The sequence below is a fragment of the Amphibalanus amphitrite genome, unplaced genomic scaffold (assembly GCF_019059575.1).
Source record: "Amphibalanus amphitrite isolate SeventyFive unplaced genomic scaffold, NRLGWU_Aamphi_draft 001792F_arrow, whole genome shotgun sequence".
Classification (NCBI taxonomy): domain Eukaryota; kingdom Metazoa; phylum Arthropoda; class Thecostraca; order Balanomorpha; family Balanidae; genus Amphibalanus; species Amphibalanus amphitrite.
The window spans coordinates 1-106,768 of record NW_024883285.1 but is presented as its reverse complement, the minus strand read 5'-3'; the positions used below and the strand labels follow the sequence as shown (position 1 = coordinate 106,768).

General features: G+C 51.8%; 2 protein-coding genes and 2 long non-coding RNA genes across 4 annotated transcripts; 2 read left to right on the top strand and 2 right to left on the bottom strand.

Moving 5' to 3' along the window:
* Positions 1 to 2,808: 2,808 nt before the first annotated feature.
* On the top strand, positions 2,809 to 13,335 carry LOC122375187 (probable RNA-binding protein 19). Its single transcript, XM_043354438.1, has 15 exons — positions 2,809 to 2,991; positions 5,560 to 5,764; positions 5,976 to 6,136; positions 6,364 to 6,579; positions 6,798 to 7,122; positions 7,427 to 7,615; positions 7,805 to 7,999; positions 8,642 to 8,781; positions 9,086 to 9,344; positions 9,547 to 9,833; positions 10,143 to 10,345; positions 10,624 to 10,740; positions 10,912 to 11,023; positions 11,932 to 12,061; positions 12,483 to 13,335. Exons 1-15 carry the CDS (start codon positions 2,956 to 2,958, stop codon positions 12,524 to 12,526), a joined length of 2,619 nt encoding a protein of 872 aa, XP_043210373.1. The 5' UTR covers positions 2,809 to 2,955; the 3' UTR covers positions 12,527 to 13,335.
* Positions 13,336 to 13,800: 465 nt separating this feature from the next.
* Positions 13,801 to 96,604, bottom strand: LOC122375188 (protein Wnt-16-like). The gene is made up of 8 exons (XM_043354439.1): positions 96,366 to 96,604; positions 36,202 to 36,334; positions 34,318 to 34,471; positions 22,452 to 22,608; positions 22,100 to 22,220; positions 17,746 to 17,886; positions 15,457 to 15,687; positions 13,801 to 14,453 (listed from the first exon to the last, which is right to left on the bottom strand). The coding sequence occupies exons 1-8, from the start codon at positions 96,461 to 96,463 to the stop codon at positions 14,352 to 14,354; spliced, it is 1,137 nt and encodes a 378-aa protein (XP_043210374.1). The 5' UTR covers positions 96,464 to 96,604; the 3' UTR covers positions 13,801 to 14,351.
* Positions 40,114 to 46,437, bottom strand: LOC122375189. The gene is made up of 2 exons (XR_006255357.1): positions 46,365 to 46,437; positions 40,114 to 41,163 (listed from the first exon to the last, which is right to left on the bottom strand). It is a non-coding gene; the product is annotated as an uncharacterized LOC122375189 (long non-coding RNA).
* LOC122375190 lies at positions 64,830 to 66,204 on the top strand. Its single transcript, XR_006255358.1, has 2 exons — positions 64,830 to 64,954; positions 65,209 to 66,204. It is a non-coding gene; the product is annotated as an uncharacterized LOC122375190 (long non-coding RNA).
* Positions 96,605 to 106,768: the final 10,164 nt, after the last annotated feature.

Genomic DNA, 106,768 nt, shown 5'->3' with positions numbered 1-106,768 from the left:
TCAGCAGAGGCATCCGACGCCTCAAATCGACGAATGTTTACGGTTTTCGACAATAAAACGAAAATTTATATAGTTTTCGTGCTCATAAGCAACTTTATTGAACGAGTTTGCTTTAAACTGCACAGCAGTGCGTAAGGAAGCGAAATCCGATGAGATTTTGGAATTTGGATGAACTTTTTGAGGTATTCGGTATTCCCACCCCGCAACGTCCAAGACCGCCTCTCTGGATCCGCCGTGTACTGTTTCTGAATGGGAGTAGGTATGTACGAGGAGATAATTGTTCCACTACACAGTAGGTAGGTACACAACGGCTGCACTTACAAATCCAAACAGAGGTCTTGGCTGTTAGGTACTTTTTGGACGCCATGGGGCATGGAGGTGAGTAGTACCTATATTAATCTTGGGAGGTGGCATACGTTCAATCCGAAAATGTTCCTAAATTTGCAAACGCTCATCGAACTTAGCTAGTTCCTATGCGTTACTGTGCATATTAATTTTTTTAACTCGAGTTCTTTGCTTTCTAACTTAAGTTCCTTTATTTTTCTTTCCTTCTGCGAGCGAAAAAAGCGACAAAATTACGTTAACCCGCGACCTGGTGGGGGGGGGGGCTATTGTTTGCCCCCTCTCCAGACTTTTCTATATATCTCCAGAACCGCTGCGCTGATCGTCACCAAACTTTCAGTACCCTCCCGGGCCGGGCTGCGGAGTCGATGGATTTTCGGCGACTCCGACTCCGACTCCGACTCCGGCTTTCAAAAACCAGCTCCGACTCCGACTCCGGGCAGAATTGTCGACTCCGACCGACTCCAACTCCCGACTCCGACTCCGCAGACCTAGCAGGGCTGCGGAGTCGACAGATTTTCGGTGACTCCGACTCCGACTCCGGCTCGGGTTTCTAAAATCGACTCCGACTCCGACTCCGACTCCGGTCACAACTGTCGACTCCGACCGACTCCGACTCCGACTCCGACTCCGACTCCGCAGCCCTGCTCCCGGGCATCAATTTTACACATGGTGACCAAAATTTTTCCAAAGGCCGTGATAAGTTGGCCACAAATGACGTCAGAGTGACGTCATGTTCTGCCGTTTACGACCCCAAAAAAAAGGTTGCGCGAGAAGAGCTGTCAGACCTATAGCGTTGAAGATACAGAAAAACGTTTAAGACATAAAAGGTGTAGAATTATCAGGGCTACAAAATAATTATCTCGAAATTTTGATTTGTTTTTTAATTTTGAGCCCCAAAATATTTTTTAAATATAATTGCCAAAAATCCAAAACGTTTTTCGACTTTCGAAAAAAACGGAATATATGTGATAGCTCTTACCAACTTCTATTCAAATACCAAATTTTAGATCGATATCTCTTTTTGGCCAAGTTATAGCGAAAAAAAAACTTCAAAGTTGATGACGTCAAATTTTTCCAACTCAATCTTAAGCAATTCTAGACCACGTAGCCCAAAACAAAGACCACCATTAGACTCGCCGTGACGAGCTGCATCGAATCAATATCCATTTTATGCAAAAATATCAACTTTGAAATTTGACGTTTTTTACCTGACCTCCACCAGGAACTGACCTAAACCGTTCCTGATAGTCCTATAATCAACACCATTGAGTTTGAAATGAAAAATTGGCCATAAAACATGCATCACAGAGCCCTAGTAAAGTTGGGTTCATGTGCTGACCCTTGGTGACCTGACCTGTGACCTAACCTGGTGTTATCAGTGACCTCTAATAGCAACATAATCACTAGGCAACTGACGCTCTATCGCTGATTTTCGATAAAATGCGTTTTATTCGATGTTATAGCGCATTCACAGAAGACCCGTGACCGGCAAAACATTTTATCTTTGACCTGACCTGTGACGTCATTGGTGACCCCGAGATCAATGAAATTTGATTTCCTTCGACAAATTTGACTGGGCTTTCGAATGCAGTTTGAAATTTTGTGGATCCGTCCTGTAGTTTCGGAGATACGATGGGGGCAAAAATAGCCCCCTCCCACCAGGTCGCGTTATGAACAGACCCCCCCCCCCCCCACCGGCGCGGGCTAATTTTCGACGCGGCGGGGGGTGGCTATGGTTCCATAAAGGGTTCAGTCGCTCTGAGTCTGAGCGAGGGCCCTTGTTACACGGTGCAGCAAAGAATTTCTTTCAGACAGGGATGGCCAATGACCATATAACACATCAACTGCGACATCGGTAGGGTACGGGGACCCGCAGTTGCTACTGTACACGAACCCCAAGTCTAACCGTCTGTCCTGTCCAGTAACAACCGATAACATTGATATCGACTGCTGGTCCCTGTACAAGAGCAGCTGAGGTTTCCTGTGAGTACCCTCTGACAGCTTATCGTTGTTCCCTGTGAGGGTGCTGGGACAATTTACTCAGGGTCGCTGTACAGTAGCAACTGCGGGTCCCTGTACGCTAGTGCAGGCGGTTTTTTTTGCCCATTTTTGTGTCGTGTCCAGCATCCTGCATCCATTGGTGCTGATGATGTCACCAACATCACGTTTCACGCCATTCCAAGTTACTATCAACGGGATCGGAAGACTCCCCCACTTGAGCTTACTTTACATAGATTATGATTACCTACCTGTGCACGCCGGCGGCGGCCGGCGGATTATGCACGCCCGCCACAAGTCTGTAATATGGGTTTACATAGCCTTGGTAATATGGTACCTATATGCAAAGGTATATCAAGATTACTTTACTACTCAGGTATAGGTATGACTCACGAAACTCACGAACCAAGATTCCTTTACTACTCACCAACGATAATACCAAAAATGCCCTACATATGGCAGCTCGAAATGCTACAGATATGACGCTGCCGTGACAACAAGTCATGCTGTAATATCCGTAGTAAATATTCATTGGGTTTGACCGTGACCACCGTGACTTTAGGGTACTTTTGAGCGTTTATTTAGCATGAACTACTTACTTTGAGCAAGACGATGTCAAGAATTATTGTCAAAAACCTTCCAAAGAAGGTAGGCACTTTTGCGTTTTTGTTAACTTTTAAGCGGTGGGCAGTCTGATAGTTACAAAACATTTCCTGATTTCCTCATCCTAAATGATTTGGAACTTGAACTATACTTCCAATACTTATTTCATTTATTGTATCTTATTCATCACTTATTTCATTTATTGTTGTATGGTCAGGTGTCTTCTAATATGATGTGGAAATATTATTATTATTGATTTATGAAAAATGAAGACTTTGAAAAACTTCTCCCCATACACACAAGATCTGTAAAAGGTTTGAAATTGCAGTGTACCTACCTATCTCAAATAATGAAAGCATAAAGAAGCAAATGCAGCTAGTTTTTATCGGCTAATCTTTTAGTCTAGCCACCACCCGCAGCGTCTCAAACCATTTTTCTGGATCCGCAGTGGACCATTGAATGCCCTAAGAGACCGTTCCAAGAAGACCATGTTTAGAAGCCCCTTGGAAACCGACCACATATATGGAGACTCCTCCAGAGACCTACATGACTCCCCACTCCCCAGACTGAATGAGCCCTCCGATCAGGGTCGGTCCCTTGAAAGTTGCTGAAAGGTTTCAGAAGGCAGTATAGGCTTGAAAGCCTTTTGAGGGTTCTCAGAAACCGGCATCGGACCCCAAAAAGCCTGTATGGAGGCCCCCCAAAGCCGGGAGTGAGGCCACAGGAGCCGATGTTTAGCCTAAAGAGCCTGTATGGAGGACTGTATAGAGGAAAGGGGTCTCAGTGGGGCCTTCAGGGGCAAGCGTTTGAGCCCCAAAAGTGTATATGGGGTCTTAGAGGCAGGTATACCCCTGGGGTATGCAAGGGTCCCAGGAGCTCACGTGTGAGCCCAAATATCTGGCTGGCTGCTACTAGAACCAGCATGGGGATTCTTAGAAGCTACTTAGACCCACATTTCATGGTTCATGAGTCCCAAGAGTCGATGAAGGGGCCATCAAAGCTGGTGTAGGGCCCGTGGCCCCATAAGCTCAGACATTGAGTGAGACTCTCAGAGGCCGGCGACGGGGCACCAAGAGCAGATAAAGTACCTCAACAAGCCAACATGGGGCCTGAGAACCAGTGTGGAATTCCAGGAGCCTGTGTGAGCTCTTGGAGACCTTCGTATTTTGTAAAGTCCACAAAGGTAGTTGGGTCCTCTGAATCTGAACTCTGCGGGGCCCTCAGTGGCTAGCATGTCTCCTGGCACCTACCTGCGTTGAGTTGAGACCCTCCGAGGCCGTCGTAGGGCTCTTCAGAGGCCAGCGTTGGCCCTTGAAGCCTTCGTTAGGCCCTATAAGCCGTCAAGAGGGCCCTCAGAGGTCAGCATGGCCCCTGGAGCCTGCCTGCGTCGAGGCCCTCGAGAGGCCAGCTTGGGGCCCTCAGACGCCAGCGTGGGCTTTTGGAGCGTTGGGTCTTAGAGACCATCGTGAGGGCCCAGAGAGGTCGTCGTCAGGGCCCTCAGCCCCTCAGGGACCGTCCTGGGGTCCTCAGAAGTTGTTGTGAGGGCCCTTAGAAGCCTTCGGGAGGATCATCAGAGGTCGTCATGAGGGTCCTTGGCCATAGTGAGGGTCTTCATGGGCCCTCAGATACCTTTGCAGGGCTCTCAGAGGCCTTGGTAAGTAAGACCGCTAGAGGCCATCATTAGGGCCCTCAATAGACCGTTGCAGGGCTCTCAGATGCCAGCATAGCCCCTGCAGCCTGATTGTGTTGGGGCCCTCAGAGGCCGTCGCTGGGCCGTCTGAAGCCAAATTGGCCCTCAGACTTGAGTTGGGTCTAGGGCCGTCACGAGGGCCCTCAGAGACCGTCATAGAGGCCCTCAGAGGCCAGTGGGACCCCTGGAGTCCTGTGGGACCCTCAGCGGTCGTCATGAGGGCCCTTAGTGGTCGTTATAGGGCCCCAGGGGACAGAGGTCGTGAGAGCCCTCAGAGATCATCGTAAGGGCCCTCAGAGGCCGCCATAGGGGCCCTCAGAGGCCAGCGTGGCCTTAGAGTCACCTTGGGCCCTGGAGTCTCTGTGGGACCCTCAGCGGTCGTCATGAGGGCCCTTAGTGGCCGTTGTAGGGCCCCAGGGGACAGAGGTCGTCGTGGGAGCCCTCAGCGATCGTCATAAAAGGGCCCTCTGAGGCCGTCGTGGGGGCACTCAGATGCCGCATGGAGCACCAAACGCGACTCGGGACACTTCTAGCCGATGTGGGGGCCCCAAAGACTAGCAGGGGGCGCTCCTGACCATAATTGGACATCCCGGATGATTCCACATCAGTGTTTGTTTCCCGATTACTGGTTTTCAGGAGAAAATGTATTGGATGGTGCGACGGGCCCCTTGTACGGATTTTGGGGGTGCAAAAAGATATGTTTGCACCCCCATGTTTTTCGATGGGGGTGCAGCTGCGCTGCTGCACCCCTGCACCCCCTATTCCGCCGCCACTGGGTGTTGTTTGTGTTTAATTGTGCAATTACAGTTCAGTGAAATGTAGTCTTATTGTCTGGTACCTGTTCTGTATGTTTTGACTGTTGATTATTGGTTTATCAGTCAGTACCTAGTACTTACCTACTGTGTGTAATTTGTTTTCCTCAGGTTACAGAGGAGACACTGCGAGAAACATTCAGTGCCAAGGGCTATGTTACCGATGTCCAACTCAAGTATACGCCCGACGGAAAATTCCGTGGATTTGCCTTCATCGGTTTCAAAACAGCTGAGCAAGCTGATGCTGCTATAGACTTTTTTAATGGCACATTTATTGGAGCAACCAAAGCCACTGTGGAAAAATGTGCCTCTCTTGGTATGTTTTCATTCATATGTTTTCCATTCTTTGCGATATAAAAGTGATACAATGTTATTGCTACCAGTCAGTTGAATGTGGTCCATTGTGTTGTGCTCAGCTGTTTGATATATCTTTGAAGACTTTTAGCAGTTGCATAAGTTAAAAGTTATTTGGTTTTCAGTGTGTCCTTTACTAGGCTGAATCAATGCCAAGTTTTGTTGTTTTGCAGGCTCTACCGACAAGCCTCGTGCCTGGAGTAAGTACGCGTCCGGCAGCTCTGCACATGCCCGTCTGCATAGCAAAGATGGCGCCAAGGATGCCACATTCAAAGGGAACAAGAAAAAGTCGCCTGAGGATAAGAAGGCGAACACCAAGAATAAATTTGAGGAGGTGAGATGTCTTTGGTCTAAACTGCTGTTTTCAGATTACTGAGTGTTTTGGTGTTTTGAATGGATTTGGTTGATGTGTTCTGATAGGCATGTGTCATATCCCCAATGATACAACATTGCCGTCTGTTTGCGCTGTGCACTGTGTAGTGTGAGCCCATATACATGTTGACCGCCCATATGACCGCTGGCACATCCTCTGCTGACACCTGCGGCCCCTGCGTGTACCAGGTGGCGAGCGACCCTGCATTCCGCGAGTTTCTGGCGGTGCACCAGAGCGGACCGCGCGCCACATGGACGGACGACGTGGGGCCTGCGGGCGCCACGGAGGACACTCAGCCTCCCGGCGCTGACGCTGGTGACGACAGCGTGGAGGATGGCGGCGACTCTGCCGACGAGCCGGAACAGCAGGAGGAGGAGAACAAGGGAGAAATGTCTGATATGGATGTAAGCAGAGTAGAGTATCTGAGTAAAGTTAAGAGTCCATAGGGCATGAAGGACTGGAACTATTATGTAGTAAGTTAGATCGCTAGCTGAACACTAAAATTCTCTGTTCAGAGCTGGTCCCCGCGCATGTTATGTTGCCAGGGATGTATGCCGCTTTCTTGTGTGTTGCGTGCATTTGACAGTTTAATGTCTGTTACGAGATACTTCTCTCTTCACAGTTCCTGAGATCCAAGATTGTAAAGAAGGCCACCGAAAGTGACGACGACTCGTCAGCTGACAGCGACTCCGGCATCGAATCCAAAAAGTCACCCTCCAAGGATTCCAAACCCAAATCGGCCGCCGTGCGCAAGTTTGACATCAAGTTTACCGCCAAGATCACGGGTCTGGCCGTCAATGCTAAAAAGAAAGACATCCGTCAGTTCCTGGCGCCATTGAAGCCGAAGTCAATCCGACTGCCGCCGCGAACGAAAGGCATCGCTTACATCGGACTCCAAACTGAGAAGGAGCTGAAGCTGGCGCTCAACAAGAGCAGAACGTTCCTCAGTAAGTGTTTTTCGGCCGTAGACTACGCGATCATCCTTGGATTGACGCATGATCGCCGGCAAATCACGGATGACTCGCCAGTGCGTTGACTACTAAATATTGACTGGATGCGTATGCCGTGGACTATGTTACTGGCGACCCCACTGTAAAGTCAAACTCTTCTAACGAACTGTCCTAGGTCACTCAGGGTGTTTGTACCCTCTGTTCCCTATGCGCCTAGTCTGACATGCGAGTCTGAGTCACTTGTAAGTGATACTTTACATATGACCCCGGTTGTGACCAATGACCCGATCGACACGCACAGACGGCCGCCGTCTCGAGGTGAAGAAGCACGAGCAGCGGACGGCGCAGGCCGACCGGGAGGCGCCCTGGCAGGAGCAACAGCGGCAGCTGGCCGACGTCGAGCCGGTGGCCGAGACGGGTCGCATCTACGTCCGCAACCTGGCCTACACCGTCACCGAACAGGAGCTCGAGGAGCTGTTCGCGCAGTACGGTGAGAAACTAAAGCCGTGGGTACATCACTGCCGGCCTGAGTCACAAACGCGCCCACCTGCTGAACGCCACTTCTAGAACCATTGAACGCCGGGGTCTTAAACATTGAGCCCTGCTGTCTTTATCTCATCATGTTGATCTCGGTATACCCATCCCGATCGTCTTCTGATCCCGCTTTGACCTCTCACAGGTCAGCTGACCGAGGTTACCCTACCGGTGGACCGCTACAGCCGAAAGATCAAGGGCTTTGCGTTCGTGACGTTCGTGTTTCCCGAGAAGGCTCAGAGCGCCATGGAGGCCCTGGATGGCAGTGTGTTCCAGGGCCGCATGCTGCATCTGCTGCCGGCGAAACCTAAACACTCGCTGGATCAGGACGGCGACGAGGGTGAGATAAGACCCTTAGTTGTGGCAAGAGCTTTCCGTTCGGATGACGTGTTCTTAAAGTGACCATCCCACCTTAACATTAGTTTTGAGTTGAGATAGCCAAATTGGTGGCCATGGCCTGCAAATACCGGTTTGGGCACTCACAACATCGACAAATGCTTAAATTCGGAGATATGGAATTTCAAACTTGCAGTTTTCGGATTCTAAGGGGCTAGTGCATTGGTATGCCCCCTTAGAATTTGTGACGTCAGCGGAGATCTAACGATTTTTAAATCTTTTACTAAAACGTTTGGTAGCACGCGGTGGTATATGCTGCTTTGCGCGCAACAAATGCCGCACTTTCAAATAAAGTCGCTAGGAACAGCGGAGATCCCAAAAAGTAAACAAAAGTAAAAGTCTAATATCTTGAAAACCGGTGAATATTTTTCGATGAAATTTGGTAGATATTCGTTTTCGCTCTTTCTGAACCGAGCGACATCACTTTCGTGCCAATTCATTAACTTTTTTGAAGGTGGGAGGGTCCCTTTAACGATGGAATGGCATCACTCTTGATCGATGTACCTTGAATGTTGGGTTGGGAAGCCTATTATGGCGCATACAGTCTGATTACCCTGAATGACGGGAGGTCCCTATTTTTCTGCAGCCTCCACGGACTTCAAGGCGCGGAAGGAGCGTCAGCTGAAGAAGCAGGCCTCGTCGTCCCACAACTGGAACTCCTTGTTCCTGGGAGCTAACGCGGTGGCCAACCTGATGGCAGAGAAGTACGGCGTCGCCAAGAGTGATGTGAGTTATATCGGTGGTGGGCGGTGTCCCAAGAGGAGGCCATTAACCTACACCCCAATACGCTCTGCCTCATATTCTGCGTCGGGTCGGCTATAGGAATTAAGAGGCTGATCGGTCGTGTATCGTCTGGTAGGGGAACGCACCTCGTAGCGTCTGACTGGGCAGGGAAGAAGTTGTTCTGGGCAGTGTGTTGTATATGTGCGCTGCGTCCGCTTTGACCGCTCCTATCTCGACTCTGTCCGTTCTGGCTGTGCCGCGTCTCCCTCGTGAGGCCAGTCTTCTAATTCTCCGCCGTCCTCTCCAGGTGCTGGACAGCAGAGGTGAGGGTAGCGCCGCCGTCCGACTGGCGCTCGGGGAGACCCAGCTCGTCTCTGAGACGCGCCAGTTCCTCGAGGAGCAGGGTGTGCGTCTGGACGCGTTCAGCGGCCCGGCCGCCGAGCGCAGCAAGACGGTCATCCTGGCCAAGAACCTGCCGGCGCACACGGACCCTGCGCAGCTGCGAGAGATGTTCGGACGGCACGGAGAGCTCGGGCGGGTGGTGCTGCCGCCGAGTGGAGTTACAGGTTAGTTAGAGACGCTGAATGAGGTGGCAGGTCAGTTACAGTCACATGTGAACGCGTCAACAGAAGCACAGCTTTAGTCATAGCTGTCCAGAGTGGTCATGGATTGGGTCAAATACAGCAATAAGTCCGTCCCTCGAGCCGTCGTCGCTGGTTTATCGTCGAGCTCAATAATTATAGCTTGACTTTATTCTCGCTCCCACAGCGGTGATCGAGTTTTTCGAGTCGTCCGAGGCGCGTGCCGCGTTCAGCGCCCTGGCGTACACCCGGTTCAAGAACGGCCCCCTGTACCTGGAGTGGGCGCCTGCCGAGGCGCTCGGCGAGCCCAAGGTCAAGGAGCAGGAGCAGGAGGCTGAGGAGGGCGGCGAGAAGGTTAAGACGGCTGAGGATGAGGATGACGGCGAGACGGCCGACCTCGGAGAGCCCGAGGACGGCGCCACGCTGTTCGTGAAGAACATCAACTTCGACACGACCGACGACGCTCTCAAAGAGGTGAGTAGGGAACACATGGGGCTGTGCTCAGTGACCCTAACGACCTTGGAGGTGCGGCGTGAGTGGGGCTGGGCGTCAAGTTCAGGGGCCAGCTGTGTTGTCTGATGTTACATGGGTCTTGTTGAATACATTCGTAGCCCGTGCTTTCTCCTCTTTCACGATATTTTTATATGTGAACTTACGGACAGCTCTAATCCCTCTAAGTGTCACATTTATGTCGGCCTTGCCTTGTCATTTGCCTCTCTGCCGTAGCTCTCAGTGCTCTCTGTTCTGTGTGTCTCGCTGACACCCCTGACCTCCCGTCCGCAGCATTTCGCCGTGTGCGGCCCACTGCACAGCGCGGTCGTCTCGCGGAAGAAGGACTCGCGCCGCCCCGAGGTGTGGCTCTCTCAGGGTTACGGCTTCGTCTCCTACCTGCACAAGAAGCACGCCAAGCGAGCGCTGAAGGAGCTGCAGCAGGTGTCACTGGACGGCCACGCGCTCGAGCTGAAGGTCTCCAATAGGACCACGGCGTGAGTCTTGTGGGATATAGGTTACAGCGGGCTGGCCGCATTGAATGTGCTGTGTGACCATGACGGCGCAATATTAAGGTCAGCTGGATGTTTTGCTGAATGCTGGTTGAAGTTTTATCATGCGTTTTTTTTTTTTTTAGAGTAGTCTTTTTCGCGTGCTTATTTGCAGTCTGTGTGTAATCTGTATATGCATATAGGAGGAAAGCGGTTGTTTTGCTCCTTTAACAGTCTGGTGGGATAGCAAAATAACCATGCCGATGCATTTTTTTTTTTCACAGACCGGACCCGAAAACGCAACGGAAGGCACAAGACGGCGGGAAGCAGAAATCGTCTAAGATTCTGGTTCGGAATATTCCTTTCCAGGCTAACAAGAAGGAAATTATCGAACTGTTCAAGTGAGTACCCGATTGACAGTATGTTTTTTGTAGGGTGTTTTTCACAAACTCGTTGCGCTTTGTGTTTTTGTCGGTGACGTAATGCGATGTCGTGGGATATAAGGCAATGACTCTACGCTTTTTATGTATTATCCTCTCCAGTCTCCACTGACTCAACGCGCTCATCTCCAGGACATTCGGTGAGCTGAACGCGGTGCGCCTACCACAGAAGATGGCCGGTGTCGGCACCGGGCCCCACCGCGGCTTCGCCTTCGTAGAGTTCGCCAGCCGCCAGGACGCCAAGGTGGGTGCTCGGTCGGGCGTTTACAATCGTTTTGAGCGTTTCGGGGTGTGCGAAACGTGTGCTGTCTCTCCAACTGCTAGTATTGACGCTCATAGATTAACCGATAGGGGCTGGGTTATGTCAGATTACATTTACATCCAGTGACCCCAGGCGTCCGCTCAGCGAAAGTGGAGTCTCAGCCCAAATGCCAACTTGTCGTGATTTCGTCTCCGACCGTAGGTAAGGTCAGCACACGCGGCCGGTGTACTGTCCGTATCACATTGTCAGCTCTCAGTTCGTGTATTTCGCTGATGTCTGTGTGTTTGTGTTGCAGCGTGCGTTTAAGGTCCTGTACGCACCCACCTAGTTCTGTACGACAGCCGTCTGTTGCTAACACCGTTCCATGCTTCTATCCTCAGGAAACTGAAATCCTTCTCCCCAACGCCGCAACCCCCTTCCGGGCTGGACAGGCAACTTTATCTCATGCGGGCTGCTCCCTTGGAGCGGCACCGCTGCTCCCGAGGGAGCTGCACCCGGTAGCCGGGTGCAGAGAGTGCTTGGGGGGCTGGTCGGCCTGTCCATTTGGACGGGCTCAGCCCCGGCGACTCTCTAGGGTGCCTGCCCAGACCAATGTCTCCCCCTGATTCCTATCATCCTTCCGGCTCTGAAATGGTCTTGTCAGACCGAAAGGGCCTAACCCAACAAAACAAAACAAAACAAAACAAACGTCTGTTGCTCTGTCCTGCCTCTGTCCGCCCCCCCCCCCCCAGTTCGCGTCGGTCCACTGACCTGTGTGTATGTGTCTCTGTATCTCACAGAGGGCGTTCAAGGCCCTGTGCGCCTCCACTCATTTGTACGGCCGTCGGCTGTTGCTTTGTTCTGAACCCCAGTCCGCGCCTCTCCATTGACTGTGTATCTGTGTCTCACAGAGGGCGTTCAAGGCCCTGTGTGCCTCCACTCATTTGTACGGCCGTCGCCTGGTGCTCGAGTGGGCCGCGGCGGATGACGATGTCGAAACGCTCCGGCTGAAGACGGCCGCGCACTTCTCCGGAGCCGACGGTAAGTGGGAGGCACAGTCGCAGATAAGTTGGGGAATGTCTTATCATGGCAATAGCGTAGTTATTGCGCCAAGTACATCGGTTCGAGGGACCTCTTAGTGGTTAGATTGTACAAAGCAACGTGAAGGAGGCTACATCGAAAAACCTGCACGACTCGGAAATATTTTAACGATGTCTTTTATATAGTCATTAGTTTCTTATGGAAAGATATAAGTACTTTATATCTACAGCTTCGTTGTTTCCATTCTCTTTACGTGTCACGTCATCACCAATGCTACGGCTTGCTTCTTGTCTGTCTTAATTTTGTTTTTTTTGTTTGTTTGTTTGTTTGGTTGGTTGGTTGGTTGGTTGGTTGGTTGGTTGATTTTACCTGTACTGATTGAGCCTATACCTTCGTTACTGACGCGGCCCTTTGTCCTCAGCGCCGTCCAAAAAGCGCGTGAAGCTGGACGAAGAGGAGCGGTGATTGCGGTGAGTGGCTGCATTTACGGCGTTCGTTCTGAGTGACCAGTCTGACAGTGTATGCGTTGATTGATCTGGCTCAGTGTCTTGATGAGTGACTGAGTTCACGATATGTTCTGAGTGGCCAATCTCGGTGGTTGCATTGAGTGAGTGATCTGACTGAGTGTTTTCGATGAGTGGCCGCGCTCACAGTGTGCGAGATAAGTTTGTGTGTTAGTGTGCTCATGGCGAGTGGACGACCCATGCATTGGCGCCGGAGAGGCCCGACGATAGACGTCAGAATGAAAACACTTCAGGACAGCCGCATTAATCTGCAACGTCACAGTCATCGGCCTTCCGTGGTAGCGCCCTGGGGTCTCTGCAAAACTTTCTGGGGCAACATTTTCAATCGCGTATAGCCACCAGACAGGTGCTTGGAGCCTTACAACAAGATAGCCTTGTAAGTGTTATTTTACTGCTCGCATATGACCATATGAGGAGGCGGATAGGGCGCGTTTGAGTTCAGGTATCTTGCGGTGGTTGTTCCTGGAGCGAGCCTGAGGATAGGACAAGTATGAGCTGTTGGTGGATGGACGTCGACCTCAGCTAGAGAAAGAGAATGAAGGATGGCTCTCTCCGGTCCCGCTCCCCGTCAAATGAAATTGGCGTGGCGTAATATTTTTTTTTTCACCGTTGTCCGTTTCGATAAGGCGCACTGCCGGGAGCTCGCACTAAAGTTATGCGTGGATGACAGCTATGCCGTGCAGTTCTGTTTGTGCTTCGGGGTGAGGAGCGTTGTTGGAATAAACTCCAGGGTCATTTTTGGTATACGCGTAAATATGTTTTCTTTTACAACTCCCAACGTGGAGAATTGTGCAGCCATACGCTCGCTTGTAAAATGACACGAGTAAATCAATAGGAAATAGACAGTAATCAAGCATATATCATCAGAAACTAAACTGATAATTCCCGATGGCGATCCTGCATAAACATTTCCGCTGCGTTCGAGCCGGTGCCTGTTCGACTGTGGCGCCGCCTAGTAGACTCTCCGCCCCTCCGCCCCGATGCCTGGCGCCACCGCTGCTCGTGTTGCCATCGACAGCGAACCCTTGGCTCACTTTCGGGACCCTACTGCCTATTCGTGGCCGCGTTGCAGCATGTCCAACCATTTACAAGCACCGTTGCTGTGTTAATTACCCGAAGACTACCTGAATACAACTATATAGCTACGGTGAAAACGAAGTGAATGGGTAGACTTTTGAACCATTTTACATTATTGTCATAAATAGTATACACTGATCAACTTCTATGGCGCATGCATATTAATAAAACACACATACGCCGCTGTATTAGCTGAGTCCTACACAGCGTTTCAGGGGAAATATAACAAAAAGGATGAATGGGACGCAAACAGATCTGAGAACATTATGACGTCGAGTGACGCTACCGATGACCTCGGCTGTCCCGGTCGCGGGGACCGGCCAGGGGTGGCCCGCACACACTGAGACTCCGCCTAACATCGACTGGAGCGCGGCCGGCCGGCGGCGGCGGCGGCGGACAGCCGTGCCTCTGAGTCGGCCGGCCGGCGGTCCCTCGGCGCGCGCACAACCGCTGCATCCAGCTCACAAACACCAACACTCGCATCACCCGCCCGAGGCGCACTGTGCGCGAGCGGCCACCAGCTATCGTCCTGCCGACCGGCAGAGCTGTCGGCCTCTGTCCTCTACACCACTGCTGGCGCGCGCGCGCCTCCGCTGAGTCTTTGTCTCGCGCGAGCGCGCTACGGATTCGTTAAAGCGTTATCGCTGCCCAGTTGCACGTGCGCGTTTCCTACATAGTGATGCAGGTCGCTATTTGCACGTGTGCGTGTCTTCCATGGTAATGCAGGTTTTGCAGTGAACCTTGCAGCACCAGACGAACTTGCAGTGGCACCTCTCTGCCCGTCGTACCACCTGCACGGCAGAGGGGCGGGCGGGTCAGTCATCTGACATCTGAACAACAGAGGAACGGAATCGGTCAACAGTTGAACCTGGACACTGGACACCAGAGGGGCGGGCGGAGGCTGGTCAGCAATGTCACCTGGACAACGGAAGGGCGGGAGGGGGTCAGTCAAAGTTGTCCTGCGTGTAAGAAACCTGCATATGCGATCAGGGAAGCCTTTGAGCAGACGTGCGGTAAAACTAACGGAAGGAAACCTCAGTAAACATGATGCGTATCTCTACCTACTGAACCCAAGTCAACAGGACATTTAGTGCGGCACGTATTGCAGCATATTTCCGATACCAATGAGGAAAGACATAAATGGGTATTTCTATTCGCGGGATACCACCCAGAGGTTGACGTGAACCAACTTCGCTCGAAACTCTGCATTTTTGCCAGAGGAAATCTTGTTGTGAATCGTTTATAGGATAATTAACACTTCCGTTTAGAATTACGCGACTAAAAGTCATCACTTTCCCAGCGTTCACATCAAGCATAATTCGTTACCTATCATCATCCTTTTTTCCACATGACGTTCAGGCACAGGTGTTCTAAGATTTACCTCAAAGTTGCATCATCTAGTGTTCACTGTGAAAAGACCATAGCCTGGTGGACGGATGTAATAATTTGACGGCATAATTTGACGGCTTATCTAGTGCAGTTATTTCCTATTCTGCAATAGACGCGTAGATCTGCACTATTTAGAAGTGTTCTCTGTCCTCAATGTTTGACGTGGAACTTCTTTTTGACGAATGTTTCTTTATTCTTTATCCAGATTCCAAAACTAAGATATCTTTCACCCACTTAACGTGTGTGTCTTACATCGCTCATAGAGAGAAAGTCAATGGCAATGAAATGACATAGGACGACTGATTTGATTTCAATTGTGGTGCATGTCCTTTTATAGCCAGTGTGGCTGCCGCACAAGCGTCTGCACTGACAGATGGCGCCCAAGAGTCCCGTTAGTGCTCTCACCTCTGTGTTATAGCCGCGGCCGCAGCACAGCAGGTCACAGCTGTCAGGGCCGTTGGAGTTTTTGCTGCACTCGCGGCCTCGCGTGCCCAGAATTCCCATTTTGGGGTTGTGCAGACAATAGTTTGGGCTCTGGTCTAGATAGACGAGCTCTCGGCGCCGGGGGCCGCGCTGACTACGACGGTCCCGGTACCGTCGCCGCTTTCTGCGCAGCCGCTGACGCTTGCTGGCCACCTGGAAAGCACAGGGTCAATCAGGGTCAGCGTAGGTCAGGTCAGGTCAGGTCCTGTCTCTAGTGATGACAAAGTGTCATTACAGTTGCGTGGAACTCCGTTGCAGCCCGTTGCTTTGTTCTCGTCTCAGCCATCGGGCAGACGGCAACGTAACCAAAACTCTAATCTGCTTGCGGTTGAACAACAAAACGCTTCAAAGGCCCCCTGCATCCTATTGATTCCTATATGGGGGCAGTAATTGCGCCTCATACTCGGGCAGATTGGCGTAGTTGACGCCAACTGGTGGGACAAAGACCACCAGTTTTGGCTGCCTGCGTCGAATTTGTTCCGAGCACCGCTTCCCTTTGAAAGTTGGTAGCAGGAGAGGCCAATAGCTTTCCTCGTTTGTTACCGCCTAGCATGAGATTCATACTGCCGCTCCAATAACATGGAGATTAGTCGGCGGCGGGCTGGGACCGGGCCGGGCCGGGGCTGGTCGGGGGTCCCCTGCCGGCGTCTGCTGCAGCCGCGGGCCGGCCGGCAGCGCGAGCCGCGGGCCACCGAACCCTTCCCCCGCACCCCCCCCCCCCCCCGGCACTCCCCGCTTCACGAGACGAACATCCAATTGTGAAAATCCGCGTAAAATGAGAGTTCTAAGCGGTTGAAATGCATCAGCCAACCGAGAAATATGGCGCCCACGGACATTAGAAACGGAAACGAGAGCCAAGCAAAAGCCAGAATTGGATGCGGTTGACGGCTGCCGCTAGCCTGGCATACGGCGGACAATATGTGACTGTGGAAATGCATTTTTGAACGCTCAACTGGAACACAAAAGCTGCAAATATGAACCGGGGGTAGCCAGTATCGCAGCTTAAAAAGCTGGTGACAACCAAACAATGTTCTTACATATAAAAGCCACCCATGAAAGGTTTCCAGGAGTTTCCATCCCAACGACCCATTAGTGCGGTGCTTGATGTACTTTATCTTATCGAACTTTAGATTAAACACAGTTCCTTCAGTAACGAAATGGAAACAATTTATGGACAAATTCAGACCTCGGGAAATGTTGGCGTCCCCATGATACTGCACCGTTGGGGAGCATTCCCAGCTGAATGCAGCGTATTTCACCCCGATAAGAAATGATGCCTCTGCCCGCAGCGTGAAAGAGAACCCTGTAAGTACTATGTATAAACTTCTCGTACATCAGCGCTTTGTTCATTTTTCAGATAAAAAAGCAAACAGGCACACCAGCATCCCTGCCATAACGATAGCTCCGCAGAGTTATGTGGCGCGATATCGTGTACCTGTGTATAGAACCCCTTCAAGGCTGTGCATTGTTTGGGTGGAGCTCTACTAAGATTGGATAATGGATATGCCTCATGAACTGTGCAGAGAAGCCTGCAGAACCTCAATGGATTAAATGCATGAATGGTCGGAAAATGTGAGGCATAAATCTTCGCATTTACGGTAATGGCAGTTATTGTGACATATCTGGCATCGTTGAATATTCATCTGAAGACTAACCCGGGCTATACTCCCTCGCATAGCTCATCATTGCATTGCAACACGCTCAAGTTACACCCTTTAACGGAAACGCGAGGGTTTCACCGGGTCATTTCATAATAATGGGACCACAAATGAGCCAGTTCTGAGGAAAACGCGCCCGCGGGTGTCACCTGCACAATGGGAAGATAAATGTCCAGTGACAGGTTGTGGCACATATCGGGACGATCGGTGTCGGCGGGACAGACGGGCTCGTGGCAGGGCCTGTCAGGGCTGTAGGCCGAATTAGAGGAATTCTTGTCGGGGCTGTAGGTCGAATTAGAGCACCTCGTGTCGGGATTGTATGTCGAACCTGCGGAACTGGTGTCGGGTGTAGGTCGAACTGAAGATGCTCGTGTCGAACCTGTCGCTCAGGCTCGTGGCTGAAGCTGCTAGGAGCCGAAGATAAAACCTGATGATGATGATTTGGGCGCATCAGCCGCGAGGCTATATGTATTGCCCCCATTTCAAACCTTACTTCCTCAGTGTTAGACCAAACCTCGCAGCCCGGGTTGGTCGGGTTAGAATGTCGCCTCACCTCTACGGAGCGCCTGTAGCGTTTCTTGAGGAAGTCTCCGATGTGGTTGAAGGAGGGCATGGTGCGCCAGCACGTCTTCAGCTCACAGGAGCCGGACACGCCGTGGCACCGGCACTGCATCTTCATCAGAGCGCGCACCGCCTGCGGAACGGAGTGGAGGACTAGGTTAGTGAGTGAGTGGGCTGAAGTGAGTTAGGTGGTCGGACATCGCCGTCTTAACGCCTGACAGATTCCACTCATGGACGCGTCATAGCAATTCACCTTCCGAAGCAAGCTCCGAGCACGGCTTTTGGCGAAGCGGATATCCCTCCTCACCTCATATGGATATCTAAAGACTACTCTGCTATCTAAGCCTGATCTCTAACGGCTCTGAGCATCACTGTCATTGCCTTTAGCTTGGACCGCTAAGCTTGCGAGTCCCGCCAGTCTGCCGGGTGGCCACAGTCAGCGACTCCTGCCCGCACACAGTGGGCCGCAGGCGCGCAACCAGAAAAATATTTCGGAGGGGGCACAGCACTAGGGGGCGCAATTTTTGCCCAGGTGGGCGGCACCAACCTACCCCTCCAAATTTGTTTCTCCTCGGATTTCGTCCACTTGATTTCGTAAATTCATTAAAATAAAATAAAAAGATAATTTAGTGTGTGAGTCCCACACAATGTCATATCCGTTGTTTTGGGGTGGCGGACATCATCACAGGACAACTCAATGGGTGATCACTGACAGTGCAGGCCCTGCAGCCGTCTAAGGGAGGTATCTTATCAGAGGATACCATCGGAAATGCATAGGTACAAATGGTTATGTATTGAACACAGTCGTGTCATCCACATGAGTCCACAGTGTCCGCAGTGTCAGCTCGCACGACAAAGAGTTATGTAACAAGTCAGGATGAACACTGAAATCATATGTACCTATCTCACCTTATCTCACCTTCTACCAACAGTACCAATAATCTTCCAAACCACGCTCGCGTTCTTGAGCTTAACTGCCGGCACCTCCAAGCGACAAAAACGCAAACATTTTTTTCACTGTAGGTAATGATAACAACATTCCTTTCTGTTACACGCATCACACTGAGTCCACTGAGCCCCCCCCCCCCCCCTCCAGGATTTGTCAGCAGGCCGACCCGGACAGCCCGGCAGCGCGATCGGTAAAGTCCTTCTCGCCATCTCACCTTCTGCCGAGCACTTTCTACGGGCGACGGCGTGGGTCTCCCTCTTCTTGAGGTACTTTTTTACAACCGAGGCTGCGTCGACGTGGATGCTTTTGTGCATCTCCAGGAGGAGGAGGCCCTCGAGGCGGTCCTCCCCCATGGTGGATCGGCCGGCAGTCTTCACCCGCTTCAGTGCGCTGAATGACCGCTCGGCAGCGCAGCTGGTGAGCGGCAGCGTACACAGGAGTTTTAGGAGCGCGTAAATGTTCGGGTGTATGCTACAGCTACACCGGTTCAGTGCCTCCAGCGCCGAACTGGGTCTCTCGCTGGCTTCGACCTCCGCCCATCGGGCACGCCAGGATGTGAGCTCCGGCCCCAGACATGTTGGAGACGGGAGGTCGGCTTCATATGTCTTGGCGGCATTCAGAACCGTTGTCACGTCTCCCAGTCGCGACGGGATCACCAGCAGGTCCTTGCCAGGGTAACTGTCCGGAAACCTGCGCGTCAGCTCGCTGATCACGGCATCCACGACGGGAAGGAAGATGTTGCGCAGGTAGTGCTCCTCGGCGTTCTCCGCTGGCGCGTTAGCCCGCTGGGTCTGCTTCTTGCAGGTACGCGGCATGGCTACCTCCGCGTCCAGCGCGTCGCTCAGCTCGGTGGCCGTCTCGAACACGGGCTGGAAGCCTTCCCGGAGCACATAATCCCTTTTCGTCGTCTCGACCATTGAGAATCCTTCTTCCAGCGTCAGTGAGGGTTTTTGCAGGGCTTTGGAGAGCGGCAGAGTGATACCGAACACATGGACACAGACGGCCAGTGTCATAAGGACTTTGAATGATCTGATGCCCAGGACCTGGCATCGTGCTGTTGACGCCGCTTCAGGGGGTGCCGACTGACTCACTTCCTCGAGCGTCGCTGCGACGGCTGGCAGGAGATCGTGGAACAGCACGAGCGTGTCATGCCGCTCCACCCACCGTGTGGGGCACAGAGGCTTCAGCCTTTTCGATCGCGCTGCAGGGAACTTGTCCATCACATGCTTCTGCAGCTTAGCGGTCCTTGCGGAAGAGCTTTTCAGGAACGTATTGATGTTGCTGATGAGTCCAATCAGCTGGGACACATCCTTGTTCTTGCATGCTTCATGGGCGATGGCCAGATTCAGACGGTGGCTGGCACAATTAGTGTACATGGCCAGTGGTTGGACTTCTGCAATCCTTTCTTGGACACCACTGAACTTACCACTCATGTTGGAGGCGCCGTCATATCTTTGTCCTCTCGCCTGGTCGATACTTAGACCGATCTCCTCCAGTTTGGTCATGATGGTCTCGGCGAGACCACTTCCCGTTGTGTCGGTTGTCGTCACAATTCCCACAAAGTCTTCATGTACTGTGCGCACATGTTGTTGTTATTGTTGTTGTCCCCTCCATCCGCGGCAGATGGAGCCGCGGTGTAGCTTCTCAGCTCTGGAGGGCCCTGAAGGCGGCCACCACCAGGGCCGCCACCGTGTCGCCGCGCCTGACCTCCTCCACCGTCGGCAGTATGTTGCCGACCGCCGGGATTCTGAGGCGAGCTCAGCCGAGGGGCGGCACATGCTTCAGAGAGCGGCACTTCATAGCTGAGGGGCGGCACTCAGTCGGAAGGGAGGGGCGGCACTCTGACAAGGGCGGCATTTTGGGGCGCACGAAAAGTAGTTCGTCTAGTGTGATTGGTCTGATGACGTCGATGTCCAAGCATGTTGCTAATGGAAGGCGGCGTATTGATCACGGAGGGTGACATGACCCCTCAGAGAGCGGCATTATTCCGAGGACGGCAAAACACCTTTTGTGAAATGTATGTAATCAGTTAGAGGGCGGCGTATCGACCACAGAGGGCGGCATAACATCACAGAGGGCGGCATTGTTCTTGCTGAGGACGGAATAACGCCTTTGTTACCTGCATGCAAGCCGTTAGAGGGCGGCGTAGGTACTTACCACGGGGGGGGGGGCGGCAATGTTCTTTCGGAGGGCGGCATTGTTCTTTCTGAGGGCGACATAATACCTTTTGTGGACTGCATGCAAGCTGCTAGCGGGTAGTGTATCGACCATAGAGGGCGGGATAACACCTCAAAGGGCTGCATTGTTCTTTCTGAGGGGGCACAGCATCTTTTGTGGACTGCATGCAAGCCGTTAGAGGGTGGCATAGCGGTCACAGAGGGCGGCATAACACCTCATAAGGTGGCATTGTTCTTTCTGAGGGCGGCATAACGCCATTTCGTTGCCTGCATGCAAACCGTTGGAGGGCGGCGTACTGACCACAGAGGGCGGCATGTTACCTCAGCGGGCGGCATTATTCTTTTGGAAGGCGGCATAATGCATTTTTGGACTGCATGTAAACCGGTGGAGGGCGGTAAAACACCTCAGCGGGCGGCCTTGTTCTTTCTGAGGGCGGCATGACACTTTTGTAGACTGCATGCTCACATTCTAAAAGGATTTGCAGGCGCCTTCGGCGCCTGCAAATCCTTTTCGTGCGCAGGGGCGGCATTTGCCTCGAGGGCGCCTTCAGAGCTGACGGAGGGGGCAAATGCCCAGTGTGCCCCCCCCCCCCTTGGTTGCGCCTCTGGTGGGCCGATTTTCTGCGGGTCGAGCACAAGGCGCACAGCGGGTCGATTTTTCCGACAGGCCCGGAGAGGCCATGGTATATGCCTCAGCGCAACTCAATGTGCTCGCTGGAGGCGGCTGATGGCCGAGCGTGGCCCGCCGAATGGCGGCCGCCGCTGCCACTCACTGCACAATTATCATGCTAATGCGGCCAAACCGGCGTGTGTAGCGTACCGAGGGGCCGACATGGCGCGTACTCGGTGGCCGTCCGGGGCCGATCCATACAGAAAGTATAAGGGTCTGATCGGACAATACAGAGGATATGGTATAAGAGTCTGATCGGACAATACAGAGGATATGGGTGCGGAGCCGGCCAGGGCATGTTGGAAGTATACTGTGCGAACCCTTGATCAAACGATGTAGGCATGGAGTAATTTCACAAACGGTGCCTTTTGCACAACTGACTTCCAAATACAACGGTAGAAGAGCTCAGAGCGTAGCATCGATCATCTCTGTCTTTTTTTTCTTTTTTTTTGCAAGTGGCTAGCTACATTGAATCGGTTTTGTATATGGGCAACATCTTATAAGAGATAGCATTCCAAAGTTGCATCACTGAGCGACGTAGGAGTCGTACCAGGCGTCCGGCTTCGTTGTTGTGGAGGTTCATCAGCTTCCGGGAGTCGTGGTCCTTCTTGGCCCGCTCCGGCGCGTCCACGAACTGGCGGGCGAAGTTGATGCCGAACCGCACGTCATCACTGCCGGCAGGGTCAGAAGGATATAAGTCAGAATTGAATCAAAACCGTCGTGCTTTGACAAACAAGGGTTGCAGACGGTGACGGGGAAGGGACGCATCGTCTCCTCTTTTCGACCGCTAGAAGAAATTAAGACGGAAAATAGCATGTGGCTGTCTTTTGATCGACAGCATATTCATTAAAGGAAAGGTAGTTTCGTGCCATTATCTCGAATGTGCAATTGACTGCACTGACCTGCAGCCGCCCCACTTCCATCCCTGCGGCGTGGAGCGTCCCTCCGAGCTGAGGTCGCACGTGCACTCGGTGAGGTTACCCGAGCTGCACGCCTGTGTCACGGCGTGCACCACGCCCGCAGAGGTCACTGCGTACACGAACGCAGTCTCTTTGCTGCCTGTAACGGAGGAGAGTGACGGGGTCAGATCTCAGAACGCTGGGTAGCTCAGGGAGAACTGTCGTTCGGGCTGTCAGGAGACGTCACGGATCCTGTCAACAACCGTTTCACGGGCCATGCTGGTAGCCCTTCACGGGCTTTGTTTGTAGTCGTGAATCGCGATCGTAGGCGATGAATTGTGCCGTGCTGCCGCGAAACTGGCCGGTCGCGTTACTACTCTGTGACGTTTGCAGAAGAGCGAGCTGCGACGACTCGTCAATGGTGACGCGAATAAAGCGCCATCGCCGTCCCTTCGGCCACCCGGGTGTCAGCGCGACGGTACACTTCTTATTGTCCGCCTCGAACGCTGATGTTGATGAAGATTAATGCGAGCATCAACTTCAACGAGCAGGAGATTTAATCCTGACGGCACATTAAACGTGATCCGATTCGAAACAATGCCTCTTGACAATAATTTGAAGACTATAAAAGTCTAATGAATTTAAGGTCATCGTAAAGCTGGAGTCGCAGAGTCGCTGCCAAATAACCTCGGGGCTGCTCCTTTTGAAGGCGCAGCCCGTAAGTCGTGCAGAGCGCGGCAGTATTTACACAATGACAAAACTGCACGGTGGTCGTCTCGTGTGCTTTGTCTGCGAAAAGTGACGTAGACTAACAATTGGCTGGTCTGAGTATTGGCATATTGGTACATTGTCAATGGAAGACATTGTCAGAATCGTGCACTGCACGCTGTAGTGCATAGGTTAACCCGCGCCCTGCTGGGGGGGGGGGGGTGTTTGAACACCCCCCCCCCCCTTGTGGTTTTTCGCGAATATCTCAAAAACGCCTGCTGGGGGGGGGTGTTTGAACACCCCCCCCCCCCTTGTGGTTTTTCGCGAATATCTCAAAAACGGCGGCGCTCCGCGCCGCCGTTTTTGGTACACCTTATCATACATCAATTCTACACATGTTGTGAAAATTTCAGACCAAGGTCATTCAAGGTCAGGTCACCAGGTCACTTGAAGTGACCTCACCTCATAAAAAGTTTCAATGTCTGTCATAGCTACACCGAGTGACAGATCGCTTTGAAACTTTCAGCGATTGCTAAGAGCAATAGCATGTACAAAATGTATATCTCAGAATTTTGATATCGATGACCTAAGGTCAGGTCAATTTTGCGACCTCCCCATTATAAGTCAATGGGAGAAAATTGAAATGCGCCTCCTTTGGACGAAAGACATCATAAACACTCCCAAACACTGAATTACAAGTGGTTTAGACACACTGAACATGAAAAAGGTGTCCGTGACCCCTGTTTATGCCCTGAGGTCATCTTAGGTCACGAATGGTATCTAACAGTTTTTCGCAAATAACTTTTGATAGAGGCACGCTAGAGCGATGAAAATGCCTTAGATGTGTTCAGCTCGACGATACGGATCGACTGATATGCAACATGACCCTTTCCGGTCAGGTCATGACCTTGACCTGAGGTCAAATTTTCAAGTTGACTTTTCAAGGTCAAGTTATAGTTCATTCGATGCGTCTTGACGAGAGGAACACGATGCCGGTAAAAGTAAGCTCGTACAATGCTTGGGTCAAAAGTTATTGCAGAAAAACTGTTTCCGAAAAAATCGGCTATTTTTGCAGTTTTTGTCCCCTGCAGGCAAACCGTTGACGTTAGGTCAAATCTGAGAGAATTACTCAGAAAGGGCGTTAATAGGGCTATCGAATGCGCTTTTCCGCGGCGCTGTAGCTCTATTGGTTCCCGAGTTGTGCGTTGGCTTCTTGGAAATTGTCGACATTCGACCTGGAAATCGGCGAAATTTTGCCTTCAATGACCTCTGGTGACCTGACCTTTGACCTGACCAAAAAATTGACCGAAATGATTTCGTCATTATTTTTTCCGCTCTTTCGAACGCCGCCTTCCGCGTATCGCTACGTGGCCCAGGAGCCGAGTTAGAAGGGGGGGGGGGTGTTCAAACACCCCCCCCCCCCAGCAGGGCGTGGAAATCCAGGACCCCCAGCCGGGCGCGGGTTAATGAGAAATACCGGCTACCAGCACCCAAAAGAAGACAGCTAAGACATGTCACTGAAAGTCGTCAATCGTATTTTTGCGAATCAAACCGATCTTACAGATCGATCCTACCAATTACGACAATGTCAAATACTGATTACTTATGCATTTGTTCAGTTGACAATCCCGATTCTGCAAATTTCGTTTCCTTCATCAGCTCTCAGTCATTAACGTCAGCGTGGCTGTGGCGACAGGCTGGCAGCTTATGACCACAAAACTATCAACTGGCGATCAACTGTTTGCTCTCGTGTCTCCATCCCGCGATCCCATGGGTTCCTATCCGTTGGTGGGCGGGTTGGTTTTCGCGCAGGCCGGCGGCGTGGGGCGGCGGCTCTTCTGCCGTCCGCCGTGGGTGTTTTCAGCGCTGAGGACGCGCGCGCTGCCTCCTGGGTGGTCTGCCGCCGCCGGGCCGGCCGCCGGCGGCATCCGACGATCACAGTTCGGCCGCCATTGAGCTGCCCACCAGATTCGCCACGCGCCGGATTTTGTGCGCCGCTTTCGTCACGGTGCTGGCAGGGCGAATGAGAGGTCCGGGCGTCGCGGCTCGCACCCAGGGGACAGCAATGGGGGGTCGGGATAGGGGACAGGGGACAGGGCCTGGAATCTGGACCGCGCCGGGGCCTGTTGTTAGCTTGTAATGGGAGAAGGCGTCCGGTGCGAACTGATGAGTCCCGGATGTGCCAGTCTGTCGGGCATAGTTCCATCCTCTCGGAAGTGTTTTCCTCAGGATAAGACATGAAGCTTTTAAACTCAGAAGTACCCGCTTCCCAGTTCACTGCACCTACTTGGGAGCTCCCTTATAAATATTTGCTTTGTAACGCGCATATAGTTATACGCCTCTGGCCTCTCATCTGGCTACTTTCACTTGACGCTCTCTCTTTATCTTATGAGCGGTTCATTTTGGATTTACTCATCAACGGTAAGTTATGACACTTCAGCCAAGATCTGATCCAAGGCAACATCACATCTGACCCGTTTGTGCCAGTGCAGGTGTGACTAGCGATGATGAGATACTGGATTTATTTAGTCGGGAAGTGAACGCATACCACCCGGCTCTGTAATGCAGAGCAGATAGATTAGAAGATACAACCACTAAGTCTGGTCCTAACGCCTGCAGGTGTGATACACCTTGCTAAATGGGTTTCTGAATACATTTGATCCCGTAATATCTCCGTAACTACCACTAAAACATGGTAGTATTTATCCGCACTGCATAATTAAAATCCATCACCTGGCGGCGAGTGCAGCCTCCGACACCGGCCGGGGCGGCTCGCTCCAGGAACGGACACCGCGCGCTAACCGGTCCGCCGGCGATAAACATTTCAATCCATTCTTGACACAGACTTTAATCACAAATTACTATGATCATGACTGCGCACTGCACTTGGTGCACACGGTATGTGCAGGGGACCATTGTTAGCGTTAATTTAGCGCCGCCGGCCGGTGCCGCTTCGCTGCGCCGGCCTGCCAGCGTTACATGAACAAGAGCGGTCTAGGGCCGGTCGGAACTGCGCCATAACTCCTCATAACTTGACCGACGGTGGGCTCGACGGCCGGGTGCTACGTCTCGCCGACACCTGAATGGCACGCCACTCGGCGACCGGGTGATCCGGGGGGGGGGGGGGCGGATCGGTATAGCTCTACAGGCTGCAGTGTAGCACGGAAGCTCTGCAGGTTCAGAGGATGGCTTAGACGGCTTTCAGGCCGAGCGTCGAGCGCATGGCTCAGGCGACAATTCTGCTTGAGCTGATGCTGGTTTACTCTTCAGTCACCAGGCTAAAAGGCTGGGTGTAGCGACTGTCTCTGCATGACTGTTGGGGTGACTCAGGCCTCAGGCGACCTTTCAGACTGAAAGGACGGTTCGAAGGCTCTGAAGGCTGAAGCGTTAGCTTAGGCGGCCTTTCAGACTGAAAGAGCGGATCAGCGGTTCTTCAGACTGAAAGGTTGGATCGGAGGCTCTGAAGGCTGAGCGGATGGCTCAGTGACTGCTGACTGAGCTGAACAGGTAGCTCAGTGACTGAAGGCTCAGCGAAAGGTTCTTTACTTCAGACCAAGCGGTTGCGTGCAGTGGCTGTGCAAGCTAAGCGGCCCAGCCAGCTAATCACACGCCCTGCTCACTGTTCAGTCCGGCCACCCACCGTCCGCCCGCCCGGAAGGCACTGTTCAGCACCACCGGCCAGCAGCCCACTAATTCACTAATGTGCGACTCAGTGCGCCAGTTAGGCCGCAGGCGAGCCGGTGCGCCACATTAGCCGACAGCGCGGCGGCGGCCGGCCGGCCGGGTCGGCGGTCACTGCAGGGGTCGCCGGTGGAGGGCACCGCCGAGCGCCGCGGTGCGCCGCTGAGCGCGATGAGCGCGCGGAGCACCGCTGAGCGCGCTGACGGTACGGGCGAGGTGAGTCTCCTGTCGCCGCCGGGCCGCTGCCTAATGACGGCTCCGCGCTGTAATGATCTGGGCGGAGGAGGCCCAATTCATCACTGGACGCGCCCGTAATGTAGGGGCCTGCCACTGAAGGTGTTATCAAACGGCCGGCTCATTTAAATAGGCGACGACGCTCCTTCAGGCATGTTCACCTTCAACGTCATAGCAAAAACAGCTTATTACACGTTAAATTATTGCTTTGATTTGCAATCTGCATGCATGACGAATCAATTTTGATCGGTTGCTGTCATCTTGTCAGCTATTTTGGAGTTCACCATTAGTGGTGAATAAAAATTGTTTTCTTTTTCTTTTTCGAGAATGTGGTCCAGTGTCTAGCACGATCAGCATACCACGCCTACGAATCAGTGTCTGATTCTTTTTTAGCCGGGTAACCAGCCACGCCGCCCGACTCGCAGCCAGTGCCGCGCCCATGGCCAAGTGTCGATTCCCAACTTATAAGGCTAATGCACCATCTGTAATGAGTTATGTTGTGATGTGGCCTTCCTATATGGCACGCCAATTCTGAAAACCGGACCATTGCACTATGGTTGGAAACGGCCTCACGGATGGCCATGGGCAATTTCGGAATATTTGTATATTTGGGGTGTCATTCTGTTGGAAATTGATGAAATGTTTTGAATTGGGCAGAAAAAATATTTAGTTGCGCATTCAGTCTTCATTATCGTACGTGGAATCGGGAGTTTCTGATAGTGGCTTTTTTGGTGCGCCGTCAAAGGTTTAAACAACCGCGCTGATGATAGCGTGTGGCGTACCTCAATGACGTTGTAAGACGGGATTTCCATACATCAAAATAATCCTTGTTATGTTGGCTATCGAGTGGAGTGACTCTTTTTCCCATGCGTGTTCAAAATCAGGAACGGCATTCCATTCTGTTTGCAGTGTCACCACAGCAACATTTGCAAAATTACGTTTATGTTTCATTGGACATACAAAAAGTTCTCCATCGACCTCCATTGAGCTTTTTGGCAGAATAAATCTCTGTTCAATTCTGCGTAAGGGGAACCTAAAATCAAACTGCGCACTTGTGCGCAAAATCGTCCGTGAAGCTTCATCTCCCGAGGCGTACCTACCCGTCGCTTCGTTAGCACCAGGTCGGCTCGTCAGTCGTGCAATCGCTTATCCTAATAAATGATGGTAAGAAGCAGGGTTGCGGAGTCGTGGTGGCGCCAAATCCGACTCCGACTACGACTCCGACTCCTGACTCGTTGCCATGACTCCGGGCGACTCTGTCTCCGACTCCGGACCCCTGCCAGTGTTTCGGAGTCGTGATGGAGCTGTTCCGATTCGGACCGACTCCGACTTCCACCGCGGGCTCCTGACCGACCCCGACTCCGACCCCGACTCCGACTCCGACTCCTGGCTCGTTGCCACGACTCTGGGTGACTCTGACTCCGACTCTGACTCCGACTCCGACTCTGACTCCGACTCTGACTTCGACTCCGCACCCCTCGTAAGAAGTAACTGCTCGCCGCTGCACCTGGAGTATGGATATCGTGCAGACGTGTATGGATATCCTGGAGTATGGATATGGATATCCACTGACAGAACAGACATACAGACGTGCCGTAAACGCCATTACACTGCCAATACCATGGCAAATCAAATGGCTATCTATGTTTTTTTATCATCGTTCTACATTTTCCAAAATCTTGAACTGAATGTTGGCAAGTTCTCGTGACTACTTCACGACCATGATGCATGCATTTCTGAAATTGATCTTTTTTTTCAGCCAACCACGTACTCGTATGATAAAATGAATGTCACCATCGTGTTCTACGCCCAAAAGTACCCATAAAACATGTGTCATGGGCTGCGAATAGGTACCAGTTTTAATTTTCGGGGTTATGTGCTTACCTGATTGACCTGACTTTGAACCTGGCCTATGTTTGACTGACCCCTACATGGATCTGACACTCTTTTAGCACTTATATGAAGGGTTGTGACAGTTGTGACAGAGTCAGAGTTTATGACGAGAGGCACCGATTGCGAGGTTCTAAAATCCATGCTACTGAAAGCCCGATTTCAAGTGTTTGACCTGACCTTGACCCGACCTGTGACCTCGAAATTCAACTTTTAAGTATTCATGTGAATCGTCTCGTCGCGTTCTTCTTTCGTTTGCCGCCACGTGCGTTTCGCTGCGCCTATTTGTTCGCGAGTTATCGGCTGGGGGCGTTAAACGCCCCCCTCCCCTCCCCGGCAAACGGCGGGTGGGGAAATACCCCAGCAACTGCCGGGTTAATCTGACGCATTTTTTGCCATTTGATCGTCATTTTATTTCTTACTTTTTTGCCTAATCTAAAAAAAAAATCATTCATACTTTTTCTCCGAATTTTTGAACCTTTATGACCAATAGTAAGACACTGTGCGTCACTACGTTGATATTTCTCGTCCTAAAGCATAACAGCAATATCCATTCAGTAAAAACAGTATTAAAAACATGTTCAAAATGCCTCGCGATATCGATAACATTACGAAAGACATAGGCGACTTATAACATACTTGCAATGATGACGTCACACACGCGTGACGTGACGTGACCTCGTCATTTCTGAGTTACTGTATGATGCACGAAAGACACTGGTATAACTATGCAAAGTTTCATCGCAGTCTGTCTACGCATTAACAAGTTATGGGCAAAACATTTTTTCGCGTTGACCCCCGGCCATCCGTGAGGCCGTTTCCAACCATAGTGCATTGGGCGTGTTGGCAGCCTTGTCCGAGGAGTGCAATGCTGTCGAATTGTACTTTGCCCGCGCTGTGGCGCTCGGCATGACTGCCTGCCAGTCACGCCGCGCCATTCAGGCTAAAATATCAACAGTATCAGTCTCGACTCAGAAGTATCAGTTGAGTCGCAGCCGACCAACTCAGAAATATCTTGGAACTTGATGAGCGCAGAGGTTCCTGATCTAGACAGGACGACACCGAACTCTGCTAATTATCGAGCTCTGCTCGACAGGCGACAGGAGACGCCACATGCGGCGTGGGGCACGCGACATCCTACCACGCGCTGAACACTTCACAACAGGTGCAGTCATCCAGCGTGAAACGCTCCACCAGCAACGCCCAGCGAACGGCAAGACGTCAGGAAGAGTAGCTAGAGCAGAAAGCTGTCCCTGCAATGATCCCAGCTGAATGTATGTGCCCTGATCGACCTGGCAGGCGCGGAGGTCGCTCGGCGGATATCGTGCGTGACTTTGTCTCTGTGGCGACAGGGGTGTTTTCGTATCGTCTGCCTGTCCCGGTGAGGGGCTGCCTAACTCGTTCCGATCAGCGCTGGTCGTGCCGCTCCGCCGCTGACTATCAGGGGAGCTATCGGTGCAGTTGGATGGGCACACGAATCGGGACGAACCGATCCGAACCGACCCCGATCGGCAGGGACGGCAGACAGCCTCAGGCGTAGAAGAGACAGCGGAGGGATAGGGATACCAAACATTGGACAGGCAGGGCATGAAGAGCGGATGGGGCACCAAGCGTGAACAAGGTCACGTTAGGGAAGGAATCCCAATCGTAGGACAAGCGGCAAAGAGAAGAACTTGTAAGAGTTTTGTCCTCTTCTCCATCGTACAGGCGTTTTGATTTTGATGTTTATTTAAATAAATGCTTTTCTTAAAAAAAAAAACAGACGATAAGCACGCTCATGCAGAATTTGGAGCTTGGAAACCATTGAAATGTGAATAGCGATCGACTCATCCCGACCCGACGTCCTGCACTACCTACCTCACCACCCAGGCGGCGAGCGCAAGGCCCTTTATACCGGCGAGAGAGCCACCTGCGTAAGCCATCCGTGGGATCACTCAGCGGCGTGCGTTCATCTCTGTCGGCCGATGCGACGGGCGCACACAAAAACCGGCCTGCGAGATACTGTTTATGACCGCGGGCGTCGACAGTAGCCGGAGGGCACACCAGACACCCACCCCGACCCCAACGGGAGCTCCCACCGCCCGGTCCCGAGCCGTGCGCGCCTGACACGGGCGACGAGAGAGGCGCCCACTCATGACCGACACAGTGTATGCACACGGGTATACTGAGCTCGGTAAATGTGCGCGCCGAGTTTAGAAGGCCGGTAAACGTCGGCTAGAAGAGAGGAGTATGGCGGCGAAACCTCATGTTGAATCACTCGCAAACGTGTTGTCAGGCCGCGCCAGATTTAATCGTTTACTAAATGTTCATCGGTTTTGAGAGGACTTCTCGTACATTTTTATACGGAAGTTGCAGATATAGAGCACCAAAACTCAAGAAGAACGACTCGGTAACAAAGCTTGATTTATCAGACTTATTTGCCCGCAGGTGGCACCACTAGCCCATGACCGGGCGAGAAACGTTCCTGATTATTGCTCGTCCATCATAAGGTCGTAAATCAGGCGACATAAGATGCATCCCTAGAGCAAGGTCGCATCATAATTTATTGTTTAGAGAAACAGCGAGCAGCACAAGGCATATGCGAGAAAAATATCAGCTGGCTGACAGTGGCCGGCCAGTCTGAACCGGCCCCTAACCAATGCTGGCTTGAACGAATGCCTGTGTGAGCTGTGACAGACATCGGACAGGATGAGCCCCTATGACAGACAACGGACTGGGCAATGGGCATTGACCCTTTGACGGAGGCCTGACTGGACGGGCCACGGCGGACTCGGGACTGGACTGGACGGGCCTCTATGATGGACGCAGGACTGGACTGGACTGGACAGACCCTCGGACGGAGGCCACTAAACGCCGCCGGACAACTTGCAAAACACATCATTACCATCACGTTATGCAAATGGAATGGTTTTCTAATGGGCCCCCGCCGACCTGTCGGTGCGGGTGTCGGTGCTCGGCAATCAATTAGAGTTTTATTAGTCGGCGCGAGCGTCGGCCGGCGAGCGCCGGAGCTGGTAAACAAACACGACCACCCGCTGTGGGAACGGCGGCCAGGAAACTGACACCTGTCCGGAGCCGCAGCCGGAGCCAGAGCGTGGGTCCGGACTGCCCGGTCCCGGAACTACCCGCGCCGCCCCCCGCGCCGGGCAGTGTGCCGGCCACGCACTACCCGCAAAGGAGCGCAGCGTCGGCGGCCACCTGGGTATAGGTTACGTGTCATGGCCATTGTCCATGGATGATCGCGGTAAGATTTCTGAGATTTAGGGTAAAACTGCTGCTTAGATTTTTCAGACACCCAAAAGGCAAAAGGAGTGAGCTAATCCAGTCACAATCAGCGCGATAATGTCAATTACGTTGTCAATTAAGTGGCTTATCCTTTGGTGTTGAGTTCATGAAAAGTACCCGGTCGCCATCACAGCGCGGACAATCAACGCCGACAATTTAGAGGTGAACTTTTCATTAACTGCTAAAAAAAGTCGTATGAATGAATGACATAAAATAAGGTTAAAGATATAGTAATGACTTGTTCAGCTGTCATTTAAACGCTTTCTATTGGATACTAGGGTATTTATTTGATGTTTAAAGTCATCCGAGCAATGTGCATTGTGAATGCTTATCTACATAGAATGCATACCTTCCTGTCAAATGTTCTCTAAATTATTTCGATTGCTTCATTTAACGGATATCTTACTTTCAAATATCGCGCCTATATCATATCGTCCATTGAAGGGATGACGTGCTCAAACTGTCAGTGAGCATATCATCGAGGATGCACGGTGAGACGATACGATCTTAACAGCCATCGATGAACCCTTCCGTCATAACCAAAGCCATGTATAGTAAGGCAATAAAAGTGATCAGCATCCCCAGCTGGATATGCAGAGTATTGAGACGTGCAGAGGAGCTGCGACCGTCGGCCCTGAGAGATCTCTCTCCCCTGACAGTTCCAAGTGGGCAAAAAGAACCGACCGACACCGCTGTGGTGTCGCGGGTCAGACACCCCCGACCCACTACGGTCGGTGACAGGAGAGATAAACGGTCCGACACGGCGCGCTTGTAGCCACGTCATGTCCCGTCACTGCTGATGGCACGTCACACGACGTCATGACAACACGTCACGGCCCGGTGTCGAGGGCTGACAGGGTGGCTAGAAAGGGTTGCGACGTCTTGAGAGGCAGACTTGTGTTTTTGTATTATATTTTCTTCTTTTTCCTCAGGGAAGTATTGTGACTGCTTGCTGTTAAAGCTTGAAATCATATGACGGTTTGGGTTTGAAGTTAGCGATTTCCTCATTATACTTTTAAAAAATACTTGTGTTTTACTTTTGACTGATAGCTGTGAGTTATTCTAACAGATGGCAGGCAGACGTGACAGATGACAAATGTATGCGACATATGACTGATTGGCTGTGACATGACAGAAACCTGTGACATATGACGGATGGGTATGAATAGATGACATAATAGTTTGACAGATGTGACACGATAAATGACGGATTGATGTAAGGTGGATGATCGGGGTCGGGGTCTCTCTAAGATGACCGTGCAGGTTTTAAAAGGGGTCATGGAGATGACAGTTTGAAAAAGTATTTCCTTAATGTAAAGTGTCATGTGATTAACCTGAACCTGCACGGGGACTACGCGAGAGAAACCATTCAGAGTTTACCGTAACGTGATTGTTTTATGTAACTCCCAATTACCGGTACAAAAAGCAATGCAGCGCTAAGCGCGGGGAACCGGTCCCACGTCCGATCGCGCAGGGACGTTTTCATGGAGCAACGAATAGCACGGGGGAGAAACGAGAGGCTTCCCGTTCTCTTCACCCCAGGGCATAATGTCTGGCACCTACACTACCCTTACACGGCGAAATTATTTAAAATGAGCCATGGAATAATTTATTGGCCAGTAAATTGCATTTACGCTTCCAGTTGTCATTTATGCATTGCCGCATCCTACCTTTAATTGAATCTTATCTGGACACGCGGATTAACCGTACAAATTTATTGGCGAGTCTAAATCTGTTAAATTAGCCGGCAGCCATAAAAGCAAAATTGTGAAGGCCGGAGCGCAGAATGTCCCATGTTTTTCAACTTCGATTATTTTATTCGTTTTATTCTTATGTGAATAAATAATTTGTGATAATAATTGCTTTCCTTGGACAAAGCCAAAGGCTTTATTCTTCGGAATAAATGATATCTAAATACGGAAACATGATCATTTAATTCAATTTATAACCAAACCAGATGGGTAAACACAGTGGATACATTTCGAGATCGGTGTCCCCGGGTTTTTCCCTTCCATCTCCTTCTCCCCTCCTTTCTACCTCTCCCTCCCCTCTTCCCCCTCGGTCTACTCACCTCTCTGCAGGGTGTATCTGAACACGTTGTGCTCCCTCTCCGTGGACGTGGTGCAGTTCCACCGTTCGTTGCGGAACTGCCACTGGCACTCTTGAATTCCCTTTCTGGCGCCATTCGACACGGAAGGGATGGCGTTCGGGTGAGTTTGGCACACCTACCGACACACAAATAACCTCATATGCATACGGACGGGAGGACGGGGGAGCCAGTCAGCCGGCGGCGACTGCTGACAATGCCGCCCGGGGGTCAGGTTTGTTCCACACCACCGAGCCGGCGCGACAGAGGGGTCCCCGACACGTCGCCACCCGTGCCAAACAGTGCCCGGATATATATCTTCACGCAACTGATCAGGGGTGTATGGGGAGGGATCATGTCATCGATGGGATGCGTCAGACAGTGAGGAATATTCCAAAATACCTAATGACGAAATTTCAAGTTACCTTCACGTGTAATTTGTGTCTTGCTTTCTACAAAACGACAAAAAAAAGACTTGAGCGACAATAAATCAAGAAGGGCTCGCAACTGAAATGTCATCAATAAAAACAAAGTTTTAACCCGCGCCCTGGTGGGGTCTGTTTATAACGCGACCTGGTGGGGGGGGGGGGCTATTTTTTGCCCCCCTCGTATCTCCGAAACTACTGGACGGATCCGAAAAATTCAAACGGCGTTCGAAAGGCCTGTCAAATTTGTCGGGGGAAACCAAATTTTATTGACCTCGGGGTCACCGATGACGTCACAGGTCAGGTCAAAGATGAAATGTTTCACCGTTCACGGGTCTTCTAGGAAATGCGCTATAACACCGAGGAAAACGCATTTTGTCGGGAATCAGCGATAGGGCGTCACTTGCCTAGTAGATATGTTGCTGTTAGAGGTCACTGGTCATACCAGGTCAGGTCACAGGTCAGGTCACCAAAGGTCACCAAGGGTCACCACATGAACCCAACTTTACTAAGGTTATGCGATGCATGTTTTATGGCCAGTTTTTCATTTCCAACTCAATGGTGTTGGTTATAAGACCATCAGGTACGGTTTAGGTCACTTTCTGGTGGAGGTCAGGTCAAGGTCAGGTCAAAAAAGGTCAAATTTCAAAGTTGATATTTTTGCATAAAATGGGTATTGATTCGATGCAGCTCGTCACGGGGAGTCTAATGGTGGTCTTTGTTTTGCGCTACGAGGTCTAGAATTGCTGAAAATTGAGTTTGAAAATTTGACGTCATCAATTTTGAACAGTTTTTTCGCTATAACTTGGCCAAAAAAAGAGGTATCGATCTCAAATTTGGTATGTAGATAGAAGGCGGTAAGGACTATCACATATATTCCGGTTTTTTCGAAATGCAAAAAACTTTTTGGATTTTTTGGCTATTATATTCAAAAAATATATTTTTTGATTTTGGGGGGTCAAAATCCAAAAATTGCAAAAATCCGAGATAGCAGTTTTGTAGCCCTGTCCATTCTACAGCTTTTATGTCTGTATCATTTTTCTGTATTTGCAAAGCTATAGGCCTGACAGCTCTTCCCGCGAAACCCTTTTTTGGGTCGAAAACGGCAGAACATGACGTCACTCTGACGTCATTTCCGGCCAACCTATCATAGCCTTTGGAAAAATTTTTGGTCACAATGTGTAAAATTGATGTCCGGGAGGGTACTGAAAGTTTGGTGACGATCGGCGCAGTGGTTCTGGAGATATATCGAAAAGTCTGGAGGGGGGGGGGGCAAAAAATAGCCCCCCCCCCACCAGGTCGCGGGTTAAGTCTCATGGCCCTAGTTCAACAACAATTCCGGTGCAGAAACACATCCTCATTGGTTATCCATATGAACTGACCTCTATTTGTCGTGCCACCAGGCCGGGCAGGGCGGCACAGTGTGTGTACGGTGTGAACTGACCTCTATTTGTCGTGCCACCAGGCCGGGCAGGGCGGCACAGATGGAGCGCGCGTGGTCCTCCGGTGTGGCCGAATAGGGCTGGTCAGAGGACATCTGAGGCCCTCGATGGACGGATCCCAGCATACCCAGATACCTGCGGCACACGAAGGAAATGTCTCTGTTAGTGGCGGCACTCTAAAAACGGGGGAGTCTCAGTCGGTGGAACAATCACAGGACAGCCGTGTTCGTCAGCAGCACATTTACAGGACGAAAGCGTCTCGAGTACTGGCACATTTGCAGGAAGCCTCGCTGGTTGCATTTACGAACGGCAATGCTTCTCAGAGGTACATTTATGGGACGAGAGTCTCACTCTGCGGCGCATTTGTGTTGCAGGACGGTGCAGCGTCTCGGTCGGCGACACATTTACAGGCGGAACTGTATCAAAACCGCAAGGCGGTAGCAAAAACTGCAGCAACGGAGGCTGGCATATATCTCTCTCTCCCCTATCTCCCTTTCCCTCCCTCCCTGGCTTCTCTCCTCCATCCTCCCTCCCTTTCCTTCTCTCGTCCTCTCGCCTGTTCCTCTCGCTCCATCTGAGTGGTCTTAGTGCCGTCTCTCCCTCGCCAGCACTACTTGTCCCCGGACATGGCAGACATCTGATCCCGACTGGTGCCGGTCCCTCGGCGCGCACAAACCTCCTATCGCACACACACCACCTACACCAGATTTCAATTACAGATACCGGGGCCCATTTCCAGCGTTATTATGGGTTTACGATCCCAATTTGGAATGCAGATGACTGGCGATCGACGGCCGAGCCCCGGCGCTGTCCCGCGTGCCCGGCTGATCCCGATTCTCTTCACAATGGCTAATTGGGCGAATATCCTCGGCGACGACGCCGCGGGCCTTCACAGACGGAGAAAACCGACCACTTTTGAGACGGAGATCGAAACGACAGCGGTTCCTTCCCTACACAGGCGCAGCGCACAGCATGTTACTAGCGACAGTCAATGAAAGACGATGGGTTGAGTGGATAGACAAGACAAGAATGGAAGATCATCACCGCCGATATGTATTTGGATGTAAAAGAATGTCGCGATGTTTTTCAACAATGTCAGCCCGTATTAGACGGCAGCTCCAGCTGCACGAAGGAGTGGTTATTGGTGTCGGTGATGTGTACTCCCTCTTCGAGACAGCTCACGGGGACTCAAGACAATCCGTCACTGTCCGCATTCAGCCAACCGGTGTTGGCGTCTTTAAAAACAACAGCTCACGATCTACGATCGTCATTGCGTCATGTTGCACCGAGAATCCCGGCAAATCCTGACGTGTGTGCGCGATGCAGCACGATTGAGCGGTCGGCCAAAAGATGCTGCAGAAATCGGCGGTAGTTACATTTGGACACGGCAACAGCCGCGGCTGTCGGGTCGTCTTGCTTGCTCCGGCCGGAGCCAATGACCTCCACGAGGGAGTCGGGTAAGATGATTTAGCAAAACGTACTGTTCCTCTAGGTAGATGTTGTTCGATGAGATGGAAAAGCATCATTTTGTGGAGCGAAAAAGCTGTGCCACATCACCCAAGACGTTCATGTCCAAAGTTTGTTTAACTTTCCTATTTCAATAATATTACATCGGTCTGATATGCTACGCATTGGTTTAGCGCTTTGCAAGCCATATTTATTAATCGGATAAAAAATCAATTGTCAGGAAAACATCACATTCAAATGGTTAAGAGCAAGTGCCCATTTCGCAATGAATGCGAGCGACGCTACTGGAAGAGGACCCAAACCACCTGAGACAGATATATGTGGGCGCAATATCACATACCTGTCTCTTGAGACAAGTATGAATGCGCTTAAGTACGTTCGTATGTTTCGTTCAGAGGAGCAATGATCACGGCACGTTTCAAGGTCAGAAACGTGACCAAAGGATATGCACGACCATACTGGATTTGTTCGCTGTTACTGCACACCATCAATAGTGCACGAAAGTAGTCGCCGGTGGTCATCGTGGGTCACCAAAGCGAAGGTCAACACAGGTCAATGGCGGTCATTTACATAACGCAGTGGCGGACATTTACATTCAGCTAACCGGAAGAGGTTGACTGTGTCTGGAGGCCACTTAGGTCAACGCTGGCGACTTGGAATGAGGAACGACACCGGAAGACCTAAATGATCGACAAGACGGGGACATGTAAATTCCAGATAACAGCTGTCTGGCCGTTGTCTGTCAGACATTTCCTTCCGTGTTGTCTGAGCCAACTGGTTCTCTCCTTCTTATCAGCGACCCAAAGACGAGCGTCATGGCCTTCCATTCCAGCCCCCACTCCAGCCTCTCGCTGAGATCTCCAGGCACCCCGGGGGCCAGGACACGTCCTCCGCGGCAGGGCGGCCCATTGGACAGTCCATCGGACCGGTCAAACGGCCTCGATGGACCATTACCCGGTGCTCGACCGGCGGTCGCTAAGAGGCCCACATCTGCAGCCGCTCGATCTGGTGCACGATTGCCGATATTGGGTGATAAACACCTACAACAGCAGCTGCGGGTCGATCGGGGCCTGGGGCGCGCTCCCTGCACGGGGACACGGTGCAGTCTGCGCTGCGCCACCGGATAAGATGCCACGGCGGCGGGCGATATGAATAAATTGCACTCCGCGGGAAGTAAGATATGCCGCCGATACGTCAGCCGGGACTGTGCTGGCCTTTCAGCGTGCGTCAGCGTGTCAGGAGAAAGCCGTTGTTCTGGAAAGATGGATAATAAATGGTAGTCGAGCCGTTGCCATCGGTCAAGGTGCAGCGTCCGGCTAAGTCCATGCGTCTCTGCCAGTCTGAAAGGACTGCCACTGTCGCTCCTCTGAGTGGACAGCCAGCTCCTGTCGCCCATTTGAAACAGAAGTTCCTGTCAGTCTGGACGATGTGCCCCGTCCTTTGGATAGTTTCCGTCCCCTCTAAATTCCTATCGTCTAAACCTCTCTAAGCGGAACGATACCCCGTCATCCCCTTGAAGGGACGGATCATAGTGCGTCTAGAGAGACAACCCCTTCCACTGCCAGCTCCTATGTTCTCTCGATCGCTGCCACCTGGCAGCCCATGCCGTATGTCAGTCCCTGCCGTCTGGCAGTCCCTGCCGCCTGTCAGAATGGAATCGTGACCGACATCTCAGGCCGGTCATACACCCCCGGACCGCCACGATAGGTGGTCCATTCCAGTCATACTCTCAAGGAAACCGACTGGAGGCACCCGGCTGATTTCGTGCACGATTGGACTCGGGGGAGGAGTCGGAACAGGCGGTTACAACTCTGCTAGGAATATCTAGATTTGCAGCACGTGTTCTGCAGGAAGCTCGGACTCACGTATTGGATGTAGTTCAGCAAAAGATCTTACCGTGCCAACTGGCAAGCACCGAAAGCGATATCAACCATCGCCGATACTTTGAAGGAGAGCTGCGCGGTGAGCCTGCCTTCGCAGCCACGATGGCCGGCCGGCAGGAGTGTGCCCAAAACGTCGAAAAGCACTGCTATGAGCTATAGAAAGTCAAAGTGCCGATGTCGCCGCCTTTTATGTGTAACAAATATCGTTTATGCTCATTGACATGAAGGGTTGAAATTGGGACTTATTTGTAAAAGCTATGCATTTAGCTTAACCCTCGCCCATGTAGTTGGGGGGGGGGGTTGGTGCAACCCCCCCCCCCCTGAGGCTTTTCGGAAATAGTGCAAAAACGGCTGCGCGCAGCGCCGCCAAATTTTGGGTACCTAATGGGGCAAACCTTGCGCATCCTTTGATAAAAAAAATTTGACCGGGTCATGTCAGGTCACGGAGTTATGACGTCACAAAGGGAACAGCCTCCGGCCGGATTTTCACAAACTGAGTGCCAACGCCCGAGGTTTCCTGCCGGTGGTACGGACATCGGTTGATGGATCGTGATGAAACTTCCGTTCCGTTCCGTTCCGTTTATTGATTATGATTTGGGATCACACATTGAACAATTCATAATTTATGGCACTGTCAAACGGGATTGGTCGGAAAGGATTCACATGTTAGTTTTGTTAGAATACGGACAGTTAGTGTTAAAGGTTATATTGGGGAGTTTGACAGTGCCTAACCAGACGGTAACACAAAGACGAGATCAAAAAGACGAGTCAGCGGTCATTCCAGAGAGCGGCGACCCAGCACCGCCGCCGAGCGCAGCGGCCATCCGGCACCCGGCGCCAAGCACCAGCCGGGCCTTGGTCGATGGGGATGGTGCCCGGAGAGCGGCGACTCAGTATCGCCGTCCAGCACACAGTCATCGGGCGTTCGACGCCGTCATCCCGCCGGTCCAAGGTCGGCAGTAGCGCCACAGAGGTGGCGCCCGCTCCACCAGTGGCGCTCGTCCCACCAGTGGCGCCACCCCATGGCAGCATGAAGATGTAGCCCGTTGTCAAGTCAGGAGAGGGGGCACCGCTGCCGGTCACCGCAGCGGTCGCAAGGTGCCGGTCATCACACATCCAACGGGCCGCGGCCGAGAATGAAGTCTAGTCGGCTGCCCCGTAGTCATGTCCAACAAGCTCACTGGGACTTCGACAGTTCGAGAGCGGCGAATCAGTATCGCCGCTCAGCGCAGCATTCATCAGGCGCTCGACGCCGTTAGCCAGCCGGTCGGCTGTACCGCCTCAGAGATGGCGCCTGCTCCACCAGTGGCGCTCGTCCCACCAGTGGCGCCACCCCATGGCAGCACGAAGATGTAGTCCGTTGTCAAGTCAGGAGAGGGGGCACCGCTGCCGGTCACCGCAGCGGTCGCAAGGTGCCGGTCGTCGCACATCCAACGGGCCGCGTCCCGAGAATGAAGCCATCGGGCTGCAACCGTGGGTAGCCGCCCTGTGCGCCACAAGGACGGCATCTCCTCAGGGAGCGGAAGCAACAGCCGCCATCCGTCGCAGGCCGCAGCAGCCCCCAGCAGCATGGCACCGGGCTTCGACCGGACCCTGTCCAGCCGTGTAGCTCAGCTGTAGGGGCAGATGGTCGGAGAGGAACGTTAGGCCGGGGTCAATCACATTATCGTTCAGGGGTCGGGAACGTAGGCAGGTACAAACTGGTACGATGCTGGGGTATTTAAAGAATTGGAAAGAAAACTTGAGTAGCGTAGTGTTGAATGGCCATTGTAAATCTGTATATGAATTCATGTATGAATAAATATGTATACCTATATCGATGAACTAACAATACATACATGCTAAACGGAGTGCAATGCTAATCCCGTTTATGATTAACACTAGACATAATGTGTTTGGCTAAGTGCAGCGGGATATAGGTTGTTTAACTTCCTGAGGTCCCGCTGCACGCCAATAAGTCAAGGAAGCAACGGATGTGGTGGTGGTGGATCAGAACTATCAGGGAAAAAAGTAAATATGGAAAAAAAGGGTAAATAGAAAGAAGACAAGAGCAAGTAATACAGCTGAGTTATTGGAAAATCTAATAGTCATCAATGAAGATATGCATAAGACATTTCTTAAAAAGGGATTTACTGGAGGGGATATCACGAAGGTTAGGTATACGCGAGGCAATTACTTGGTTCCAGATTACTGGTGCTCTACAAAATGGTGAAAATAAACGATAATTGCGTAACCGATAATTAGGCACCCCATCCCCGTTGTCCGTAGAGACCAGCTCATTGAAGTGCCTGGGATTACGAACTGGACGAGAATGATTACTTATGTACAAGGAGAACCTAACCGAAATAGCATCAGGTAACCGGTCAAAGAGGAAGTCATGTAAAACAAGAAGCAGCTGTTTGTTTAAGACATCACAAAGCTTAAGAAGTTTAAGTTCACGGAAGAGTGGAGAGGTATGGGACAGGCGACTCACACCAGCTATGAGCCTGATCGCTCGCTTTTGCGCAGTGATGATAGGAATTAGGTTACATTCATAATTCGAGCCCCATACAATCAGGCAATAACTAAGGTAGGGAAGGACAAGGGAGTTATACAAGAGGATCATGAGTCTCTTATTAAGGAGATATTTGGCTCGGCCCATTATGCCAATATTTCTACTAATGACGCAAGATACTTTACTAATGTGAGACTTGAATTTAAGATTTTCATCTACTAGGATACCCAAATACTTTACTGTAGAGGCTCGCATTAAGTTAACACCTTTAGCAGGTATGGAAAGGCCTTCCATCTCATTACTACTAGGGGAGTAAAGCTGGTAAACTGTTTTGGAGGTCGAAAGAGACAACCGATTTGCGTGGAGCCATATAAGTACTCTTGGAAACGACCGTGAAACTGCACGTTGGAGCTCAGCACGCGATTTTGCAGAGTAGAGGATGGCTGTATCGTCGGCGAACAAAAGAAATTTGGCTTCATCACATACTTTAGGAAGGTCGTTTATATAGAGAAGGAATAAGATTGGCCCCAAGATTGAACCCTGGGGCACACCACACGTAACGTCAATAGTACGCGAAATAGTATCATTAAATTTTAGACATTGCTTTCTACCAGTAAGATAAGATGAAAAAAGAGACAGGGCATTACCCGTAATGCCATATTTTGACAGCTTTTTAAGAAGAATATTTGTATTTACTGTATCAAAGGCACGAGCCAAATCAAGGTAGATACCCACAGTGGAGTGGCCAGCAACAAGTTTGGCAGTAATAATGTCGTGCAAAAGGCAAATGGGCATATACGTTGAGTGATTGGCTCTAAATCCAAATTGTTGCCCAAAAAGTATGTTATGTTCAGTGATAAAACTAAGGAGTTGAAAATGTATCACTGATTCAAGAACTTTAGAAATGGCAGGTAACACTGAGATAGGCCTATAATTCGAAAATAACGATTGCGAGCCTGATTTATATATTGGAGTAATCAGAGCAGTTTTCAGCACAGCTGGAAATTTGCTCTTAGTGATGCAGGTGTTAACTAAATGAGTTACGTGTGGAAGAATCACTGGAATCAGATGTTTTAAAAGTTTACTGTTGATGCCATCCAAGCCAGCACCAGAATCCTTTAGCCCTTCAACAATGTTTAAAACAACTGCTTGGTTAACTGGCTGAAAAGCTAATTCATTCGGAACTGCAACATCATTCAGGTATGTTAGAGGATCAACCGTGCAGGGGCCAAGAGCTGCATCCAAAGTTGGGGCTACTTGAGCGTAATAGTCGTTAAACATGCATGCCAGCCTATCAGGCGCTGTGACTGTACCGCTTTCAGTCTCGAATCTGCTGGGCAGATCCCTTTGTGTTTTTCGTTTATTAATAGCCTCTAGCAAATCAGCCCAGAGCCTCTTGGGATTGCCAGCATTCTTTTCAAATTGTGAACGGTAGTAATTTTGTTTGGCATGTCTCAAAGTAAGTCTCAGAGCATTACGGTACTTCTTGTACTTATTCAGTTTATCATTGGAGCGATCCTTTAGAAATGCCTTCAGAAGAGTGCTCCTCGTGTTCATAGAGCGTAGGAGCCCTGGTGTTACCCAGGGTTGTACGGGGATGCTTTTCCTGGAGGTTTTGATTGAGGAGAGTTCTGAGACTTTGGTCTGTATTACAGATATTAGCTTACTAGCACAGTCGTCTGGATCGTCCAGTTCCAAAAAGCCCTCCAGACTGTTGAGAACATTTACTTTGAGTTCATCAATTCGATTATAGTTAAATTTAGGTCTGGATGCAGCTCCTTTGACAGTTGGGCTTTGTTTGACCAGGTCGGTAGTGCAGCAAACAGCTTGATGGTCAGCGATCCCCGCACAGATAGCCCCACTAAATGTGATGGCATCTAGAACATTTGTGAAAATATTATCAATGAGAGTTGCTGGGAAGGGTGGAGTGGTTGATATTCTCGTAGGAACAGTGATAGTAGGATAAAAGCCATGAGAGCTCATACAATCTAAAAATTGCTTAGAATCATGATTATCATTGCATTTGAATAGATTCACATTAAAGTCTCCACCCCAAAAGCATGGCTTCTTCAGTTGAACTACTTTATCAAGGGTATCTTCAAGAAATGGCATCAAAAGGGAAAGTGGGTATGACGGTGACCTATATAGAGTACACACAACAAATGGGACTCCATGTGGAAAAGTAATAAGAATGCTAATACATTGAAACTCAGTTTGGCATACAGACATCTCATCGATCACTGCACAGTATGGAAAGATTTCACTCTTGATATACATGGCACAGCCCTTGCCAGTGACATTATCAGTGGGTATGGAGTGGATCATTTCATACCCATCAATCCTGTAACAGTCAGTGATGTCAGATTTGAGCCAAGTTTCAGAGATCAACAGTATATCGACTTTAATATTTTGCTTGGAAACAAAAGCAACTATAAAATCAAAGTTTTGGTGGAGTGAGCGAGCATTAATGTGAACCATTGATAAGTCCGTTTTGTCTAGCACATGGGACATGGATGAGGGCAGGATTGTTTTGCATTTAGAGGAAACAGATTGTAAATGGGGTATACTTATAGGAATATTGTGTAGGATAGGAGAGTCATCAGGAACAAGTTTGGGAAACCCATCCTCAAGGATTACATGGTAAGTTCCATTGTAGGAAATGGTAGAAGACTAGAGAGTACTATTCGTAGAGAAGATTACAGATGCCAATCAGTAAACACAAATGATTGAAGAAAAAAACAAACAATTACCTAAATCTGGAACTGAAATAATAATATATAATAAATAAATAAACTGAGGGGTTTCAGCAACCACAATCAGAGACAGGATACACTACTTAAGAAAACAAGTTCAGGTACTCGGGGTACATGCAGTGGGGTTGGTGAACCCGAAGCAAAGGAAATCAATCAGTTTCGTGACCAGCTAGCCTCAATCAGGACTACTGATCTGGTGGGACAGGACCAATGGGCAGCCCAACCTCAGAATCTGTGGCAGCAGCTGCAGACGCTGGCTGCGATGGCATACCAGGGGTGGCACGTGGCTCTGACGGTTGGGAGTCAGTGGGTGCAGAAGCTACAGGTGCATTGCCAGCACCATCACCCACACCAGCCGACCATGGTGCTCTCCGGGATCCCCCAGCAGGAGCCTGTCCCTCTGCCAAGGGTCCAGGAGGTCGGCGAGTGCTAGCACCCTCCACAGGAGCCGGGGCAGCCCTTGGTCTGCGGGGTTTGACCAGAGTCCAGTGGTTACTCTTTGAGCTTGAAGCTTTCTGGATGGGGTTGGAGCCTGAATTCACTGACCGAAATTGGTCACAGACAGCTACAGCAGTTGGGGTTAGGCGTTCACCCCCACACAAAGCCTTAATCTGGTCCTTATTCAGGCCAAAAGGGATCTCGACTGGTCTGACACTCTTGTCATCAGATGTCCGAACAAGGATTTTCCCTCCCTGGGTGTAGTAGGAGAGGACATGGGGATCACCTTCCTCTTTCAGGGCCTTGATCATGTCGATCACTGAGAGACGTTCAGCAGTGAGTGACTCGAAGACCAACAGGCCTCTTGCCTTTGGCTTGGTTCTTGCTCGGTATACCTTTTCGCTATGGTCAAGGCTAGTGAATCTAACAAGGATGACCTTAGGATTTTTGAGCCTATGACATGCACAGATGTCTCGAGGATGGATGTCAGTGATACCAAGGTGGTGGTTCAGAAGTCTGAGCACAGTTCCCCTGACATCCTCACCCCGACCAGAGGCAGGCGGGATCACAGCTGGTCCAGTAAGGAGCAGGGTCTGCTTGCGGCTATACATCTGCTGACTTTCGAGTCGAAGCATAATGGAAGCCTGATCAAACTTCAACTCCTGTTGGTCCTCCGAGAGTTTACAGAGGTTGTCCTCAACTGACTCCACTCGAGTGCATGCCTCACTGTGTCTGGCATCACATTTTTCAAGGACAGCCTCAAGGGATGTTTCAAGTTTAGCGACTCTTTCTAGCAACATATTAACCTTAGCGGAAAGATCTGCATTCTCAGCACTCAGACGCTTAATCAGTTCTCCTTGGGTGGGAGCCATAGTTCGAGTGAGTTCAGGAACCTCAGGAGGGTAATCAAATAATAAACACCTTAGATCCTAAACAGTACAAGCTCAATATTGATATGAACTAAGTGACTCACTCAGCAACACCATCATAAATTATAAATCAAAATCGACACCACGCATGACCCCCGAGCGGAGAACTTGAACTATGAGGTCTGACGATGCATGGTCAATTGGCAGAAAATGTCAGAACTAAATTTTTTTAAGTATCTATTACAAACAACCTAAACTCACCAGTAACTATACTGTAGCTAGCACAGAGAAGGGCGTGGCCTCACACGCAGGTAGCGAGCCACTATTTTGGAGCGTCAAGGTTTGCCTTATCGAACGTTGAAGAAGGGTAGATGGCAGCACCAGCTGTAGCCAAACAGCCAATCAGATCACGGGAGAATCTTTTTACGTCACTGTGGGTAGTCAGCTGATCGGTAGCCAGCCGAAAACCAAGTTTGGTAGCGCGCCAATATTGAACCCTTCAACAAGAAAATAGAAATAAATTCAATTCAACGCTGATTTGTTGAGTGACAACGTTTTAACTAGACAATTCAAACATTCAGACACTCAAAAAATGGCCATTCAACCGCTACTTACCACTGGGAAAGGAAAGATAGGACCAAGTTCAAGGGAGCTCGAAACAGGATCCGACCACCACACCGCCACGTCAGCTTCCAACCATGTTGGAAGCTGACGTGGCCATGTTGTTCCCATGCATGTTGGGGCAAGTATTGGCTATCATATGGTATAAGAAACTTGACCGGGTCAGGTCAGGTCACGGAGCTATGAATGACGTCAAAAGAGGAACAGCGTCCGGTACTATTTTTGAAAAGCGCCCGAACCACTATTTTGCTAATTCTTGTCACCTCAATGGGAATATGCAGCAATATTAGCTTCTATAGGGAGCAAATGGACCTCCAAAATCCAAAAATACAATCAGATTTCAAAAATTTAAATTTTGATTTTTCGAATTTCTGCCGCCGACTGTGACCTTGCCGACTTCCGGCGCTCCCAACGCGCCATTTTTAGAGCTAGGGAAACGAAATACATACCAAACGATAGAGAATTGATCAAGGAACACGATAGTGAAGGTTTCAAGTCGATATCTCCCACCGTTTTGCCGCAATCGCCGCGGAAAGTTGAAAAAGTCTATTTTTCCGAAAATTTGACCTTTGACCGGTCAAAAGTAGGTCAAATGTTGACCTAGTACCAAAAAATATACCACCAATCGCGAGATCTCGGCGAGAGCAATCCGTTGGTCTTTTCCGCTAAGCTCTACGACGCTCCGTTTTCAAACGCCAAGGGGGGGTCGCACCAACCCCCCCCCCTGCATGGGCGAAGATGGCAGATCGCCGTTTACGGGCGAGGGTTAACATTTCAAGGGCTATTTCCATAGCTTTGCCATTCTTACCCACTCCACCATCTCAGCCTGGTTGCTCCTAAACAGAGATTAAATCTCACTCCGCCCGATGCAGCTCGCTCCTCGAGAGGCTTCCGTCCGTGATGAAGCGCTCAATTTCGGACAGCCTGCTGTGACTGTGTCCACCCAAACGAGGTCCGCGCTCCGTCGCACGACCGTGTCTTAATCTCCGAGGCGACGGCCCGCTGTTTCAATATAAAAAGACAGCGTTGTGCTACAAGCCCTCGCTCCACTACAGGGTATTTCTGACGCTGGATCGGGCTGATCCGTGTATTTAGCACGTAATCTATGTTGTCCCGATTGTCGGCCGGTGTAAGCCGCCGGGCGGCTCGAGCGCCATCTCCGCTGAACTATAGCGGCCTCCGCCGTGCGCCGCCGGTCCCGCTGCTTTACGACTAAGTGGCCGCATCTTTTCGGCTCATGACGTCACTCCGTCGGGCCGTTCGATTCTCTGTGGGCGGTCACACGGCGACCATGGTCGCAGACCACCGTCAAGACTTCAGTCTTGTCCGTGGTGGCTCATGTCCCCAGTGGGGCTCACTGATGGCCGGAGCAGCCCAGAATCGATCCCTATCTCCGGCTTGTCAGTCACGCTCTTCACTGAGTACTGAGCAGCCTGGCGTAACACTGAAGTGGCCAAGCGTAGGAGCTAGGGAGATCACTTGAATAAACGAACAATGCGCTGTCTCAGATGAAGGATTCTACACCCTTTTACGGCCAAATATAGACAAAGTGCACACAGTTCAGTAATAGTGCAACCGATTTCGACAGTTCGCAATAGACAGACTATACCAAACTGTCGAAATCGCCTGTACTATTGCTGAAATTGTGTGCACTGCCGCCTAAATTGGGCGTAAAAAGGCAAAGTTCAATGAGGTAGCATAATCCTGGATCTTCCATCTTCCATCTTCCACCTTCTGCCCGTCTTTCCTGCACCTCCCCACCCCTCTCCACGTCTCCTTTCTCCGGACCACTCGTGTCGGATCGATCTGTCGGCGCCTGGCCGGGCTGTCCACCGCTGTCCTTTGTCCTGTCCCTCGTGTCCACTGACCATCCCAGCGGCTACCGCGGCCTTCGGTAGAAACGGTGGCAAAACAGCGGTGCAGTACTGCTGTCAGTACAACCCCGGGAAGAACTCAGTAGTACTGCAAGAAAACAGTGTCGAGGTACAGCAGCACGACAGACGCCAGTATACGGCGCCAGCCAAAATGCCAAAACATCCGTCATTATAGACTGCCGCTGTCGGTACAATCAACGACGCCCCTAAACATCAGTCATACCTATGCAAATTACACATTGAACGTTGCTGCCCAGTGCCCAGCCAGCCAGTCGCCTCCCGCCTCGCCCCGTGCGCAGTGCCGGGTGGTGATACCTTCTAGTGGCGGCGTGATAGTCTCCAGCGACCTCGACGCCGGCGCTCCTCTCTCCCTCTCTCTCCGATGCTGCGCGATGACCAGCCGTATCGGATGTCACCGCGGCGCTCTCGGCGCCAAATTAATGCGGATGTCGCCAATTGAGAGTGACGGCTGCGGCTGATACACACGCACTACCGTCCTCTTCCGGTGGAGGGAGGGAGAGGGAGCGAGAGACCGGCTGCTCACCCGCAGAGCGCCAGCTCCACTCGGGGGAGGTGTGATCTGAGCTATGAAAACTGAATATGATATCAGGATGTGAGGACTAAATATTAACAGGAATAATTTTATCCCTTTTTAGCCTCGTATGGTAGTGGATTAAAGTGTGTCATGCTCCCAAGTCCCAGATTGAACAGCGAATTACTCGGTAGTTAAAAAAGAAAAACTAAAATCTCAAGTGCATGCCCACTTAAAGAAAGCTTTCTCAAAGGTGAAAGTTAATTTTATTTTACCAATTAACAACTACAATTAAGGATTCAATTAGGCACATGTCCCATCATTCAATGCAATCTCCTTTTTATGACAACCTTAATTAGGAATTAAAATACACAAACAAGGTGACAAAAAGGAGTCCTGCCACTATCAATCTTGAAAATCAGAAACGTATGAGATCATACACGTGCCAGCAATGAAAACATTCAGAGCAGACTGCATCAGCCCATGACATATATTGAAAAGAAACTTAGATTATCTGATAGAAGTATTCAATCCAGTACCTACCCTGAGTACCCACACAACACCGATGTTATCGGTATATGGTGCTGACTAGTTAATCGGATACAGTTAACCTAAAAAGGCAGTGTCTTTTGTTTTGTCTGTTATCGATGGTGGCGAGCAGCGGGCTGTGAAATACATGGTGTCACACAAACGAATCACTCGGTGAACAACACGCAGAAAAACAACGAGCTCGCAGCATGCTGAGCAGCTGCGCAGGCTCGCGCTGGTCGGAACGTGTGTCCAGTTTAAACTCGCGTCCATACAGGCGTGTAACAGTCGAAACCTGTCCTGAGGCTAAATGGTTTTTCACCTAGATCCCTGTCCTTCACTACGGCAAGCACTGGTTAGAGCTTGAGCCAGCATTCAAACCGCGTTCATACAGGCGCATAAAAGTCAGACCATATGGAAGCTCAATAGGCTTGCTAGTTCCTACGCTGGATCGCCCACAAAAACCCAAACATATCACACGGCAGTCGGAGGCCACGCCAAGGTTCTCGAGATTTCCGAGTTAAGAAGGCTCACCATACGTCATTTCACTAAGTCACAGTGCAGTAGTCGGAACTCGTGTCTAGGTCCACCCCACGTCTCTCCCTCGAAACACCCCGCCCCGTTTCCGACGGTCATTTGAGAAAGATTATGATCATTACAGACAGGGCACTCAGGGCAGCCTGCCATTGCATGCTGGGTGCCGCCTCACTAACTCATCTTACTGCCTTCGCCTCCGCCCACAGGAGCGCAGTAGACACATGCGAGTGGCAATGAAACGCCGTGCAAAACTTGGCCCACATCTTAGCGATATTAGGGGCTGGGCTAGGTCTACAGGTCCAAAGGCGCTACCCGCAATGGTACGGCCCACGGACGCCTTACTTGGACGCACATTGTCGAGCCGCCATTCCACCCACGGAACATGTAGCGTACCATTTACTTTTCCTTTGAAAGACAGCTGTTCAGCTGTCCGTGTTTCCGGGCATTCGGAGGGGAGTGCCCAACGAGCTGGGCCAGGCCGTCGACAAAAGTGGAACACCCGCGGGAAATAGTCCGTAACTTTCTCCCCGATGCGAAAAGGGAACTGAGGTAGGGTAGGTCGTTCCAGCTAACTGACAGAATGTCAAACAATGGGGCCGGTGATGTTTGCCGTTTATTTTACTTCAAACAACGATGGTGTGTTTTGGGTGTTTGTTCCGATTTCGTCCAAAGGGATGGAATGGCTGTCTTGTCCTCTTTGAGATCGATGGATCCCCGTCCGTTGGGAAAGGACGGACTTGGACTCGCTGCCCGCTTGACCGTGCCTCCTGTTGGGATGAGATGGACCGCGCTGTTCGTTATGTCTACTCTCGACCACACAGCAGAAGGCTGTGCTCCCACTGCACTGCACACTCAGCACAGTGTATAGTGTGCAATATTAGTATAATGCTGCGGGATGAGGCAACCACATTTCGGACATCGCTCGACAACAAAAGAGATCACAAACACCACTTGATGCAAGCATCTATCCTGTCTTTCTGCGACAATCACCGCTACCACGACTCGCCGTCGAGCTCAATTCACGACTCTTGTGTGTAATTGTGTATCTCGTTTCGTTCTCGAAGAACGCACAAACCAAGAACAGCTAAGACTGGATAACGGTGGAGAGTGAGAGGCGGAGAGGAGCGAGGTTTGAGTGATAGCTGTCTGGCCCTGACGGACGACGCTGGGAAGAAGGACGTTCCCACGGCGGGGATCACAAAGGGACTGTGAAGAAACAAACCGTGGCGAAAGAGAGAGAGAGAGAGAGAGAGAGAGAGAGAGAGAGAGAGAGAGAGAGAGAGAGAGAGAGAGAGAGAGAGAGAGAGAGACGCCGTGTGATGACAGCTCGCAGTGCGCAGGCGAGAAGATCGTGCGAGAATAGACATTTCTTGTGCTTATAAGACCCGTCTCCATACCAGGGACGCGAATCGGCCATCATGCGTCGCATCATCGAACGATTGAGATATCTATAGCAGAGGGTTTGAATCGTGAGATCGGGGTCAAAGACAGATCCATTCAAATCGCCCACTTGGTATTCTGCACCTACTACAAATTCAAAAGATAATTTCCACTAAATTAAACTGGACCAATGGCCTTTTGGACATAAACAGTGCACACCTCGCTGCTTCTATATGGACGGCGCGGCCCGGCCCCGCGGCGTCGATCGTCTAGTCACCATGACACGGAGATCGTGCTGATCGCATGTCGCCGGAGAAGGTCAACAAGCCCAGTGGCCTTTCTCGGCCACCAGGTGTAGCTTGGAGAGGTGTGGGAACATAGCACACGAGACTGGTGAAGCGTGAATAGCACTGTCATTGATACCATAGAGCGCTAAAACTAATTATCGAAACCGTACAGAGCGAAACGAAAAACTCGAGTAACATCTTGATCTCCTGTCTCGTTTTGAGCCTGTTCTCGTTTTGAGACTGTGATGCTGCTTGTAGCCTCCTGGGTCGACGCCGTCTGCTGGGCGGCGTTTGGGCTTGAAAGTGACCTGAATGGGCCGCCCCGTGTCACCACCGCGGTGTCGGCGGCTTCCGGGCGGCAGCAGCGGGGCTCACGACCGGCGGTCGGTCAGCCGGCCCGATGTCGGTTATACCGTTACAATCCCGCGCTGCCGACAGACGGACGTGCGCTGACCGTTCCGGAATGATCCGCGAGGCTAGGCGGCGAGCGCCGGCCGCTAACGTCAACTCGCTCAGCTCCCGCGCAGAAGTCGTTCACTAACTAATTCTGACAGTTTGGCCGTATGCAGTTTCTCACTCGAGTAATTCTACTCCTAAGGGATCTGCAAGAGGCTAAGCCTGGCATAACTCAGTGTCGAGCCTGCCCTGCCTCTCTGGCTCTCACGCACCATCTCGTGCCATCCAGATCTGACCTGTCTCCTCTAATTACCACGCGTCGGACTGCGAGACTAATGCCGGTAACGATTACCATGTCAGCAGAGACGGTAAGTGTTGCAGTTCTAACCCTTTAGCGTCAGCAGCACGGGCGAGAATGCTGACAGTAGTTTGCGGTGTGCACTTGCAACGTCAACAGCCTGGTGCTGAAGAAATGTAGAATCGACGGGCGTGGTGAATAAACGCATGTGGTTATCCCTCCCGGTCCTTGAGCCTGCTACGCCTATCCTATATGTGATCTCAAAGGCAGGTGACTGGATGGGCCAATACAGGCGCGTCGAATCATCCTGATTGACGCACGTCAGACCAATGACCAGACTTCGCACATTCCTAGAGAAATTCTCACTCGTTCTTGTCGGCTTCCCCAGATTTCTGACGGTCGAACCACCTCGCGGTGCAGCACTCGGTAGCCAGTAGTTTCCGCTACTACCACCGCACTATTTGCGCGGCCCTGAAGCGGCCGAGTGGGTGGCTCGGCGACCCGGCGGCCGCCCGTGTCCGTCTGTCGGACTCGGTGTGTCCCCGGCGGGGTGCCGACGCCTCCCGGCCCAGTGGCCGCACACCGACGACCAAACAGGCCCGCTCCGGTTACCGGTCGAGCGGCCGGCCATCCATTAGCCGGCGACGACACCCCACGCCCGCCAGCGAGCTCTGTTTGTGTGCTCGCCGGCTCAGACTCAACACAACAGACGGCCGGTGAGCGCCGTGGAGCCTCTGAGCGCGCCGCCGCTCCGGCAGGAACAGCCAGCCACCACAAAAACGGCCACCGGAAGCTGCCGCTGCCGAGCTGGTCAACTGCAAGCGACCCGGCACGGCTGAGTTGTGAGCTACCGGCGCGGTGGAGGCGGGCAGTGCAACAACAATGCTCGACATCACAGTGCTAGAAAGACAATGGGCATCAGGATGACACGCACAGACACAAGCAACGGATGTCCTTCTCCACTGGGTACACGGCCTGGCATGGTTGCACTCACAGTACAGACAAACTCGATCAGCAAGAAAGGATTGGATGATCCGGTATATGACATTGTAGCATTATTCGACCAGCCTGCCCTGATCGTTCGCGCTATCATGTCGTGAGATCCGTATCATGTCGCTATCAGAGACCACTCTGTGGGTGGCCGGTTAGATACGTGCGCATTAGACCTCTGAATTGGTGTGGCAAGCTGCGTGGTGTAATGGGTGGCGCTCGCGCTCAGCCATGAGCTGTGGCAGGCGGACCCGGGGTAGGCAGGCAGGCGGCAATCACAGCCAATACAGCTGGACAGGGCTCACTCGAGCATAGAGCCGGCAGCGACCCGATCGTATACTGCGGGAAGGCATTACGGCTCTGTGCGCAGAGAAATCGGCATTCGTTCGCCAGTCGCGACGCACGACGCACGCGGCCGTTATCCGCCGGCCATCGCGGGTCGTGACCTGTCGCCCGGGGCCTGTTTGGTTGGTGTCGTGAGCGTGGGGCCATGGCATGGCGCACGGAGACAGGGAGAGGGGAGGGAGGGAGAAGGAAAGAGAGAGAGAGGGGGAGAGGAGAGGGAGAGAGAGAGAGAGAGGGAGAGAGAGAGAGGGTTAGGAAAGGGGAGAGGGCAGTAGCAAACTAGATAGAGGAATTATAAATGGGGACGAGAGACATTACGCAAGACATGAATAAAACGATCAATGAGAGGAAGATAATGAATGTATAAGAAGCGTTCTAATATGATAGGCCTCAACCACAAAACGTTCTAAAAGCCACGATATATGAGGATACGACACAAAGGAGTAGGCTGTCCCGAGATAAAACCAACTGAATTGACGGCGCTGCACTGCGGTCCGGCTAGACCGCCTCTCGTGGAATAAATCGGACCGCGCCGACACCTATGCGCCCATTCACCACCCATTTATGAGCGGAGCTGGTAAAAACGACCCTCGGCCGGCGGCCGATAGGCATCTGAGCGCGCCGGTTGAAGCTGGCGGCGCCGGGCTGCGACCGTTTTTGTTCTGCCAGGCGTTTCCCGACAGACAACTGGCCGGGGGCGTAGCCCGACGTGTGTCAGATACACGGAGCGCCTTCTCAGCAGGCCCACAGAGAGAGGCGTCCCGTCGGCGAGATGACATCCCTCCGATCACTTCCATGTTGACAGGTGCGCTCGCCGAAAACAAAGGCTAAGTCCATTCATATAAATCGCTGCCAGCTTATCGCGACAGAGACAAAAACCATCTGGAAACTTTTAACGTCAATTACAGGTTACCGGTGCCGGGCAACATTTATCACGACAAAGATAATACAAGGTAATTGATTTAGGAGCTCCACCAATTTGCAACGTTCGATCAACACGCCCACTTCCAGCGCTGAATTTTTGCTCTTTGAGCTCGGGTCGGTGACGCAAGAGAGGCACGAATCCCTATACCGACAGCGCCTTCCTCTGAGCGCGGACAGCGCGCTCTCCAGGCGCCACTGACCGCATACGGCCACACGAGCCGGTGTAGGGGAGCCTGGTGAGTGCAACTGGCGCGTGAGCAGGTCTGCAGCAGTCCTCTGCTGCCGAGACGCGCTGAATTCCGGACCACTGCACTGACCCGGCGAACGACCACTCCGCTGAGCCAGGAGTGGCTTCTCGTCCCCTCCCCAACACTTACCCCGCCAGTCGGCCCTGGAGTCAAGATGACAGCAGAGATCTTGCAATGTCATGGGCAGACCACCAATTTGGAGGTCTGAACATGCTATACAGCGATGGATAACAATGTTGCAGGCCTTATACGTGCTCAGATCAAGCGATTCTGCCGTCAATAGGTTCATTAGCATTGTATGAAGATGCAGAGGTTGTAAGAAACGTTTATTGTTCGGCGCGGTAAATATTTCACGCAGCAGGACAGATCACTTTCTAGTTTTAATCAAGGTGTTAACTAAGTTCTACCCCATGATTCAAAGATAATATGGTAATGAAGTAACATAGCAGCCGCTAGCAACAGCGTTCTATGTAACCTACATCAGAGCTTTTTGCCTGCACTACCAAGTCAGGCTCAGTCTGAGGACCACTCCCAAAGCCCTGAACATTGTAAGACCGTCTCCAGACCGTCTCTCTGGCTGTCTCAGGAGTCCAGACCTTCTCCGACAGTCTGAAGACCCATCTCGACACACCACCGCGGCTGACTAGGATGAATGATGCGCTGCGGGCCGCCCGGCTGTGCCGATGGTACGCCGATACCGTCCCATTTGGCCGGCGCTCGGCGGCCGGTGACCGATCGCCGGGCTCACTGAACACCCGACACGTCTTGTCCCCGGTCCTAATGAGGCTGTGAGAGACGGCGCAACACCCCGGGCCGCCGAGCCAGCGCCGCACAGCGAGCGGTTTGGTAGAGTCGCACGCAACTCCAAACATCGTGTGTTCGTGCAAGGAAAACCGGCGTTTAGCTTCTATCTAATTGGGTAAAACTTACAGTAAACCAGCAATGGTTTATAGTAATTTATTTTCACAAACAGAGGCAAACAGTGCCCAATTGCAGGATTGTGCTCAAATGGTGGCTTCAGAGGTCGGGTCCCAGCAAACTCCTGTGGCCGCCATTATTGGAAATGAGCCTATGCAAAAATCTTTGGAGAGAAGTAGGTAGGTATAAAATTGTTGTTAATTATTCGCCGTCCCAAATCGTCAGAATGAGAAAAAAAAACGGTGAAATCGATGATCGTTTATAAATTCGCTGTCCTTGACGGTCTATTTGTCAGTATACATAGTTTCCATGGATAAAAGATTATGGGCTAGATCGTTTAAACGGCTCCTAATTATTCGAAATGCGCGCTGTGCGGCGCTGACAGGTGACGGATGACTGCGACGGAGCTGAGGTGGACTCTGGCTCTGGCAGGCAGCGGTCCTGAGATGGCACCCCGGTGCAGAGACCGTTGGCAGCGGTGACCGCGGTTACCACCATTACCGACGTAACAACCGCACGCCCCGGTGACTGAGCTGGCCCCCATTCAGCCAGCAGACAGCAGAATGGTGCGAAATCGGCGGTGATTTATCTCCAATTTGGAGGCCGGAGCACATTTCCTGACGGCGCCTCCTCCGTCAGAGAAGAATGGCCCAGAGCGATGGCTCTCGGCCCCGGAGGTTTTCCTCAAACAATTCTCGGATGATGGCCATATCCATCATACGAATATTTGCCACATGTTTGGATAATAAATCCTCGAACCGGGCCGGCTTCATTCATCACCATTACTTCTCGCCGCCCGTAGGAGAGTGACGGTGGGCCACTTAGGTTCGTGAGAGCTCATACCATCCAAAGCCGGGCCTCGGCAGGGGTGAGCTCAGGTCACAGCCATTGTCCATGCAGCATCCAAAACACACGGCCACATCCAGACCTAACTCACAGGGGATTTCAGAGTTATACACAGGACCGCGCAAAGCCTTTTGTTTTTTACTAACAGAGCGTGCAGCTACAGTTTATGGCACGTGACCCGTGCCCATTGGCCTACCCTGCTGTGGGTCGCTCCCTGAAGGTCGCGTGCCGTTCTGACACTGCTTGTCTATTGTCAGGGGCCAAGGGATGAGCCCTGGCTGACCCCAGCGTAGAATTGACTGGGCGGGCCTGCGCGGGCGAGCGGAGCCCACCAAGGGGTCGAGAGGACTCTCCCGCTCAATTAAGCACAACATTGGGTAATTATGCTGTCCAGCTGAAGCACGCCCCTACTATCCGTGTTTATGTCCGAGATATAATCGGACACAGGGCGCGGCCGACTAGCCAGGCGCTGCGCCGGCCAATAGTTTCAAATGAGCTGGCGTGCGACGTTCGTAGCGCTCTGACCACACCGCGTTCGCCGCTGACCGCGCCATAAACGGCTACCGGTCGCTGAGCTGGCCAGGATTATACGGTGACCGGGACCGCCTTTGAAGCAATGGGGGACAGGTGTGGTCAGGGGGGGGGGGTTACAGAGGCCCATTCATCGGCACGGCTACAGTCGGTCAGAGCGGGCACATCAATGAACCCGCGACAGTCGCCGGCCGGGTCAGACAGATTTGCAGGCCATCCAAAGCCGTCCGGGCTCATGGACGAATGGCCGACGGACAGGGTCACCGGCTCCTTATACGTCAACCTGCTTACCGACTGGATATTCCGCACTGACAGCCGGACTGTATTCACAAGTTATAAGGGCTTTCACTGACTAAGCCTTTGAGTAGCTCTACTGCAGCGATACAAAGCTTCGCTGTAGGTATCGGCTTAGTCTTAGCAATAGCAGCCAAATAAAACGCCTCCCGATGCCCATACTTGTTCTGGTCAAGAGTAGCCTGGTAATCGATACACCAGCGCAATGGAGCGTGGGTGAAAGACACTGTCTGCAGTCAAACTGGAACAAGGTTTCTGTCGTTCCGACGACGTGGACACGCCCCTCATCTAGGTAGCCGTTCGGACCCTCCACTAGCGTCGTCGTACAGTGATCTGATTTGATCTTATTTATTTCATTTAATCTCCTCTCTCTCTCTCTCTCTCTCTCTCTCTCTCTCTCTCTCTCTCTCTCTCTCTCTCTCTCTCTATCAGTCGGCCCTCCCGACAGGGACATTGCGATACCTGTAGATGGGACCGCCTATAGTGAGACCTGCTGGTTTATTGGGGCGGACCAGCGTCAGGCACGTGCTAAACCTGTCTTGTCGCTGCCACGGCGGTGCCAGGAACAGGACAGGAGGCAGTGACAGGTCCTTTTTCTGCCGCCACCTCCTCCGCTACCAGCGGGCTGGTGGTGTCATCAGTCTCAGAGGTCGGATCCTGGCAAAGGGAATGGGGTACATGGGATGGACATTCGACCCACAGTGTGCTTTGTGGCATCTGGCATGGGCGGAACAAGGAATTCAAAAAACCAAGGAAGCCAAGGAAGTTGTGAAACCGGCCCATGACAAGTTAGGTAGAAACGCAACCTTAAACCTGTCCCGCAGCGAGATAGGCATGGGAGATGTAACTGATAGCCGTCACGCGTTTCACAGTGTAACATCTAAACGATGGAATTTCAACAACGGACTGGCTCGAGACTGGAGTAAGATGAATGGCCTCCTACATGTTATGTGCTGGACAAGCCCGTTGTTGAATAATGCATTGCGGGAGCGGTGCCGACCGGTTCATCCCCCACACCACATCACGCCGGCACATTTTTACGCGTCCACATCGTACCATGCGCGACCCGAGCGACGTACCACGCATCTCTATCCAGTATCTATCCACAACGTGTTGTGTGAAATGTTCTCAGACGGGCCATCCTTGACGGCAGCCTCCCTATGAGCATCAAATAGCGAGACCATGGTTGAACAACAAACTTCTGAGCTACAGCGTAACTGAACTATACTGCAGCACGGAGTTCAACACATTGCTGCTCAACTGCAACAACTCTACCATTCAACTTCAGACCCTGAACTGCGGCACCAGTGCAGCATCTCACCATGCAGTGCCTTGTGGAGAGTTGGCCACCACCCGGCAGGGCTGCGCTGCACCGCTCTCTGGCCAGCCAGCTCATTACCCAGCCGGGACACGGAGTCGTAATGACCACTAATCACCGGGCCCGACCGACAGGCATCTGACACCTGGACAGGTACACAGCGCGCCGTCTGTGCCCCCTCCTCAGGGGGGGGGGCGTGTCATTTGTGCAAGTGCCAAGGCAGTGTCAGTGTCGGTGACACACTGAGCGGCCCGGCGTTCCCGAGTCTAATGAGGTTCGCCACAGAACTGCGGGAGGCCCTACTTGACCAGGCTGCAGGATACTGAGGAGTGAGGATGCTGTAGCCAAGTGAAACCTACCGTTGTGCGGTCCCGTCTCGGGTCTATTCTGCACACATAGGCATGTCCCCATTTCCTCAATAAGGGTCAGTTCTGGCCATTTTTTCTGGTCGTTTCTTCTTCTCTCCCTCTCCCCCTCTCTCTCTCTCTCTCTCTCTCTCTCTCTCTCTCCTTCTCCTTCTCCTTCTCCTTCTCCTTCTCCTTCTCCTTCTCCTTTTCCTTTTCCTTTTCCTTTTCCTTTTCCTTTTCCTTCTCCTTCTCCTTCTCCTTCTCCTTCTCCTTCTCCTCCTTCCCTTCCCCTTCCCCTTCCCCTTCCCCTTTTCCTTTTCCTTTTCCTTTTCCTTTTCCTTTTCCTTCTCCTTCTCCTTCTCCTTCTCCTTCTCCTTCTCCTTCTCCTTCTCCTTCTCCTTCTCCTTCTCCTTCTCCTTCTCCTTCTCCTTCTCCTTCTCCTTCTTTTTCTCCTTCTCCTCCGTCTCCTCGTCCACCGTCGCATCCCTGACCTGTCTATCAGCAGCGGGGCGGAGTGCAGACCAGCCGGAATGGCCCATTGTCTGTAGCGGGGCTGCGTGCTCCAGTCAACTGCGGGAAGCCACAAGGGGAGACGAGCCTCTGTCTATCTCGTCCCGGTTACAGCGGCCGCAAAGACACGCCCACGACTGGAATGATGCTCTCCGATCACACTATTATTGTGGGGCTGACCACGCCTGCAAAGTAGGGTTCAACGAACGTTTTACGTTCAAGACTGCTGCCACGCTCGGCATCTGTATCTCGGCTGGCAGTGTAGGGGACAACGGGCGCGACGTGTTTCAGCAGCTCGCGGCGCCGCAGCAACGGCGGTTGGCGAGCTCAGAGCTGGCTCGGCTGCAGACAGCGGTGTAAGGACCTCACATAAATTGAACACACTTCTCCTCCTGCTTCACGGCACGTATTGAATCAGCAATCTGACCAGGCAAGAATTCCTGTTTAGTAGACACAGCAAACGCAACTTCTCCTTTTTCTGCCCCTTCTGTTGCACGTCTCCGTCCTCCCACAAAGGGGTCACCTGCGCAACGGTCAGCCGCAGACGCCTGTGTGACTGTGTACCTGACACAGGCCAAGCGTGCCTGTCCACGACGCCAGCTTACGGACAGTCACGACAAGGGGCAAAAACACGGCCAGCTACTGGCCGCCGCGTCACGACTCTGGGCGGCAGCGCTCCCCGGCCGCCGGACTCGTCGCCAAGGGACATAGAGAACGGGCCGATGAGGAGTCAAAACAGCGGTACCGCGCTGGTGCTAGCTGCCAGGCACAATAGTCACCCAGTTCAGGAATTAAAGTCAAAGGTGTCTATGAATAAGATAAATCAATAAACTTGGCCTTGACAAAATTAATTCTGACATTATACATAAGTTCGAAGACGATTTCGGAACTTGATTTCAATATACGAGTATGTTTGATACAGCCAATGTCAGTAACCGCGACTGCCGCCTATAGTTGCAACCTCGACGCCACAGGAGCTTTGCGATTGTCATCGGTCGGACTTCCGAGCAGGAGAGGAGCACCAGCAACCGATTATCGCTGTTTTCGTGGCGAGATTGCAGTGTTGAGCAGTCACGCTCTCGGATAATTTATAGCCGACGCTGAGCAAACAACACGAGTCAACAAGGGCTAATGTTCATTGCACTTACCGAATATACCAAGAAGAGGACACGTTTATGAACCTGAGAAGAAACTGAACTGGGGCACCACAGCGTCTAAATGTTTCATTGCCGCTGTCTATGTGTACCCCGCTTTAAGGTAACTCTACTCAGACTTCCGAAAAGGTCAGCAGGGAGTACGGATAGTAGGTACTGATCAAGTACTTTAGATGTCTATCATCATTTTTTTAACGCTCTAGCCGGTCAACGCCGTGGAGATTGGTCCTTGCGCGCACCTGCCGGTCTTATGACTCCTTCACGATACCAGCCATCTGTCCTTCCTAGATCTGCGCCATCGAAGGACACGAGCCCGTTTGGTCCTGGTCGCCAGGGTCGCTATACAAATCGGAGACGGGGGCGTCCCACCGGATGGGCCGCTCCAAATCAGGGCCGACAGCTTTAGCTCTCTAGTTTATTTCGACGAATGGCCATTTTCATTTAGCGATTGGCCAATTTAGATAGGCTCTTTAGATGAAAGCGGCCTGCAGAGAGCCATTCAGCTCAGGTATCGATCGAGCCACAAATACTCTACAATCGAGAACGAATTAGGACGAAATATGGGTAGGAAAATCAGTCCGAGAGAGAAAATGTTCAGCCCAGTTCTGTCACTTGCATCCATCACCGAGGCCAGTAATACCATCACTATCTCTTGCTGTGACAGGTGTCATGGTCATTGATACTGACTGTCGGACACGCCAGGCAGTGATACACACTGACAGGTCCTACTGACACCGATACTGATAGTGACAGGTCACGCTGACACAGTGACAGACCGCGGCCGTGCTGTGGCGGACACTGGAGGAACGAGCGTGGCTCTGGGCTCCGGTACGGTTGCGTTGCGTGACTGCGGCTGCCGGGTAGTGATACGGGTGGTCACTGGGTGAGCGGTTGGCTGACAGACCCCGGTCGTGGTCGCTTAAAACCGATACGTAATTATAAAGAATACGCAACCCTAACATTTAAAGCCTGAGAAAAGCTTTTTTTTTTTGTTAGAAACTCCCTATCTGGTTAATCACCACTTAGGAAAACTAAACTGCATTACAGCTGACCGTTCCCTAGTTTCAACAAAAAATAACTCTTTGAAAAATAAACAAATCCCGAGAGACCCTCAGACTAACTATACTCTGAAGAACTAGCCGACCCTCTCTTCGGGTACCTAGAAACAGCCGGCAAAACATCTCCCCGGTAATAACTTACGGGCGCACACCGAGTGCGTTCAGCACCACCAACCGTGCCGCATCCAGCCGCCTAATTGGATCGTATTTAACGCCGGCCGGGCCGAACGTTTACGGATGATTCAAGGTTCGAGCGGCGCTCGGTCTCGTAAAATAAACTCCACCTCCGGCTCAATGGCGGGCCTCTATTCTTACGCAGATTTGCGGCAGTGTAGCGCGCAAAGTGTGAATGCATCCATTTCCGGTGACACGGCGGCAGTTGCCATTACGACGGCCGGGCTCGGTCGGCTCGGTGCCGCTTAGTCCGCTACACATTGAATGGCGAATGCTGAGTGCTGAATGGAAGTCGAGAAAGTAAGCACCGTCCCACCTCGTTTCCAACCCCTCCCACCCGTCCGGAGCGATTTACTGCCACAGCTCGTGCTAAAAGCGCGTGGGTCATCCGCTCGGCCCTGCACTCGCTCCAAGTACTCACGACCAGCACTATCTCATAATGAAATAGTGACGCGTCGCCGGCCGGCTTTAGTCTCACTCTCGGTCTCTCTCTCTCTCTCTCTCTCTCTCTCTCTCTCTCTCTCTCTCTCTCTCTCTCTCTCTCTCCCATCCTCTTGCCGAGCCTCGAAACATTGCAGCTCGGATAGATATGTGCTCGACATCAGTCGACCTCTGCAATAGTCCGCGGGGCGCCAGGACACCAAGCCGGCCGGCGGCCACCCCGAAGCTGGCACACGGTGTCACTGCAGCCTGCAGTGAGTCTGCAGCGACAGAAAGAATCGCAGTCATTTGCTGGAAGCATCGGCTCTGTTTCAGAGAGCTGACGCTCGTCATTACGGCAAAGTGGGAAGCGATGCCACGGCTGTTGCAGAGGGATAGCCCCTCCTATCCTTTCGGTGGTCTCGGAAGGAAGGTACCTCGAGTTTGCTGATGTCAAGCTCCTCTCCCGCCTTCCTCATTCCCTGTCAGTGTTTAAAGCTGTTAGCAATGACGTCCGTGAGTAGGCGTGACACGCCCTGGCAGAGCTGACGTGAATCTCTGTCTTGCTGAGAGTTGGATGACAACGTGTTGTGAGTGCCGAGGAATGAGTGAGGGCTGTTCATGTTCAGTTTTGTAAACAAGAGACACATTATAAAACGGTTTGTACCTGCATTCCCTGTAAGATTCCTTTGATACAGATGTTTCTCCGATATCATTATTCGGTTCGAGAGTAGGCTGACTACCGGCACTGAGCTTATCCCACCAAAGCATGTTTGATGGCGCCGCGAGTAATGACTTTATCCCACCCATCACCTACCGCAGCGAGGTCGTCGTGGCTGACAGATAACCGACCGCCTTTCTGACACAAGCCCGGAACCACTGCGCCCTTAACTCCGCCAGCACGGGTAGACGGGGGCCAGAGAAGAGGGCGCACTAAATTACGGAGGTTATTTCGTTCATGAGCTCATATGAAAGTTATTTCGAGAATAGCATTTACATTTCAATGTTCAAACAAAATGGGGCATTTACGCTGAAAATAAACAACAAATGTAGTGTTTGTTTTGCCCTCCAAAGAGAACAAACAACCTCTCCGCTGATATTTATCACTTCTTTAGATAAGCCATTAGTGTTCCACCGACTCCGTATCTGGAGAGCGGATAAATACCATCGTCTTCGCTGACAAACGATGATGGAAAGCATTAGCATATCGTCGGACGAAGAATCGTGAGATTATGGTATAATTAGGCACTTCTGGAGCTTCTATCCTAGGTGAAAAATGTTTAGGGACATCTTATCTTCAATTCCATTGTCCTATTTCTCTCTCTCTCTCCCTCCCTCCCTCTCTCTCTCTCTCTCTCTCTCTCTTCCTCTCTCTCTCTCTCTCTCTCTCTCTCTCTCTCTCTCTCTCTCTCTTTTTCCTCTCCGATTCCTGTCTCTCTCTCCTCTCTCGGCTCTGACCTCTGACAGCGGCGCGAGGTCGGGCCGCGTCGCGCCGATACCCCCTATCTGCCGACGTCGGCCCGGCTGGCGGCGCATCGCTGGCGCTGCTGTGCGCGGGGGCGGTCGGAGCCGATTGTTTGCGCCGTGGCGATTGACGAGGCTCAGAGGCGGCGTTCTGAAAGCCCGCGCCTCCCCCACGGCCAGCCAGTCACACGTCTGTCAGCTCACACTGAGAAACACATTTTAGAACTTATACTGATAGTACTCACCTGAGCACCTTCGATGGTTTCCATTTTGCCGCTTTGAGGAATTGGTCTTTCCCGAGAACTGTGCATGGTCTCCACTTCGGTTTCAGGAGTGGATTTGGTCTTGACCGAGATAGTTTAGTACTGGAAGTTGTCTAGCTACCCGTGTAACGCAAACAGTCGGTCTGCGGTGAGATTCGAACCAGGAGTCATTCGGTCAGAAAGGATGGTAAACTTCTCACTTTTTTCCTTATAGTTCTCGCAGCTGACGTGTTTTGACGACAGATGTCAGCACAGAAGGAAACTAAAGGCGTAGGTGGCGCTGTGTTAAGAGTAGAGCAGTTTGAAGTGCTGCGATTCCATTTTCGCTTAGGAAAATAGCAATTATTGATAAAAATAAAACATGTATTTTTCAGTAGAAGAAATAATTTTTAATGAAAAAGAGCCTTACTATATGACACGATGTTTATCGATTTTAACAGTTCAAACCACTTTAAATAGATATCCCTAAGGAACATCTCTATAATGCCTCAGTGCTTCCGGTCCTTCCTTTCTCGAAAGCACTGCGAAGGCTGCCGGCAGCGTGGTTGTTCCTTTCGCGAGTTGGTGTCTGGCGCACAGCGCGAACGTCTCATGGTGAGTTTGTTTTCTGTATGTTTTTGTGTGCACTTAACAGCTTGAAAGTAACCACAGCAAAGGTAATTACCTACTCTGGGAGGTGGCAAAATCTGTGTGCCATTGCCCATTTTTGGGATATAGGTTGCGATTGCCATCTGTTTGCCAGTGTTAGCAAAATCTGCTTAAATACCAATCCGTGTGCTTTGAGGATATGGCTCAGAAATTAAGCGTTTCTGCCGTTTCTCTAATATTTGTCTTACTCTCCCTTTCAGAGCAAGAAGCCGTAGAGACGATGCTCTCAATGTTGGACACCGAATTGAGGCAACTCATCGGGCACAACGCCAAAATGTCCCTGTTGTGTCCTGGCCTGGGTCACGCGTGTCGCGCCTTGACAGCCGTGGCCCGTGACCTTGAACGACCTTGACCGGCCGGGCCGGGCCGAGCGGCCGAGGGTCAGTATCGTCCGAGCGGCGCTGGTGTCAACACAGATGAGTGCCGCGAGGTGAGGTGAGGCGTGTTCGCCGAGACGGTCCGGCCACAGTGAAATAGTGAAATAGTGGTGTAATCGATAATATGCGTGGCCAGTACGCGAGTGAGATTGACCCTGTGCGCGACACCGATTCAGAGACGCACATAAGTTAACACCGTCGTGTCGGATCGCTCGTACCGGTGATGGGAGACAACGAGCAGCTGGAGCGTCTGATGGCGCTCATGGTTCAGCAGTCAGCAGGCTGCCATGCTGGAGTAGCTCCTCCCCAGCCAGATGTACCAGCTGCGCAAACTGTCTAGAGCGGCCAACCGGCTGTCGTCGCCTCCGCCGCTCCTATGGCTAGACTTCGGTCTCGCATGGACTCCCGTCGGTAGTGTTCACATGCCAGCCCATACATTTTACCTGTATTAACTTTTTAATGTCTGTGTCTGTGTAACTATTTTACGTGCCTGTACTTAACAGTGTTTGAATTGTACATCGTTCGCACAGTCTGTGGACCATGGGGAGCGCCGCTTGACATGCATTTTTGCACTTACCTGCATTCCGTGTTAAAAGTAAAGTAAAGGGACTGAGCTGTCGTGCACCGGGAGATATTATGGTCTCTTGCTAAACGACTCAGTTGAAACTCAGCACGCCGGTCGGTACTGACTGGGGCGGCACGCGAAAGGGTTTGGGCAGCTTTTGAAACAAAATGTTCGCATCGAATGACTGCATCGCATGTTCTGTTCCAGAGTGAGTTTTTTGACATCTGACATAATAAATATACATGCCTGTTCTTTACCTTGTTTGTGCATGGAGGGAATGGGAAGGATCGAGAACGCGGATGCTGTGCCATGAAAAGCTGGCGCTCTACAGGGAGGGGAGGGGGGGGGGGAATGGGTCGTGAGCGCGAATGCCGTGCCAGGAAAGCCGGCGCTCTTAAGTTGTAAAGTTCTCGGAGACCATACAGGATCATATTATGAGCGGGAATTGTGTTCGTTTATGATCTCATGACCTGGTAAAGGTTCTCATGGGAGATCATCCCGCAGTATAAGAGTACCTTATCCGGGCAAAGTTCTCGTTCAAGATAGCACACCATTCTCACTCGAGAACGTTACGGGAAAAACCTGAGAACTTTACCAAACTGGAGACCAACAACTGTAAACAAAGTTCTCCCCAATTGAGGCTCTCATACAAGACCAGAACGACCCCTGCATGGTCTCCGAGAACCATGGATAGGCTTGAGTGTTTCTCAGTGCACGGCTGCGGCAGAGTGCCGGGGGCGGCCGTGGGTGCTCGCTCGTCCTCTCGCACCCCGTTCGCTCACATCTCACCTCCACGCCTCCCACCGCCCACAGACCGACCAGAGTCGAACTACGTCGGTGAGAGGACCAGTCGAACCCAACGCTCTGTTAATGGAACAGTGACAAGGTGAAGATGATCACAATCCAAACACATTCACACCGCGCCAAATGGCAGAGCTCAGCAGCTAAAAAGTTGGCTGGACTTCTTCTGGGCGGTCTTTCACTGGAATGTGACTCATATCAGCCGTTAAAAGTCCATCAGCGGCTGGGAACATTCTGAGAAGCGTGCGGCGGACGGTGATGACGTCTCTCTCTCTCTCTCTCTCTCTCTCTCTCTCTCTCTCTCTCTCTCTCTCTCTCTCTCTCTCTCTCTCTACCTTCCTCCCTCCCTCCCTCTCTCTCCCCCCCTCTCTCTCTCTCTCTCTCTCTCTCTCTCTCTCTCTCTCCCTATCTTCTTCTGTTTGCGGTCGAGCTGGCCTCTCACGCACGCGTAGCTCGCTAAGAGGCTTCCCTCGAAGGCCATTACCGAGTGTTACTGTCCCGGAGAAGTGAGCAATTAGCGTGTCTGCCTCGGCGGAAACACGCAAGAATTTGCCTTATCTTAGTGTCTCCCCCCCCCCCCCCACACACGCACACACAAATATTCGAAGTTCTGACCCCTGTATTAAATGGTCCTCGAGGTAATCTCCAAATTTCGGACTCGAGTCTGTCCGTGATTGAGCCTATGCAGACCTAGGGAAGAATAAGGCTATCCATTTCCGGTGCAAACGTCTTCTTCCTCAACACAACAGTCCAAAGGCCAATAGCACACTTAAGGAAGCCACAACCAGATGCTTTCGCTACACCGGCGGCGATTACACCGGCGAAAACTGGCGATTGAACACACCCCACCATTGATCTTCTGTTCACGGACAGACCTGAGTACGACTGTCGCGCGCTAGTGCCCCGGGCAGCGAAAACGGTCACTGACCGACCGACCACGGAGGCAGTCGGACCGACCTGTCACCGCCAGCAATGGACGACAAGGACCCCGCGGCCGGTTGGGGCAGGGGTGGGGCGAACGACCCCAGCCTGGGCAGGTCGGCGGATGGAGAGGCTGGCGGACCGAGAAACACCGACCCATGGGACGGGAGCTGTCGACGAGATCATGACACACAGGGGCTACCGATGTGATTACATATAGGCACAAAAGGGAAGACGGAAAGACGGTGGGATCATGGGACATCGAAAGAGGCAATGAGGCCGTAAGACACAACTTCGGTACAAGATTCAGAGCCACATCTGGCAATATTCAGCAGATCTGATTTCGCTGCCAATTCACCGGATGATCGTGCAACGGCGATTGATGGCGGATGAGACGTTTTTTGGCGTGTGCTTTCGCTCTTGGGAGCGACCCATAAATGTTGACCGTACCGGTCAAATATTTGCGAATCGGTAATAATCTAACGATGATTTCTAACGATGATGATAAATAGCCTGGTCTCCCGGGTTATATCACGAGAGGAGGAATTGAATGTCGGACGGGTTTCAGCTGCTGTTATATCAGACATGCCAGACTGCGCTGTCAGCAAGCCAGTAGGGTCCGTCATCCTGGCAATCTTCACATGCCCCGACTTGGTTTACGATGGCAGGCTTCCAGAAACAGATAACAAATGTTGTGTTCCTTGATTATGTAGTGTGTTTAATCGTCATAAACTCGGACCTCAGCGTCTCAGCACAAAACATTGTCACGACTTTTCTGGTTTTCATATCATACATGTGTGTGTTGATGTAACGCTGGATGACGCAACTGCCAGACTGCTAAATATTCCGCACTTAAAGCACTTTATCAAGAAGCGAAACAATTTTGGACATTTAACAAAACATTTTTCATATGTTTGCTCTACATACACCAACTCCGATATCTGCGCTATGAGAGAACGGCTGTTGACTGTTCGTCTGCCGCCCATCGCTATAAATACCCCGGGAATGGATTAGCCGCCTGTCAGCCGACGATCATATTCGACACCTGGCCGAATGTTTCACTCATTAATCCCTGTAAACAGGGGCGCGGGAACTACTTTCCGACTGGGGGGCACACCATAATAGAGATCAACCTAGGGTACCCCCAAATCTAGTTTTCTCACCGGTTTTAGGCCACTTATTTTTCACCCCTCGGCTTTTTCAACAAAAAAAGAAAACATTTGCAAAAAAAGTGTGGTATTCCGTCTCAAAGCTGTGGGGGCACCGCCCCCACGGCTCCAGAGTTGGGGGGGCAAGCTGCCCCCACTGCCCCCCCGGCTCCCGCGCCTATGCCTGTAAATATTGGCAAAAGGTGCCAAAACGCCGCACGCAAATAGGTCCGCGTATTTGTTTTCAATTAACTCGATGTAGGACCCGACAGCCGCGGCGGATCGGTTTAATTGGCTGGCTGGTTTTATCTAACGCACCTGCCACAAGGCTCTCCGTCTTCCAAATTCCAGCCACAGCCATCGTCGCGGCTAGCTCAGCTCGGCGTTGGCTCAGCTCAGCGGCGGCTCAGTTTTGGTCAGCCACACTCTCGAGCTCAGCTCAGCCCAGCAGCTGATCCCCAATCCCTGACCGAAGGTGTTTACGGAGCGGTCACATGCCACCGCGGCGGTGCCGGTGGTCTGTCCGGCACGTCCGCTTACCTGAGGCATGCCTGAGGTCGTTGACTCACGACATGTTCCGGCTATCGGTAGTCCGGGACCGGCACGGCGCACGTTCACGCGTGTGCGTACCTGGGCCGGAGGCACGTGCCATCGGCTGCATCCAAACACGGCTGGGAGGTAGGCGGCACAACACAAACATGACCTACCTTCTCGTGAAGCACTGCTCGCAGACCCCTACAACAACTCATGCATATTCCTGCCGGTAGGGCGCTCGGCACATTCCCTCATTTAGTATATCGTGAACACGGCCGTGGCACGGCGTGAGCTTGTCATAATTCAATTCGACGGCGGCGTCTTCAGAAAAAGCAGCATTTCCAGTCGGTTTTGAGGCTCGATTCATCTTATGCCACCGCTCATATGCAGACACACAGAATAATTGAATCGTGATTTAGCCGGGGAGCGGCTCGGCGCTTGTAGTCACCGCTTGCCCATCCACAGCGGCCGACTCGATGGACGTGCAGCCTTGACATCGCCCGGGGCTGGGAGAAGGGAGGTCAGGGGAGGGGGAGGAGGGAGAGAGTGAGGGTCACGACAGGTCGAGATAACGTGTGGCCGCGGCGGCCCTTTGACGCCATGGTTAATGTGTCTCGTGACCCGGTCCGACTGGTGTCATTATGACACACGAATGACACACGGTCAGCCGGTTCAGGCGATAGCCGGTTGTGGTTACACGCACAGGAAACTGAATTTCATTGGCCTTGCATAATGCATTGGAGGCCTGAGCAGCTGAGCTGGTCTGTCTAAATTAAATCGAAAATCTTCCTGTTCATGTGAATATCTTATAAGAAATTTGTACAGTAATTATGGACCGAATCGGACTGCTATACTCTCAAGGTTCCTGAGTTAAGCATAGCTGCTCAGTATTTACATTGGTAAAAATAGCAAAACACATGGAGTCAGTGCCTCAGACCCCGCAACCCCACGGTCTCATGCCCGGTGGGTGGGCTCAGGGCAGGGAGTGGTGTTTGGCAGCGTCCGTCTCCCTCCGCGCGGTCCGGCGGCCCATTTGGGTGGCCCGGCCCGGCCTGGACCCTCCCCCCCCCCCCCGCGAGCACGCTCCATCACCGGCCGACGAGTCGTGGTGACGGGCGGGGCCGTCGGTCACCGTGCATCAGACCTGCTCCCACCTCAGAACCGTCCGACCTGGCAGGGAGGCCGGCGCAGCCACAGCCGCCCACGCAGACATTGGAACAGAGACGGTCTGTTTTGAGCGCTGCTCGTCGTCAAAATACGATGAAAGTGATTCATATTTTCCTTGACATGTATGAGTTAATGGGAGGGACGCAGATCATAATCCGTCAGAAACAGCGTCCGGATAAGCTTTTATGAGTTTTACACCTTTTGATGCTTGACTTTCCACTTTTAAATATAATTCTACACGCTACTGCATTTCCATTGATCCGGAAGATTTCGCAATTCACTTTCTTATATTCCTTGCCGTCTTTTATCATCATGATGTGACCCTACGATAACAATGCTCTTCCTTTCGGGGAATTCTGCGCACGTGCCACTGTGACGAGTCAAATGGCGAAGCGTCCCTCTGTGCCTATGCCGGTGTCAGATTCTCCATCGAGTCAGCAGCGGCAGCCGACACAAGGAAGCCAGGACCTCAGTAGCCACATAGCAGTGTCACGTAGCACGGCATCAAAAGGTCGTAAATTCATTCGATCCAATTTCGCACGGTGGCTATTCAGTGCACCCGTGCGGGGTGCTTAGGCTGTCTGAGCTCTCCTATCGACACCTCCTCACGTTACAAAGCGTCGGCCGCGACCCTCCCCTTCCCTGCAGGAGGGAGGGCAGGGCCGCAGCAGGAGCTGAATGCTTCCAGCGGTCCTCTGCAGTTAGTTGATGACCTGACCAGTGACATCCGACGCCCAGCGCCCGGACTTTGGCCGAGTTCGTGCGTTTCACCTTCGCCCGAATTGGGCGAGCGTGCCGAAGTGCACGCGCAGGTGCGATATCATTCACAGAGAACGACACTCGGAAGTGTATACCGGCAGCATCAAACGGTTCGGGGCTATATGCAGTATGCAGTATCAAACGGCTCCCCGCACGAAATGCCATGGCTCGCGTTCTTTTAGGACGCCATGGAGCATGCATATCCTCTTTGAGACTAGAGAGCACGATTTATCTGCTCCATCGGAGGGCACAGTTTTTGATATACCTTCTTCCTCTTCTTCCGAAGGCCAACAGAAGGACAGTCAATACATGCCTTCAGTCCTTTTCCCGCTTGAGTATCTGTAAGGCACATGCACCGGCTAGTTCTCGAACGTAATATTTTTTTAAGCAAATAATTGACAAGATACCTGAGTAGCCATACACCAACTAAACTATTGTGAATGTGGGTTGTCGTCATCCATAGTGAACTGCGGCCTGTTGTGCAATATTGCAGCCCATACTTACAACAGCGTGCTGCAACGTTGCGGCTTATTTCGTATCGTTGCGCCAATAAGACCACCCAAAACAAGGAAACATTATATCCGCTTAGTGCTCGAGGTGCTAAGTGGGGCAGTTAAATAGCACCTCGGATCAGCCGATGACGCTATCAAATAACGTGCTAATTCTGCTCTGGTGCACGAAACGTGCGTCACGTCAGCTGATAGCTGAGCCGCGTGTCACGAAGGTGACCGCACCAGGCGTCAGGTGGAGTTAAATATTCATTCGTGTTCCGTTTTTAACAGGTAACCGATGAATATACGGAGCGACTGATATTGACATGCATGCCTAGCAGGAATACGATGTAGCATATCCTCTGTGAAAAGCTTGACCTCAGGAAGCGGATAGGTAACGTTTCATGTATGGGTTGTTTTTGCAAGCGCTTCGGATACAAATAAGTTTTTACTCAACTATAGTCCAAAATCGGCATACAACGTAACCTACATATAATCGATATGTTACCAGCGTGGACGAGTCAGTCCTGGACTTACCATCGGATGTCTTTGGTAGAGTAAATCCATTTACGTAACTCCTGGTACGCTAATTTTGCATCAAACCTAATTAGCCGCACCTGGTCAGGTAGTAAATTATTGGATCGGACGATGCCATGTCTCATTACACAGTCAACTAACATCAAGGCGGATGAATGCTCTTAATCAGCCTTCGACCGCCTGAAATGCTCATCTTTGCCAAGGTTCGAAACCAGAAGACTGATTTCATCCACAAGCTGGCCAAATACGTACTATATAGCACTGAGATGGGCAGTTGGGCAGACTGTCTACCACCCCTGCAACTGGCGACCCTCCCTCGTTTAGCCCCGCGCCGGCCTGTAATGAGACGCGCATGACCGCGTCTAAAACCCCCAGCTGTGGCAGCGCTTCATTAGTCTGCTATCCCCACTCCAGCAGGGTGTTGATTTAGCTCTTGGAGCCGGAGTTTTACAGCGGATCTGACCGTCGTCGACTCAACCAGCAGTCTCTGTAACGAGGCCACAATATGGCAGGTAACCGGAACGCTGGCGGCGTGGCGGCCCGCTGACATGGTTAGTCCCTGCCGCCCGTGGCTAGCCGACTGCTCCTGGCAGGCAGCGACGCGGCCTGTCCGAGAGAACGCTGACCAGACAACCCCAGCGAGCCGCTGTGGAGAGGGCTACGAGACGAAGAAATGTGACGACACATGCTGTGAATATTTCAGGCCAGAAGTAGGTAGTTTTCCGGCATCATAAGGCCAAAAGAAACAAAACGTGTTATCTTAGTGTTATTAGCTCATAAAATATGTTAAAGTAATGGTCCAATTTAGACTACCGTTTGAACACAGCAGTCCGTGTTTCATGTGTGTATTACTAATAATCAAGAGCTCCGACCTGCAGGACAGCCCGCTGTGTGCAACAAGCCTTTCTGACGTCAGACTTCTAAATCTTGTTAGTGTGTTTCGCTTCATTGGTCCATAATTTTTCGTCTGCTGCTGTTACTTGTGCAGTTTGTCCGGCTAGATTCAAACGATTGCAGTCATTGTAGGCCAGCAGCTCCTGCCGTACGGGCGATGCGATGGTGGCCGCTGCGCCGTGGTGGCCGCTGTAATATTCACTCCCACCGGCGCGGCGGTGTGGTCGTGTCGCGCTGTCCGCTCCCATCACCGCGACCGCCGCGGTGAGCCGCTCCAATTTCCCCCGGCGCAAAACCTGTCGAGCCGGGCCCGGGTGCGACCGCCGTGAGATCGCGATGGGCGCCGCGTCCGACCTTCCTGCGGCCGGGGAGGCCGTCACTGTCTCGTCCATCAGCCCAACAACACCGCAGACGTCGGCGACGCGCCGAGCTGGCCGCAGCAATTGCCACTGATCGGCGGCAATGGAGACGGGTGAGCCGGGGATGCGCCTTGGCACCGGTTCGGAGGCGCGGCTGCACGGTGGGCCGACGGCGCCCGGGAGTCTGCCACCCATGGTTGGTCCGACACTGCGACCTCGCTCTATACTCAGCAGCCGTCAGAGGCGATAACCCGATCAGATCAGTCGGCCTGATCATCGGTCTGTCTCGGCTGACGGGCCAGACTTTAGAGACGATGGTATCCAGACCGACGGAACTGCAGATTTTAGCTATACAACGGCACGGCTTAGTCTGCAGTTTGGGAGCCTGTTGTGCACAGCGTCAGGCTCCGCACCGGGATGAGGAAGTCAATCGTTTTGAATGGGTGTCACGAATGCTGTAAATCGCTGAAATCCGTGGTTGCAAAAAGACAATCAGTGATTCGACGCTTGTATCAAACGACACAAACAGGAATTCGTCGTTTGTCCTAGGCATAGAATAGAGAATAGGCCCGGCTGAATGCGCGTGCTCGTCCACCTCTTTGATTCAGCCACTCCGCAATGCGAGGCGCCGCGCCAGCAGAACTCGAGTGGGCCGGGGAGTCGGCTCAAGAGGTGCTCTCAGCCCCTCCGTCGTCCGCTCGGCCAGGTCTAGTCGATTGCGACGACCACGTAATGAAACAAAAAAGTCCAAATCGACAGTTCCTCCACTGAGGCGAAAAATCGCGTCGAACAAAGGCTCTGGCGCCTCTGGACCGGCGTGATCGTGTGGTGCCAGCCGTCCGGCCCGCGAGCCGAGTCCGCTGTGATGACGAGCGCGACAGACGACATCCGCAGCCAGATGACGGCCGGGCGAGCCGCCAACGAACCTGGCGGCGGCACTCAACTCGCAGCTGACTGAGCTGTCGGCAGGCCGCGCTCAGATCTCAGTTAACTAGCTACCGTCCGGGAGGCGACTGCGCGCAAACCCAACAAGCAGCTCAAGCACCTACCAATCATGCTAGAACCGCATATCCGTTCGCCTCAGTTCGATCGGCGTTCGTATAACGAGCGACGGAATCTGAACATCGGGCTTTGCATCGCAGCAAATAAAGCCGGGCGACGGAGCGGCGGTGGCACGGACGGTAGCTGATGCAGGGAGGTCTGATGTCAGAGATGTGAAGGGCGATGAGAGAGGAGCGCTGCCCTGACATCCTCGTTAGCCGGCCGTTGACGGACGGAGAGGCAGCCTGGCGGCGGGCTGCGTGCCGGCAATCCGAGGCACTGCAGAGTACACGCTGTCTTTGAGGTGAGATGGCCACACCGAGTGTGTAGGTATTATGTATTTAGGCTGTGACGGGAATATTCGGATGTGACGCGAATCTTATGCCCTCACGACCTAGGAACTCTGTAACGTGGTTGCTCATTATCAAGGGAAGTGGAAGATTTAGATAGATCAAGTAAAAAAAAAAAACTGCGGGAATTGCGCACTGAAAAGGACAATAAAGTTCACCTCAAACGTTCTTCGAGGAAACTGTAAATCAGATCAGTAAGCAATGAATGCCTATGCGGCTCATCAAAGGGAGTATTAGCCTAAAGAGGTATTAGTTGCCATAATCTTTCCCCTTCAAACAGGAAACTATGTGACATAAAGCATTCGCTTTCAGCTCACTTCCTTCAGGTCCATCTGATTTGATCGTCAGATAAGCTCGCTATTTGTTGGCTCAGACGAGGACTTAACAGTCTTCTGTAGAGATGATGCGGTGTTAACCCTATTAGTGGCAGGCTCCTGGCTACCCCCTATTAGTGGCAGGGGGGGGGGCTGTTTACGACCCCCCCCCTTGATATCTCGAGATCTAACGGGCCGATTTTCAAAATTCAAACGGCATTCGATTTCGCTCAACGTGATCTACATTTCTAAAAAATAAAAATTAAAAAATGTCAATAGGGGGGGTAGAGGGGGGCAAAAACGGGCAAATTGCAGATACATTTTAGACTGTTTATCACGGCCAGGTTTCTGAACCAATCTTAACGCAACTTTTGCCGATCGATAGAGAATGAACCAGGAATTCACATGGATCCTAAAAATATGCATTTTCAAAAATCATAGGCGGATACAGATCATTGAGATTGGGGGTACACAAAAAGTATAGTAAATAAGGTTTTTGTTGGTACTGTTTCTAAAAAGGGTGGTAATGGTCTTGTTATGTTATAATTTTCTTATGAGAGAACGACTAAAATTGTATTGGTAATGCATAGGCGGTGTCAGGGCACCTATGTTGGGAGGTAAAACATAACCCCCCTTTTTGGACGCCTGGATCCGCCTATTATAGCAAAAACGTGTCAAAAGAGGATGCACAATAACTGTATATGTTATCACATGATACCTTTCATTCACTGTTCGTAAAACTGGTGCAGCATCGTGATCTTCGCCCAAATGACTCGCTTCACGAATAGGACCCCCCAATTCCCAGTGCTCTGGAGCCGCCCCTGGTAAAGTTATGAACTTGAAATTTTCAGGGAATGTGCCCAATTTAGTTTTAGGAAAAGTCAGAAAATTTCAGCATCGTAGCTTCAGCGGTTTCGGAGATATTCCCGAAAAACCTGAGGGGTGGATAAAAACAACCCCCCCCCCCCTGCCACTAATAGGGTTAATTCAGCATTTAATGGCTGACACGCCCTCTTCACGTGCGCTTGACGAGGTTTCAATCAAGGTCACTTGGTACGGCGTCCTTCAACCGAGGGAGGTCCATCAGATGACCCACTGAGAACCGCCCTGGCCGAGCTCTACTTATGGAGAAGTAGACTGGGCACGTAACACTACAGCTGGAGGCGGGTCACGTCCGCCATTCACCGGCCAACCGCTCCTGAGATTATCGGCGTTGGTATGCGCTATCCACAGCATACATCGGCTTCCAGCTGATCGTACCTTGCAGCAGCCGCGCTGAGCTTCAAAGCACCACGACAGCCACTCCTTTTCCAATCAGGTCTTCACTGACCTACCTGCTGCGCCACCGCTAGGTGGCAAATACCACAACGAGGCTTCCTTTTGCGTGCGTGCGTCACCCACTGCGATCAGCTATATCACAACATTGACCATCGTGTCGGTCGAGACGCCTCGGACGAGGCTGACCAGTGTCGCTGGCCGGGAAGGTGCACCAACCGGTCCTACGGCCGCTGCCGTGACCACCAAGGACGCTGTGTTTATTGTCGCGGGGCAATCTGCCAGGAGGGGCAGCACTGGCACAGCAGCGCGCGCGACGGCTCCCGGTCTAACGACTACGGTGACCGCCGGCTTCTGTTCCGCCCGCCTGACATCCACGGAACAGCAACTCACTTATATGCCTTTGTGAGCCAGCGCAATGCAATTCATGCCGGTGATTGTTTGGGGTTTTTAGTCAGCAGACGCTATTGTGACGTCCGGGATGGACACCGTGGGAATCTACTTAGAGTGGACGACTAATGAATATCTCTGTGGTGGGCATAGGCACCCTGTTAATACGACTCGCGTCTCGCGAGTTTCTGCAATGAAAATATTTAATTTAAGAAATTCATAGAAATACAGCGTAAGTGGACGGGTCATAATGCACCGTTAGATTGTCATACAAGTACACCGCAAATATTTCAGTTATTCATCGAATGTTATCGTGCCTCAGTTATCTGAAATCTAGCGTTCGACATTCGTGCTGGATTGCCTGAGTGCTGTTTTGTTTGAAATGCCACTTTCATGCCACAAAGTGACAGGGAATCCTCCAAATTAGCAGCGCTGAGGCGTTATCAATTCAACTTCCACCGCAGACAGTGGGACCTATCCACCACCCACACGCACCTGTCTTCTGCATTGGAAACAAACAGAACTCACAGTGGCCTGACCTCGCAACGGCGGTAGGGAGGCGGCCGATAATAAATGAGCCGACTGACGGCCGCTGAGCCGCTGAGCCGAGCTTGACAGCGGAGGTCATCGCGGTGCCCATCCTCCGCGAACGGTACCCCTCGACAGTAAAGAGACGGTGGAGCGGTAAACGGTACAACTTATTAAAAACAACCTTTTTGTTCGCATCCCAGAGACTTGCAACGCATTCATCGATGCTCACCGCGATGCCGACATATGGCACCAGAGCTCTTATCAGTGGAGGTCAAGCGTGCTGAGTGCCACCTAGAGATGAGCACCGCTGCACCTGTCTTATGTTTTAAGGTGTTGGTGCTGTATGTATTTATTGTTTTATATTACGACTTCATCCGTCATTGGGTGTGTGCCTGTGGATGATTGATTGAATAAACTAAACTAAACTAAACTAAACTAAAAACAGGAGAACGCTTTTAGCGCGACTGCATTGTTATACGAGCCACTTCACTCGCTTGACTTTGAGACACATTTAATGTGTTCCAACGACATTTCCCTTCCTTTACCACACAGTTCATGTAAATTATACCACACTCCACCGCCACTCTAGGCTTGCTCAATCAACTCTCCCGTTACCTCACACCCGTTCAACTCTACCGTCAGCCTACACTCGCTCAACTCCAGCCCTCTGCCGGCTCGCCGCCATTACGGAATGACCGATACTAATGGGTGAGTGATGCACCGACATTCCTGTATATCATGTTTGACTAAATAGCGTTACGTCACTTGGCGGTGTCCGTTCCTGGGAGAGCTGGCCATCGGTTAGCGCTCGTCAGGACCCGATGGCGGAATCGCCTGACACCCAGCCTCGTGAAACTGGGATCGGCACCACTGGGGGTGTGCGAAGTACCACTCTCCGGCTGGGTGTGGACGAGGTGGCCACCGCTCGGCTGATCTGTTTGCAGGGCAGATCCAGGCCAAAGCTCGCCGCCGGCACAAGCTAGCGAGCTGGCAAGCTCCTCTGTGGCTGCGCAATCATGCCTGGGCGACTCATGGACAGGCCAATCGGCAATCCTAATTAGAAACTCACAATAACTATGTTACATAAATCATAAAATAAATACAATGTTAAGCAACCATATTTGTTTTGCATTTAATAACTGTAATCAACTTTCCAACCCTGCCCATGTCGATGCCAGATATCAAACAATCGGCAGTGCAGTGAACTTCACTCACTTCTTTGCTATACTCTCCTGCTAAGCTCCGTCCCATCTAACTTGTCCTGGCCCCGCTGCCGTCCAAAGACGCTCTGCGCTCAAAATCAGCCGGTCATCGTCCAGCCAGAGCAGAGCCGAAACGCCACCGCCGATCGAGCCCCGCGAGGGGAGCCCAATTGCAGCCGCTCTAATTGCAAAACCAGTTGCCGCCCGGCGTGGCAGCCAAGTGACCGCAGCAGGCGATAGGGACAGGTGACAAAGACTGATTATGGTAAAACAAATCACAGCTAGGGTTAAAACGACAGTGAAAACGGTACCAGAAAGACAGTCAGGGCTAAACTTAGGTGGCTGATGGCAGTAAACAAACTACAAAGGAAACAAGAATATAGGTCTCATGTTTGCTTCTTGTAATGCAACATGCAAAAAAAAAACACACTTTCAATTGTCAGGTCAGGAGCACAGGCGACAGGCATTGATTGTGTGATGGCAGCGCCCGTGACCATTACAGTCGTGCTGGGTAACTTGCAGGGGTGTCGATTTTTCAAAATGGTTGGGGGTGCTCAACCCCTGCACCGGGTGACAGATTGCAGCTTTGCCATGCGGCACAACCGTACAAAGCGGGGTTGGTTATCCCCATAAGGTACTGATAATGCCGGGATTTCTATATACTAACATTTCCCAAGGGCAGAACGTTCTTCTTGAAAATAATTCTGCTCGTCCTAGTACTTGGCTACCTGATTACATAAACATCTTTCCGAAAAAAATTGCCGGCAGCATGGCAGCAGCCCCGACACCTCTGTAATAAGGTGACAGAAACCAATGACGGTGATTAGCACCGGTGCAGCAGCCGCTGCGGTCCGCAGGGGCGGACATTGCGCGGAGGCAACGGTGGCTACGAGGCTCTGGCGGTAATTAGACGATCCCAATATCGATGAAAAATGACAGGTGATCGCATTTGGATATTTACGGGTTTACGATTTTCCCCAGTGGCGTAGCCAGGTGGGCCGTGAGGCACGTGCCCCCCCCCCCATTAGGTTCGGGCCTCAGGGTCTCCTCGGGTTATTCGGGCCTGAGGGGCCCTGAGGCGCCAATTGGCCGCTAAGGGTCAATGCTGGCCATATTTGGACATAGAAGGGATCCACGGGGCTCGTAAAAACCCCTCATGGGCCCACAAGTACCAACACTAAGATCTCCACAAGGGCCCCAAGCCAGTCTCTGAGGGCCACTTGGCGGCCTCTGAGGGCCCCTTACCGGCTTCGGAGGGCCACATGTCGGACTATGGGGGTCTTAACCGGCCTATTCTCAGCCAGCAAATTTAGTCCTGGCCGTAGCTGGTCTTACTCTGGCTAGCTCCGGCATTTGCTCCGGCTAAAGTACGGGCAAGGTCTGGGGCTCTACTGTAGCTGACACACGATACCGGAGCTCGCCCGCATCACAGCCGGACTTATGCCGCATCAGCCGTGCCGTACCTCCACCGTACTTCAGCCACAGTAAGCCAGAGCAGCTATGAGGTGCAGCCGGACCTGGTCGTAGGGAGCCGGACTTGAGCCATGGCAGGGAGTCTGACTTGAGCCAGACTTGGCGGTTCGGAACCATAACAACCCGGGAGCGCTACGGCATATACTGGCTAGCCGGAATAGAGCCGTATCGACCCAAACCCCGGATCTGACGGCGATACCCTCGTCAGTTACCAGCGACCCTGACGGTCCCACACAGGTGACTCGGAGGGTCACAGCGGCGTCTGAGAGCACCATGTCCGGTCTCTGAGAACCCCACAAGGCTCCTGAAGGTACCGGTGACCTCCTGATATCTTCTTGTCGGCCTATGAAGGGTCCGTTCCGTAACAGCAGTTCTGAGGGCCACACGCGCGCCTGTGATGGCCCTAAACCAGTGTCTCTGAGAGCCCCCACAACGGCGCCTGTGAGGGCCATCACCGGCAACTGTGGAGCACCTACAGCGGCGCCTCCGAGGGCCATACATTGCCATATCTGAGGGCCCCGCACTAGTGCCTCTTAAGGCCCTATATCGGCGGCTCTGAGGGCCCAACACCGTCGCTTCTGAAGGCCCCACAAGCAGGGATGCGGAGCCGGAGCCGGAGCCGGAGCTGGAGCCGGAGCCGCCGGAGCCGGTATATTTTGCCCGGAGCCGGAGCCGGAGCCGGAGCCGTGAAACAACACAGCCCGGAACCGGAGCCGGAGCCGTCAAAAAAGGGGCGTCTCCGGCTCCGAGGAAAAAAAAAATATTGACCTTACTCGGTTTGACAGTACAAAGCAGTAAAACATGTGGTATTCCAAATATCCTTGTTATGCAAATACAGAAACAACGTGTGCCAATCCAATCGCCTTTTTTCTTCCACCCGTATTTAATTAATCGCATAGGGAATGTACTGAGTAGGAGCCGGAGCCGGAGCCAGAGCCGCCGGAGCCGGACCATTTTACTCGGAGCCGGAGCCGCGGAGCCGGAGCCGTATTGACATTTCACCCGGAGCCGGAGCCGATTTTTTCTCCGGAGCCGGAGCCGGAGCCCTCTGAAATTTCCACGGCTCCGCATCCCTGCCCACAAGTGCACATATGACGGCCACCCACCGGTGACATTTGAAGGCCCCACACCGGCGACTCTGAGGGCCCTATCGGCGTCTGAGTCCGTGCCGGTCTCTAAAGACGACCCCACAGGGTTTCTGAAGGTACCACCGGCATCTGATGGCCCTTTGCCGGCCTCTGAGGGCCCGTCGCCGGTATTTGGAGCCCCCTGCCGGCTTGTAAAGGGTACGCGTTATCAGCTCTAAAGGTCAGACACTCGTGTACGACGGACCCACACCAGTGTCTCTGCAGTCTGCAACTTAACGTCTTTTTTCGCCCTTCTTCTTAAGACTAACTTTTCTTTTCTTTACATTTTTATTTCATGCATTGTAAATTGCGTAATTGTTTTATTTTTAGTAGTGAAAGACTGCGGAACCAATTATTTTCCTCAAGCAGAGTTAGTGGGAGTTATCGAGGGACAAAATAATTGGGGGTGCTGACTGGAACATTTGGGGGTGCCCGGAAAACCATTGGGGGTGCTCATTTGAGCATTGGGGGTGCTGCAGCACCCCCAAAAGTATACAAATCGACACCCATGGTAACTTGGAAGAGCCAGTGGCAACAGTCGACAATAAATCTGAAATAAAACTGACTGACAAACACTAGACTGGGAGCCCGAGCGTAAGACATTGTAGATCATGCAATATAACGGATATCATGCTTACGTGACACTTCATCAGACATTTTCAGGGCAGAAAATACTGAAAACAGCGGCAATGTAACAACAGGAAATAAGAGCCAGGAGCCATGAGTTTTACTATATTAATAGGACATAAAGGACTCGGGAATTAAATAGCAGCCTGGTATCAGATAATACAAACAAAAAACAAGACAATGTAGGTCTTTGCAATCTAGCCTAAGTAAACAAAGATGGGCTAAGTTATGGAGGTTCAAGCAACCCAGCATTCGATTAAACATTTCTCTAGTTTGACCTGATATGACCTAACTTTCACCCACTACACTGCCGGCGTTTATTACTAAATTGCCTCGATACTGCATTATATTAGTAAAGTGGGCCATAAACACGTGTTGGGCGTTGCCCATTCAACAATTTGCGATGACTTCCAGTAATCTGATCTGACATCTAACCCGACCTTAAAAATGACCCAATTGACCTCAATAGTAGCAGCAGTAGCAGTGCAGGGACGGTGGTGGCGATGGCGGCAGGAGCACCGATGTCGGTGACTGTGACAGCGAGGGCGGCAACTGCGGTAGCGATGGCGATGGCAAAGGCGATGGCGGGGCGGCACGGTGGAAGCTCTGGACTTTGAGCCGGTCTTCCAAGTGGCCTCGCTCCTCCGTGCCGCCGGCCACATCGCTCCGATCGGTATGCGCCGCACCAGTCCGGCCAGCGCGCGGCCATCAGTGAAATTAGCCGACGCACTGTGCCCTCAGACCAGGTGACTGGCCCGTGCCATGCAGGTGCCGCGGTTCCGCCTCCTTCAGTGGCGCAGCTGAATGGCCAGCCAGATCGGCAAAACGTTAAGCGTTTCTGATTTAGCATGGAAGGTTACAACTTCGGCAGAGTTGGGTTTTGTTTAATTTATGAGACTAAACGTCCTGCTTCTGCGCTTTAGCTGAACCTGAACCAGATGCCATTTATGCTGAGGCGGCGAATCGCTCATCTAATTGCAGCTGCTGTCAGGTTTGGGGCGGTCCCGACCTGGCTGAACGCAGACGTTGACAAACTGAGCCAGTTAGCCGCGTCATAACCATCTGCCGCTGGTAGATGGGAAAAGTTGCCCGCGGCGGCGGCCACCGCTCCGGAGCGCTGATCGCTCCTAATTTCCCTGCCGGTAATCAGCCAGCCGAACCCCACTCACGGCTCGCTGCAGCCGTCCCGTACGGTTAGCTTCAGCCCCGTGTCATCACACGGCTCGGGACGGCTCAGAGGGCCGAACCAACCGACCGCACGAGGGCCAGCCGGCGAGTCACCGGGTCGACACGGGATTTGCCGCGGACCCAGCCAGGGCAGCGGCCGGGCCAGTATGCTGGGACAACTATTGAGGACATAGACCGGCTCCAGAATCCGACAGAGAACGGGACTGGCGCAGTGCTCCGTGAGATACGGCGTGATACCCACTATCCCAGCCAGGTCCCCTCAGGACTCATGTAAGACTGGACCTTGTGAGAAAGGACGTTCTGACACGGGTCTTTAGTGGCAGAGAGCTGTGTCTCTGGCAACGGCGTAAGGCAGGGCATGGCAGGACGGCGTGAGGCAGGGCATGGCAGGGTCGGCTTGAACGGGGGCCTTGGTAGGGGGTGTAAGAACGTGACGCAAGGGCGCACCTTCAGCACGATTGGAGCGTCATCGCAAAATAGCTGCAACGGTTTGAGGATTGTAAACCACTCCACGACATCGGCTTGTCAGGAGCTATCGTTCGAAGATAAGCTTTGAAGTATAGTATTGTGAGGATTCAATATAATAACAATAATAAAACGCATTTGGCTCGCTGATCGTAGCAATGAAGCGATCCTAGCAGGCACATATCAAAAGAACGACTCGAGTTCTATAATCGGATTCATAGTTCATGTCAGCTCCTCAAGTGATGTCATTCGCGTCGATCCCTAATCTGATTTCGCTTGTAGCTAAGTTGGCATCAAGCCTAAAATCGATTACGATCTATTGAGAAGCGACTTCGTTCACAGACGGTTTAATGTACAGTACAACCTGACACTACATAGTGTCTGTGCCCGTTTGCGAATGCTCCACCTCCGTATCAAAGTTATGGTCACACCCAGATATGCGCCGTCAAGCCACGTCCTTAAATCCTTTACTTCCTTGCAGTACGTGTATCATTATGCACATCAGAGATGGCACGCCTGACAGCTGGCATTCGGCCTGCAGTGTGCACCTGAGTAGCAGCCTACACCAGGTTTTACACGGCACCAATCCGACGCGTGATTGAATCGGAGTCGATCTGACACTGGCCGTGCGGGACCGCTGTGCTGGACAATGACCAGAGTAGCAGCCAGACGCCTCTCTCAGCGGTAGGCAGAGTCCGTCAGCGGGAGATCCGCGGCTGGGTGAGGAGGGAGCGCCGGGCGTGGCCTCTAGCAATCGCAGAGACGCTGTATTGGTGAGACCTCAGTGTATAGGAGACCGACAGACAGCCAAGCACATCACTTATTGTACAGGGCTGGACCGACGGACAACCACAACAGACAGACAGACAGAGAAGCTACCTACCCGAGCCTAAATAGGCACTGTAGGGTACGTCACCAATTATATGGTGAAACTAAAAGTTGATGATAAATCTTGAGCATGTTCATTTTTCGGTTCCACTTACTTAGTAGACGCCGCATACAAAAAATAACAGTCCTCCCGCAAGTGGAAGTGCTGCCTCATGGCAATGCATTTATTGGCCAAAGGCTCGATATATCGAAAACTTATGCCGCTCTGAGAATTGAATAGAAAATATTGAAATGTTATAATTCTTGAGCAGGCTCCGGACATCAATTGGGAAAGCTAGGACAATCCTTGGAACATGTTTTTGGTTCACCCATGGGATGCCTTCACTTCTTCAAGACGGTCATCTACTTCGCATCCGGGAATCTCTTCCCGGTCTCCCTTGACCGTCTGAAGCAGCTTCTGTTTTCCCTACTCTGACTTCTTATTTTACGGTTGAAGGTCATTTTGAGCGCCAGTACCCTCTCTGCAGTATTATTGACAATCTTCAGGGCCTAGACAGTGCCACGTGCCACCTGGAAGTCGTGGTCCTAATCCCAGAACTCAAGGTCTCGTCCTAGGAATCCCGTGAGAAAATGACAAGGAAAATGGAGGATTTCAAGAAGTGCGAAGACGCATTGACGAACCTATCCATGGTCCATCCAGCGATATCCAACGACGGATTTGATCGCCGAAGGCATGGTGGCCCACCGACACCGACGCCAGGATCATTCAGTTTGTCCACAATGCATGGTGGACAAGCTGAATGAACCTGGCGTCGGTGTCGTTGGCCCCGCTACTGGATGAAGCGCTCCCAAACGTTCCTCTTCTCATTAAACGTCTTCAAGCCTCCCGCGAAGGATTCCCTCGACTGCGCATGTCGCCCTGAAGGCGAAGAGGATCACGGGTCTCTTTGAGGCGAGTGATTAGAGAACAAGATCAGAGGAGCTAGCCCTGGGGCTGCGTACCGATGGCGGCCGATAGCCTTCAGCGCGGCATGCGCACATTGTGCAGTCGAGGGAAAACCTTCGTGGAAGCCTTGAAGGCGTTTAATGAGAGAAAGGTCGTTTGTGAGCGCTTCATTCAGCAGAAAAGCCTCCGTCCAGAGCTTAACGTACACAAGCGCAGCGAAGGTGGCAAATTCTTCGACTGATTTAAGATCTTTTGGACGCAGTTGGATGTCATGGCGGAAAAGGAAGATCTTAAGGGTGTATCACTGCATATGACCTCTGACATCCAACGAGCGTGGTGGTCGACCCCCGTCACATCACCAGGAGGAAATTCGCCGAGGAAGAGAACACAGCTGAAGGCATCCTCGGTAGTCGTTCCGTGGCCAGAACTTGCCGGCCTGGAGAGCGCGCACGCAGAACACGACTGCGCATGCTTTTCAAGCCTTTTCCTTGGGGTTGTCGCAAGGCCGAAAGTCCTGCTGGTTGATTTGTTGCCATCGTGTTCTGAAGAAGTTCACGAAAATCTTCGAACTCGGCCCTGAAGTCGCCCCGAAGAGCATTTTGAGGCATGGATGCAAACAACTTCGAGAATATGGTGTCTGGCACAGTAGCTCGGTATGTTGGTGTTACTGTGTATGTATTATTTACGATCATGGGCGATCCACACATCGCGTGGCGATTACGAAGCAAATTTAATAATAGAAAACAAGTAAAACAGAATGGTGCATTGATACTCAAAGTGACGAAAAGGTCCAAAAATGCCACAACTGAATAAATAACGATACAGGAAGGAACACGTAAGAACGATTCGCTGCAGCTTTGTCAGCAATAGCATAATACCGGCACCAGCAGAATCTCAAACTTTACCATGATTTGTGAGACGCTACCAGCATATTACCATTATTCCAATTCGTGCAGCATTGATTGGCAATCTCAACTTCGGCATCATTGGCGTTTTACCGGCAGTACAGGATCATATTTTAGATTCCTAGCCGGCTGTGGCAAACGATACTAGCTATGCCGTTAGCAAGTCAATGGGAAATTGCATCCCTGAGTGTCTGGAGTGTCTTGAGGCAGTGGTAAATGAAGGAGAAAAAACACCAAACTCCACACAGTTAATAGTCATGCTAAAAGTAACCCGAAAAATAAAATGCTCAAGTTCCATCAAACAAATTTGTTTTTTGACGCACCCTAATAGGCAGCTGACGTAGACGCCGCTCAACCGGACAAGCTGCGCCTCGAGACCAGACAATGGCGTGCAATATGCACCGCGAGACTAGTGGATAGCTGACACCTCTCCAGTGAAGTCACCACCCTCCAGTCTTCTCTTTATCTCGGCTGGTTTGTCCGAACGTCCGGCGACCACCTCACACCTATATTGTCTTTGAGCATGTAGCTCCTCATCTGCTGTCTTCCGGGTGGAAACTCGTCGACGGTTCTAAAGCACTGAACATGCACGGTGCACACTGCACAGGCCACAGTGACAGCAAAGGTGGTGCAGACAGCGTTAGCAGGCGGGCGCGTCACCTACCAGGCTCTTCAGGAGCCATTCAGTACCTTTCTCGGTGCAGCCATTCACAAAAGTGATCTAAACCGCCGGGATGTCAGTCGGGATTGTGGGTTACCCAGATAAACTGCTTTCATTTCACCTTCCCTTTCTTCACAGCACAACACTCGGTGAATGTCGTACAGGGCCGTTACAGTTCCCCTCGGTGCGGTCTCACGAGGTGGCCCGACATCTGTCTCCCTTTCCGACTGAGTCTGACACCCACCTGTCGTCAGACACACACGGACGGACAAACGGGCCGCTAATTCGGCGCCATGTGAGCGGGATCACCCTCACACTATCCCGGCCCACACTGTCCCGGCTAATTGTCCTGGGTCCGCCTGGTATGTGGTCCCCGCGGACCGCCGCGGACCGCCGAGGACCAGCCGCGGACCGCTGGGATCTCCAGAGGTTAGCTAGCTCTCCGCCGGACGCGGTGCAGGCCGCGCGGGTATCCATTGTCGGAGACTAGCGCCGTGAGAGCGGTTCGGTCGAAGGCGGCCCGCGGCCCTCCCGCCGAACAACCCGACCGCAGTCACTGAAATCGGAGCCAGTCGGAGCCGTGACGTCATCGGATCGGATGACAGAGCCATGGGGAAGGAGGAGCTCACGCGCGCAGGGTGGGGGGGGGGGGGGTGGGAGCCGATGGCGAGGTGAGTTTCGACGCACTTCCGACAGGATATAGTGAATATTCAGAGAATTCATGAAAGCCCATGCGACTTTGTCCTCGCTCCATCGTTTGCGCAGCCCCATGTTGACCTTCAAACTGCGGTCCACGGGACAGGACAGTCAACAACGGGAGACGGGACGGCGGCCGGCGCGGCTTTACGGCCTGTCGGAGAGGCCTTCTGTCGGTTACCGAGCGCTTCCAGCTGCACGGCGCCTCTTCGAGGTGACCGCACACGAACTAACATCACAGAAAGGCCAGCAGGGGTGCAACGACGCATTGGTGGCGAGGACGAACTCCGAGAAAAGCTCCCACTTCCGCCGGAGAGAGGAGCGAAGCACGCCAAATTGGGTGCACCCGCCGCACCGAGGCTTATCCCATTTGCAGCGACTAGTTTAGCATTTAAGTTGAAAACAAACTAACCGCAATCCTGCTGAAGTGAATGACGTGAATGTAATCGTGGTGTAGCAGCAAACGAGAGAATGAAGGAGTGGGTTGCACGTACAGATACTGGAAAATGTCAATTCATTCCGTCAGCAGGCAAACGTGAAGTGCCTATGGTCAGTAACTCAGTACAGCACTAGCCTGGCATTAAAGTGCCCCATAAAGCCGTTTCGTTGGTGACGTATTCGGTAGGCATTCTAGAGATCTACCGCTCTAGGCAGAGCCGCTTTGGTCAGAGCTTTGCAGACAGTTTCGCTCGCAAGTGGACCACCTTGGTTGTGGTAAGCCCATCGGAACACGCATAAAACGTGTGCGCTTCAATGATCAGAAGTCAGATCAAATCAGATCCAAATTGAACTTTATGTGCAAGGATCACAAAGCTAAAACGAAAGTTCATTGAGTATAGGAGAGCTTGAATTCACTGGTGTGGAACACGTTTACTAATTTCAATTCTTATTTAGTTTTATTAAAGGGACCCTCCCACCTTTAAAAAAGTTTATGAATTGGCATGAAACTGATGTCGCTCGGTTCAGAAAGAGCGAAAACGAATATCTACCAAATTTCACCGAAAAATATTCACCGGTTTTCAAGATATTAGACTTTTACTTTTGTTTACTTTTTTGGGACCTCCGCTGTTTCTAGCGACTTTATTTTAGAAGTGCGGCGTTTGCGGCAGATGTTGCGCGCAAATAGCATATACCACCGCGTGCTACAAAACGTTTTAGTCAAACATTTAAAAATCGTTAGATATCTGCGCTGACGTCACACATTCAGAGGGGTATTCTTAAGCATTAGCCCCTCTGAATCAAAATGCTGCAATTTTGAAATTCAATATTTCCAAGTTAAGGCATTTCTCGATGTTGTGAGTGCCAAAACCGGTAATTGTGAGCCAGGGACCCCATTTTGGCTATCTCAACTCAAATCTAATGTTAAGGTGGGAGGGTCCCTTTAATGCTTATGGCAAGGAGCCTTATGTTTACAAATGTTATGCCACCTTAATATTTGCTTTTAATTTGTTAATGACAGGCCACGTCAATCAAAACAAAGAAACACGCCCAGTTGAGCCAATATGCCCAGCGTGGTGCCAGGTTTCGTTTCCGCCCAATTATGCTCACATCGACACCCAACCACATTTAGCCAATATTCGGCTCGAGTTATTCAACGCGGCACATATAAGTATCGTCTCCCAACAACCGTTTGACATAACAGTCGGCCGTTTGGACAGTTTAATGTCAGACTTGTTACCTACCTAGTTCCACAGCCATCTGAGCAGCGCCTGGCTGTCAAGGCCCCGCTCGATAGCGCTCCATCGCGTGCCAGCCGTGTCGGACAACTTGATTCGTACGGCCGCGGCATTGTAGCGCTTTGGGGAGACGTGTCTGATCTGTCATCATTAGAATAATGCATCACGCCTGAAGAAGCCCCGATCAATCATTTTCCTTGTGCACCAGAGCACGCGTGTGTCAAGGAAAAAGTGCTTTTGCCTGAGGGACGTTTCGTGTATCGAATGCGCAATAAGCCTCGTTGGGAAATATATATCAAAAGGGGCTTCTGTGTGTGTGTGAATTGCGCGCGCATGCATTGCGTCTATAAAAAATGCACTTTTTGACGAGCAATTTGTTGTGAACGCCTGCTTGCTGTCGTCCGCGGCCCGATCTTTCTATCAGCCAATCCCGCGGGAACGGCAACCGAACAGTCTCGCAGGAGATGTCTACCGATTACCTTCTGTAACTGTCTCCCAGACAGTCTCAGAGGATCCACGGGCGTAGGAACGTCATGAAAAGTGGGTGGGCCACCCTGTCAAGGGGCCTCCTTTTTCAGGGGCCTCCTATTTTCAGGGGCCTCCAACTTTTGCCTCGTCCTGCTGGCTGCTTTCAAGTATGACCTCCAAATCTAGCTTCTGAGATCGGGCAGATGTACCCAGGGGCGTAACCGCTTAAGCGAACAGTGCGGAAAGTCCGCACCATTTTTAAAACTTATTCCCCCTCCGATTTTTTTTAGAATCTATTTGCCGCAAACGGCGCATGACCCCTGAAAACCCTTACACAAATGTCTTCCTCGTTTCCCAGGTGCCCCCATTAGCTTCATAGGCGCCCTCTTTGGCATATAAGCGCCCTATGTATAGTCATCAGAGACATCCCTATATGTCCCACAGTCGCCCCGTTGTCGCATACAATGTGCGCTTATCATAGGCGTCTCTCTTTTATGGACACTTGAAGGCGCCTCTCTTTGCCATGCCGGCGCCCATGTTTCTTATGAATGCACCCCCATGGCATTGATCAATGCAGACCTCTATTGCATGTGGACGCCCATATATTATGTACCTAGGCCTCAGAGGCGCCCCTCTTGCGCATTGAGGTGCCCCTATGGGCTTCATAGGCGCCCCTCTAGATATTGCACGTAGGTGCCCTACTGTCTCAGAACCGCTCCCCTTTGGCATGCAGACGCCCATCTTTCATACGGAGGAGCCGCTGTGGTTCTTAGAGACGGCATGTTGCTCCCAGACGCAGATGGGGCTCTCGGAGTCGACAGTGTGGGACCTTCAGTCGCTGATGGGTGCCCGCCAGATGTGGACCCTCGGAGACGCCGGTATGGGGCCCTCAGAGATGCCGGTATGTGGCCCTTAGAGACACCGGTGTGGAACCCTCAGATACTTCAGTGTGAAGCCCTTACAATTGCTGGTGTGGAGCTATGAATGCGCTGGCTTAACCCTATTCCTGGCGGGCTCCGCCGGGACAAGAAACTGGCGGGGGGGGGGGGGGGCGATTCGGCCCCCCCCTGAGATCTCGAGAACGAAGCAAGATAGCGACAAACGGTAAACGGCATCGGATACGCACGGTCAAGATCTACAATTTTTACTAAGGTCATTTTCAGGTCAGGTCAAAGATGACGTCACAGGGGTCGAAAAAGTCAAAATGGCGGCGCTAGATATGGAGAGAGTTTTTCTCGAATAACTTTCGAATTAGTCAAGATAGGAAAAAACTAAGGGCATCATCGTGATCCTCTCGTCAATCCGCATCGAATGATATATATGTTGACCTCGCAAGGTCAAGGTCAAAGGTTGACCTCAGGTCACGTGACCTCGAGGTCATCATGTATATCATTCGATGCGTCTTGACGAGCTGAACACAATGAGACCATCCACGCGTCTGTATCTTGTTCCTGTACGGAGTTATTGGCCAAAAACCTTTGGTGACCTTTGATGACGTCACATGACCTCACAGCTGCCCAACAGCAAAACAGACCTCAAGGTAGTGAAGGTTGATCGTATATGAAGTCATTTATGGTATATGGGGCCATTCCGACCCGTTTTAGTGGTAAAAACAGGGAGTTGATTTTTCCCCCATTGACTTATAATGGGGAGGTCGCGAAACTGACCTGACCTTAGGTCACTGATATCAAAATTCCGAGATATACAAATTGCACATACTGGTACCCTAACTAAAGCCTGAAGAGAAGAAATTGATCGGTCAAAAACTCTAGCTCTGGCGTGATTGCAAACTTTTCTGAGGTAGGGTCACCAAACCGCCTCTGGTGACCTGACCTGAGGTCAGATCAACTCAAAATTTTCAGACATGTTGCGTAGAAGCCTTTTAGGAAAAGTCAGAAAATTTGAGCTTCCTAGCTCAACGCGTTTGGGAGAAATAACCAAAAAACCTCAGGGGGGGCTCCTGAGGCCCCCCCCCCCCGCCAGGAATAGGGTTAAATCCCTCAGAGACCGGTACATGGACATTAGAGCTCAGTGAGAACTTGTGTGGTGCCTTCAGTGGCCTTGTGGAGCCGTTAGACATCAACATGGTGCTCTCAGGAGCCGGTGAGTCCTCAGAGTCACCGGTGTGGGGCCTTCAGAGCTCCGAGATACTGGTGTGGGGCCCTCCGAGGTGTCGGTGTGGGTCCTTCAGATGTACCTATAGAGCCTTGAGATGCACAGGTGTGGTGGCCCACAGAGGCGCCGGTGTGGGGCCACCAGAGCCACCGATATAGGGCCCTAAGAGACACTAGTATGACCCTCAAAGGCGCCGCTGTGTGACGTTCATAAACACTGGTGTGGAGCCATCACAGGCGGGTGGAGCCGTTAGAGGCCGGAAAGGGCCCTTAGATGCCTGCAAGGAGCCTTCAGAAGCCGGCGTGGCACCCTTATGGGGATAAGCGTGTCTACTTAGGAGCCCTTGAGGTGCTCTCATGAGCTCTGTGGGGCCCTACCGGGCCGAAATATGGCCACGGCCAGTTGCCGCCGCATGGCTCTTCGGACTATCATTCTCAGGGGCCTCATCTGCCTAGTTTGAATAGAAGGGCCTCTCAGACAATCAGTCTCATGGGCCTCCTCTGGCTAGTATAGACAGAAGGGCCTGTTAGACCATCAATCCTACCTAGGGGCCTTTTCTGGTTAGTATAAATAAAAGAGCCTCTCAGACCATTTATATCAGGGGGCTCCTGTGGACAGTATAAATAAAAGGGCCTCTCAGACCATCAGTCTCGGGGGCCTCCCTAGAAAAGTGTACCTAAATGTGGATAGAAGGCCCCCTCAGATTCATTAGGAGTGGACCTCTCTGACTATCAGTCTCAGGGGCCTCTTGTAGCCAGTATGAATATAAGAGCCTCTCACACCATCGGTCTCAGGAGCCTCTTCTGACTAGTTTGGATAGAGGGCCCTCCCAGACCACCGGTTTCAGGGGCCTCCAGTGGCCAGTTATATGAACAGAAGGGCCTCTCATACCATCAATCTCAGGGGCCTCCTCTGCCTAGTGTGAATATAAGGGCTTCCCAGGCCATCAGTCTCAGGGGACTCTTCTGACTGGTGCCGGATTGAGGACCTCCCAGACCGAAAGTTTTGGGGGTCTCCTGTGGCCAGTATGAATAGAAGGGCCTCTCAGTCCATCAGTCTCATGGGCCTCTTCTGCCTGGTGTGATTATAAGGGCCTCTCAGGTCATCAGTCTCAGGGGCCTCCTCTGACTACAGTGTAGATGGATAGGCCTCTTAGACCATCAGTCTCAGGGGCCTCTTCTGACTATTGAGGATAGAGGGGCCTCCTCTGACTAGTGAGGGTAGGGGGCCTCGGCTAGATCGCCAGTGTCAGGGGCCTATTCTGACTAGTGTGGATGGAGGGGCCTCCCAGACCACCAGTCTCAGACGTCTGACTAGTGTGGATAGAGGGGCCTCCCAGACCGCCAGTGTCAGGGGCCTCCCCAGACCAGTGTGTATATTAGGGCCTCCTCAGATCCACTAGGGCCTCTCAGGCCATCAGTCTCAGGGGCTTCGACTGACAAGATGAACAGAGGGCCTCGTTGGATCCATCACGGCCCCTTGGAGTCCGTGCGTGGGGATTCGTGGAACTTATTTTTACCCAGTTTGTTTATTCTGGAAGGTGACGACGTCCTCTCAAATCGAGACGAGGGGCCTCGAGTAAAAAGTGGGTGGGCCAAAACACATGGTTGGCCCCCCCACCTCGAAAAGTGGGTGGGCACTTGCCCACCTGGCCCCCCCTGTTCCTACGCCTATGAGAGGATCTGTCCTTCGACTGTCTGCCGAGTGTCTGCTGTAACTGTCTGCTCGCCCAATCCCGCGCCACTCCCGGGATGCAGGACGGGCTGACAGTGCCGCGCGGCTTCCGACCAGCCACCTGCCCAACAGACGCCAATAAACGCCACATGAGACGGCCTATTGCTGGCGGAATGTCAGTGCCCCAACGAGCCAGACACACCCGTAAGGTCTCCGGCGAGACAGACCACCCGCTGGGGCTGCTACCGGAGGCAATACGGTGGAAACGCTCGGCAGAACCCTTCCATGACTGGGTGTCGAGGACCAGGTGAGCTCTTGGTAATGAGCTAGAGCTAGAAAATTAGTATCAAGTATAGCCTCGTTTCATTGCATATGCATGATCAGTCTCCATGGTTTAGGTGAACGCATTATAAACCATATCAAATGTCCATTTATCTTGGAAAGCTACAGGAACAAAGTAACAAACTGCTGCCGGTAGTTTTTTCACTTAGTAGAGTTCATGCTATCCTGCACTGAGCTTGACGCACAGCGCAAATTAAAGTTTACAAGTATTTCCTAGAAGTCACAGGAAGATGAGTGGAGATAACTCGTTAATAAATGGTTACCGATACAAAGTGAACCCACTTTTCTTCTGATATAGACCACCGGGTATGCATCTCATCCGTCACAGAACAAAAATCGAACTGGAACTCGCTTACGGTTGGAATCCTCAATTAGGAGCATACCGTCACGACAAACGGCAATGATCCGTGCATTCCTAAGCGGACCGCTTGTGTGTGGTATCTCTGGCGACATGGACTAATGAGACGAGAAAGTTCTGGCCGCCCTGCGCTGTGCGGGAGGTCGCACATACCACCGTATAGGCCACATATCGCTGTTTTACAACGCTGATACTGACTAGTGAAAGAAGTGCGGCAAGAAATAAAACCTGCATAAGCTTATTCAGCATTTAATTGTTCCTTGAATTCATTGATACGAGTATATTTCGTCTATATGAATGATTCTTGCAATCACTACGAAGAAACTGATCCATTTATGTATACTTTAATGACGCTTCTTTCATGTCCCACCCTCTGACATTCGTTGCCTGCGCCCTGCCTGCAGTCTGCACCCACGTATACCGGTATTCGCTCCATTTCGGGCTGTCGGTGGACACACACCGCACAGTCCCACCCTTGTCATCTCCCCTCTCCGGTACACGCCGGTACACCAAGACCGATCATGACCGACTGCTGTGTCGGCACCGGCAGTGACAGCTCTGCCTCTCTGTGCAAGGGTGAGAGGTCCCTTGTGTCGTCCTAGCCTGCGCAGATACTTCTACGGCCAACGGGTGGCCACTTTATGGAACAAATATAATCACATCCAATTCATTTTAAACTCGTTCCGTGGCATTAGCCCGAAAATGACTGATTGTTGGCCACTGCACTGATGAGTGATTTCTGATTAATTCAGCACGATGGAATGACACAATGGCTCCAAAAATAAATCAACCCTAGCCAGTTATTATATCGAATTCAAGATTCCTGCATTAGGTTTTCAAGATAGGTACATTGTTAATTTCTTAGAAGGTAGTTATGCACGTATATAATTCAATGAATTGATTAAGATTTTATTTATTCATTGATGGAATCTCAGCTTTTAACACAAATGTCCGCCTTTCCGGGTAATTCCATGGAAAATCGGCCGGTGAATCCCCTCAGGTGCGTCCCACCGTGGGTCGCAAACACGGTCATTAGTAACGTGAGAACCCGCGGACCCAAGCGGAGGGGCGACGCACCGACCAATTAACGGATTAATGTTAACCCTTGCCTGATTTCTCCTGTGATGTTAGGAACAAGACCAAAATCTTTAACTATACAATTAACAAAGAAGGCCTTGACGCCTATTTACCCTGGCGTGCTCTTAGGTGTCGTTTTTGCTGTGAGAAGCTCCCAGCAGTGTATAATTTCCACTCGCCATACTCGCCGTGTTCAGGTGAGGAAAAAGTGCAGCACACACCTGGCTGGTGACCAGGTGTGTGGTTAGTGAGGAGTCGGACTGCTACCCACGTCCGGCCTTAGAACGGCAGTCTGCAGTCGGGTGCGGAGGCGTCACCGCGCCATCAACGGCACGCACTCGGCGGCCCGGTCGACAACACGGCGGCGCGGCGGCCTCAGCGGCCGTGGGTCGGATCTCACGCACTGGGGGCCGTCTCCGCTCAGAGGATCGTGACCGCCGGCAGCGACGGCAGCGCAGCGACCGGACAGTCTCAAATGACCAGCGTGACAGACAAAACTGAGGAGACGAGAGACCCGGCCGCATCGGGCCCGAGCGCGGCGGCCGGGCGGTGTGCAGCCGTGATTTGATCAGACGTGATGGTCCCAGGTTCGTGATGATTGGAGGATTAAGGAGATCGCCAATAAATATTACGAAGAAAAATATATGTTTTTCGCTGTTCACAACGTTGAAAGATTGTGAGATATCAGACGGTCATGCATCGAATAATCGTTATCCAGCATGTCTGAAAAGAACGGAAGCCCAAACAAGTCCGAGCACGAATGCAAATCATCTGACTAGGGGCGTAAATTGAAATAAAGTATGAAAGGAGCATGGTCCTGAAAACAAGATAATCTAACCCAACCTAACCTTACCTAACCAGCTTCAATCCAAATGGACCATTTATGACACTTTTCACTGAACCATGCTCTATTCATACCGTACCTATTGCAATAGGGATACGCGACTATGGAGGCAAACTTTTACGCCGGAAGGACGGCTCCCATTCTGTGTCGTCACGGCTGGCCAATGTCACCTACTACTTGGGGAAACTCACTGGAGGAACTCTGGAAGCGACACTGCCGTTCGGTACTCACATCCAGTTGTAGTATCCTCTCACGGCAGCCGGCTGAAAGAAGAGCACCGCCAGCAGCGGCACCAGCGCCCATCCGCGCCTCCTCAGGGGCTCCATCATCGCTCGCTCTGTGGCCGTCAGGCCCTCCACATGACCCGGCCGGCCCGGCACACAGCCCACTCTCGGCACGGCCCGCACGGCCCGTCACAGCTCGCTTCGTCACACGATGCACGCACCTCCCGTCGGCAGCGGCGGACGACTGGCGGCGCGGCGCGCGAGCGCGACGAGCGGCCGGCCGGCCGGCGGGCGGAGCCTGCCGCCGCCAGCCCGCCTCTCATTGGCCCTCTCCCGCCGCCAAAAGCTGCAGCACTTTCCCGGAAGGGTTTGCGAGATCGCTTCGTTTCTCCAGAATCCAGGCACGGAAAGGAGTTGCAATGGGAATAAATGGACTTTTGGAGTTGCCTGGTCGGTCTGCCGCGCAGTACCCCGGCCGGTGCGGACTACGGAGGCTAAGAATTGCCAAAGCTAGACCCTTACCGATTCTGACACCTCAGGATCACCTCGGATTTCCGATGATTAAAAGTCCTTGCGGTGGTCAGCGAATCTCTCGAGTTTGAGCCTCTGAGGCAGCTGCTTTGTTGCGAAACGGTGCGCCGAAGACTCGTAAGCCCCCGGCCTCTGGCGGAACCACACACCGTCCCGGCCGAGATCAAAAGGTGATTACCTATATAAATGGACGCTGCACATCCTCGGCACCCGAGAAATTATTCAGCTTACCTGAGTGAATAACAGTAACAGTTCAAATAACAAACAATTAAGTTTGAAATATGGACCTACGCATTCGCGTATTACCCATCGAATTCGATTTTTTAAATAGTTATGTGGAACAAGCAGGAAAAGGAAGGGCATCTTTCGAATAAAAAGGGGCTTAATAAAACCTCTACATTGGATAGGAGCTTTACAATGTGGTCACTGTTATTTTTTCACAGCACCGTAACAATTTTTGTTCCATTATTAGACATCGTCATTCTGTTCCAAAGACATCTTGCCTGCACTCAAGCCGTCACACTGGTGAAACATGCTTCACGCACTGCAGTGCGTGCCCTGATGTGTATAGCCTTTATAATTTCTGAAGAGCAAGTGCAGTCGACTAGCCTCGAAGTAGCTAAAAGTAGCCCGCATCTATCCTGGGACATTCTCATGCGGGACCCCTCTCATGCTAAGTGCTGTGGGATCATGTCTGTCCTTTCCCACATCCGTTTCCCCATTCTTCTGGAAGCCCTGAGTGCCATCGTGACAGCCCTAGCATCGTCCTCGCCTCTTATATCAAGGGCATGGGAACCTTTTTTGCAAAAAAAAAAATCCTGAGATGCTCCCTGGGTCATAATTTTATAGGCATCGCAATATATTCTCTCACTTTATCGCCTGATTTTGAATATTTGTCTTAAAAAAAAGAAATATCAATGAGCAGCACCTGGCACGGAAGCTGATCGTCTGATGTCATTCGATAGCCCTATGAACGCCTTCTCCGGGCCTGGGCCCGTACCGTCTCTCTGTCCCTCTCCGTCCGACCGGAGGCCGGGGTCAATGGAGATCAATGACCGGCTGTCGGATGACGTCAGAGGAACCCGCGGGACGGCTGACGGACCCCACCGCCGTGCTCGATCAGATGGGAATGGGATCCGACCCTCCCTCTCATATCGCTGTCCACAGGTGTGACAGAAATCCGATGCATAAGGGAGAATCGAGGCTCGGAATAATTCGGGTGTCTGCAGTTTAGGAATTGCACCGACACCGCGGCTGAGCGATGTCCGCTATCCAGTGCTGAGTGCCCAGAGGCAGGGCTGCGGAGTCGGAGTCGGAGTCGGAGTCGTAGTCGGTCGGAGTTGACAATTGTGACCGAAGTCGGAGTCGGAGTCGGAGTCGATTTTAGAAGCCCGAGCTGGAGTCGGAGTCGGAGTCACCGAAAATCTGTCGACTCCGCAGCCCTGCTAGGTCTGCGGAGTCGGAGTCGGGAGTTGGAGTCGGTCGGAGTCGACAATTCTGCCCGGAGTCGGAGTCGGAGTCGGAGCTGGTTTTTGAAAGCCGGAGTCGGAGTCGGAGTCGGAGTCACCGAAAATCCATCGACTCCGCAGCCCTGCCCAGAGGTGTATTCTTAGTGCTCAAGTGCTTAGTGCTCTTAGTGTTTAGTGCTTTTCCAGCCAGTACACGAATATTTATCAGTTGTCCATGGACAATGGACACGCCCAGTGTCCAGGTGCCCTGAAGTCCAGTTTCCAGGTGCTCCGCTCGAGTGTCGCGGTCGGTCGATCCAGCGATGTCGCCGCTGTCGTTCGGGTGTCACTGCGCTGTTTCCGCCTGCCTGGCTCTCTGCCGGCTGCGCCCTGTTTTTGTCGCCGTCCGGGACAATGTCGTTTGTCGAACACACCACATGCCTGTTCAATAACGACACGGCCAATCGGTCGGTGACCTGTTGCATTACATGCCCTGTGTCGGTGACTCATGTACTTGAGGGCGACCTGTTACGTTCGATGTCGTGTATACCAGCGTCAAAATCATATCTGAAGTTCAGCAGCCGTCTCGCACTTTTTGACCCACCACTAAAGCGGCGCCGGTTTCCGCAGACCGCCGCCATGGTCATTGATCGCCCCGCACATGGGCGCTGGCCGTATGGAACGCGGTAGAAAAACTACCAGATTGGTATGCCGGTGACCGCTCGGCTATAAACCGTTTAGCAGCTGTTTGGCGGTAGTTTTCATTTCCCGGAGTGTGTGACAAGGTGTGAGACTGGTGTAAAATGCCTAAATGGCTCTCGCCTCGCCCGCCCGCGGTTAAAGGTAGTGTGCCAGCTTTCTTGGACCATATGGAGTTAATGACCCGGATAAGGAGAACCGGATTTTTAGAACTTATCCATACCTTCAAAACTTATGGAAACGTCTTAAATTCTTCAAATTTTGAGTACCCCAGTGCGAAATTCGCCCCGACGGGTTGTCGGTCGTACCCCAACCACATTTCACACCACTATGAACAATAAATGCACACACTAAAATCGCTATTACCGATAGGCTCATCCAATCAAGTTTCGATAAACCCGTTCATCATCATCTCCTGCGGTTTCGAACACGCCTGTTAGGTGGCTTCTGATGCTCGTCGAGGTCGGAATTTCCAAATACGCGTGGTGCGTCGGGCCGCGCGCTCTGACTTCGGCCAAGAAAAATGCGTCAGCTGATCATTGTCATTTCTGCCACTTGCGTGTGGTGTAATGGGGTCATAACTTAAGAGACGGCTGTTTCATATCAATTATTTTACATAAAATCATATTTCAAACCACAAATTAATGTTCGACAGCCAAATTTAACAAACAATACCAATACAGGCTTACAGTTTAAGGCTCGACATTGTGTTGTCTACGATTAGACAGCTGATAACTTATTCCCGTACGTCGTATGGTCGTAACACTATAATGACCTTTGCTTATTGTCACAAGTGCGCCGCATTTGCGATTGTTGCCCGACGCCTGTTTGCAGGTGAGCCCACTACAGTTGTTATACATATCTAAAAACCGATAAACTTTTAGGCGAAAAGGCACTATTCCAGGCCCATTTTTGATTTTTTTTGCGATATTAGGTAAAAACAGAAGCTTCTTATCCTAGGAAAAATAAAACGGGAAATCTTTCAAAGGTGGCAGTTGGCACACTACCTTTAATGCGTTTTCGAATCGTTTCCGAGAAATCTTTCGTTCTCTGAGCTCGGTATGTCCAGACGATAAAACGCACCGTCTCATGAAACATTGCGACGTGAGTTTTGCTGTGGATTTGCTAGAGGTCACTCGAGCCCATTTTTTTTCGGGAGAGTTTTCGAACCTGTAAACGACGCATCCCGTCGGCTCATTTTCTTAGGTCTCAGACCAAGTCGGTCTTCCCTACGGCGCACGTTAGCCTGGGTGAACGACTGCGCTGCGTGCCGTCCTCTACGGCGAGCCGGGCCGGAGCGAGCGGGGCAGGGACGGCCGATGGGGAGGGTAGAGAGTGGAAATTTAGGAGTGCTCTCCTGCCGTATGACAGGACTACGGCGACCACCCGGCAGTTAAGTGCCGGCCTCCCAGCGTGGATTTCGGCGAGTTATTACGATGCCAATCCCGAGTGACTCAGGGCAGAAAGGGAACAGTGGGATGACTTTCGTCACGGTGAGAACGGGTCTAACAGCGAGCTGAGATAACTTTGGCTGCATTTGTAAGTGTATTGAGCTGAAAAAAAGATGATGGTTTCAGCGGAGCTATGGTTTACGAGTAAAGCGGGGAGAAGATTGTTTTTCTTTGATTGCTTGTGCACCAGAGAACACGCCTTTGATTATAGCTGCATTATTCTAAGTGAGATTTTATTATGTCCAGTATAAATGATAAACAGCTATCCTATCAGTGTGCTCTTTTTAAAGTAAAAATTATTTCACGATTGGTAATGAGCAGATAAGTAAATATGTGGGAGCTTTCCGTAATAAAATTCACATAAAAAGCAGAATAGTCATATAAGCCCTCGACTTAAGAGAAAAAAGATTTTGATTTTTGTGTGTTGATTCTACCACCTGTACCGGACTGTCGGACGGTAGAGCGCTGTCAAGGGCGGTGTGTCGCTGCCGCTGCCCCCAGGAGGTGTCGGTGTCGGTGTCGGTGTCAGTGCCAGTGTCCTGTCGTTGCCGCGGTCACTCGGCCTCCACTGACGGGCCCCGCAGCAGGCGGCGGGTCTAATGTGGCGACCGGGGCTCCGGCGCCCCTACACGCACCGCGGGGCGCCCGGTAACTCGGGGCGCCCCGCCGACCGGCCCGGTTCGCGGCCGACAACGATCGCACGATGTGGCCACGATCGCCGGCCAGGCTCGTTAACATGACAAAGCTGGAGCGCCCTGGGCAGCTGCTAGCTCCGGCTGGTGGCTGCCACAAGGCGACAGGTGACAATGCCCCGGGCTGCTCCTCTGAGCGAGCTGCGCGCAGCAGCTCCCGGCGGCGACCACAGGAACGCGCTGCACCAGCCCAATCACTGCAGTCACTAGTGAGCTCGCAGCCTGCATACCTGATCTTCAGGACCCAGGACCGCTGTATAAAGAGCCTGCACTAATCGATTACATTCATTAAACGTGTCATATAAGGACAGCTCCGGAAGCTCGGCAGTGCATGGTAAATTTTAAAAAGCCCATCAACCTTTTCCTGAAAAAATTACCATGTATCCGTCTATCTGAAAACATGTATGATTAATAGACAACGAGAGCATATCTAATCACTCATCAGCCGACTCCTTTCGTTTGCAGTCTCAGCAGCTCTGAACTCTATACTGCTCTTCGCTCGTCCGCCCTCCCTTTCTGTCCGATTGGCACAGCACTGAGCCACCCAACTATCCCCGAGCGCTGCCTGGAAGCTGCCGTTTTAATTTGCTGCAATTACAGCAGTCAGAATTCCAGCTCGCTTGCTCTGATTCGATTAATTAACGGGTTTTAATGAGGTATTATGCGATGATTTAGTTAGCCAGCCAGTGCGTGGTTCGCCGAGGGATGGCACCCGGGTCTTTGTGCGTCACTGTATGAGATTGTGAGTTAAACGACGGTGATGGATACGCTTCCCTTCTAGTTGGTAAGGGGAGGAAAATGCATTTTTAATCCGAGCAATGCATCTCTAAGGTTACGTGGAAGAAAACCGTTTTCGAGTGCACTAGACGATCAAAGTCCCGTCGAATTTCGACCGTGAACCATTTCTGCCATCATCGTCCCTGCAGCTCTGTGAGCGCAGCCCCACCGACCATTGCTCACCGTTCCCGTCACGGGTACGCCGGAATCTGTCGGCCGCTCTTTGTGGCAACGATAAATGCTCACATCTATTGCCAGCTTCTTTCTCGGTTCCGAGCGTTTTTACATGCCGTCGATCTGCAGAAAAACGAAGATTGTGTGGACGGCACTTTTTGTTATCGTGCCCTGCAGAACTTTTTAGGGAGCTATGCCACACAGGGACCCTCTTTTTCTGACAGAAGACAAAAGCTGTCGCAGTCTTCGGAATCCTGGGAACGAGGGACATTAGCAGAAAAGGAACGGAAATAAGAAGACGAACGAAGACGGAGCGACCGATAACAATACTTATTTTTTACTTGTAAATGACGAAAACTGAGGCAGCGAGCCATTCCTTTTACGGTGCACGCTCGTCATTTTCCAGAAAGGACTGTATCCCGGTGCCAGGCTATTTAGCGCTCGCCTCGTGCTCGCTCGCTCGCCTGATGCCGTTGTACTGGGGCAGAGCTTGCCTGGTGTCCCCGCATTAGGTATGATGGCCCTGTGCTAGATTGCCGCTCGTCTAGTGTTCTTGTGCTCGGTTACTTCTCATCTGATGCCAGGTTTGTGTCGCGTGTTCAGTTAGGCCGTCACAGATCGCTACCACACAACGTCACTCGCTCACTGATAAACATGATTAATGATTATGTAACCAAGACAAATGCGAAAATTATGCGCGATGGCGCACAAAGAGAGCGTCTGTCTGGCACCGCTGTACCATACCGGTGCGGATCGCCGCGGGTGGGGGCTCGGCGCCGCCGTCAGTGTCGGCACACGCGACCAGACGGGCGAGAGAGCGGCCCGAGGGTCGGAGGTCGATGCCACCTGACCGACCCGACAGACTTGATCGAGCGACGGTGAGGATATTATGGATTAACGGATTTACTGGGACAATGAAATGGTGGGTCAACTTTCCACCAAACAACAGCAGGAGGTGGCGAATCAGCACGACTGGAATCATGCTGGGACAGCGTGACAAAGATCACGTCTCTGCGTTACAACAATCTTCATGGAAAACGGATTTCGCAACGCTTAACAATCAGCAGAGCATTGAGTTAAGTGGTTTATGCAATATGCACCGCTTATGACCATTGCTCAATGCATGCGACAGAGCGTACATTTCAGAAACAGCGCCTTCGCGTCGCTCCGAGCCGCTCCCCTCCTGCCTGGAAGAATTGGTCTCCTCCCCTGGCCGCGGCCACATGCGTGTGCCTCCTGTCTTCACCTGTCCATGAGAGGCCGCTCTGTGTGGGCCCTGGGGTCTCAGCGACACACCTGGGCGGCGCGCCCGCCCCCGCCGCCGCCGCCGCCGCCGCCGCCGCCGCCGCCGTCCGGTAATGGTGGCCAAATGAGCGGGTATCGGCGGCGCCGGCGCCTCGGCTGAGCGCTGCCCAGCCTCCACCCATTAGCCTCTAATGAGGGGTGTGGAATGGCGGGTCTGCCCGCCGGCGTGTGAATGCGGCGTCCCCGCCCAGGACGGTTGTCTTGTGGTCCTTCCCGTCTGACAGAGCGTGGCTCATGGTCCCTCGCAGGTCTGTCTCGTGGTCTGTCTCGTGGTCTATCTCGTGGTCTGTCTCGTGGTCCCTCTTGTAGTCCGTCTCTGACCACCAACAGCACTATCCCGTATCCAGTGTCTGCACCGTCCACCGTCACTTGTCCACCGTCCACCATCAACCGTCTATCGTCCACAGTCTACCGTCCTTTGCCTACCGCCGTCCGCCGTCTATTTCCACCGTATGTCATCCACCGCTCGCCGTTTATTGTCCACCGTCTATGCCACCCACTGTCCATTAGTCCATCGCACACCTTCAACCGTCTATCGCCCTCCCTGTTCATCCAAACTATAATCACACCAGCTTGTAACGCGGTGGTCGCATAATACCAATTAGTCAGAAAAGGGTGTCATCAAGGGTCCCCGATCGCTATAAATCGCTCTTTGCGACAGCTACGAAAGCCAGGGTTGGTGTTAGTCATTAGTGAGGAAACAAACCCCAAATTAACTCGGGAAGGGATGGGTATCTCTGTGATATGTGATCCAGGACCTTTGTTTCTAGTGTCCCCTACCGCCGGGTTGTTCCCGAACGTCCTGTTTTAGGCTGAACCATCGCGGCTCCGCCTGGCGCCCGCCCAGCCAGCCAGCGCTGATCCCTGTGCGATATTTCCAAACCCAAGTGGAGAACTTTTCTCATCTGCGCCGCTCGCCTGAACGATGCAAAAAGATGATGGATGAGTGACGGAAATTAGCCGAGATCGCGCAGACGCCAACTAAAACAAAAGATGATCGGGGCGGCGCGGAGGGACGCACTGGCCGCCGCTGCACACAATGGGGCAGATGGACGGAGCGTCAGGTCAGACCAATACGGCTGGGCTGGTCACTTGGTCATGGCCCACCGACACCTGATTACGGCCCGACTAAGATATACGGGTGCATAGATTTATTGGCTTCCTTAGCTTGTAGTCAAAACACGCGGACATGTGCAAATTTTCGCGGCGTTGTGTATGATGAATGTGTGACATGTGATAAATGGGTGAAGTTGTGAGGAGCAGTAATCCCTCTACATAAGGGCCGATAGAAGTGGTTGTGTTGAGTAGTAGAGGGCTAGGACACATAAATTCTGGAAAACTATAGGGACCCAAAAGTTTTAGTGTCAATATGTAGGCATTCGCCTTACACTTCAATAGTTCGGTTCTTATGACTTCTGACTTCGGTTTTTATGATAACCACATAACATACACTTAAATCGAAGAGCCTATAATGAGATTTATTGTATAAATTACATACATTGTCAACGACAAAAAGTATTAAACGGCTTCCGTTACGGTTGCATATAAAGACTGCAAAATAAATGAATATTTCAAAAGTCCCTAAAAAGACGGCTCAGTGACATTTCTATCAATGTTAATGCCAGGAAGCACAACACAGTGGCTTCACATTCACAGCATCGTCGCTCCCCCCACGCCGTTTACCTAAAAGCCGTGGCTCGTATTAGGGTTAGTTATGTACATATGGCTATTGACGGTCCGTATCTATCGTGATCATCCCCTGAGGGCAACACTGATAAACGGCTTCTTGAAGATGACTATAAACGACTGCAATGAAACATAGTGACAAATAATATCCAACTTAGCCACCTCGAATCTGAATCTACGACGTACCTCGGCTTTTCACGCCTGCTAATTTGTCGCAGCAGCCATGTGATATGGATTTGCAAAGGCGATAGTAAATAAAGCGATTAGTGTCGGCGGGGCCACCAGCTGTCGTTGCTGCTGTGAATTATGGACGGTCCGCTCAGGTCTGAGAAGTGAGCTATAGTCGCTGGCTGGATAATCTTTTACCGCCGAAGGCCCTGTAAGGTGTTATACCTACCCAGAGATCCTAAATGGTTCATTGGAATAGCGATGGTATCAATAGGTGTTCTATGGGCAATGGGCGTAGTATTCACTCAGGCGTTATATGTAGTATTACGCACCCGTTAGATTAGACCGTACCCAGAAACCTTCATCGAATCCACTCTGCATACGTCGTGCACAACTTGCGAATGCGACTTGCTTAGTGGATTGGATGGGCTCCAATCATACCAATGTATAAAGCTATCATATACCTCAGAACATGGCGTTAATGTCTTCGTACCGTGGTCATGTAATTGTATCGGAGGTATCAGGGCCAGGGGTCCCGAGGCAGGAAATGGGCGGAAATGCTCTCAACTCTAGCTCTCTCTCTCTCCCTTCCTCCCTCACTCTCCCCCCACCGCTCTCATCAACCCTCTCTCAACCGGGAGCCATTCGAGCACCTATCGCTGCCCAGATCCGTCCCAGACGCTGTCGTTGGCCATTCAGGCGCAAAGACGAACGCGACGCGTCGGCGCGGCTATCGTCGCCGTCGACGAGTCTGGCGCTATCTGACGTCGTCGACGTCGATGCAACGCCTGAATCGTCTGGGTGCGATGACCTGCCACGGCGACTGAAAGGGCTGCTGGGCTCCAGTCGAACGGGGGGTAATTGATTATTCGTTTCCAGATTAAGCACATTTATAGATTGGCAATCAAGACCAAAATCACACATTTTAACGTTTCCCATTTTGTCGGACATATTCTTGCCAAACATTTTACTAATAATCCGTGTGGTCTTTCAGCACAAAAAAGTGTATTACCATATACCTGACTGCACATTGCACAATGCATATTCAAACCGGCAGCGTAGGCTTATTAAGATCCTCGTAAAATAATTATGTGCCTGGTTGAGTTCAATTTTAGTTTTCACAGAGCGGCAGAGCGAATGTGGGCGGTCACAGAGCTATGCGGCGACCTCCAGTGAGGCGGTGGCCGTCCGGACCGCCCCGGTCCGGTGACAGTGTCACCTGTTCGCGGCTCTGTCCAGTGTCAGTGACACTCCTTACAGCGGGGCAGGCCCGGCTCCACAGCGGTGGAGCGCCGCCCGCCGCCCGCCACCGGACGCAGATCCAGCTCAGATAACCTCAGCGACAGTGCTCGGGGTTACATGAGCAGAGTTCATACGCATTACAAACGGACTACAATGGTAGCGAATAGGAAAATCCGTTCCTGATACGCATTTACTTGCTCATGTAACCCCGGTAACTGAAACAGACGAGACGAGCAC

What these genes read in the sequence shown, in the direction of transcription:
- LOC122375188 (XM_043354439.1), bottom strand. Translation starts at nt 96,463, where the DNA reads ATGATGGAGCCCCTGAGGAGGCGCGGATGGGCGCTGGTGCCGCTGCTG. An exon ending in CAGATACACCCTGCAGAGAG is followed by an intron (nt 22,609 to 34,317) that starts GTGAGTAGACCG and finishes CCTCCGTTACAG; the next exon opens with GCAGCAAAGAGACTGCGTTC. An exon ending in ACAACGAAGCCGGACGCCTG is followed by an intron (nt 17,887 to 22,099) that starts GTACGACTCCTA and finishes TCCGTTCCGCAG; the next exon opens with GCGGTGCGCGCTCTGATGAA.
- LOC122375187 (XM_043354438.1), top strand. Translation starts at nt 2,956, where the DNA reads ATGTCAAGAATTATTGTCAAAAACCTTCCAAAGAAG. An exon ending in CCAAGAATAAATTTGAGGAG is followed by an intron (nt 6,137 to 6,363) that starts GTGAGATGTCTT and finishes TGCGTGTACCAG; the next exon opens with GTGGCGAGCGACCCTGCATT. An exon ending in CAAGAGCAGAACGTTCCTCA is followed by an intron (nt 7,123 to 7,426) that starts GTAAGTGTTTTT and finishes CGACACGCACAG; the next exon opens with ACGGCCGCCGTCTCGAGGTG.